We start from the raw sequence: 144,179 nt of genomic DNA, 5'->3' as shown, positions 1-144,179 counted from the left end.
AAATATAGCATAACAGCATAACACAACCTTTGGAATACAGTGACCATGCGCACATTGAAGAAATCACAGGTGACATTACATATGACATCACCTATTACATCATCGATGACATAGATGATATCGCTGAAAAGTAGAACACACATATGAAATCACAGATGACATCACTGACATCACTGATCACATTACAGAGGATATCATGGGAAACTACCCAAGAGAGTTAATCATTCTATTTGTTTATTTCAAAACATATGAAAAACATATTCTGTGTGGTGTTTGCTAACTTAGATGTTATACACCCACGGACCCACTATGGGGGTAAAATGGCCTCTTCCTGGCAAGACTTAAGGTTTTCATTCAGCACTGGCCTTAAGTGACCTCTGTTGTAATCTGGCGCGTGTGTGGAAAGTACTACTGTTCACTGGCACTAACTTTAAAACCAAGTGCCCCATGTTTCTTTAAGCAAAACACTGAAGCAGAGCACTCTCATTCCTGCACAATAATACATACATGTATACACAATTCATCAATAGTGGAGAGGATCCCCGTATCTCAAACTACATGAATTATAGCCACTTGAATGTGTCAGTCATGATCAATTTCCTAACATTCAGAGCCCAACTTGCACAAGTTTCTGTCCTAACAAGGCAACTAAAAGCTGGACATTCGTCAGGAGTGTGGATGTTTTCCTCTTGTGTGTTTTGGATGAGATTCGAATTCCTGAAGCCCTGCTCTTCCTATAGTTTCTTAATATGATAAAGGTACAATTTTAATATACTGGATTGGTCTTGTAATTAGACCTATGACAACCCGGCCCCCTTTGGTAAATTCTGTGACCTCCATTTTTCTTACACCTTAACACTGGCAGAATTACTGTGTGGTAATTCGGTAAATTTTTGTAGGTAAAGTGCCAGAGCTACTTCCAGTAGATCCTCAACTTTTTTGCTAAAAATCGGCAGAATTACCGCCCAGTAATTCCATCAATGGTAATACCACCAAAAATCCAGTGGATTTACTGGCAGAATGCAGACAAACTCAATGAGGCCCATTATGCCTTATGCACAATGTGCATCATTGCGAGTTTGGCGGTATTCTGGCAGTAAAGCTGCCAGAATATCACCAAATGGTATTACCGTTACCGTCACTCAGTCCTGTGGGTTTACCATGGGATTAAAAGTGGTGGTAGGTGGTGTAAATCCCCATGTTATTAGATTTGTGGTGGTATTACCACCAGTGAAATTACAGCGTGGTAATTACACTGATTGTTTGCGGGTAAAGTGGAGATAGCTCCTCCACTTTAGGGGTCATTACGAGTTGGATGATATTTCAGCAGTAAATCTGCCAGAATACCACCCAACAGAATTACTGTTACCACCACTTTGGTCCAGCGGTATTACTTCCGGATTACAAGTGGTGGTGGCGGTGTAAATCCCGATTTATTTGAGTCCATAGGCCGCAATGGAACATTTCCAGCAGAATTTCTGCAGAGGTCATTCCGCTGCGGTAATTCTGCCAATAAATGGGTGGAAAGTTGACAGATTTACCTCTAGTTTTACCTCTAGCTCATCACTGGAGGTAAATCCCCCAACTTTCCACCCAACTCATAGTTGGACAGTGTGGTAATGGGGTAATGCTGCTGCATTTAACCCGCACCGCCCAACTCATAATGACCCAATTTTCTCAATAAATTGGCGGAATTGCATGGGGTAACACGGGAAAAAGAGAAGTAACAGGGCCTCATTACACGGAAGGCGGTGAGCCATGGCGCAATTAGCGCCATGGCTCATGCCGGTAAAATACCGGCACCGCCTTGGCAGAAAGGGGATTTACCGCCCCATTCCAAGGTTGGTGGGGCGGTAAATCCCCCTTCCGCCATTGCCCTTCCCCATTCCCATTTCTGCCCCATAGGGCTCTATGGGAATGAGGAAGGCGCTAATTACGGCACCGCAATTTTGCAGTGCCGTAATTAGCTCCGAGGTCCCTTAGCGGGTTGGTTTTTAACGCCTGCAAAAAGCAGGCGTTAAAGCACCAACCCGCTAAGGGACCTCGTAGTAAGGCGGTACTGGTTAACGGTCACCGTTACCATTAACGGTGGCCGTTAACCATTACCGCCTTCCGTGAGTCACCTACACTTTTTTCCGACACCGCCAACCTTGTAATGAGCACCAATGGAAGGTAAATGCGTGCATTTACGTAGCTATTATTACGTTACCTGTTGTCACGTTGACGACATTGAGGTGACATGGAGCGGACCAGCAGAGACAGGCGCGTTCTCGCGACACGCAGAGCGTGCGTTCCCATTACTCATAAGAGAGGGGCCCTTGCAGGAGGGCCGCGTGATGTACTGGCTCTCCACGGGAGTGCCTCTGGGACCAGGCCGTCCTTTCCCGGCAGCTTATCGGGATCAGCACAAATGATGCAGAAAGTTACCCTGGCTGTCTCGGAGCACTCGAGGGTGCAACTATAAAACTGTCACGCGTGCCTTAAATCAAGAGGAGTTCCCCTCTGTTTGAGCTGGAAATATGCCCGGTGTCTTTACAGATGAGGAATCGGTGTTTAGCGACGTGAAGGCTTTACTGCAGCTACGTATCCAAAACAGAAACCCAGTCAGTTCATTAAAAGGAAACCATAGCCGAAAACCCATGCAATTCTAAACCGCAACCAAGCCCATTACTTTTACAGGACCAGGAGCATCGACAAAAAAACCTAGCCAGACCTGCAGGACAGCGGAGCATTTTAGAACCAGAATCCCTGCCCTCTTCCACACTTTCCAACAGCGTTGTCCCTTCACCTCAATACAGAACGGCAGGGCCATCTAGAATTCCAGAAGTTTCCTATCCACATCACCTCCCCAACAGCTCGGCCAGGTCACCTCAAGGCAGACCTGCAGGAGCAAGTTCTTCTTCATGACCAAGAAACCTCGTCACCTCTCCCCGCTGCGCTGATTATAATGCACCTCAGCGTATGTTGGTTTCCGCACACCCCACCCAGGACCACCATGTGTTCCACAACTGGAACTTCTCCACCTGCCCTCTGGCCACAGCTCTCCCAGAGCACGTCCATGCAAACCTTCAGGACTGCGAGACTGTGGACTGACCTGCAAGGCCCCAGACAGAATGTCCAAAGTGGTCCTCCTTCAACTCCCTGCAGCCAGAACAGATACAGCTCTCAATGTAAAGTCATATACGGGGCATTCCAGCAGTGGCAGATTTGAGGCAAAGGGCCCCATGGGCAAGTTTGACAGAGGACACTGGGTACGCAGAGTGTAGGATGGGAGGAGTTAATGGCTGTCATGAGTGTGACGTTGATGGGCTTTAGGGCCCCATGTTCCATTGTAGGTTATCTTTTCTACTGTTCATTGTGTGTGTTTAGGGTTATGACTGAAAGGAAACATCCAGCTCAGCCCACCAGATCTTGCTGACAAAGTGGTTTGTCCAGGACCACTCAGTCTGCTCAAGTGGGGAAGCTGCTTTACTGTTCATCCCTTCCGAAATATCACATGCTCTCCTGTACCCCTTCCAAAATCCTCCGCTCTGATCTTGCATCCGCTCCCATAAGACCCTCACTCCGTTCAACTTCCATTCTCTACATCATCCATATGTCGCCCATCCTTCTCGCCTTCGATCCACTACTCTTATGAGCTTCCATTCGCTCTTTCCACAAGCAAAACAGACTTTGCCACGGCATGAAAAATGAATGGTTCACTGCAGATGTCTAACAAGAACCTGAGACGTGAATCCCAGTTAATCACTCCCTAAGAATAAAAGGTGTGTACCTTTTATTCAAAATATATGCATAAACTGAGCTAGAAAAAAACAGTACAAGCCCAGGGCAAAAGAGAAGACAAACAAGTAGTGTAGAAACATCAATCTACTTAGCTTTCCATCAGTTCTCCTCTTTTTCATTTCATCCCCTCCCCATTCAAATGTCACACCCATTCACATTCCATCCATTTCCCCTTACCACCATTCCCGTTAACCACCATGTCTTTGTGGCCTGGTTACAGAGAATCGAGGATGATGCCTCTTCTCCTTAGTGAGGACTGAGCAACGAGGGCCCCAGCCCATATTCCATCACAGCTTCAGCGTGCTCCTGAACACTGTGGCTACTCCCGGCAGGTTGCAGAGCAGGGTCTTTGGGTCCGGCATTTTGTTCTGAAAGACAGACCCACCCAGAATATCACAGCAAGGAATGGGCCATTATGTGACTTAATATATGGCCTTTTGAAGCACAAAATTGTAGTTTGCGGAACATTTTGAGGGTGTGGAGGAGTGCTACTATTCTAAAAAGAGAGCCATGGTGCAATAGCATTTGGAAATGTAACCAGTATCCTCGGGGCGACATACACGCTTGGAAACAACATTTGTTACTTTGCATGGTTAATACGAAGGGTCACTTTTATTACATATGGAGTTAAACTAATCTATTAAATCTTGAGTGAGGATTTTCTGGAAAAGTGTACACTGGGAATAGAAAGAAACACTTCTCAAGGGCAGCTAATTCTGGCAGGCAAAGCAAGATGCACAGATCACGCACTTTGGTGAAGTGGGGCAGTTGGTGAAATGTTGGCACTTGACCAGGATCTTCCTAGCTCAACTTGGTACAAATATGTATTCATGTTTGGGTGTGCATACGAAAAATAATAGTCTGTTTTAGTTTTATTAAAAAAGAAAATGGCTCAAAGAGTGCCCAAGCCACATGATAAGCCAATCTGACAATGTTGTAGAAACATGTTCATCAAAAAGTGTCTAGGGGTCATTTTGTTTTGAATCCTAAATTGCACCGAGGGGACCACCCCTGTAGGATTATTGGGGACATGGAATGTATGTTAATGTTAAAGGACATTTGTACGGCGCACTATCACCACCGTAGTGGTCCCTTGGCGCTCTGGCGGCTCTGAAAGAGTAGGGGAGGTTGAGTTAGTGGAAGGAAGCAGGAAAAGTGCAAGAGAGCAGTGATGTGCTGTTGGCGGCCTCAGCCTGGTAGGTCCGTTGGCTGGGCCTGGGGTGTTTGCGGCCAGTAGTCGTCGTGTACTGTTGTGCAAGGCTATGTGTGTTTTTGTTTTGTTGTTGCAATGTAGTGAAGTTTGTGCGGTTTGTTGTGCTGTAGGTTTTGGTTGTGTTTGGTTTGGAGTTTGAGAGGTGTATGCAGAAAGGGAAAATTGTTAGTAGGGTTGGTTAATTTGCATCTCTATCCTGAATTGAAGCGCTCGGCTTGCGCATTCTCCCCTGTTCCGGCTCTGTCCTGATCTGGGTCTGACTGGCAGACTGGTTCCATACTCCTCTAGTCCTCGCCTCTAACATCCTCTCTCATGGCTCCCCTTATCCTCCATTTAGACTCTAGTGACCAGTGCATCTGCTAATGACAACCTCTCAGGTAGTGGGGAGATTGCCAATGTCTCGATAATTCCACACCAACGTGGTATCTGGCGGTAATTAAATTACGGGGCGGACGAAGGTGTTGGTGGGAATGTCTGGGTTAGTTGACTCAGTCTCCGTGTGTGCCGCCTGTGTTCCTGTCTGACCGTTGTCACCCGTCCAGCTGACGTGGGCTTTACTCTCCCCGGTCACGGATGTCCGTGTCTTTTCAGTTTAGTTATCCTTTTTACCAGTTTCGTTTCCAGGTTTAGTCTGTGGTGTTGTAGAGCCAGGTTTTTAGTGATTTCCTGAATTTTAGGTGATCTTCAGTGTTTCTTATTTCCTTTGGGATGTTGTTCCAGGTTTTTCCGGCTAAGTGGTCGAAGGAGGTGCCTCCAAGTTTTTTCTTGTGGTATGGTTTGAGTTCCAGGCGGATTTCGTTGCTTGATCGGAGGGGTCTCGTTGGTTTGTAGACTGTTATTTTCTTATGTAGGAATTCTGCTCCTTGTCCATTGATTGCCCTGTGCATTATGCACATTGTTTTGAAGGTGATGCGATGTTTAACTGGGAGCCAGTGTAGGGTTTTTAGGGCTGGAGTGATGCGATCTCCTCTGGATAGTTTGAGGAGTAGTCTTGCTGCTGCATTTTGGATCCGTTGCATTTTCTTCAGGAGGTATTCAGGTATTCCGAGGTAGGGGCTGTTTGCATAGTCTATTTTAGACATGATTAGGGCGACGATAGTGAGTGTTTTGTGCGTGAAGGAGAGGAAAGGTAGAATTCTTCTTGCCGTCCGGAGGAGGAAAAAGCATTTCTTCACTGTTGCATTTATTTGTGGCTCCAGGGTTAGGTTGTTGTCCATTAGGACTCCCAGGTTTTTTACTACCTTCGACAGTGTTGGTGCGTTTCCCATTTCCGTAGGCCATGGGATGGTGGTTTCGTTCTCTTGGTCTTTGGATACGATCATGATTTCTGTCTTTCCTGGGTTGATTTTCAGGTTGTTGGCATCCATCCAGTCGAAGACTTCTTTTAGGCAGTCGGTAAGGGTTGAATGGTCGGCATCAGTGTCCTTGATTTTGTATATGATCTTGGTGTCATCTGCGTATTTGTAACATGTAATGTTGTATTTTTTGAAGATTCTGATGACCGGAGTCTGGTAGATGTTGAAATATAGTGGAGATAGTGAGGATCCTTGTGGTACTCCACAGTCGTTCACTCGTGGGGTGGATTTGAAAGGTTTTATCCATACGGTTTCTGTTCTGTCTGTTAGGAATGATTTGGTCCAGCGTAGTGCTGCGTCTGTTATGCCTATGTTTTCTAGTCTTTTGGTCAGGGTGTCGTGGCTAACTGTGTCAAAGGCTGCGGAGAGGTAGAGCAGAGTAAGGGCTGAAGTAGTGTTGGAGTCTGCGTTAGTTTTGAGGTCGTCCCAGATGGATAGTAGTGCTGTTTCCGTTCCTCTCGCTGGTCTGAAACTGATTTGAGCTTGGTCCAGCAGGTGGTGTTTTTCTACGTGTTCTTGGGTTAGTTTATATACGGAGGTTTCTAGAAGTTTTGCTGGGTAGGGGATGTTAGAGATCGGCCTGTAATTGGAAAGGTCATCTACGTCACCACTTGTGTTTTTTAAGAGTGGCTTGATGTATGCTGATTTGAAGATCTTCGGTACAGTCCCTGTTGATAGTGATAGATTTAGAAGGTTTCTGTAGTGTTCTGCTGGCGATCCTTGCGCGAGGATTGATTTGTAGATGTCTGGGGGACATGGGTCCATGGGTGATCGCGCTTTCTTGCTTCGTTTAACCAGGCTTGCTAATGCCTCTGCTGATATTTCCGGAAAGCTTCGGAGTTTGTGTTGTGGTTCCGAGTTGGGTTCGCTGTGTTGTATGTTGTGGTTGGTTGGTTGCTTTTGTATGGTTTGGCGGATGTCGTTGATTTTTTTTTTTAAGTGATCTGCAAGGTCGTTGCATAGTTTTTCTGATGGGGTTGGGTTGTTATCACAGCCTGGTGGGTTTCTCATTTCTTTAATGATGGTAAACATTTATTTTTGTGTGTTGGTGGCATTGTTGATTCTGTCATCGTAATGTCTTTTCTTTGCCTTTTTAATTTCAATCTTGTATGCACGGATTTGTTTCTGGGACAGTGTTTTTTTCTCTGGATTGTATTCTTTCCTCCATTCTGATTCCATCTTTCTGTTTTCCTTTTTCATGTTGTTTAATAGACGGGTAAACCATTTTGCCATTGCTCTTTTTTTGGATGTGGTGAACGGTTTTTCCGGGGCGATCTTGTCTATCGTATCTGCGATCCATTTGTGCAGTATTTCTGCTTTGCCGTCTAGGTCAGCTAGCTCCAGTTCTGTTGTTGAGGGTTTTGTTAATTAGAGTTGTTTGAATAAGTTGCTTTCTTTGACGCGTTTCCAGTTTCTTTTGGTGGTGGTTGTGAGTTTCGGATGTTGGATGTAGGCTTGGGTAGGCAGAGTGATCACGAATGGGATGATGAGATGGTCACTCCACAATATTTGTATCGGAGGTGCCGTGGTGATGAGTTTTTCTTTGGCGAAAATTGTGTCTAGGGTGTGACCTGCCGAGTATTGTTGGGGGTAGGAAATGTATGGCACTTGGATTGTTGGGGGTAGGACGTGTTTTACAACTAGATGGACTGTTAGGGGTAGGAAATATATTGCCCTTGGATGGATGGTTGCGGATAGGAGATGTATTGCACTTATGTGTATTGCTGGGGGTATGAAATGTATTGCACTTAGATGGGTTGTTGGGGGTAGGAAATGTATCGCCCTTTGATGGATTAGTGTGGGTAGAAAATGCATTGCACTTAGATGGATTGTTGGAGGTAGGAAATAGGTTGCTACTAAAAAACCATACTAATAACTGACCATTCTGCATACTCACCCTCAAACTCTGAACTAAACACAACCACACCTCTACCGCACCACAAACCACACACACTTCACAACACCCAACATGAAACCAAACCATACACAATCATACCTCAACACCACATGATGGCTACCAACCAAAAACACACCTATGCTCAGTGACCGGTTTCTCCGAACTGAAGCTGCCAACAGCACATCAGAGCTATCTTGCTCTTCTCCCTCTCAATCCCACTAGGAAACCCCCCAACCCTCCTTCCACTGCAGCTCCACCAGAGCGCCAAGAGACCACGCAGGTGGCAACAGTGCGTGGTACAAGACCCATTTACATTTAGTGAAAAAGTAAATATTAAAGCAGAGGTGAAATCACCCTTACTCTTCATGTCTCCACTGTGGGTCTAGAAAAACTGCAAATGCTACACGCAATTAAAGATTGGGTAAGCCACCTAGAAGGGACCCCTTTGAAATCTGCCTGCTTTTACCAAGTGGCAAAAGTTCTACGTGCTGGTGGAAAACCAAGCAGATTTCAGTGGCAGACGTGAAAGAGGAAGCAACCATTTTAAGTCTGCTCTGCTGACCAACTTTGCCTGAATTAAACAAAATCCTCTGAGGCGTAAACAGTGGTGGTAAATGTTTTTACCACCACTTCTTTCACTCTGCGGGACATGGACCATTACCCCACATGATTGTACCTTTATTTTTACCCATCCTGAACAGATTCCAGCAGGCAAATCAATAAGAACCTACAAAGAAATCCAACGACACAAAGTGTATTAAAATGCATGATGGTGGTCATTCCTTTCACACTGCTTGGAAACCCCTTGCCCCCGCTCTATGCCTAATTCACCAGCAATCATAGCATATTACAACCTTATAGAAGTGTAAGAACAAAAAAGTGCCACAGTCACGGTCACTGCCATTTACCCGGTAACATCACTAACCCCCCTTGTTGTAAATGGTCTACTGCTGAGACCGTGAGAGATAAATCCTCAATGGGAAGCCCTGTGCAGCCCAGGCTGTTTGCATTTGAATTGAGAGAGGCTAAGCAGGGGAGCAGGGGGGGGGCGCGGGGGTTCGTCCATGGATCGACACCTAAATCTCCCTCTGTATTCAAGAACACCTCAGGGCTCATTATCAAAAGTGAACCGTTGCGCGAAAGCATACCCCGTAACCTTTTATGTTCCCAGGATGGATGAAACCCTACCTTTTTGTTTTCGGCGGGTGAGATTCTACTGAAATGTATGATATGATAGGTTATTTATGACGCGCTTAATACCCAGAGGTTTCTAAGCGCGGACTGGATATCGAACCTGTGTTGTTTTGTGTGGTCTTGCTTTCAAGGCGAGCACGTTGCGGCTGAGCTGTCCTCGCGAGTATGGATGGGTAGGGTATTGGCGGCTGAATGGACTGGTTCCATGGGGTTGTGATACCTGCCAAAAACGTGTGAGTTGAGAGGTCTAGAAAAATGCACATTATCGAGTAATGTAAATACATCTGCTGATGACAATTTCTCTAGATGCTTATACAAAGATCCCCCACTCTCCTTGCGTCCCACAAGATTGGGGTGGCCTAGGAGGCCAAGCAGCCAGGGAGCAAGGGACCCTACAGACATACCATTGTGAAAGGTGTTGCGCTCATAAGCACTGACACACAATAAGGCCACTTCTACATGCAAACTACCAAAATAGCTGTGTCAACGGGGCATGGACTGACGTTCTCTCTCGAACACCTTTCTCTAAATCCGATAGCAGTTTGCACGTGCCATTTGAACACAATACAGAACTGACCCTAGTTCGTTTTATATGCCACTGCTTGCCCTGCTTCAAACAGTACATGTGTTACTGTTAGCTATTTTAATGGGACATATTTTCCCAACTCCAGCACACACAAAAAATGATTTGGTCTTTCTTGGACTCGAACTTGTTATCTGCAATGAAAGGAAAGGTCTTAGTTGCACGCTCCTAGCACTGTGAGCTATCATTCCAGAAAGGAAACATAACCCATGTAGATTCAAATGACTAGTGTTTACCCTAACGATTGTAATAGGGGGGTGGGTGCTCCATAAACTCACGCAAGTCCTTCAGTTATAATATGAGATTTGCATTTGTACTTTTTGTGTCTGTTGAAGGGCCCTTGCATGAGAGGGGAAAGGGGGTTGGGGGGGGGGGCTGATCTCACGTGGGTACGCAGCCCTAAACCAAATCAAGCACAGCCCTGGAGCCTTTGATGCTGCTGGTCAATCAGGCAAACCACAGATCCAGTTACTGGCCAGCCCGCCCCTGCTACAAGGACTGCCTTCTTTGATCACAGCTCTCAAAATAGCCAAATCCTTCTATCACTCTAATCTCGTGCCCACTCTCTGCAATCTATAAAAGGCCCTCCAAGCCCTGCTTTTATCCTACGCCACTCTGTTCCCACCTCCCTCACTGCCGAGGACTTTGCCTACAACCTCTCCAATAAAATCACCAAAATAAAGACCACTGTCACCCCTTCTATCCCTCCCCTCATTCTTCTCTACTCCCACCTTCCCCACGCTTTCCTCTCTACCCCACTTCTCCGCACCTTCCCTATATAACTTCTGGCCAGCCATTGCTCTGCCAACCCATCCTGCACTCCAATAGACCCTTTCTCATTTTACATTGGCATCACAGCCTTGAGGAGGCTGCTGCCACTCAGTTGCCAAACCTACCACCAGATTTAGCATTTTCTGAGCAGCTGCTTAAGGACTCCAAGCCAGCCCCAGGCAGACAGCATTAAGGAGGCTGCTAGTCACCTGACCAGGCCCTGCAACCCAATTGCATCGCATCGCCCATCACCAATGTTTGCATCTTCAGGCAGCCTCTTTTCCTTTGCACTTGGTGAGCTAGTGACAGTGGATTCTGGTCACGTGAAGTAAACCGCACCTACCTGCTTAGCCCTGCCCTTTCCTTACTTAAGACTTTGATCAAGTGCTTCTCTCGACCTGGCATCTGAAGTGAAGGGCAGATAAGGAAAAGCGCAATTGCTGTTGATACCTGTTTGGACCGGGAGGACCCAGGACCCAAACCCCTGCTCCTCTAGCATCGGGTAAGCACCCTTGAATATGTGTTTCACCCCTCTCTCAAAGCAGGACTTCCTTACCATTACCACTCTTCTCCAGCATCATCATGAACACTGCATTGCAGCAATCTCACCCGCATCACCACAGACCCCATCAGCACTCCATCATCTACTACTATACGAAAACTGATGCTCGCCAATGTTCGTTCAGCAACCACCCATACAGCAGCCATTGAGGACATCACCACACATGACTTGGATGCCATCTTCATTACTGAGGCCTGGATGACATCTACCTCCTAGGTGTCCTCATTCCCAGCGGCTCCAGGATTTTACAAAGAGATCGTCCAAACAAGATCTGTGAAGGCCTTGCCATCATTCACAAGGCATTATTGCCATGCACCCAGCTGGACGTTGCCTCTATTGGCTCATTCGAAAGCCTTCCCTGCCACTTCTCGCTCCCCCCAATCGACACAGTCACTTTTCACCTCATCTACTGTGACCAGTGCCTCAAGTGGCACTACAAAATTAGCCGGGGCTCATCAAGGGGGCATGGCCTAACGGCGGGGGTCCCGCTGGCCCGTTAGGCCACGCCCCCCCTGACGAACCTCGGCTCAATGGGCTACTGGCACCCCTACCAGGCAGCCTTTTGTAGAGATCCGCACCCTCTCCCCTTGCGGGAGAGGGTGCGGATCTCTGCATTTATTTTCTATAGGCTTGCCTGGCAGGGGATAGCGCCTCGCCTATTCAGCCTTAATGGAGGCACTGCCCCTCGCCAGCTTGGGAGGGGCAGCGTGACCATTGAGGCTGAAAGGGTGAGCAGAGGCCTTTTTCTTAAAGACTGAAACTCCCGCTAATCCGCGGGAGTTTCAGTATTTAGAAAGCAAGGCATCTGCTTCCAGCGGTCTCATGTTTTCTCCATAATAGTGGCGCCGGCCCACGGGCATCTCTTGCTTAAAGGGATGCGTCGTAGGTGCGGCGCCAGCATTATGGCTGAAAGGCATTTTTTTCTGAAGCCTGAAGCACTCGCACACGAGCGAGAGCTTCAGGCTGTAGAAAAAAAAAGCCGTTTCGTGTAGTGGCCGGGGCTTCCAGGGGAGATTAGTGGGCCCCGGCAGAGCCCCGCCTCAAAACGAAAGCACTGACTGTGACAAATCAACTTCCGGGGCACCAGTGGTCCAGAGATGAATATTAATGTCTAAACCATCAATCAGCCCCACACCTCTAGCACACCAGAAGGGATCTAAACAAATTGCAAACACAAACAAATTGTAAACCTCCTTGTCCAATTTGGTAACGTGGACAGAACGGCAGGCTTATCTTCAAAAGGTTGTGGATCATTGTTTAGTTACAACACAGAGAAAATACAATTATTACCCAATGATAAAAAGGACTGTTATTATTATCACAACAGACAGTTCTAGTACACTATGAAAAACAACACACCCTGTAAAGGAATGCAGAGGAAAGACAGTTTCAAAGAAAGAAAAGGGACGCACTGTGGATACTGACAGGATGGTAGTCAGTATAGTAAATAATCGCAACAGTTCAAAGATACTTGGCTTCAGCACAAAGGGAGCAATGGGTCCTAAAATGTCTCTAGGGGCCTTCGGAGAAGGACAAGGGGGACAGAACTAAAATGCACCTTGTGCTGGTAGGTGTTCTTGGTGCTCAACAGGTTCAAGTCGATTTCAAGGCACTTTACAGCTTCCGTGACAGAGTTCAAGATGGGAGACAGCTGTGGGCAGCAGGCAGTTTGGTGAGCGAAGCTGGATGGACAGCTGCAGGCTTGCCTACATGGTGACTCGGGGTCAGGAATCGTCACGGTGTTGGTCGACGGTTCTGAAGCACTGGTCGAGATGCCTCAGATGGCTTTAAATGACTGTGGGGTAACAACAGTGAGCTATGCACTCGGTTGCAGTTTGAGGGACTGTACTGGCTCAGAAATATCATATATCCTATACGGTAGTTGTCGGTAGATGCTCATCGAGGTAATTCCCCTAGCTTCTTCACTGGGCGTGTGTCGTACTTTAAGGTGGACGGCCCAAAGCAGAGGAGTATGTTGCAGAGAGTTGCCTTGACCTTGGTTTAGGGCTCAGAGACTCTCTGGCACTTTCCACCTAGGGATCTTACTGCAAAGCCTAGCAGGGCACGCTGTCTGGGTACCGGTTCTGGAGCTACTGAAGGGTCCTCTGGATTCAGTATCTCCCTCTGTTCCCTGAGAAATGTTTCGGGGAGGGATCTTGCTTCCCTCTTGGAGATCCTGGCCTTCCTTCACTGGTGGAAGATGTAAGGCAGACTGTACCTTCAGCCACGGTCAACACATTCTTAATTTCAAGGAAAATAATAAATCGGGGTTGCTCATCCTATTAGACTTATCAGCTGCTTTTGATTTGCTTGATCACAGGCATCTGCTGGATGCCTTATCCACATTCTGTCAGGCCACGAATTGGATCAGCTCTTTCCAGAGTGAAAGCAACTCCAGAGTATGCTGGGGAGATATTGCCTCTAATCCTGAGCAAATAATTTTTGGGGTACCACAGGGTCCCCAACCTTGTTCAGCCCATACATCAGGCCTCTTTGCAATCTTCTTCACACGTCAGACATTAATTTTTCTAATTATGCATTCTTGGAATTATGCGTTAACTCACTACATACTCGACTCTACCCGGCTTAAAAAAATTTACGGCCATGTAAAAGGATGGATGTCTCACAACTGGATGTGTTTAAACCCAGCAAAACAGAGCTAATTATCTTTGGCTCCATGCAAGCTAGAGCCACGTTCCATGTAGATTGTATGTACATGTACATTGGAAACAACCATACAAAGATCATGGCGAAAGTCAATATGTTAGGGATGTATATTGACTCCTCCCTCAGCTCTGATGCTCAAATAGATGGCATTATAGGGAGCACACAATACCCTTTAAAAGTACTAAGGCATGTTAAACCCTTCTTGTCCCATAAAAACCGTGCAACTTTAGTTAAGGAAATGATTATGCCTCGGGTAGATTACTGTAATGCCCTTCTGATTGCTGCAAGCAACAATAGCCTAAAGAAACTCCAAACACTTCAAAAAGATGCTGTTCGTACTGTCAATGGCATTTCTAGGCGAGAGCACATCACACACGCCAGAATGGAATTACACTGGTTAACTGTGGCAGCAAGAATTTGTTTCAAAGCACTCTTTGTAGCACACAGATATGTATACGGAAATGCCCCGGCATACCAAAAGGAAAAAATAAAAATCTATGCCCCCCACGGCAACTCCATTCTAGATCTTGTGGTCTGCTGTCTGTAACCAGAGCAAACGGAGCACAAGGTCTGGGTTGCTCCTTCCCGGTCCTAACTGCTCAACACAGGAACGCACTACCCCAGGCACTTTGCTTGGAATCTGGATACCTAATATTCGGCCTGCCCGGCCTATGTTGAGCATGCTTGACTCCATTCCTTAACCTTTTGTTTGCCCTGTCCTCCCTAAGTCCATGTCTACACGAAGAGCTCTGATGCCTACGGGCTTTCGGCACTTAAGAAATAAACAAATAAAATAAATAAAAATATTGATGAGTTCATCTTGTCTGCTTCTGGTGAAGCCTTCAGATGATCTGCCAAAAGAGGAGCTCAACCCTCTTTTAAAGCCAAATGGCCCACAGTGATTGGTGTAGGCTAAGCCTACCTTAATGAACCAATCCTTCAGGTTGACAGAGTTGCATATGAAAGGTTGTTGGGGTTTCCTGTCTCCTTTGTTAGCCTCTGCAGCCAGACCCCATGCATGCCTGTTTGAATGACTCTGATTAGTGTGCAAATCGCTGCCACCAGCTACAGAGCTCAACAAAAAGACAGGGTGGATCCATGGAGCCTTTGATAGTTAATTAGGCTGGCAATGGCAGGGAAGAGGTTTGTCCCCCCTTCTGTAGATGCATCATGTACTCCCTGTGTCATGTCCCAACTAAATATGACAGGGGGGATGGTGCCTCTAGGCAGTGTCCACCCAGAGTACACAGGTCTATGCGTATGTCATGCAGTGAGCATAGGAAAATGTGCACGGGTTAGCCCCGCACATTTTCCAGAGGTTGATCTACCATCATTCAATTTCATTTAAAATGTAAAAAAAAGCCCAGGCGAGTGCACACCCACCGTGCGGATGGTTGAATTCCTCACATCTACAGACCACCCAAGCTCTAGATTCTGATACAAACACTACTGTGAGACTGTTCCTATCCATATCACCAATTATCTTACCACTGCCCACCATTCTCGCCTCTCTTCCATTCTCATCCATATAGACCTTTAACACTGCATTGGACGCTGTGGATCCTCCCTTGCTCCTTCTAACTCTTTCCTTCCTTGGCTTCAAGGACACTGAACATGACTAGGTGTTGTCCTATCTCTCTGACCCATCCTTCTCTGTCTAATGGGACTCTTGCACCCCTCCAAATGGGCATTCCTCAAGGACCAGTGCTAGGCCGACCTCTCTTCAACCTATACACCTCCTACCCTTGCACATTAATTTCCACCTTTAGCTTTAACTATCACTTTTTTGGTGATGATACTAAGATCTTTTCCTTCCCCTCCTTTTTTCTCCTTACGCATTCTCTCCATCACCTACGGCTCACAACCTTCTGATTCTATTTTACAGTGACCTGGAACAAACTATTTCAGTACTTCATGGCCACTACCACCACAGCCAGCTTCAACCTCCTAAAAATGTGGAAAATCCAGCCACACCTCAGGCGTCATGAATTGGCTACTGTGTGATCCCACTTCTTGTACTACCCTGCTAACCTTTAGTGGTTCTTAAGAACGTCCCAACTTTGTGACACGTCCCCTTTTCAACCTACCCAGGACCCCCTTCACCTCTACCTGTCCTCTCCACCACGCTTGATCGCTCTCCATGCAAAATCACAGTCACTTTCAGTTCCTTCTACTCACCTACAAATCCATCCCTGGTCTTGCCCCCCACCCCCACTATCTCACTGACTGCATCTCCCTGGACTCTACCTCTCAAACTCCTGCTCCTTGTCTCTTCACGGCCTATCAGTCCCCCACCCTCCGTGCGCCATCGTTCCCTTTTCCCACTTCTCTGGATTGTCCTCCCCCTGGCCATCAACGCCCACTCTTCAGTGAAACTCTGCAAAATGCATTTCAAACCCCACCTGCTAGCGATGGAAGGAGACCCCAAACCTCACCACCCTCCTTGCCAACTAATCACCCAATTCATCTCTACTGCATTCTACCCTGAAGATCACAACGTGGAATGTGTAAATGCGCGAATACTGGCCTCAGGATGTCAATGTTAAAAGGATATCAATATGTCCTCCAGTTTCTGTCCCTGTTATATGTTCCCACACTTCCCCCCTTCACCACCCGTATACGCCTCTCAGTCAAACAATGATCTTAAGTAAAGGCACGGTACCATAGCACTGCCTCCGCTCTCTTGTGTTGTCTACTTTGTAGGTTATTTTTGTTCGAAATGACACCCTGTTCTTCAATAAATACAAATACAGCATAGGTCTTCAGTAATGCACCTCTGTGATTATGGTTGTCTCGTGTCTGCGGCTCTACAAGAATTTTTAGTGGGATAGAGGGGGAGACAGGCACATAATTGATAATTGCAGTATTCACCCCTATGAAAATAAAGTTTTGAAGATAATTGCAGGGTAGAAACGCTGGAGTCCTGAGTGCTGCTATGGTTCTATGTGTAATTGCAGGATAGAAGCGCTGGAGTCCTGGGTGCAGGTATGGTTCTATGTGTAATTGCAGGTAAAAACGCTGGAGTACTTGGTGCAGGTATGATTTTATGTGTAATTGAAGGATAGATGCGCTGGAGTCCTGAGTGCTGCTATGGTTCTATGTGTAATTGCAGGATAGGGTGCAGGTATGGTTATATGCGTAATTGCAGGATAGAAGCGCTGGAGTCCTGGATGCAGGTATGGTTCTATGTGTAATTGCAGGATAGGGTGCAGGTATGGTTATATGCGTAATTGCAGGATAGAAGCGCTGGAGTCCTGGATGCAGGTATGGTTCTATGTGTAATTGCAGGATAGGGTGCAGGTATGGTTATATGCGTAATTGCAGGATAGAAGCGCTGGAGTCCTGGATGCAGGTATGGTTCTATGTGTAATTGCAGGATAGGGTGCAGGTATGGTTATATGCGTAATTGCAGGATAGAAGCGCTGGAGTCCTGAGTGCTGCTATGGTTCTATGTGTAATTGCAGGATAGGGTGCAGGTATGGTTATATGCGTAATTGCAGGATAGAAGCGCTGGAGTCCTGAGTGCTGCTATGGTTCTATGTGTAATTGCAGGATAGGGTGCAGGTATGGTTATATGCGCAATTGCAGGATAGAAGCGCTGGAGTCCTGGGTGCAGGTATGATTCTATGTGTAATTGCAGGATAGGGTGCAGGTATGGTTATATGCGTAATTGCAGGATAGAAGTGCTGGAGTCCTGAGTGCTGCTATGGTTCTATGTGTAATTGCAGGATAGGGTGCAGGTATGGTTATATGCGTAATTGCAGGATAGAAGCGCTGGAGTCCTGGGTGCAGGTATGGTTCTATGTGTAATTGCAGGATAGAAGTGCTGGAGTCCTGAGTGCTGCTATGGTTCTATGTGTAATTGCAGGATAGGGTGCAGGTATGGTTATATGCGTAATTGCAGGATAGAAGCGCTGGAGTCCTGAGTGCTGCTATGGTTCTATGTGTAATTGCAGGATAGGGTGCAGGTATGGTTATATGCGCAATTGCAGGATAGAAGCGCTGGAGTCCTGGGTGCAGGTATGGTTATATGCGTAATTGCAGGATAGAAGTGCTGGAGTCCTGAGTGCTGCTATGGTTCTATGTGTAATTGCAGGATAGGGTGCAGGTATGGTTATATGCGTAATTGCAGGATAGAAGCGCTGGAGTCCTGAGTGCTGCTATGGTTCTATGTGTAATTGCAGGATAGGGTGCAGGTATGGTTATATGCGCAATTGCAGGATAGAAGCGCTGGAGTCCTGGGTGCAGGTATGATTCTATGTGTAATTGCAGGATGGGGTGCAGGTATGGTTATATGCGTAATTGCAGGATAGAAGTGCTGGAGTCCTGAGTGCTGCTATGGTTCTATGTGTAATTGCAGGATAGGGTGCAGGTATGGTTATATGCGTAATTGCAGGATAGAAGCGCTGGAGTCCTGGGTGCAGGTATGGTTCTATGTGTAATTGCAGGATAGAAGCTCTGGAGTCCTGAGTGCTGCTATGGTTCTATGTGTAATTGCAGGATAGGGTGCAGGTATGGTTCTATGTGTAATTGCAGGATAGAAGCGCTGGAGTCCTGAGTGCTACTATGGTTCTATGTGTAATTGCAGGATAGAAGCGCTGGAGTCCTGGGTGCAGTTATGGTTCTATGTGTAATTGCAAGATAGACGCGCTGGAGTCCTGAGTGCTACTATGGTTCTATGTGTAATTGCAGGATAGAAGCGCTGGAGTCCTGGGTACAGGTATGGTTCTATGTGTAATTGCAGGTAGAAGCGCTGGAATACTTGGTGCAGGTATGATTATATGTGTAATTAAAGGATAGATGCGCTGGAGTCCTGGGTGCAGGTATGGTTCTATGTGTAATTGCAGGATAGAAGCGCTGGAGTCCTGAGTGCTGCTATGGTTCTATGTGTAATTGCAGGATAGGGTGCAGGTATGGTTCTATGTGTAATTGCAGGATAGAAGCGCTGGAGTCCTGGGTGCAGGTATGGTTCTATGTGTAATTGCAGGATAGAAGCGCTGGAGTCCTGAGTGCTGCTATGGTTCTATGTGTAATTGCAGGATAGGGTGCAGGTATGGTTATATGCATAATTGCAGGATAGAAGCGCTGGAGTCCTGGGTGCAGGTATGGTTCTATGTGTAATTGCAAGATAGACGCGCTGGAGTCCTGAGTGCTACTATGGTTCTATGTGTAATTGCAGGATAGAAGCGCTGGAGTCCTGGGTACAGGTATGGTTCTATGTGTAATTGCAGGTAGAAGCACTGGAATACTTGGTGCAGGTATGATTATATGTGTAATTGAAGGATAGATGCGCTGGAGTCCTGGGTGCAGGTATGGTTCTATGTGTAATTGCAGGATAGAAGCGCTGGAGTCCTGAGTGCTGCTATGGTTCTAAGTGTAATTGCAGGATAGGGTGCAGGTATGGTTCTATGTGTAATTTCAGGATAGAAGCGCTGGAGTCCTGAGTGCAGGTATGGTTCTATGTGTAATTGCAGGATAGAAGCGCTGGAGTCCTGAGTGCAAGTATGGTTATATGCGTAATTGCAGGATAGAAGCGCTGGAGTCCTGGGTGCAAGTATGGTTATATGCGTAATTGCAGGATAGAACCGCTGGTGTCCTGGGTGCAGGTATGGTTCTATGTGTAATTGCAGGATAGAAGCGCTGGAGTCCTGGGTACAGGTATGGTTCTATGTGTAATTGCAGGATAGAAGCGCTGGAGTCCTGAGTGCTGCTATGGTTCTATGTGTAATTGCACGATAGAAGCGCTGGAGTCCTGAGTTCTGCTATGGTTATATGTGTAATTGCAGGATAGAAGCGCTGGAGTCCTGAGTGCAGGTATGGTTCTATGTGTAATTGCACGATAGAAGCGGTGGAGTCCTCAGTGCTGCTATGGTTCTATGTGTAATTGCAGGATAGAAGCGCTGGAGTCCTGAGTGATGTATGGTTCTATGTGTAATTGCAGGATAGAAGCGCTGGAGTCCTGAGTGCTGCTATGGTTCTAAGTGTAATTGCAGGATAGGGTGCAGGTATGGTTCTATGTGTAATTGCAGGATAGAAGCGCTGGAGTCCTGAGTGCAGGTATGGTTCTATGTGTAATTGCAGGATAGAAGCGCTGGAGTCCTGAGTGCAAGTATGGTTATATGCGTAATTGCAGGATAGAAGCGCTGGAGTCCTGGGTGCAAGTATGGTTATATGCGTAATTGCAGGATAGAACCGCTGGTGTCCTGGGTGCAGGTATGGTTCTATGTGTAATTGCAGGATAGAAGCGCTGGAGTCCTGGGTACAGGTATGGTTCTATGTGTAATTGCAGGATAGAAGCGCTGGAGTCCTGAGTGCTTTTATGGTTCTATGTGTAATTGCACGATAGAAGCGCTGGAGTCCTGAGTTCTGCTATGGTTATATGTGTAATTGCAGGATAGAAGCGCTGGAGTCCTGAGTGCAGGTATGGTTCTATGTGTAATTGCACGATAGAAGCGGTGGAGTCCTCAGTGCTGCTATGGTTCTATGTGTAATTGCAGGATAGAAGCGCTGGAGTCCTGAGTGATGTATGGTTATATGTGTAATTGCAGGATAGAAGCGCTGGAGTCCTGAGTGCTGCTATGGTTCTATGTGTAATTGCAGGATAGAAGCGCTGCAGTCCTGGGTACAGGTATGGTTCGATGTGTAATTGCAGGATAGAAGCGCTGGAGTCCTGAGTGCTGCTATGGTTCTATGTGTAATTGCACGATAGAAGCGCTGGAGTCCTGAGTGCTGCTATGGTTATATGTGTAATTGCAGGATAGAAGCGCTGGAGTCCTGGGTGCAGGTATGGTTCTATGTGTAATTGCACGATAGAAGCGGTGGAGTCCTGGGTGCAGGTATGATTCTATGTGTAATTGCAGGATAGACGCGCTGGAGTCCTGAGTGCTGCTATGGTTCTATGTGTAATTGCAGGATAGAAGCACTGGAGTCCTGAGTGAAGCACTGGAGTCCTGAGTGCTGCTATGGTTCTATGTGTAATTGCAGGATAGAAGCGCTGGAGTCCTGAGTGCTGATATGGTTCTATGTGTAATTGCAGGATAGAAGCGCTGGAGTCCTGGGTACAGGTATGGTTCTATGTGTAATTGCAGGATAGAAGCGCTGGAGTCCTGAGTGCTGCTATGGTTCTATGTGTAATTGCAGGATAGAAGCGCTGGAGTCCTGAGTGCTGCTATGGTTATATGTGTAATTGCAGGATAGAAGCGCTGGAGTCCTGGGTGCAGGTATGGTTCTATGTGTAATTGCACGATAGAAGCGGTGGAGTCCTGAATGCAGGTATGATTCTATGTGTAATTGCAGGATAGACGTGCTGGAGTCCTGAGTGCTGCTATGGTTCTATGTGTAATTGCAGGATAGAAGCGCTGGAGTCCTGAGTGCTGCTATGGTTCTATGTGTAATTGCAGGATAGAAGTGCTGGAGTCCTGAGTGCAGGTATGGTTCTATGTGTAATTGCAGGTAAAAACGCTGGAGTACTTGGTGCAGGTATGATTTTATGTGTAATTGAAGGATAGATGCGCTGAAGTCCTGCGTGCTGCTTTGGTTCTATGTGTAATTGCAGGATAGAAGCGCTGGAGTCCTGGGTGCTGCTGTGGTTATGTTCGAAGCGCTGGAGTCCTGGGTGCAGGTATGGTTATATGCGTAATTGCAGGATAGAAGCGCTGGAGTCCTGAGTGCTGCTATGGTTCTATGTGTAATTGCAGGATAGGGTGCAGGCATGGTTATATGCGCAATTGCAGGATAGAAGCGCTGGAGTCCTTGGTGCAGGTATGGTTCTATGTGTAATTGCAGGATAGGGTGCAGGTATGGTTATATGCGTAATTGCAGGATAGAAGTGCTGGAGTCCTGAGTGCTGCTATGGTTCTATGTGTAATTGCAGGATAGGGTGCAGGTATGGTTATATGCGTAATTGCAGGATAGAAGCGCTGGAGTCCTGAGTGCTACTATGGTTCTATGTGTAATTGCAGGATAGGCTGCAGGTATGGTTATATGCGTAATTGCAGGATAGAAGCGCTGGAGTCCTGGGTGCAGGTATGGTTCTATGTGTAATTGCAGGATAGGGTGCAGGTATGGTTATATGCGTAATTGCAGGATAGAAGTGCTGGAGTCCTGAGTGCTGCTATGGTTCTATGTGTAATAGCAGGATAGGGTGCAGGTATGGTTATATGCGTAATTGCAGGATAGAAGCGCTGGAGTCCTGGGTTCAGGTATGGTTCTATGTGTAATTGCAGGATAGACGAGCTGGAGTCCTGAGTACTGCTATGGTTCTATGTGTAATTGCAGGATAGAAGCGCTGGAGTCCTGAGTGCTGCTATGGTTCTATGTGTAATTGCAGGATAGGGTGCAGGTATGGTTCTATGTGTAATTGCAGGATAGAAGCGCTGGAGTCCTGAGTGCAGGTATGGTTATATGCATAATTGCAGGATAGAAGCGCTGGAGTCCTGGGTGCAGGTATGGTTCTATGTGTAATTGCACGATAGATGCGCTGGAGTCCTGAGTGCTGCTATGGTTATTTGTGTAATTGCAGGATAGAAGCGCTGGAGTCCTGAGTGCTGCTATGGTTCTATGTGTAATTGCAGGATAGAAGCGCTGGGGTCCTGGGTGCAGGTATGGTTCTATGTGTAATTGCAAGATAGACGCGCTAGAGTCCTGAGTGCTGCTATGGTTCTATGTGTAATTGCAGGATAGGGTGCAGGTATGGTTATATGCGCAATTGCAGGATAGAAGCGCTGGAGTCCTGGGTGCAGGTATGATTCTATGTGTAATTGCAGGATAGGGTGCAGGTATGGTTATATGCGTAATTGCAGGATAGAAGTGCTGGAGTCCTGAGTGCTGCTATGGTTCTATGTGTAATTGCAGGATAGGGTGCAGGTATGGTTATATGCGTAATTACAGGATAGAAGCGCTGGAGTCCTGGGTGCAGGTATGGTTCTATGTGTAATTGCAGGATAGAAGTGCTGGAGTCCTGAGTGCTGCTATGGTTCTATGTGTAATTGCAGGATAGGGTGCAGGTATGGTTATATGCGTAATTGCAGGATAGAAGCGCTGGAGTCCTGAGTGCTGCTATGGTTCTATGTGTAATTGCAGGATAGGGTGCAGGTATGGTTATATGCGCAATTGCAGGATAGAAGCGCTGGAGTCCTGGGTGCAGGTATGGTTATATGCGTAATTGCAGGATAGAAGTGCTGGAGTCCTGAGTGCTGCTATGGTTCTATGTGTAATTGCAGGATAGGGTGCAGGTATGGTTATATGCGTAATTGCAGGATAGAAGCGCTGGAGTCCTGAGTGCTGCTATGGTTCTATGTGTAATTGCAGGATAGGGTGCAGGTATGGTTATATGCGCAATTGCAGGATAGAAGCGCTGGAGTCCTGGGTGCAGGTATGATTCAATGTGTAATTGCAGGATAGGGTGCAGGTATGGTTATATGCGTAATTGCAGGATAGAAGTGCTGGAGTCCTGAGTGCTGCTATGGTTCTATGTGTAATTGCAGGATAGGGTGCAGGTATGGTTATATGCGTAATTGCAGGATAGAAGCGCTGGAGTCCTGGGTGCAGGTATGGTTCTATGTGTAATTGCAGGATAGAAGCTCTGGAGTCCTGAGTGCTGCTATGGTTCTATGTGTAATTGCAGGATAGGGTGCAGGTATGGTTCTATGTGTAATTGCAGGATAGAAGCGCTGGAGTCCTGAGTGCAGGTATGGTTATATGCATAATTGCAGGATAGAAGCGCTGGAGTCCTGGGTGCAGGTATGGTTCTATATGTAATTGCACGATAGACGCGCTGGAGTCCTGAGTGCTGCTTTGGTTATTTGTGTAATTGCAGGATAGAAGCGCTGGAGTCCTGAGTGCTGCTATGGTTCTATGTGTAATTGCAGGATAGAAGCGCTGGAGTCCTGGGTGCAGGTATGGTTCTATGTGTAATTGCAAGATAGACGCGCTGGAGTCCTGAGTGCTACTATGGTTCTATGTGTAATTGCAGGATAGAAGCGCTGGAGTCCTGGGTACAGGTATGGTTCTATGTGTAATTGCAGGTAGAAGCGCTGGAATACTTGGTGCAGGTATGATTATATGTGTAATTAAAGGATAGATGCGCTGGAGTCCTGGGTGGAGGTATGGTTCTATGTGTAATTGCAGGATAGAAGCGCTGGAGTCCTGAGTGCTGCTATGGTTCTATGTGTAATTGCAGGATAGGGTGCAGGTATGGTTCTATGTGTAATTGCAGGATAGAAGCGCTGGAGTCCTGGGTGCAGGTATGGTTCTATGTGTAATTGCAGGATAGAAGCGCTGGAGTCCTGGGTGCAGGTATGGTTCTATGTGTAATTGCAAGATAGACGCGCTGGAGTCCTGAGTGCTACTATGGTTCTATGTGTAATTGCAGGATAGAAGCGCTGGAGTCCTGGGTACAGGTATGGTTCTATGTGTAATTGCAGGTAGAAGCGCTGGAATACTTGGTGCAGGTATGATTATATGTGTAATTGAAGGATAGATGCGCTGGAGTCCTGGGTGCAGGTATGGTTCTATGTGTAATTGCAGGATAGAAGCGCTGGAGTCCTGAGTGCTGCTATGGTTCTAAGTGTAATTGCAGGATAGGGTGCTGCTATGGTTCTATGTGTAATTGCACGATAGAAGCGCTGGAGTCCTGAGTTCTGCTATGGTTATATGTGTAATTGCAGGATAGAAGCGCTGGAGTCCTGAGTGCAGGTATGGTTCTATGTGTAATTGCACGATAGAAGCGGTGGAGTCCTCAGTGCTGCTATGGTTCTATGTGTAATTGCAGGATAGAAGCGCTGGAGTCCTGAGTGATGTATGGTTATATGTGTAATTGCAGGATAGAAGCGCTGGAGTCCTGAGTGCTGCTATGGTTCTATGTGTAATTGCAGGATAGAAGCGCTGCAGTCCTGGGTACAGGTATGGTTCGATGTGTAATTGCAGGATAGAAGCGCTGGAGTCCTGAGTGCTGCTATGGTTCTATGTGTAATTGCACGATAGAAGCGCTGGAGTCCTGAGTGCTGCTATGGTTATATGTGTAATTGCAGGATAGAAGCGCTGGAGTCCTGGGTGCAGGTATGGTTCTATGTGTAATTGCACGATAGAAGCGGTGGAGTCCTGGGTGCAGGTATGATTCTATGTGTAATTGCAGGATAGACGCGCTGGAGTCCTGAGTGCTGCTATGGTTCTATGTGTAATTGCAGGATAGAAGCACTGGAGTCCTGAGTGAAGCACTGGAGTCCTGAGTACTGCTATGGTTCTATGTGTAATTGCAGGATAGAAGCGCTGGAGTCCTGAGTGCTGATATGGTTCTATGTGTAATTGCAGGATAGAAGCGCTGGAGTCCTGGGAACAGGTATGGTTCTATGTGTAATTGCAGGATAGAAGCGCTGGAGTCCTGAGTGCTGCTATGGTTCTATGTGTAATTGCAGGATAGAAGCGCTGGAGTCCTGAGTGCTGCTATGGTTATATGTGTAATTGCAGGATAGAAGCGCTGGAGTCCTTGGTGCAGGTATGGTTCTATGTGTAATTGCACGATAGAAGCGGTGGAGTCCTGGGTGCAGGTATGATTCTATGTGTAATTGCAGGATAGACGTGCTGGAGTCCTGAGTGCTGCTATGGTTCTATGTGTAATTGCAGGATAGAAGCGCTGGAGTCCTGAGTGCTGCTATGGTTCTATGTGTAATTGCAGGATAGAAGTGCTGGAGTCCTGAGTGCAGGTATGGTTCTATGTGTAATTGCAGGTAAAAACGCTGGAGTACTTGGTGCAGGTATGATTTTATGTGTAATTGAAGGATAGATGCGCTGGAGTCCTGCGTGCTGCTATGGTTCTATGTGTAATTGCAGGATAGAAGCGCTGGAGTCCTGGGTGCTGCTGTGGTTATGTTCGAAGCGCTGGAATCCTGGGTGCAGGTATGGTTATATGCGTAATTGCAGGATAGAAGCGCTGGAGTCCTGAGTGCTGCTATGGTTCTATGTGTAATTGCAGGATAGGGTGCACGCATGGTTATATGCGCAATTGCAGGATAGAAGCGCTGGAGTCCTTGGTGCAGGTATGGTTCTATGTGTAATTGCAGGATAGGGTGCAGGTATGGTTATATGCGTAATTGCAGGATAGAAGTGCTGGAGTCCTGAGTGCTGCTATGGTTCTATGTGTAATTGCAGGATAGGGTGCAGGTATGGTTATATGCGTAATTGCAGGATAGAAGCGCTGGAGTCCTGAGTGCTACTATGGTTCTATGTGTAATTGCAGGATAGGCTGCAGGTGGTTATATGCGTAATTGCAGGATAGAAGCGCTGGAGTCCTGGGTGCAGGTATGGTTCTATGTGTAATTGCAGGATAGGGTGCAGGTATGGTTATATGCGTAATTGCAGGATAGAAGTGCTGGAGTCCTGAGTGCTGCTATGGTTCTATGTGTAATAGCAGGATAGGGTGCAGGTATGGTTATATGCGTAATTGCAGGATAGAAGCGCTGGAGTCCTGGGTGCAGGTATGGTTCTATGTTTAACTGCAGGATAGACGAGCTGGAGTCCTGAGTACTGCTATGGTTCTATGTGTAATTGCAGGATAGAAGCGCTGGAGTCCTGAGTGCTGCTATGGTTCTATGTGTAATTGCAGGATAGGGTGCAGGTATGGTTCTATGTGTAATTGCAGGATAGAAGCGCTGGAGTCCTGAGTGCAGGTATGGTTATATGCATAATTGCAGGATAGAAGCGCTGGAGTCCTGGGTGCAGGTATGGTTCTATGTGTAATTGCACGATAGACGCGCTGGAGTCCTGAGTGCTGCTATGGTTATTTGTGTAATTGCAGGATAGAAGCGCTGGAGTCCTGAGTGCTGCTATGGTTCTATGTGTAATTGCAGGATAGAAGCGCTGGGGTCCTGGGTGCAGGTATGGTTATATGCATAATTGCAGGATAGAAGCGCTGGAGTCCTGAGTCCTGCTATGGTTCTATGTGTAATTGCAAGATAGACGCGCTGGAGTCCTGAGTGCTGCTATGGTTCTATGTGTAATTGCAGGATAGGGTGCAGGTATGGTTCCATGTGTAATTGCAGGATAGAAGCGCTGGAGTCCTGAGTGCAGGTATGGTTATATGCATAATTGCAGGATAGAAGCGCTGGAGTCCTGGGTGCAGGTATGGTTCTATGTGTAATTGCAAGATAGACGCGCTGGAGTCCTGAGTGCTACTATGGTTCTATGTGTAATTGCAGGATAGAAGCGCTGGAGTCCTGGGTACAGGTATGGTTCTATGTGTAATTGCAGGTAGAAGCGCTGGAATACTTGGTGCAGGTATGATTATATGTGTAATTGAAGGATAGATGCGCTGGAGTCCTGGGTGCAGGTATGGTTCTATGTGTAATTGCAGCATAGAAGCGCTGGAGTCCTGAGTGCTGCTATGGTTCTATGTGTAATTGCAGGATAGGGTGCAGGTATGGTTCTATGTGTAATTGCAGGATAGAAGCGCTGGAGTCCTGAGTGCAGGTATGGTTCTATGTGTAATTGCAGGATAGAAGCGCTAGAGTCCCGAGTGCAAGTATGGTTATATGTGTAATTGCAGGAAAGAAGCGCTGGAGTCCTGGGTGCAAGTATGGTTATATGCGTAATTGCAGGATAGAAGCGCTGGAGTCCTGGGTGCAGGTATGGTTCTATGTGTAATTGCAGGATAGAAGCGCTGGAGTCCTGGGTACAGGTATGGTTCTATGTGTAATTGCAGGATAGAAGCGCTGGAGTCCTGAGTGCTGCTATGGTTCTATGTGTAATTGCACGATAGAAGTGCTGAAGTCCTGAGTTCTGCTATGGTTATATGTGTAATTGCAGGATAGAAGCGCTGGAGTCCTGAGTGCTGCTATGGTTCTATGTGTAATTGCAGGATAGGGTGCAGGTATGGTTCTATGTGTAATTGCAGGATAGAAGCGCTGGAGTCCTCAGTGCAGGTATGGTTATATGCATAATTGCAGGATAGAAGCGCTGGAGTCCTGAGTCCTGCTATGGTTATATGTGTAATTGCAGGATAGAAGCGCTGGAGTCCTGAGTGCTGCTATGGTTCTATGTGTAATTGCAGGATAGGGTGCAGGTATGGTTCTATGTGTAATTGCAGGATAGAAGCGCTGGAGTCCTCAGTGCAGGTATGGTTATATGCATAATTGCAGGATAGAAGCGCTGGAGTCCTGAGTGCTGCTATGGTTCTATGTGTAATTGCAGGATAGGGTGCAGGTATGGTTCCATGTGTAATTGCAGGATAGAAGCGCTGGAGTCCTGAGTGCAGGTATGGTTATATGCATAATTGCAGGATAGAAGCGCTGGAGTCCTGAGTCCTGCTATGGTTCTATGTGTAATTGCAGGATAGAAGCGCTGGAGTCCTGAGTCCTGCTATGGTTCTATGTGTAATTGCAAGATAGACGCGCTGGAGTCCTGAGTGCTGCTATGGTTCTATGTGTAATTGCAGGATAGGGTGCAGGTATGGTTCCATGTGTAATTGCAGGATAGAAGCGCTGGAGTCCTGAGTGCAGGTATGGTTATATGCATAATTGCAGGATAGAAGCGCTGGAGTCCTGGGTGCAGGTATGGTTCTATGTGTAATTGCAAGATAGACGCGCTGGAGTCCTGAGTGCTACTATGGTTCTATGTGTAATTGCAGGATAGAAGCGCTGGAGTCCTGGGTACAGGTATGGTTCTATGTGTAATTGCAGGTAGAAGCGCTGGAATACTTGGTGCAGGTATGATTATATGTGTAATTGAAGGATAGATGCGCTGGAGTCCTGGGTGCAGGTATGGTTCTATGTGTAATTGCAGCATAGAAGCGCTGGAGTCCTGAGTGCTGCTATGGTTCTATGTGTAATTGCAGGATAGGGTGCAGGTATGGTTCTATGTGTAATTGCAGGATAGAAGCGCTGGAGTCCTGAGTGCAGGTATGGTTCTATGTGTAATTGCAGGATAGAAGCGCTAGAGTCCCGAGTGCAAGTATGGTTATATGCGTAATTGCAGGATAGAAGCGCTGGAGTCCTGGGTGCAAGTATGGTTATATGCGTAATTGCAGGATAGAAGCGCTGGAGTCCTGGGTGCAGGTATGGTTCTATGTGTAATTGCAGGATAGAAGCGCTGGAGTCCTGGGTACAGGTATGGTTCTATGTGTAATTGCAGGATAGAAGCGCTGGAGTCCTGAGTGCTGCTATGGTTCTATGTGTAATTGCACGATAGAAGTGCTGAAGTCCTGAGTTCTGCTATGGTTATATGTGTAATTGCAGGATAGAAGCGCTGGAGTCCTCAGTGCTGCTATGGTTCTATGTGTAATTGCAGGATAGGGTGCAGGTATGGTTCTATGTGTAATTGCAGGATAGAAGCGCTGGAGTCCTCAGTGCAGGTATGGTTATATGCGTAATTGCAGGATAGAAGCGCTGGAGTCCTGGGTGCAAGTATGGTTATATGCGTAATTGCAGGATAGAAGCGCTGGAGTCCTGGGTGCAGGTATGGTTCTATGTGTAATTGCAGGATAGAAGCGCTGGAGTACTTGGTACAGGTATGGTTCTATCTGTAATTGCAGGATAGAAGCGCTGGAGTCCTGAGTGCTGCTATGGTTCTATGTGTAATTGCACGATAGAAATGCTGAAGTCCTGAGTTCTGCTATGGTTATATGTGTAATTGCAGGATAGAAGCGCTGGAGTCCTGAGTGCTGCTATGGTTCTATGTGTAATTGCAGGATAGGGTGCAGGTATGGTTCTATGTGTAATTGCAGGATAGAAGCGCTGGAGTCCTGAGTGCTACTATGGTTCTATGTGTAATTGCAGGACAGAAGCGCTGGAGTCCTGGGTACAGGTATGGTTCTATGTGTAATTGCAGGTAGAAGCGCTGGAATACTTGGTGCAGGTATGATTATATGTGTAATTGAAGGATAGATGCGCTGGAGTCCTGGGTGCAGGTATGGTTCTATGTGTAATTGCAGGATAGAAGCGCTGGAGTCCTGAGTGCAGCTATGGTTCTATGTGTAATTGCAGGATAGGGTGCAGGTATGGTTCTATGTGCAATTGCAGGATAGAAGCGCTGGAGTCCTGAGTGCAAGTATGGTTATATGCGTAATTGCTGGATAGAAGTGCTGGAGTCCTGGGTGCAGGTATGGTTCTATGTGTAATTGCAGGATAGAAGCGCTCGAGTCCTGGGTACAGGTATGGTTCTATGTGTAATTGCAGGATAGAAGCGCTGGAGTCCTGAGTGCTGCTATGGTTCTATGTGTAATTGCACGATAGAAGCGCTGGAGTCCTGAGTTCTGCTATGGTTATATGTGTAATTGCAGGATAGAAGCGCTGGAGTCCTGAGTGCAGGTATGGTTCTATGTGTAATTGCACGATAGAAGCGGTGGAGTCCTGGGTGCAGGTATGATTCTATGTGTAATTGCAGGATAGACGCGCTGGAGTCCTGAGTGCTGCTATGGTTCTATGTGTAATTGCAGGATAGAAGCGCTGGAGTCCTGGGTACAGGTATGGTTCTATGTGTAATTGCAGGATAGAAGCGCTGGAGTCCTGAGTGCTGCTATGGTTATATGTGTAATTGCAGGATAGAAGCGCTGGAGTCCTGAGTGCTGCTATGGTTCTATGTGTAATTGCAGGATAGAAGCGCTGGAGTCCTGGGTACAGGTATGGTTCGATGTGTAATTGCAGGATAGAAGCGCTGGAGTCCTGAGTGCTGCTATGGTTCTATGTGTAATTGCAGGATAGAAGCGCTGGAGTCCTGAGTGCTGCTATGGTTATATATGTAATTGCAGGATAGAAGCGCTGGAGTCCTGGGTGCAGGTATGGTTTTATGTGTAATTGCACGATAGAAGCGGTGGAGTCCTGGGTGCAGGTATGATTCTATGTGTAATTGCAGGATAGACGCGCTGGAGTCCTGAGTGCTGCTATGGTTCTATGTGTAATTGGAGGATAGAAGCGCTGGAGTCCTGAGTGCTGCTATGGTTCTATGTGTAATTGCAGGATAGAAGCGCTGGAGTCCTGGGTACAGGTATGGTTCTATGTGTAATTGCAGGATAGAAGCGCTGGAGTCCTGAGTGCAGGTATGGTTCTATGTGTAATTGCAGGATAGAAGCGCTGGAGTCCTGGGTGCAAGTATGGTTATATGCGTAATTGCAGGATAGAAGCGCTGGAGTCCTGGGTGCAGGTATGGTTCTATGTGTAATTGCAGGATAGAAGCGCTGGAGTCCTGGGTACAGGTATGGTTCTATGTGTAATTGCAGGATAGAAGCGCTGGAGTCCTGAGTGCTGCTATGGTTCTATGTGTAATTGCACGATAGAAGCGCTGGAGTCCTGAGTTCTGCTATGGTTATATGTGTAATTGCAGGATAGAAGCGCTGGAGTCCTGAGTGCAGGTATGGTTCTATGTGTAATTGCAGGATAGAAGCGGTGGAGTCCTGGGTGCAGGTATGATTCTATGTGTAATTGCAGGATAGACGCGCTGGAGTCCTGAGTGCTACTATGGTTCTATGTGTAATTGCAGGATAGAAGCGCTGGAGTCCTGAGTGCTGCTATGGTTATATGTGTAATTGCAGGATAGAAGCGCTGGAGTCCTGAGTGCTGCTATGGTTCTATGTGTAATTGCAGGATAGAAGCGCTGGAGTCCTGGGTACAGGTATGGTTCGATGTGTAATTGCAGGATAGAAGCGCTGGAGTCCTGAGTGCTGCTATGGTTCTATGTGTAATTGCAGGATAGAAGCGCTGGAGTCCTGAGTGCTGCTATGGTTATATGTGTAATTGCAGGATAGAAGCGCTGGAGTCCTGGGTGCAGGTATGGTTCTATGTGTAATTGCACGATAGAAGCGGTGGAGTCCTGGGTGCAGGTATGATTCTATGTGTAATTGCAGGATAGAAGCGCTGGAGTCCTGAGTGCTGCTATGGTTCTATGTGTAATTGCAGGATAGAAGCGCTGGAGTCCTGAGTGCTGCTATGGTTCTATGTGTAATTGCAGGATAGAAGCGCTGGAGTCCTGGGTACAGATATGGTTCTATGTGTAATTGCAGGATAGAAGCGCTGGAGTCCTGAGTGCAGGTATGGTTCTATGTGTAATTGCAGGATAGAAGCGCTGGAGTCCTGAGTGCTGCTATGGTTATATGTGTAATTGCAGGATAGAAGCGCTGGAGTCCTGGGTGCAGGTATGGTTCTATGTGTAATTGCACGATAGAAGCGGTGGAGTCCTGGGTGCAGGTATGATTCTATGTGTAATTGCAGGATAGACGCGCTGGAGTCCTGAGTCCTGCTATGGTTCTATGTGTAATTGCAGGATAGAAGCGCTGGAGTCCTGAGTGCTGCTATGGTTCTATGTGTAATTGCAGGATAGAAGCGCTGGTGTCCTGAGTGCTGCTATGAGCGCTGGAGTCCTGAGTGCTGCTATGGTTCTATGCGCTTTGGCTAACATTAGGGGACATGTTTTATCCGGAAGAGAGAGCAGACAAGCTGATAAGTCCTCATAGTGTTCTGATGCTGGGTGAGCGGCTGGTGTGGCGATTGGAGGAGTGTGATAGAGCTAAGGTGAGTTTTTAGTTGGGGAGAAGATGGGGTTTGGAATTAGTGTGAACTCCTGTTGGGAAATCTATGTACTAGATTAAACCATTCTAGTCCATAGTGCTTTGTATGCCTCTGGAGCTGTGTATTTGCAGGGGTATTAGCATACTTGATCGTGGCTCAAGTGACCTTTTCCGAATTGACTGCATTCTTTTGATATAATTCTTTATGATTTTCGGTCCATTTTAATTAAATATTGATGTGGGGTGGGGTACGGGAACAGGTTAAGGTGATGGGGGGTGGCGGGAGAGTCGCAGCAGTTCTCCCCGCACATTTTCGAGCAAAAAACCAAACATAAAATGTGTTGAAATCGGAAAAAGGTCCATTTTCTTTGAACAAATAGACCTAGACCTTATTAGGAGATGTTCGTTCAGTGTGCTCCTTCCCGTAATCCTCGCTCAGCAGATCCTGGGCCCATCCATGTTCCTCGGGGGTCTAGGAGTACTATTGCTGGCCGGGCATTGTCAGCGATGGCTGCGGTTCTTTGGAACTCTCTCCCTCTTTCTCTGAGGGCCACTGTTGAGCAACTGCCCTTCAGAAAAAAATCTTAAGACTTTTCTATTAGTTTTGAGTGAGTGAGTGGTCTTTCTGCCTCTCTACTTGTGGGGGCCTACCGGTGGACTGTGGAGTACTAGCGCCAAGATACCCACGGGTCTATGTCGCACTTTAATACGTAACATAACATGACATAGTTCCAGTCTGTGTTTGATCCTTGAGAAGCTCTTGGTGGTCTCCCTTGGGGCAGAGTTATTGCTGTTTCAGGTCCGTTTTAAGGCAAAAGCAAGGGCGACTGACCCCCCATAGTCCAGTGCCCTGGATCTATTACACCTAGTCGTGTGTGCAGGTGTAAGCATTTGTGCTGGTGAGACCTTATGTTCCACTCACAGCTGCATCCCTCTGCCAGAATTGTTGCTGCATTTTGGAAGGTCTCTTTGGATCTAGATCTTTGATGTTCACCTGCCCTGTGAGAGGTGCTAAGGGTCTGTGTTTGGGGCAGGGAGTTCAGGGGGGTCGTTTATCAGACTTTATTCCGGGTGCCATAACGCTCTGGGATGGCTCTCGGATAGGAGTGTTCTGGCATGCTTTAACTCAGTGTGCTCTCTGAGGGTGCAGGAGTAGTGTGCTAGAGATGGTCTTGTGCAGAGTGAACCTCAGCAGACCTTTCTGACCGTTCGGTGGTCTACCTCTGTGTGAAGGGACATATGCCCTGCGTCCCAGGGCTTAGCAGACCAGAATGAGAGGAAGATCTACCGTGGTTCATCTGGTTGACAATTGGCACTGCTCCTGGAGCGGCATTGCTGGAGTAGAGCGGCCTAGTTGGCTTGTTGTGGACGATTCCAACTTGTAAAACCAAATGTCTGATATTCTGCATTTTACAAAGACCAGCTTCAAATATTTGCCTTCAAGCATGTAAAGGTGTGCAGCAGGATATAGGGATCTTGACTGCTGTTCAACTGAATCATTGATCATTGCCAATGTGGTACCCCACTAATAATGGACTGCATCGCCCTCTGACGGGGTCAGGCTGGGTTATAAGATTGTCTCGGGCACCAATGGAAAAGTGGCCCACAATTGCAAATGGCAATTCATTTCTTTTATGACACTGTTTGAATAGATCCCAAGGGGGAGTTTTGTGATAGTGTGGTGCACCTTGTGCATTGTAAAGAATGTGTTTTCAGCAACAATGGTCAAAACTACTAGCCTCAGAGTGAATTATCTCATCAAACCAGCTCAAATTGGCCAAAAAAGTGTCCCACTTTAACCCAAAAAAATGGGCCCACACCAGCTGTTTGTGTTTTTGTTGGGCCCTGGGCCTATTGCCCTATAGGCCGGTCCGAGCCTGCCTCCTAAGGTTATACTGGACTCGTAAAGGAGCTCTGTCAGTGTACCTCAAGCACTATCTGAAGCATCTCCTTCTATTGCAGTAATGGACGCCCACACTCAGCTCTGCTGATGCATCTCTCTATACCTAACACACATCTTGGGTGACCCAGCAACCCTTCTGCCGGTTTCCCACAGCCTGGACCTGCAGCTATTGCAGAGCACGGGTGCTAGGTAAGATGGTATGCAATACCCTTTGGGTACACTACAACAACCCTGACCTCCTGGCAATAGCAAACCGACCTTTGGTATAAGTCTGTACTACACAGGTTGGTAGTGTGGACGAGTAGCCAGTCTTATCTCAAGAGGGGTCAAATTGAGCTGTAGGGGGGTTACACAGAGATTCACAGTGACAAGTATTCAAGCAAACACTTACACACAGTGTTTCTTGGTAAAACAGTTCTTCATTTATTTACCAGTCAGTTAATATAAGCCTTCTTCAGAAGGGTGCATTGTAAAACACCACACAAATACACTCCAAAAATGCACTCTCTTCGTTTTTTAAATCAGCAAATACCCATTTGGGATGGCATACAAGTACTTCCTACACCCACAGGTGAATTCAATAGCCAGGGTGCTGTTGACATTAATATATTACTGTTTGCATTTAGACTGTTCTTAGGAGAAGTGTCAAAGAAAAGAGGGATTAGAATAAAACAAGTATTCACACATTCTCAATTAGGTAAATACTTTCAATAACCCCCATTGCAAAGGCAGTTAACCCTTTCCTGGAAAGAATGCAGAAAACACTTAAACAGAGGAGAGAAGAGTCATTCAGGGAGCCAGGTCAGCCAATGTTAAGTTACCAAAGGTCAGGTGAATTGAAACACTTCTTGCAGGTAAGCAGAAAGTATTTCACACTGTTTTAAAAGTCTTGAAGGATAGAAGAAATCAAAGTAGGGCCACAAGCTGATTAGGCTTGTGAAGTAAAGAAGCTGGCAGCAACTCTACAAATGCAACCAAGCAAGTCTCTAATGAGGACAAGCGATTACACAACAAGAGGTGAGTTCTCTTAGACTGTACAGTACCTTTAGGTTGAAGAAAAAAGTGCAGCAGATGACTTCTGTTCCTGTGCGGCTCTGCAGATCTCACTGTACCTGTGCCTCAGTCGTGGGGACAAGAGGGACGACTTCTGGGGACACCTGCACTGCAAAGGGACGTTGCAACCGGCAATCTTGTTTGGTGTTTCAGCTCCTCGCGTCTACCGCAAATAGCACCACCGCAGTTCCTGGCTGTTGAGATGGGCTTTCCTTGCTTCTGGAGTCCCGCACTCTGTTGAGGGGGCTCAGGCTCAGTCAGTCCTGCTTCCTGGGAGTCCGGGGGATCTTCCTGGAGCTCTTGGCCAACTTAAAATCAGAGCACACAAACTGGTGTTCCTCTCCCTGGCTATCCGTTTCCAGCAGCGACTGCAGTGGAGACTCGACCAGCATTGAGAGGATGTCCATGTGGCTTACTTGAGAGTTGATTGGTCCCACCAACTCGAAGAGAGAAGTCGTCCTGGCAGGAGCTTCTCTGTCGATACAAATTTGGAGTTTCAGCACAGCATCACAGCAGCAGGGCTTCACCGGGCAAACCAATGATCCAGGAGTTGCAGCAGGTGTCTTCTTCAAGTTCTTCTGTGGATTCCTTCGTCCAGTGGTTGGCTCTGCCTTCCAAGCCAAAAAGCCTCGCTTTTTATGCAGCTTGCTCCCATTCATTCCAGCCTAGCTGTCAGTCACCCAGCAGGGTGGCTGCCCTTGCCGGACAGCCAGCCGGCCAATCATCTAAAAGTGCATCCCTGTCTCCTAGGTGACTAAGCACAGGGAGTTTCAGGCACTTCCCTTGCTTCTTACCCCTGCCAGACACCCTGGAGCCAGAGGCGGGCTTCACTTGTGAATCCCGCCAAAGACAAAATGAACAAAGGGACCAAACCTAGTTTGGTGCGCAGAGTAAATTTCAAGAAGGACTTTTCCACAAAGAAATGGTGAAAAAAGAAGACCGGGCCATTTTGACAGAAATGGTACCCATGGATGCTTTACCGTGGCTGCGAACGCAGCCCGTGGTAAAATCCCATAATGGTGGAAAAAAATAAACCGCTGCCACCAGCCATTCAGTGAGGAAAGGGTAACATAAAAATTGTTACATGAGAAGCTAGACAAAGGGGATACTAAGTAACCCCTCCAGCACCCTCTGGTAAGATAGTGTGTGCTGGGTCTAGAAAGTCACAAAGGTAAGTAAAGTCAAGTTTCACTTTACTACTCTTGGAAACAGTCGTTTATCCAAGAAAAGGTATTTAAACCTTGGGGAAATCTGAAAGACTTCCCTGTGCCACTGCACTGAAGGTGCTGTGTGACACAATGTAAAAGATGATGTCTATGGAGTTTGTCAGACTCCGCAACCCAAAAGAAACACAGATTTCAAAAATCACATTAAAATACATGAGAGAGTGGGAATGAAGTCCTCAAAATCTAGCAAAGTTGCTGGGGGTCTCTAAAGTTATTGCTGTTTCAGGTCCGTTTTAAGGCAAAAGTAAGAGTGACGGACCCCACAGAGTTCAGTCCCCTGGATCTATTGTATGCAGGTGTAAGCATTTGTGCTGGTGAGACCTAGCGGTCCTCTCTCAGTTGTATCCCTATGCCAGAATTGTTGTTGCTTTGGATCTAGGTCTGTAACGCTCACCTGCCCTGTGAGGTGTGCTAAGGGTTCTAAGGGTCTGCGTTTGGGGTGGGGGAGGTGGTTCATCAGATTTTATTCTGGATGCCATATCGCTCTGGGATTGCTCTCGGATAGGAGTGTTCTGGCATGCTTTAACTCAGTGGGCTCTCTGAGGGTGCAGTAGTAGTGTGCTAGATACGGTCCAGGGATGTCATTTTACCAAAATGCCAGGGGTAGCGGACGTGACATCACCCGACCCTTGACCCCTGATGACATCACAGGAAGTGATGTAATTTGACCACACCCGAAGGGATATCGCGTGAAGTGATGGAACAAGACCTTTCACCCGTTGACAAAAAAGGAAGTGACATCACATAGCATTGTACACTACGAAAAATATGGTCACAATATCACTATAATGTGATGTACATTTCATGCAAGAATGGATCGCCATATGTAGCGTTAAGAGCAGTGTGTACAGGCCCATATTATGAAATTACTGTGAATGCAAGCAGACGACCATGACCAAATGATAATGCACTTACACGTAAGCGCTCTATATAGAAAAAATATACACCCGATATCATCCAACCTGTGTCGGTACTCATTTTCGACCTCAGAAGGATGAAAGGCTGAGTTGAGGCGTTTAAGAACAGTCTAAATCACTGACTCACCCCCTAAAGTGTGCCTGAAATAAACCTATATTGAGTCTAGCAATTATTGTATAGAATTCCAGAAAGACACATTATTTGGTATTCCTATTCTTTCTTATTGAGGGTCAGTGCTGAAAGTGTTAGACTTGTGGCACTCCTGTTCTTATTTTTCTTATTTTTTTTAAAAGGTAAAGGGCATGAACAAGTAAGCCAGCCACTCCAGGAGGTTGCATTACATAAAACGAAGAAAAAAAAAAGTTTTTTTTTCTTTTTTACACAGGTCGCAAGGGAGACCACAGAGGTTGCAAGGGAGACCTCGGAGGTTGCAAGGGAGACCTCAGATGGCGACCCCTAGATGACGTCCCTGATACGGTCTAGTGCAGAGTGAACCTCAGCAGGCCTTTCTGACCGTTCGGTGGTCTACCTCTGGGTGAAGGGGCATATGCCCTGCGTCCCAGGGCTTAGAAGACCAGAATGAGAGGAAGATCCACCGTGGCGTATCTGGTTGACAGTTGGCACTGCTCCTGGAGCGGCATTGCTGGAGCAGAGCAACCTAGTTGGCTTGCTGTGGACGATTCCAACTTGTAAGTCTGATATTCTGCATTTTACAAAGACCAGCTTCAAATGTTTGCCTTCAAGCATGTAAAGGTGTGCAGCAGGATATAGGGATCTTGACTGATGTTCAACTGAATCATTGATCATTGCCAATGTGGTACCCCACTAATAATGGACTGCATCGGCTTCTGACGGGGTCACGCTGGGTCATAAAATTGTCTCGGGCACCAATGGAAAAGTGGCCCACAGTTGCAAATGGCAATTCATTTCTTTTATGACACTGTTTGAATAGATCCCAAGGGGGAGTTTGCACCTTGTGCATTGTAAAGAATGTGTTTTCAGCAACAATGGTCAAAACTACTAGCCGCAGAGTGAATTATCTCATCAAACCAGCTCAAATTGGCCAAAAAAGTGTCCCACTTTAACCAAAATAAACGGGGCCACACGAGCTGTTTGTGTTTTTGTTGGGCCCTGGGCCTATTGCCCTATAGGCCGGTCCGAGCCTGCCTCCTAAGCTTAAACTGGACTCGTAAAGGAGCTCTGTCAGTGTATCTCAAGCACTATCTGAAGCATCTCCTTCTATTGCAGTAATGGACGCCCACACTCAGCTCTGCTGATGCATCTGCGTCTCTCTAGACCAGCTGTATTCAAACTGTGGGGCGCACCCCGCAGGGGGCCGCGGCCGCATCCCTGTGGGGCCGTGAGAGGCCAGTATGAAATTAATTTTTATTTTTGGATTAGGAGAAATGGGCAGGGGCAGCTCACATGGTCGGGCTGAAGCATGAAACTGTCTCAGGCACCATTTAAAAAAGTGGCCCAAGTTGAAAATGCATATTCATTCCTTTAGTCACAGACTATTTGAATAGTACCCAATGGGGTGGTTTGTGTTAAAATGTAAGTAAATTCTGATATTTAAAGAATATTTATTCAGCAACAATGGTCAAAATTACTAACTGCATAGTGAAGTAACTCATCTACTAACAATGTCCCCTCTGCATACACCTCTTAAACTCCAAACCAAACACAACCAAAACCTACAGCACAACAAACCACACAAACTTCACGACATTACAACAAAACAAAAACACACTTAGACTCGCACAACAGTACACGACGACTACCGGCCTCAAACACCCCAGGCCCAGCCGATGGACCCACTGGGCTGAGGCTGTCAACAGCACATCAGTGCTCTCTTGCACTTTTCCTGCTTCCTCCCACTAACTCAACCTCCCCTCCTCTTTCAGAGCCGCCAGAGCGCCAGGGGACCACTCCGGTGGTGATAGTGCGCGGTACAAATGTCCTTTACAGTAACATTAACATCAAACTGGCCCACATTGGCCAAAAAGGTGGCCCATTTTGACTGGTCCACACTAGCATTTTGCATTTTTGGTACAGGTATTGCCCTATTGCCCAATAGGCCAGTGCAAGCCTGGCTGCCCATCCATAATGGTGAGGGGGCACCAACCCAGTGGCTCCCTCCCCCATTATGGAGGAGCTAAGGAGCCAGCCCAGTGAAACAATGAGCACTCCCTCGGCTGCTTTATCCAGCTGAGGGAGTGATCCTGGGCTGGCTGAACAGTCGAAGGGAAACACTATTTCCCTTTAACAGTTCAGTTCCCCAGCTGCACATGCTCACTAAGAAATGCATGGCTGGGGTGTTTTGCTTCGCCGGCATTGCATAGCTCATTGGAAATTCTGTCTGTACGTGCGAGGGTGAGCTCCTGCGCCTCCTCGCACATACAGACAGAGCAGCCTGGAGCAGGGTGTTTCAGCACCCACACACAGGCCAATGTAGAAGGTACGTTTATGTTCACTTTTTTTTAAAACATGTTTATTTAAACATGTGTATGGATGCGTGTATGCTTGTGTTATGAGTGAGTGTATGTTGATACATGCTTGTGTGAATGATAGAGTGATTACTGTATGAATGTGTGTGTGTGTGTGTGTGTGTGTGTGTGTCTGTTTTGTTTTGGTCCGTTGAGCTGATTTTGGCAAGTGGTGGATATAGGGGGGAAGGAGGGTTGTGCAACAAAGGCATTTTAAAAATGCTTAAATGTCTTTTTTGCACAATCCCCCTCCCCACCTGCCAAAATCAGCCCTCCTTCTGAGGCGCTGTGGAGCCCAGGGGACAGGGATGGTATTTTTTTACTGGATTTCTATCATAGATTTCCAGTCAAAAATACCATCCTTTCCCCCTTGGCACCCCAGCGCCTTGCATACACACATAATCATGTTGATTGTGTTAGGCCCAGTGGGGCCCAGGGGACAGGGATATTATTTGTTTACTGGACATCTATCAAAGATGTCCAGTAAAAAAGTTATGCCTGCCCCTCGGCCCCCCAGCACTAATTGCAAACTGTTTGGCTATTAGCCATTTTTCTTTAAAGAATGCTCTACAATGCAACATTTTAACCCATTATTTTAAAGACAATTCTGGGGGGAAACCCCACTAATCGCGTTTGATTGGTTCAGGCTCTCTCACTGAGCTTGGTCGCTATGGCATTTTTGGGGGAAATAGTTATGCCCCTCCACTTAAAAAATGTACCAACCGCCACTGGCCCTCGTGCTGTGTTGGGAGCAGCATGGGGGGAGCACAGGGACTGTGATGGGAGCAGGATGGGCGTGAACCATGGGATAGTGGTGTGAGCAGGGTGGGGAGAGCCAAGGGACTATACTGGGAGTAGGGTGCGGTGACGGCGCGCAATACATACTGTCCATTTGGCATTTTTGGAGGGGCCCAGACTGTCCACATTTTGCTATGGGGGGGCCAAGCCAAAAAAGTTTGAAGACCACTGCTCCAAACCTAACGCACATCCTGCTATTATACACTTTGTGAGAGCCAGCAACTGTGGATTTTCACATGGCAATTGTGACCTGTGCTGTGACAACATGTAATATACCAGAGCTGAGAACCCACGCAGAGGTCTTCCAGTGCACCTCAGTTCTGACCTGCATGCAGCAATGGCTGGTATTCCAGGGCCGGCGACCTCTGAGGGGCTCACTGAGGGCACCTCCCTCCTGACCTACAGCGCCTGAAATTCCAGGCCTCAGCCTACGCGCACACATCTCTACCAGTCCATCTTAATAAGGGGGAACCGAGGAACTCGGTGCTGTTGCTGAAATGAAAACGGCGACTTAATTAGCCCCAATCCGACCTGCACTGGGACCCTGGCACCCAGCTCTGCCAACTCACGTCAATTCTACTTTAAAGCCGCCTCTGATTTTCCAGGGCTTGGGCTCGGAACCCTACGGGTGTCTCTACGTGTGTTTAGAAAAGTGGTTTGTATATCGGGACACGCAGAAATGCCTTCCAATTTGGCCGGGCCCGGCTGTAACGCCGGATTATCTCGGCTGGCCTTTAAGTGGAAGCGCAGTGCCAGCAAGAGAAATTGCCCCTGTCGGCCCGGGTGCCGCCTCGCTTTATCATTCTTAAGGTAGGGAGGCTTGTTCTGAAATCAAAGGCCGAGATAGGTTTTTACTCAAAACTTAACCCATTGCGCGCCGTCCCGCCTCCGACTGCACTGCACCTTCCCTCCTCCGCAGCCTGCCCTCTATCGCTATCGGGAAGTGGTGGGCTAGGAGCCGCAGGTATCTGGCGCGTCCCTGCGCAAGAGGGAAAGGGTAGGTGTCGACGCATTTACTCATCGATGGCTCTCGCACAAGAGCCCGCCAAAACGGCTGCGCGCTGGTGGACTTCGTGGTCCAGCCAAAATGTCCCTCTGTGGGTGTGCACAGTGCCTCCCAGCAAGAGTAAACGCATGGAAGGACCACAGCACAGCTGCTCCCACTATGAATATCTAGAGGCGCGTCCTGGCTGTAGAACGGGGCGTGTTATTGAGAAGAGGCGCCGTTTCACTTTCTTCTGGCGTCGGCTTGCATAAACTGTGCGCAAGCGGAATATTTCACATGATGCTGATAAATTGCACAATATGACTCGTACCGTGTGTGTGTTTTCTTTTCTTCTTTAAAGGCCTTTTCGTTATATGAGCCCACATTCCCAACACATTTAAAAGAAAGGATGCATTCCATGCCCGTGTCAAAAGGAAAGTATCATTTGGTGCAATTTATCAGCACCCTCTGCACTATGCCCTAGTTGCACAGCTTTAAGTGGGCCGGGGCTAGCCGGGGCAGAGTGGACATGGAGGACATGTCACCAGGTAGTACATGGAGTGGGGGTCGGGGAAATTTAAGGACTCTGATGAATTGGGAGGCGTAATCCAGCCATTCCCGCCAGCCCCGTCCTAGTCACAGTCCTCACAGAGTGAAGGTGTAGCAAGCAGTACCTCCTAAGCTTATCTGCCCTAGTAAAACACATAACCAGTCGGACACTCAGAATAGTGCCAGGGGATTTTAATGCCACACTTCTTTGGACTAAGAATGTAAAAGCTGACGACTCTTGGAACCAAAGCCAGAAGACAGGTCACCACCCATCAACATGTGATCATGCTTGATAAAGGTATATATGATATGGCGTTTATAACGCGCCAATACACAGGGTCCTGGGTGATGTCCAAGTGGCTGTGTTGCATATGTCCTGAAGTGAGACTCCCTGGGCCCTGGCGGAGAGCAGGAAGCAAAAACAAAGAGGTGATGGCTGGAAGGTTTAGACTCAATCTTAACCACTGGCATTGCTCGGGGCAACCCTCCAGACCATCGTTCTTCGCCTGCCAAGCCATTACAGAAGGGGAAAGACCATATGCAAATCAGGCTTGGCCCCACCCCAAAAGGGGAAGTCCAGCCCGAACTGCTAGGTCACATCCCTTCTGCACGAGACCACAAGCATCCCCAAACATGTTTCACCCTTGTTGGGGCTCATCAGTGAGGAGTAGCTTGGGTCTCTAGGCCCAGCAGGCACGGGACCCACGTCTGGGCATACCCGTCCCACTCGGGGTGACAAAGCAAAAACAAAGAGGTGATGGCTGGAAGGTTTAGACTGAATCTTAACCACTGGCATTGCTCGGGGCAACCCTCCAGACCATCGTTCTTCGCCTGCCAAGCCATTACAGAAGGGGAAAGACCATATGCAAATCAGGCTTGGCCCCACCCCAAAAGGGGAAGTCCAGCCCGAACTGCTAGGTCACATCCCTTCTGCACGAGACCACAAGCATCCCCAAACATGTTTCACCCTTGTTGGGGCTCATCAGTGAGGAGTAGCTTGGGTCTCTAGGCCCAGCAGGCACGGGACCCACGTCTGGGCATACCCGTCCCACTCGGGGTGACAAAGCAAAAACAAAGAGGTGATGGCTGGAAGGTTTAGACTGAATCTTAACCACTGGCATTGCTCGGGGCAACCCTCCAGACCATCGTTCTTCGCCTGCCAAGCCATTACAGAAGGGGAAAGACCATATGCAAATCAGGCTTGGCCCCACCCCAAAAGGGGAAGTCCAGCCCGAACTGCTAGGTCACATCCCTTCTGCACGAGACCACAAGCATCCCCAAACATGGAGAGCAGGAAGGGGCAAAGCTGTGGGACAGTATGCAGCACTGAGAGCTGATGACACCCATTTGCTACAGGTTCAATGTGCAGGCTTCTTACCCTTAGTGCCACCCCCAAAAGTTGACAAAAGGTAATCGGAAAGGCCGAAATGAAGCTGTCCAGTCCACCTACATTCTGAGGGCTCTGTCCAGATCTAGTGTATGGAGACCGTCCTCCTCCGGAGACTGAGGTGGAGGAAAAGGCTGGCAAAGCAGCGTCCTGGGCCCTGTGGAAAGAGGGGGCAGGCCTGGGTACAAATGATGGATCTGTTTGCAGAATAACCTTCTTTAGAGTGAATTGGATGTAGGGCCCTCTCACCAATGGGGCCTCAGTTCGCTTATTCATCTGGCCAATGTTTTTGCCACCGGGAGGAACAGTTTCCAGAAGACGAATCTGATAGCCACTTCTTGTAGAGATTCAAAGGAAGGCTTCCTGTAGTTGCTGTAGCACCAGAATGAGGTCCCACATTGGCCCCCGAGACCTGGTTGGATGATACTGAAACCCCAGACCTTTTAATGGGAGCTTCGCGAAGGGCCCTCGCTCACCCAAACAAGCCGCTGTGTTCTCAGAATAATTCCCAGTAGCTGCCCATTACAATTCTATCATGGACAAAGCCATGCCCAGCGCAAAGTCAACCTTGAAACACGGCAACATCCTCCATTGGTCTACGTAAGTGGGCTGTCAGCTTCCAGTGGAGCACCAGACCTGAAAGGAGGCCCAATGTCTCTAAGATGCTTGAGTGGGTTGCAATCTTTATCCGTGAAGCGTGGAGGCAATGTCCCTAGGAATGCCCATAGCCAGGAGGCCTCTCAGTTCAATCTCCAGGCCGCCAAGATGAGGCACTGTATCGATTCCTGTGACAGGCCTGGACTAGGGATTGGATAATCAGAGGGAAGCCTGTCATGTCAAGGCCCATCCGTGGCCAATGAGGAGAAGGCATAATAATGCTGCACGCTTCCACCCAGATCTTCTGGAGCACTCTGCTGCCCAACACAGGGAAAGGCCGAAAGGTGTAAGCGAGTTGAGAGGCCGTCTACTATCTATAACCATGGGCCTGGCTGGAGAGACCTGCAAAAAGGTTCAATAGAGTTGGCCTCTGAGGCCAAAAGATCTGTCCAGGGAACACAAAAGAAGCTGGAATACCTGGAGCTCCATACAGAAGTTTAATAGTAAGGTAAGTGCTGTGGACAATTACATGAGCGCCAGGTCCACTGTGCATTAGTGATTCAAGCATAGAATTATTATATTACTAACATATTTGTCAACATTAAAAGATCTGTGTTCTCTGGTATGTTCCCAAAATGCTCTTTGATTTGAGAGAAGCAGCCCAGAACCTTCACCTGGTGCTATGTGGCTCCTTACTCAGTCTCTATTTCAAAAGAGTAAGGTTTGTATAAACTAAAGCACACAATAAAAAAATAAAATAAAGAAAATCGAAAGAGTAAATAGGAGTGTTCCAGACTTGGAATGATATCCTTCTATCAGAAAATAGGTTTCGGCCAAAACGAGCGAGTAAAAAATACAGAATGCGTGATTTGGCCAAATTTCGGCCATTCAAAAAATCTGATGGCCGAAAAGTTCGACCAAATCACGCATTTGGTGCTGGGGGCTGCAGGGGTGTCCCCTGCACCCTTGCTCACTATATTGTGAGCAGAGGTTGCGGGGGTGTCCCACGCAGCTGTCCTGCAGACCCCCCAAAAATAAATAAAGAAATAAAGGCTGCGGGGGCTCTGGGGGCTGCACGGGTGTCCCCTGCAACCCCAGTGGCGCTGAAGCAAAAGGGAGCAGGCGTCGCAGGGACAAGCGCGAGACGGAATGCAAGGTAAGTAGGGGGGCGGTGGGGGTGGGTAGGGGTGTGTTGGGGTGTGGCTAGGGGTGTGGGTGTGAGTAGGGGTTTGGGTAACTCGGTATTTCGACGAAATAATCTTCGGTCTTTTCTCCCTCAAACATTTCCGCTTCAGTAAATGAACCCCAAATAAGAAAATAATATATATATAATTAGTTCAGGTTTTGATAATATGCGTTGCTCAGTAAGACACGTCTTATTATGGCTAATATATATACTGAAAGTGATCATTGGAAATTAAGATTGTAAAACGTTAAAAATACCCATTTTACCATGCTAGTACAATTAAATAATGTTTCTTTTTTGTGTGAAATGCCAGGTACAGCCAGTGTGTAGGAAACGTGTTGGCACGCAGCTAAGGGGTCTAGCGCTTCGCTATTTCTAGCACAATACGCAGCCCTGCCGCTGTGGCGCTTAGACTCAATTCTGATAAGTTGCTTTTGTATTTTCTCATGTCCGAAGCAGGAGTCCCATGGTCTTGGTTAATGTCCATGCAATTAGGCAAGGCTCTTCATGAATCAAGGCAGTAACTCATTCATAAATAGATGTCCATGCGCTAATGTTCAGTCCCTTTCTCTCAGTCTTGGTTAGTTTTCAGGCTTTTAGTATGGTCATGTGAGCTCTAAAGCATTCTGGGTTAATTGGCAATGCTCCTGCAGATTGTGAAATATCTGACCACATTTACCAACCCCAAAGTTAAATAATCGCGCGCATGCTTGCAAGACCTTTGTCAATGTGCTTGTTGTTCTTTGTTCTCTGCGGTGTCCATGCCCTGGTGGAGATTTTCGGCTTCCTGAAGGTGAGTAGAACAGGATGGGAGGAAAGATGTTCTGGTAGATCCTGAAAGGCAAAGACTTGTGGAAAGTGGGTAGAGACTTTTGTGGGATCTGGTCCAAAGATGGCTGCCAAGAGGAGCAAAGTGTTGTGGGATTCTGTAACTAGCTGGGAGTTGTCATCCAGGTTCTGCCTGACTGGCCTCCAATGGATTAACGCTGACCAGTTGCCCCGAAAGCACCTACTACTGGACTCCTATGACCTGCTCTGACCTCAGAGAGGTCTTCTCGGTTCTCTTTTAGCCCCTTGTTTCTTCTCTTCTGCCTCCAATGTTGGCATGATATCCTATTCCCTGATGTTATCTGCGATGTGTGGTGGACTGGAAGATACAAGTGGTGTTGTGGGCAGAACAAGGGTATGCAGACCATACAACATTGCAGCATACATCAATCCACAATGGACATCCACGCTGCCCATAACTATTTGAAGAAAACTATTGGATGAAATTCAAGAAGGAAGACAACGTTCAGAGAGTTAGATTTAGTGTATGAACAGTAGGGCGCAACCAAACACTGTACCAAGCCCTCGTTGGCCATGTTTGCTCCACTGTCCTTAACTGTGATCACAACATTTGTTAAATGATGGACAAAAATCGAAAATAGGAGGGCAGCGTCGGGGCCTTTCAACCATTTCTGTTAGAATGGACCCCGAGCCGCTGCCCCCATGTCGAAGGGCTTATCATGAGACAAAGACCTCTCCAGGCTCACTTCAGGTGAGCTGCGAGGCATGCACATTACCGGAGGCTTCGGTGGTGCCCCTCCATCTGACATTGCTGTGCCCCACTCATTATTAGAACCTTGTTCTCTTTCCGCAACATTGGTGCAGGGGGGAACTCTGCTTCAGTGGCATGCGGGTGAATTGTAGCCTAGTCAGCAACCTGCAGTAGCGGGGTGCTGGCTGGGTTACAAAAGCCTGACATTTGCAGCTTGCATTGTGCCCCTTTTCTCGGGTGCGCTTCCAGAGAGGTCACTTATGAGCTGCATGGATGCCCTGTACACTGCACCGTCACTGGGCGCACTGCCAGGCATAGGTGGTGTGGCCACCTTGTTGCCTCATCCCAGATTTGAACCGGAAGCGGGACTGTTTTTGTGCACCTTGGCTTACGCGTAATTGATAATGCAGTTCTTTAGACGTTCAGTGTTGAGTCATAAAGCTGGAAAGGTAGCTACGCGAGTTCAGTGTTTGTTGTTGAGATGTAACGTGTACCTTTTGAAATCCGTGTGGTGCTGACTCCCTGTTTTTTTTTCCTTCAGAAGGAAACCAAATTTGACTTTCCTACGTTTTTTCTTTTATGACTTCCTTTATAATGACTGGTTGTTTTTCTAGGAAGATGGTGCCTTGGACATCAGATGGGAGAGAGTATTAGTGTAGCTCTTGAATGACGCCTTCTTATGTTTCCTCTACAACTCAAAATGGGAACAAGAGATCATGTGGTCTAATGGGAGGTTTACACGGTGAACTGTTTAACCTGAAAGCAGCGCTCAAATCCCGGCTTCCCACATTGCACATCATGTGATACTGAGTAAATCACCTTGGCTCCACGTGCATTATTTTCCTTAACTCCCAAAAGTAGGCCCTCCCAGCAGTGCTGCAATTCTGCAATTCAGTACTCGCTGGAGAAAGTCTTACTCGTGCATGGGTTAGTGTTACTCAGTGGCCTGTCTAGGGTGGCCTGGACTGGCGCGTGCTACCCCTGCAATCTGACTGGCCACCCCATTACCCTACACGATGATCATTGTGTGTGTGTACACTCGTACTTTCATGCCACCCATGCATCAGCCAGTGCCCCGCTTGGGCCACCCACGTCAAAAGAGCCTGGACACGCCACTGGTGTTACTTCATACACAATTATGATATCAATATGCTTACTTCTCTCATGGCTGACCCATGCCAAGATAATGTGTGAGTCATGGTTAATGGCACACCGTGTTCTAGATCGCAATCTGTTTACAAATAAACAGGGATTGCAATCATTGGCATCGAGGCTTCACTGCAGACTTCCCAGAGGGTGGCACATCCCAGAAAGGATTCTTTTTTTCTTCACCAGCAGCGCAGGGAAGGGGCTGGAACAGGAGCATGGCTGAACTCCGGAAAGTTTGTCTGGCCGGAGCTTCGCTCCATCCCGAGGCCCGGGGTTCCCTCGCTGAGCTGTTCCCAAGTGACGCTCTCACCACAGGCTCCCAGCACCTGAGAAGAGTCGCCAGGGAAGAATGCGAGTACCCTCAAACAGCCAAAGCCCCACACCCCGTCAGAAGCTGCCCTAACTGGAGAAATATATTTCTTTCAATTTGCAGACATGTTTTTGTTAGGGTGAGCATTGTGACCAATGAAAATAGAGAAGCACAACTTCTATCACTCAGTCAAAGGGTTTCTTGCTGAATCAATAGTACAGACCTATTATAAGGAATTGTGCGCCGTCTTTTGGTCCTAAAATGTTCTTCGCTTTCCTGTAAATCGCTAGTCTTGGGTTCCATGAAGCGATACTGTAGTGGGCCTCAATACGAGTGTGGCGGTCCAGAAACAAGGGGGCCGGTAACCTTACTGACACCCTTGTTTGTGTACTGCCACACTACGAGTCTGCTTGTCGGGGGCCGTTGAGCCCAGTAGGTCTGACCCTGCCGGGCACAACGGCCCCTGCAGGCAGACTTGTCGGTGCCGGTGCTTCTGAGTGCCCATTCCCGTGGACTCCTATGGAACTCCACAGGAATGGGGACTTACAAAATGTGCTGCCTGACGTCCCGCTCTGCCGTGACTTGTAATGTCCCGGTGGCACCCGGAAGTCAGGTGGCGGATTCAGTGTTACGGGGTTGGCGGCAACCCGCCAGTAGCACCGGCGGGTTTCTGCCAACCTCGTAATGAGGCCCACAGTGTTTCGTGACGTGGCCTGCATCACGTCCTTGGCCATGCCCCTGGCCTCACCCTCCCTTCTCAAGGGCGCTCCCAGAGTAAAGGTTTTCCGTTTCCAGCACTGTTTACCAGCAACTTCCTGACACAGTTGGAGCCTCATTTGTGCATGGTCAGAGAATGGCCTGGCGGTGGTGAAACATGTGAGAGACCAGCTCTATGCACATGTCTCTGCCTCCGGGCTGCTTTCATACAGAGACCTTACACGGAGTGGGACATGGAGTGGGAAATCTACCCTGGGCGTTTTCCAGCTTCATGCATGGATAGACTAGAGTGCCCACCCCCATCAGATTATGAGGCTGCGGACCCTATGTATTATCAGTGCTGTTTTACACCACAGAAAAAACAGGTGGAACCAATAAGCATCCCATGGAATGACTGTTTCAATGCTGTTAAATTCCTGTATCCATTGCTTCGGTGCAGTGATCTTCCAGTGACTCACCCGACAGCAAGAGGTCGATCAACCCTTGTGTGAACCCACCCTCTTACCACAACATAGAAGAGGGTCTAGTCGCATGTTTTATATTGCAGCTCCAAACAAGGTAAGGCTTAATATGGCAGTATGGTCTGTGTGAGTGCTGGCCCCAGGTCTGCCAGCGCCCTGTGCAAGATTTTTCGGTGCGCCCCCGTACCACCCTCTCCAACATTCTGACAGCATTATAGCCAGCCCACCACAAAAGCAGAACAGCAGGGGGCTCAGTTCTGTTGTTCGGCTAATACGTGTTCTTCACTGTCAAGAACAAGTATCAGCCGAACAACAGAACTGAGCCCCCTACTGTTCTTGTAAGCGCGTGTAAGGTCCAGTTCAGTGTCATGTAAACTTAAATATCGGTCTGGACCAGCGACTATTAAAGAATCACGCCGGGCCCGTGTGCGGCCACACCCTCTGAGCGCACCTTGAGTGGGCGCTGGTCTGTGTTTGTAATATCCACAAGGCCTGATGCTGGGAGGGAACCAATGTTCTTATTTGACGACAAGCAAGGACAAGCAATTCTTTAAGTGGTCAGGGCTAGCCAGGGCAGACCCACGGCCGTCTCCAAAAGTACCACTGTGCCTGGACTCTGTGTGAGAGGGGTGTGTGTGTGTGTGTGTGTGTGTGTGTGTGTGTTGTGTGTGTGTGTGTGGTGTGAAAGGGCTTCCTCTCGGTGTCAGAGCTACAAATTAAAAAAAACAAAGGGAGAGGCGGGAGCAGCAAAATGAATGCAAGCAATTTATCTGCTTCTCCCACTGACCTCTTACAAAAGCGAGACATCGCTAGCATTTATTTTGTTGCACTCACCTCTCCTTGTGTTTGTTAATCTGCAGCACAGACCACTGCAGCCAGCCCTTTCACCAAGTAGTTTAATGGGCTGAATGCAAGGGTCTGCATTGTGCATTAAAAAACAAACGGTGAGGCGGGTGCAGCTAACAATGCACCCACATCTGTTAACCTCTACAAAAACATGCCACCTCTTGTATCCATCCTCCCACTTAACACTCCCTGCTTCAAGTACTGGGCCTGGCCTTGAGTCTCCCTTTGATTACTTGTCCCACTTAGTACTATGGATAAACAGGAATTCCCCATTCATTGTAGGATGTCTTAGCTCAAGTTCCATCTTTGGAACTCATTCTAGATCACCTATGAAAACTCTGGAGTACATTGTAGAGGAGCGGCAGGGGCTCTATAGCAGTCACCCCAATTGCCAGCAGAGGCCCATCAAAAACGTGGCGATGAGAATGAACATGGAGGGGCTGTGTGATCCCTAATGCTGTCATCTCTGATCACCTAAGGCTGAGAGAGTGCATTCAGTTGGTAGTTCGTTAACAACACTTGTATCTTTCCACCTCTTATTCAATGGGAACAGCTTCTCTCCGTCTACCTTGATTGAAAGGGCATTGTCTCGCTCTGCTAGGTCACGTGTGTCGAGACCACGAAATGGAGCTCCCCTGCCTCTAATGAGGAATTTAGCATGAGTTTCTGGCAGGCGGCTTATCGTCTTGGTAACCAGGAACCTTCCATCTCCACTCGTCCTTGGCTGGGGTGCAAGGTTTCTGCCAGCCTCTGGCTGCCACGATCGTGTCAGCCCTTCCATGTACTCAAAGTCTTTCTCCCCTTCCTCATTCACTTCAGTGGGCCTATAGCTTCCATATTTGTCCTTATGGCTTTCCATGTTAGTGGCAATCAAGCATGTCCAAGCTAGGTATACGTGTACTTGGCATTTTGCGGTTCAGCTTTGGCGAAGAATGTGAATATATATAGAGATATGTATGTGTGTACTTCATCTACCTGCATGAGTCATAAGCATGTTTTTGTATCTATATGCAACAAAAAAATGCATGTCCGTGTAACTTTGTGGAAGGATGACTATGTACTTTATGTCTAAGTGCGGCTACGTCGTGATGCCAGTGATGATGTCATTGATTTCCCGATTCGCATTCAGTCGACTTGTTCGATTGATAGCATCTACGTCTCCTCCATATCATCGATTGGGTATGGTTTGAATGGCTGTATGAGAGAGTACCATTTCTGAAATCTGCGATACATCGATGATGGCGGTAAAAAGGGCCTAAGAGTGAGGTGCATCTGTCATGTCTCTGTCTTCAGGCTGAGAGTCGTGTGGGGGTCATGAGGTACGTACTTTGTTTGACCTCCGTCTTCAACATTTCAATTAGTGGTGTGTCGGCCAGCTTTAGTGCTTCAGGTGGGATGAGAGGTCGATAGGTGTGGGTGCATAATGAGTCCCAAAACAGTGCTTGGGGATGGGACACGAGGGACGTTTGGTTTCGTCTAGTGAGTGTATATAAAAATGGTGAAAAATATATCATAATGGATCAGTAGCCAATCTACTGCAGCAAAAATATTCGCACACAAGAAACGAAATCATATCAAAATGGGATAATGAGGGATAAAATCCCAGTAAAATAGCGCAGGGTGTGAAAGTACCTGCTGCAGAGATATGTTTGGGCCCCAGCAGGTCAGAATTTCCCATCCAGCAAGACACCTGAAAAGGTTAAACTGTCAGCTGAAGAGATATATGTGTAACGTGCAGGTACCAGAGCCCCACACCAAAATAACAAAAGGGTTTCGGGGCCCACTGACACTATTCAATCCCACCGCTGGAAAAAAAGGGAAAATGTACTCTCCAACCTGCTGCTAATAAAAAAGGCGCCGATAATGCATTGAATGGCCTTCTTGTGTGTGTTTTGTGTTTCAGTGCTGCCAGGCATTGATGGTTAAGGCCCGCTGTGGTAGAGGCAGCAGCATGTCTGGGGAGGATGGAAAATATGCCATGGTTAGACTTCAGCAGGCCAAGTTTAACACCCTGGATGGGCCGACCAGGATGGCCCTGGCCCACTTAAAAAACGCGGCTGTTGCCCACACTCCGACAGACTGCATGGCTCCAAAGCCACTGAGGGCTCGAGGTGCTGGCATTGCGCCTTCTAGAGTGCCCACTTATCCAAGAACACTTCAACCTTCTTCCTTGCTTTAATCAAGGGTTATCAGGCCAAGTCGGTGACATGTTGGCACGTTAGTAAATTTGCATTAAATAATATTTTATGTTCACGAATAGAAACACCCTATTGTTACAGTGATCATGTCTCTCTAAGAGACCGACACTTGTCACGTGAGCGCCGCCACGTGACGTAGCACGTAAGGGGGAGAGAGCAAGAGGGATTTCAGTATTCGTATGTATGAGCAATAAAGAAGACGTACATTCCAGCTCGGTGTGTCTGTCCTTATTAGCGTGTCCCCTCCGGGCACAACAACTGGCGACGAGGTGCTTACCGGACAGCCAAGCACTCCTCCTCCTCCTCCTCCGCTTGCAGCGATCCCTCTCAGCATTACGCTGCAGGCATTTCCAGCCTGCCGGCAGCCGCGCCTGATCCCAGGCCCGCCTCCTCCTAACGCTGCAGACACTTCCAGTCTACCGGCAACCGCTCCTGATCCCAGGCCTGCCTCCACCTTATGCTGCAGACATCTCCAGCCTGCCAGCGACCGAGCCTCGTTCCAGGCTCACCTCCTCTCACGGACTGACCAAGGACCACTCTGCATCAGCGGCGCGTGTGGTCCCACACCCGACCCCTCCTCCCACACGCTCAGAAACAGCACCACATGGCCATGGACAAGTGCACAGTTGGCAAGCAGCCAACTGGAGGCCGCACATACAGCAACACACGCCGTCAAGGTCTAACCCAGTCCAGCAAAGGTGAATACAACCACAGGCCTCGGGCCCTCTCCGCTCCCAGGCGTCCTTCATCTCCACGTGGCACATCCTCCAGCATCGGCCTTCAACAGGAGAAGACTACTCGTCCAGGGTGCACATCCAGTGCCCCCACGTATCGACTGCACGGCAATCCGCCAGCGGTCACAACCAAGGCCCAGAGGACTCCGGAAAGAGGTGGGTGACGCCATACACTGAAAGCGACAGCATAGGACAGAAGGCCCAAACCCATACCACCTGCTGCATACCCTGCGCACCACCACCACCTCGCCATGAGCTCGCCCCAGGATCAGCAAGCTCCAAACGCACCAGCTCTGACAGGAAACACTGAAACCACGGCGTATGCCCCCCCTTTCTTCATGATGCCACAAGCGGACAAGGGCCCACGATGGGTTGAGTGGTTAGAAGACTTTAATACCTTTATAGATGCTGCAGGGGAAGAAAAGTCACCAAGGCTACGCAGTATGTTCCTAAACCTAGCAGGCAATGACATTAAAGTCCTATTAAAGACTATCCCAACAGCTGAACAGGCTGATTTCCCGTCACTAATTGCAGCCTTAAACAGAAGACTAATAATTGAGCCCAACAGGTACTATGAAAGGAACATCTTCAATCAGTGCACGCTAAGGATTGATGAGACCGTAGACAAGTTCATCACCCGCTTACGAATAAAAGGAGCAAATTGTCAATTCGATGCTTTCTCACTCGACGAGGCCATAAGATTGAGAGTAATTGAAGGATATACATCCCAGACCCTAAAAAAGCAACGCCTCAAAAAGCCGATCACGATTGATGAAGTAAGTCAGTTGGCTAGGATTCTAGAAAGGGTCGAGAAACAAGTTACCCAGATATCAGGCACCACCTCGTCGAAACAAGATAAGAATGAGACTATAGCGGCACTGCAGTCCAACAACAGCAGACCTGCAGAAAGAGGCACTAACCCCAACTATTCCATGACACCGAGAACTCAACTTCAATGCTACCGCTGTGGGATGGCTTTCCCTCACGCCGGAACGCGCCCCGTGCTATCCCAGAGATGTGGCAACTGCGGCAGAGAAGGACACTTTCAATCAGTCTGCAGGGAAGGCAGACCATTTCCGACACAAAGACCTCCGGTTGCTCCCCAATTCAAAATACCAAACAGAAACCCACAAGCCCAAACCTACCAAACGCGACCATATCACCGAAACCCAAGAAGATATGTCAGAGTAGTCGAAGATGTCTACCCGACAGAGGAGAACCAGGGCAATGAAGGATACGAATAAGCATCTCATATCAGAGACGAATATGATGGACCCCCAACACATCACTCCCACTATGAGGCGGACCAACAAAGTGTGCAATATGAAGTCGATCAATATGATCAGTACCTGCATGACGAATACGTCAATCTTATCATAGACGAAGGTGAAGCCTGCGAGGCACCCAAGATACCGGTTGACATAGGAGGGAGGCAAATCTGCTTCCTCGTTGACTCAGGAGCCACTGTCAACATAATGGGTGAGAAAGACTTTCACCTAATTTCCGACAAGCCAACCTTGGCGCCATCTGATTCCAAAATATATCATAGGGGCGCTGCGACTCCTCTACAAACAATTGGATTCTTCAGCCGTCGTCACAACCACAACAAACACTCCACCACGACAAGCATCCACGTCGCCCACAGCCCGACCAAATGCAAATGCCTCCTCAGCTACAGGACTGCCTCGTGTCTAGGGCTCATAGACATAGACGTGCAAGATGGCGACATAATACACTCGACGGAACCAACAGTGGAGACAAGAGAGTGTGTGTTCAATGTTCAACCAGAATCCACGCATACAGAGATGATGTCAAAAGACAACATCATTGAAGAGTTTCCCCTCATCTGCAACGGCCTAGGAAAATTAAAAGGGCCCCCAGTAAAACTCCACATAGATCCCACCATCCGACCTGTGCCACAACACCCGAGGAGGGTTGGTTTCCACCTTCATGCCGCAGTGTCAGCCAAACTCAGCCAACTCCTAGAAGATGGAATAATAGAGCCAGCCACGGGCCCGACCCCATGGGTGTCCCCACTGGTCATAGTGCCAAAGGACGGAGGACGACTCAGACACTGCGTAGACATGCGAGTGGCCAACACCGCTATTCATCGCGAACGACACCCTGGCCCCAGAATTGAGGACATGATAGTCCAACTGAATAAATCCACCATCTTTTCCAAATTGGACCTCAACCAAGGTTACCACCAGATGGTTCTTCATCCTGAGTCAAGGGGGATCACTACTTTTGCTACGCATGACGGAATATTTCGTTACAAACGTCTGAACTTCGGCATATCTTCAGCCGCAGAAATTTTCCATGAAGCCATCAGACAAATCATTCGCCCAATCAAAGGAGCACTGAACTACAGTGACGACATCTTAGTGTATGGACGCTCACGAGAAGAACATGATGTCACCCTCCGCACCACGTGCACGTGCCTCCAGGACGCTGGCCTCACTTTGAACGTGGAAAAATGCTGATTCAGCAAAAGCAAGCAAAACATTTTCGGCCACATATTCTCCGCAGACAGATGACCCCAGACGCCGACAAATTGGCCACCATTTTCAACTTACAAGCACCAAGACAGATAGCAGACATACGTTCCTTCCTGGGCAAGGCAGGATACTGCACAAGGTACATACCGCACTACGCCACCATCACTGAACCACTCCGTAAACTTCTCCAGAAGGACATGCTCTTCGCCTGGACGGCAGAATGCCAAGAAGCATTTGATACCATCAAGCACTCCCTCGCAGAAGCCAGAGAACTAGCTTACTTCGACCCGGACTGGCACACCGAAATAGTCATCGATGCAAGCCCTGTGGGGCTAGGAGCCATACTTGCCCAGACCAACGGAGTGACACCCACCCGAGGCACGTAGTGGCCTATGCCAGCAGGGCGCTGGCACCCCCCCGAGTCTGCATATTCCCAAGCGGAAAAAGAGAGTCTGGCGGCATTCTGGGCATGTGAACATTTTCACAACTTCATAATAGGAAAAAGATTCACCCTCATAACGGATCATCAGGCCCTACTTTCACTGTTTGGAAACCCATGAACAAAGATGCCCCCCAGAATTGAACGGTGGGGCATTCACTTACAAGAGTATGACTACCACATCATACATCGTCCGGGGATGAGCACAACCCAGCCAACTATTTTTCAAGACACCCCACAGGAAAGCCAACACCAAGACAGGGTGACATGGAATACATAAACCATGTCACAACAAGCGCGCTACCGCCAGCAATCTCACTAGAAGCCGTCGCACTTGCATCAGCAGCGGATCCATCCATGGCCCTGGCGATTGAACTCACGGTACACAACAAGTGGAAAGACTACAGGAGGTCATTGTCAACACACCCGGGGGTAAACCGAGACGAACTAGGAGGGTTTGCAAAGGTCCACACCAAGCTGGCTGTGAAAGACAGAACCATACTCCTCTGAGGATGCAGAATAGTCATCCCAGCGGTACCTGCGGTCAGAAATAATCAAGACAGCCCACGAGGGGCACCGGGGAGCAGACAACACCAAACGTCAACTACGCTGCCATGTGTGGTTCCCTTTCCTTGATGCCCTAGTCGACCGTTGGGTAAGGAACTGCATGGCGTGTCAATGCACGGCCAGAGCCGAAACACCAGTACCCCTACAGCTGACACAGATACCAGAACATCCATGGGAAAAAGTGGCGGTGGACTTTTATAGCCCACTAGAGTCAGGAGAATACCTACTCTTATTCATTGAGGAACATTCAAGGTTCCCAATCGTAAAGAGGTCTTCATCTACAGCCTTCGCACAAGTCGCAGCTATATTCGACAAAGTCGTGAGCGAATGGGGCATACCTGACGTCATCAAGTCAGATAACAGCCTGCCCTTCTGCGGCCACGATTTCACAACATTCGCCAAGCACTTAGGGTTCAAGCACCAGAAAATAACACCCCTATGGCCACAGGCCAACAGAATGGCCGAGAGATTCATGTCGTCGATCAAAAAAACGCTGCAAAGAGACCGACTAGAAAATGTCAACCCACACCAAGCTTTATGCAGGATGCTTCAAGATTATCGAAATATGTCCCATGAGGCCACAAACAAGACCCCAGCCGAATTTATGGTAAAGTACCAAATTCGCACACGGATCATACAACATCTGATAAACAAACCAGAAACAGATCCGGAGATACTAAGGTGAGACGCAGAGAGGAAGGAACGAGCCCGCATCCAAACAGACGAAAGGGTATATGTGGCATTCTGTAATGATCTATTTCATAATTTTTGTTATTAATTGCAAACAGAACAGGATGAGGCATGAAAGTGCTGTATTGAGATTGCCAAAATCCTGCATATATAAAGATACTACACATTTACTAAACGTGCAAAAGTTTGTGATATCATCACAACCAAAGATTAGCTGGTCAGAGCACAGCGACCGAGCCTCGTTTCTGACATTTGTGCGTACCCTGCTGACGCAGGTTCGAATCCTGACAGGGCCAACTCAGCCTTTCATCCTGTAAAGGTCGAAAATATTATCAACTGTTATTACAGTGCTTTGATGCCCTTCAGTTAGCTAGTGCTATATAAAAACTGGTATTATTAAGGTGCATACCCAGTGCATTCTCAGCAGGTTTACTTCATCATGTTACACTGGCCTTTAAATGTGTCCCCAGAGCAGAAAGCAAATGTACAGAAGCACAGGACAAATGCCTGGCCAAGGATATGAGAGCACCCCCGCGCCCCAAATGGTGAAGCTAAACGCTTACACGCAGTGATCAGCTTTTAGATGGCCCACGCCTCCAATGATTGGCATCCCTGTGAAACTAAATAGCCTCTGAATTGGGGAGAAAGGTGCACGTAATGGGCCAAAGGAAGGCGTAATAGCTATTCAGCCATCAGGGCTCAGAGGAAGGGCAGAGGGAGCCAACAGCCAACTGGGTTAATGCCCCACTCACACCCAGCTTTGAAAACTGCCATTCAGCTCCCAAAATGTTGAGGCTGGCTTTCCCCTTTTTCACACTGGAATTGGCCTGGCAGCCAAGCCCTAGTGACATAATAAGGAGCCAACTCGGAAGCAGAGCAGATGCATAGTTATCATGAGAGCAGTGACAGAGACGCGGTGACTTGGCAAGTCAAATGTAAAGGTCAAAATCACAGGATCGGAGGAGGGACAAAAGGCGCAATGGGTACACATCTGAGAAGGGTAGAGTACTAGAAAGTAAACACATGTAGAAGCAAAATGAGAATAAGAGAGGAGACTTAATAACAGGCTTAGGATTCATTGCAGAGGTTGGAATGAATGATTATACAGAATAGTTCAAAGCAACCTGGGAAACGTAGGGTGACGCATTGCTCAGATTCTGAGAGAAATACGAAGAAGGCATCGATCCTGTGATACGGAATATGTTATGTTATGTTATTTTGCATTTATATAGCGCCTTATGTACCATTGGTATGGTCTGAAGGCACTGGTAGGTTGAACGCCCTTGGGAACCGAAGTTCAGGTCAGTAGAGAGAGTAGAGGGAGTCAAAAGGTGCGTGTGAGCACCGGGTATGTGTGCAGCTCGTGCGGCATTCGTGTGATAGCTGCTTCTTAGCTGTAGGTGAGGTCGTTGAGAGATCAAGAGTATGTGTTCGCTCCAGCAGGGTTTATCCAGACCGGATGTGGCTGCGTTAGGCCTGAGAAGAACGCCTGGCTGGGGGTGTGTAACGAGGGGTGTTTACTTAGAATGGTGTGGAGTGAGTGGCAGATGTTGGTATGAGAACAGTTATACCGAATGGTGTCATAGTATCTCTGTGTTCTAGTTGAGTGGTGATGTAAAGGAGAGAGTAAGCGTGGTGGTGAGATATGATGAGTAATATGCTTTTTTGAACGTTCTTGAGCATTCCAAACCATACTATATACATCTATATACACAATTCTATGCGCTCGTTTGCTCCAGGCACTAATCCGCTTTATGCCCTCATACGTGTTATGCACTCACCCCTTCTACGTACTCGCCCCCTCAGCGCACTCACCCCCTCTATGCACTCACCCCCTCTTCGCACTCACCCCCTCTACGCACTCACCCCCTCTAGGCACTCTCCCCATCTACGCACTCACCCCCTCTCCGCACTCACCCCCTCTCTGCACTCACCCCGCTCTACGCACTCGTCCACTGTACGCACTCGTCCACTCTATGAACTCGTCCACCCTATGCACTCGTCCGCTCTATACACTCATCCGCTCTATACATTCATCTGTTCTATACATTCATTCATTCTATACATTCATCTTCTCCAGCGATCTACATACTCTCCGCACATCCAAATTCATCCGCTATCCACACTCATGCGCATTACTTGCTTCTCTTGCGGATACCTGCAGATACGAACTGGAGCTGTCACATGCTCTACATACTCATCCGCTCCACATATTCATCTGTTCTACACACTCATTCGGATTACGCTCATCCATTCTGCACATTCATCTGTTTTACGCACTCCTGAGTTCTACTCGCTTCACTGTATTTACGCACTCATCCGCGCTACACGCTCGTCCGCTCTACACACCCATCTGCTCTACACACTCATCCGTTCGAGATGCTCATCCATTCTATACACTTATCCAATTTACTTATTCATTCGATTTCCACACTCATTTGAACTATGTAGTTATCTGTTCTTCCATTCATGCATTCTTCCACTCAGCGCGTTCGTCCGTTGCTTTATCAATTCTACTTATCTCATCTGTGCCATTCATTTCGTTTGCTCCTTATGCATTCCGTCCATTTCAGCAGTTTAACTCTCTTTACTGTTTCCGTATTATTTATACAAATTGGCCCTTTTACTGCTTTGATCTACTTGATTCGTTTAATTCTTATTGGCCCTTTTACTGCTTTGATCTACTTTATTCATTTAGTTCTGTTTGTCCTTCTAGTTTATATTAGGGGTTATTAGCTGTCAATTTCTCGGATCAGGTAGTTTGTTGGATTGGTGTCATTGAGTTGTTGTTAGATTGTTTGGTTAGTATGGTACGGTTGGTTTTATGGGAAGAGCCAGGTTTTCAGCAGTTTGCGGAAAGACGTTAGGTCCTCAGTTAGGCGGATATGGGGTGGGAGTGAATTCCATAGCGTGGGGTCCAAGGCTGAGAATGATGATCCGTCTAGTGTGACAGAGTTTGTCTTCGGTATGACTAGGAGGCCGGCTGCGCTCGATCTTAGGGTTCGTGGGGGGTTGTAGGGTTTTAGTTTGTCTTGAAGATATTGAGGTCCGGTTTTATGCAATGCTCTATGGGAGATGCATAAGGTTTTGAAGGTCACCCTTCGGGCTACTGGAGGCCAGTGCAGCGTCTTAAGGGCCGGGGAGACGTGGTCTCTCGGGCCAAGCGCAAGCAGCAATTTGACTGCCGCATTTTGTGCTCTTTGGAGTTTATTCAGTTGGTACGCATGGACTCCGAGGTATAGGGGGTTTGCGTAGTCCAGTCTTGATATAACGATTGATTGGACCGCGGAGAGTCTGTTGGGAAAGGAAAGATACGGAAAGATGCGCCTCAGGGTTTTAAGGTGGTAGTGGCAGGACTTTGAGACATTGTTTTTTTTTTTTTTTTTTTTTTTTTTTTCTGATTATTAACAAATTTGTTTATTGGCATTTTTAATAAAATCTTTTACATATTTCCATATTGTGCCTTATTCTCATGCAAACCAAGATATATTCGATTTAATTTCAACTTTAACTAACGATAACAACCGTCTCCTTATGGTGTCCTCTTGTGTGGCTCATCACTTCACTGAGGGGTAGGGGTGTTGTGGGGAAGCATTCATATTGTTAACAGGGTGTGAGGGGGAAGCTTCCCAGAGGTCTGTGGTGTCTCTTGGTGGCTCTTCTCTAGCCATCCTTTATATCTCTCAGGCATATCCGTGCTAGCCGCTGTTTCAGGGGGGCTTGTCATCCGACGGGAGAAGCATATGTCCAATGAGTTCCTTCCATGCTTCCAAGGCTCCGCTGGACTCTTCAGTTGATCTGGCCACGCTTTCTTCCCAGGCCTTGGTCTCAGCCGGGAGCCATCTTATCATTTCACCATGCCATGCTTTGTATTGTGGTCCGGCTGTTTTTTTCCAGGACATGGCTATGGACCGTTTGGTTAAAATGCATGTTATGTCCATGAGTCTGGTTAAGTGTTTTATCTTGGCCAATCTAGGGTAGGTTCCCAGTAAGCACTCCTCTGGCGTCCATTTATACTTGGTCATGCCTGCTTTCTCGCATGCTTGTTTCACCTTTCCCCAGAGTGTCTTTGTTTTGGTGCATTCCCACATCATGTGTATTAGGTCTGCTTCCTCCTTGTTGCACCAAGTGCAGTTCGATTGTGTCTGTTTGTTAAATTTGGCTATCCGCTGCGGTGTTAGGTAGGTTCGGTATAGCGTGTTCATCTGTATTTGCCTAAACCTGTGATTTCTCGACACCTCCTTGGGGAACGTGAGCGCCCGGTTCCACTCCTCCTCTGTCATCTCCCTGCCTATATCCACTTCCCATTTCCTTTTCATGTCCGCGCTTCGGGGATTAGGTGTGTCGTTCAGTTGCCTGTATATTTGGGATATTGGTCTACTACCCTCCCCCAGGTTATATAGCAGTGTTAGTAGTGGGTCTGTGTCCGGTTCTTCGGGCCATGTCTCCCATTTGCTTCGCGCAGTGGCACGGGTCCTCTGGTACCAGAGAAACTGACCCGATTGTATGCCCTCTCTATCTCGCAGCGTGTCGAAGTCCTTGAATGTGCCTTCTTCGTATAGGTCTCCCCAGGTGTAGACCCCTTCTCTTTCCCATAATCTGATTTGTTTCAGGTCTGTGGCTACTGTATATAAGTCTGCGAGCAGTGGGATCTCCGGTGAGTAGGCCCTCTGTGTATTGGTGAGTGTCCTCGCCCTGCGCCAGATCTCCCTCCCCAAGTTGACTATGTGCGGTGTTTCTCCCATCAGTTTCGGTGGTATCCAAACCAATTCTTTCAGGCGGTGTGGCAGGCTCATGGCCTGTAGTAGGGAGTTTTCCTCAGTCGGTTCGTCTGATAACCATTTGGTCGTGAAGCTTAGCTGTGCTGCTAGGTAGTATTTTTCTAAGTTAGGGAGCTGAATGCCACCCCTTGTGTATGGCAGGGTTTATGTTGACAGTGCTATTTTATGTCTGTGCTTTCCCCATAGGAATTCCTTTATCAGTGTCTCCAGCAGTCTGAAGAAGGGTTTTTTAATATAGCATTGTATATTTTGAAACCCATACAGGAAGCGCAGTAGGACAACCATCTTAACTATGGAGGCCCTTCCCATCATTGACAGGGGGAGCCGCGACCAGAAGATCGTGGATTTGCGTAGGGCCCGTAGCGTCATCATCGTGTTATGTTCGTGCATCAGCGTGGGGGTGTGCAGTATCTGGATCCCTAGATATCTGAATTTGGTGGTTTGCCATTTTATCCCTACCTTTGGGAGTGTCTCTATCTCAACATGTTGCAAGGCCGCCAGGGGGAACAGACAGGATTTAGACTTGCTGAATTGGATCCCGGACACCTTGGAGTAGTTGTCCAAGACCTCCAGCATAACTGGTACGTTGAGGTGTGGGTCTCTAACATATATGAGGACATCGTCCGCATAGAGTGAAATGATGTGATCTACCCCCCCCCAGTCTTATGCCGGCATCGAAAAACTGTTTCCGAAAATAGATCGCTATAGGTTCTAGCCCAAGTATGTATAGCATTGGGGATAGGGGGCAGCCCTGCCTGGTCCCTCTCTGTATGTCCCATGCTTCTGATATGTGTTTCCCAGATTTCACTCTAGCCCTTGGTCCGGTGTACAATATCTGTACCCATCTGATGAACCCGGGCCCGAATCCAAATTCTCTAAGTACCGCCACCAGCCACTCCCAGTAGATGGAGTCGAACGCCTTTATGGCGTCTAAGGACATCAGCGCATATGGGCTTCTGTCCTCATTGGTTTGGGTCATAATGTGTTGTAGTCTACGCAGGTTCATTGATGTGTTCCTGCCCGGTATGAAGCCACATTGATCGCTGTGTATTATGTCCTCTATGATTCTGGATAGCCTCTTTGCCAGTATTGATGTTAGTATTTTCGCGTCGTAATTTAGCATTGCTAGTGGGCGGTAAGAATCACACAGGTCCGCAGGTTTGTCCGGTTTAAGGACCGGAACCACCAGTGTTTCCCTCATGTTTTCGGGCAGCTCTCCCCTTTCATAGGCTTCCTGGAATACCTCATGTAGTAGGGGTGTGAGGGAGGGTTCATATGCTTTATAGAATTCTGGGGGCAGGCCGTCAGTGCCGGGTGTTTTGCACGTTGCCAGTGACCGGATAGATTCTGTTATGTCGTCGAGTGTGATTTCAGCATCTAGCATTTGGGCCTGCTCGGGTGATATCCTATGGAGTCCTATCTCTTCAAGTGTGTCTGAGATCTGTTCTGGAGGGACCTGTTCTGCATGCGAGTAGAGTTTTGTGTAGTATTGTTTGAAGGTGTCGTTTATGCCCTGTTGTGTGTGATGTGTGTTCCCTTCCTCGTCTTGTAATGCCGTGGTGGAGTGTCTAGGGTGCTCTCTTCTGCATAACCAGGCCAGCAGCCTTCCCGGTCTGTCCGCCTCTATGTGTGCCCTATTTGTTTTTGTCACGTGGTCGAGCTTCTCCAGCCTATTCCACGCCGAATCATTTTCTCCCCTGAGTTTTCCAAGTTCCGTTTCCCTGTTCTGGTTGCCTGCCTGGGCTGCCTCTAGTCTTTCTATCTCTTTTTCCAGCTGGTCTAGTTCTTTCCTGAGCTGTCTCCTCATTCCCCCGGCCTTAGCAATAATTTCTCCCCTTATTACTGTTTTCAGGGCATCCCATATCGTGCTGCTGTGTTCCACACTTCCCACATTTTTGTCTATGTAGTTGTCTATGGATTCTTGTAGCTCCTCCCTGAAGCCTGGGTCTTTGAGTGCTTCTGTTGGCATTTTCCACATGGGGATTGGGGGCCTGGGGCCACTGTGGTTCCATGTCACCATTAGTGGGGAGTGATCAGATATGGTTCTTCCCAAATACTGCGCTCCTTCCATCTGTGGCAGGTGTTCTCTACCTATGAGGATGTGGTCTATTCTCGTGTATATTTTGTGGGGGGATGAATAGTATGAGTAGCCTCTCTGCATTGGGTGCATTTCACGCCACACATCTGCTAGGTCCAGTCTCTCTATCATTGTAGTCAGTGCCGTTGTCGCTGCCGATGGGCCCTTCGGGTGGGGGATGGATCTGTCAATTGTCGGGTCGCATACACAGTTGAGGTCGCCTCCCAACAGGAGTAAGCTATCTCTGTGTTGCACAATTTTGGGGTATAGTGAGCCGGTGAGCCGGTATGTTGCTGTTGGGGAAGTAAGAGTTGATTATGCATATTTCTGTCTGCTCTATATGTCCCCATAATATAACAAATCTACCCTCTGGGTCAACTACTGATTTTCTCAGGCGGAAAGGGAGCTGTGGGTGTATCCAGGTATATACTCCCCTGGCGTATTTGGAGTATGTAGTACCAAAACCCTGCCCCCCCCAGTGCGTTTGAAGTTTGGTTAGTGAGTCTGCCGTGCAGTGAGTTTCCTGTAGTAGTGCTATCTTCACCCCTTTTCTATTCAGGTAAGTCTTAATTCTGTTTCTGCGAATGTATGTCCCCAAACCTCGCACATTCCAAGTCATTATTTTAACTGCTGTTGTAGTCATGGTGGTTTGGAGTGAGCATAGTGTCCGTTCAATTCCCTTTTCCCCGGTATTCGCGTGCTAAATGCAGGCGTAGGTGGCCCCTCCCCTGTGTGTGACAAGAGGCGATTTTCCTTTTCCCTCCATCTTGCTCCTCTACCCCTTCTGATCGATCTCGGAGACTTACCAAAAATAGTAACTTCCATTCTTCTGAATGGGAACAGCAAACCATGTAACTTTAAACTGTCCCCAGCAGTTGCTTCCAACTTGCAACGCTCGGGGGGTCCCGAGCCTTCCAGGCCGTTCCTGGCCTTCCGGATCAGGGTGTGTGTAGGTGGGTTACCCACACAGTTTCCGTAGGGGTGGGTCGTTTTTCAGTGTTCGTGTGGTCCTTCGAGTTTCCGTCCGGTGCAGCGATCTGCTTAATGATATGTCTCTGGGGTCTCAGTGACTGCTTTGTTGGCTCTGTGCGGGGGGGTCTCCCCTTGCTTATTGTGTTGGTGGGTGTGATGTTATCCCTTGTCCGATTTCGCTGGATCTTCCTTGCCGTCGGCCAGGTTGTTATGTTCCAGCCATAGGCTTGCTGCAGCAGGTGTCTCCAGGAATGTTGCTCTTCCTTTGTAGAGGATCTTGAGGCGTGACGGATAGAGCAGCATATACTTTAAATTGTGTTTTCGTAATTGCGCCTTTATTGGGATAAAAGAGTTCCTTGCTCGTTGCACAGTGGGCGTGTAGTCTGGATAAATGACTATCGTTGAGCCGTTTCGTTTGATTTCTCCTCCTTCTCTTGAGTATCGTAGTATGGTTTCACGGTCTCGAAAATTCAGGATTTTAGCTATGATTGGTCGTGGGTGCGAGCCTGGCGGTGGGCGCTTTTGGAGTGATCTGTGGGCTCTTTCCACTGAGAACCCTTGGGTGAGCTTCCCTGGGCCTATCTCCTGCAGTAGTAGCGTCTCGACGAAGTCGGTCGGGTCCGGGCCTTCCATGTCTTCGGGAACCCCTAATATGCGAACATTATTTCGGCGGGCTCGGCCCTCTGCTTCCTCTGACCGTGCCTCCTGCCTCACCACCCTCTGCTCAAGCTCCAGTACTTTCGACTGCAGTTCTTGGGTGTCCTCCACCGTGTCTTTTAGTGTGCTTTCCGCCGTCTTGACCCTTTCCGTGAGATTCCGTGCATCTTGACGCATGAGCTGTATGTCCGATTTCACCTCTTCTATCTTCCCCTCCACCGATGTGCGAAGGGCTGATATTGCCTGGAGTACCTGTGCGTGTTTGAGGTCTTCTTCCTTCTGTGGGGGTTCCCCCGCAGGTTCCTGGTCCTGTTGGGGTTGTCTCTGGGGTCTAGCCGTCGTAAATGAGTCCATTGTGACCAGTTTCGGTTTGCTCTTGGGGGGTGACATCCCCTTCCCTGGGTCCCTTCCGTTCCTGCTCTCGACTCGCAGGTTATGTGGTGCTGGGATATCTCCTGCGGTTAATGCCACGGTCCCGGTGTTACTTGTTGGGGTCTTCGAGCGATGCTCCGCGGCCCGTCTGTGGCTAGCACCCCCAATGTTCGCGGTGCGGGCCCCTTGTGTTGTCCTGCCTCGGCTGGGTGGCCTTCCGTGTGTTAGGGGGTCTCTCCCCTCTCGCTGTGTGTCCCTCAGATGTGGTCACGTTGAATCGTGCCAGCTCCGCAGGTACCGTTCCGTTGATGGTCTTCGGATTCCGCGGATTGCGGCGCGGCCCAGTGTCTCACCGTGGGCCTAAATCAGAAGGTCTGCACACCGTCGCTTTCGCCGGGGGGTGTATCCGGGTGGCTCAGTGCTCACTCTCGGCCTCCGCTACGTGCTCCTGGGTTGGAGCTCGGGCGATACTTCGGGTTGCAGGCCCGGCGCCCCCAACGGTGTGCAATAATACGCAGGTGTACGCTGCTTGCGGGGCCGAAGGTCTCCCCGCGTGGCGAGCCCCGGATAGTCGTGTCCGCTCTCGCCTTTTAGGGTCCGCGGCTCGCAGCGTTCTGCTCTTTCGGCCTTTGGCGCCGAGATGGGCCGCGGCTCAGCTGGTCCAGTCTGTCGGTTGTTGCTGTGGGCTCCTCGGGGCCTCGAGTCGGCTGCCGCGTCCGTCTCATCTCGCGGCGGGCGGCGCCATCTTGCTTTCCCCTGGGGCTCGACTTTAGGCTCCGCGTTTTTCGAGTTCTCCTTTGCGACTTGGATCAGGAGTCTGGTCGAGTGATGGGGGTTGGTTCCCCTGCTGGATCATGCAGTTAGATCGAGTGTAGCAGGGCTATTTAAGCATTAATAAGTCTTTTCAGCAGGATCTCGGACGGAGCTCCACGGGAACCTGTCTTTACAGCATGCGTGCTGGCCACGCCCCCCGACTTTGAGACATTGTTGACTTGGCGAGAGAGTGTTAGGTCAGAGTCCAGGGTGCATCCAAGATTTTTCACTGATTTGGTGGCGGTCGGTGAGTTGCCCATGGAGGATGGCCATGGTAGTGGGTGCGGAAGAAGTTCTGTGTTGCCACATATCATGATTTCCATTTTAGAGGGGTTTAACAGGAGGTGGCTTTGGGTCATCCAGAGTTCGATGTCAAGGAGGCATGAGGCCAGGTCAGGTTGGGAGTTGGGTTTTGAGTTAAGGAGTTTTAGAATTAGTTGAGTGTCGTCGGCGTAGTTGTAGAACAGGATGTTGTGTGAGCGAATTATTGGTGGGAGGGTGATCAAGTAGAGATTGAACAGGAGGGCAGATAGGCATGCTCCTTGTGGGACTCCCGTGTCGACTGGTCGGGCTTGGGAGGTATAGCTGGAGAGTATTGTTATTTGGTACCTATCTTTGAGGAAAGAGGCTATCCATTTAAGAGCGGTTCCAAGAATTCCTAGGGAGTGGAGGCGGTCTAGGAGGATTGAGTGATTGATCGTGTCAAAGGCGGCGGATAGGTCGAGAAGGATTAGAGCGGCGCATCCCGCGGAGTCGGCCGTCATTTTAAGGTCGTCCCAGATCGAGGTTAGGGTGGTTTCAGTTCTGTGACGTGCTCTGAAACCTTATTGGGTGGGGTCTAGGAGATTGTTGGCTTCGACAAAGGCATTTAGTTGGGAGTAGGCGGTTCGGTCAATGAGTTTGGCAAGGAACCTGGTGTTTGAGATGGGGCGGCAGTTTTTGGGCTCGAAAGGGTCGAGCGAAGGTTTTTTAATTAGAGGTTTGACGTGAACCGTTTTGAATGCGTCGGGAAAGATACCAGAGGAAAGGAAGGCATTTATGATAGATCTTGCATGTTCTCCTGCGCAGGTGGAAGCGAAAATTTCTTTAACAGTTGTGGCTGGGCAAGGGTCCAGCGGCGATCCAGATGGTTTGCGGGCAGAAAGAAGTTTGACAAATTGCTCCGGTGATATTGGACTAAAGGATTCGAACGTTGGTTGCGTGGAGGTCGCAGCTGATGGGCTGGCTGGTATGGGGGGAGCATTGCCTGGTGAATGTAAGAGAGCTAGTTTGGTGGTTAGAGTTTTTGTCCTTTCGATAGCCGTGGTGTAAAAGTGGAGGGAGAGTGAGTCACACAGTGATTGTGACGGGGTCGGGACGGTCGTGTACAGGCTGAATTGGTGAATTCGGAGATGATTTTGTGGAGTTCTTTGCTTGGGATTTTGCAGTTTAGGATTCGGGTATTGTAGTGGGCTTTTTTTGCTTTCTGGATTTTGGCCTTGTACTGGTACAGGTGTCGGGCCAAGGTGGCCCTGCTCTCCTGAGTTTTGTCTTTCTGCCATTTGCGTTCTAGATATTTGTATTGTTGTTTAGTGGTCTTTAACTCAGGAGTGAATCATCTGGGGAAGAGGCCACGGCGGGTTGATGGTTTGCAAGGGGGTGTGAGCCGCATCAGAGATGCGTTGAGCCATGAATCAAAGGCCTCAGGGGTTAGTTGGTTGTTGAGACGGCAGGTAGGTGGTGGAGACTGTAGGAGTGCCTCGGCTAGGTCCGGGGTGATTATTAGTTTTTTCCAGCATTTGCGTAGATTCGGAGGTTCAGATACGAGTACGGGAAGGGGGTCGGGTGAGCGAATGGTGAATGAGAGAATGAAGTGATCGGACCAGATGATAGGGGTGGGGGGCTTTAAATGAATGAGGCTGTTGGAGCTAAAAATGGCATCAAGAGTGTGTCCTTTATAGTGAGTCGGGCCGTTTATGTGGGGTTGGAGATTAATTGCGTCTAAGCCATCAACCAGGGAGTGTGTCATAGGGTTGGTGGGAATGTCGAGCCATATGTTGAAGTCTCCAAGAAGGGTGAGGTTGGGATGGTTTAGTTGGAGGGTGGCAATAGAGTTGCAGAGGTTGTTTGCGAATTGTCTATCGTAGCCAGGGGGCATGTAGATTATTAGGAAGCTGTGTGAGAGCGATGGGGAGAGGGATAGTTTGACGAGGAGAGATTCGCAAGACGGAATGGAGGGTTGGTTGTCGATGATTGAGGTGCGGAAGAGAGACTTGAAGATGAATGCTACCCCCCTCCTCTGGACGGACGGTTCAGTGGGATGAGGGAGTAGTCAGGGGGAAAGGCTTCATTAGTGATTTGGGCGAAGTCGTCAGAGAACCAGGTTTCAGTGATGAAAACTAAGTCTGGTTTGACAGAGGCGAGGAGGTCATAGATGCAGTGTCTGTTTTTTGCTACGGATCAGGCGTTAAATAGGATGCAGTTCACATCGGCAGGCGAGGTTGGTCTCAGTGCTGGAGCGGGAGGGGTGGTGGCGGAGAGAGTGGAGGGGGAGGGGTAGGGTGGGTGATGCTAGATTGGAATAGTGGGCGAGCAGAAAATTTGGCAGGCTTCGGGCGGGGGTGGGTGACTGCGTGTGATAAGATGATCGGGTTTGGTTCGGGGGATTTGAAGGTGGGGTGTGGGCGGTTTCAGTTGCAGTTGATGAGAAATCGAGGCAGAGGGGTTTCAGGAAGGGTGAAGCCGCGGGGGAAGGAGGTGATTGCGGGAATGAGGTGGTGGGTCGAGACAGGGGAGGCAAAGAGTGCTGAGAGATTGAGGGGGACCAGGTACATTTCCTCTTTAGTTTCTTTGTTGCGATTGGTGTGTGAGAGAGGGTAGAGGGTTCAGAGGGGGAGAGGGAAGCAGCTTCGGTTCTTGCTAGGGCTAGGCGTGCAGCTTTTAGGGAGGGGAAAGGATGCGGTCGGGGGGAAGGTGGCAGGGGTTTGAGGGCAAGGCGGGGGTGGGTGATTGCAGGGCGTTTGTGTGCCAGGTATGCTAGTGAGGGGAGCAGGTATGGTTAACGTTGGCTGGTCGGTGGTGGGGTTCAGGGGTGGAGTGGTCTTAGGGTGACTGGCTCGGTATCGTGCCCCCCTGGCTTGGTGTTTGGAGGGAGGAATGGCAGGGAGTGCGTAGGAGGGTGGGGTGGTTTGGGAAAGGGAGGATGGGAGGGAAGGCAGATCGGAGATTGGGGGCGGTCCACGGGGGTCGTTTCCGGCAGACTCTGGTGGAGTGGGGGCACTCATGTTTGGTGCGAGCTTTTAGGTGAATTTAGGAGGGCTTTCTGATTGTAGTTCTAAGTTCAGAGGTGGCACGCTTTTAGGCACACTTCCAGGTTCAAATTGCTCAGAGACGATACTGGACTATTTGGTGCGTTTCTAGATTCTATTGTAGACAGAGATGATATTAGTCTATTAGGTACTCTTAGGTACACTTCTAAGTTCACCTGTATACATAGAAGATATTAGGTCTATCTCTAGATTCAATTTGAATGGAGGGGGTATTCGTTTATTAGTCACCGTTTTAGATTCTACATTACACAGCTATACTGTTAGTTATACTAATAAAATTAATTAGGGCACGCTAGTAGGTGCACATCTTTCAATTCAACTTTATACAGGGAGGGTATTAGGCATGAATCTAAATCAGCTTTGTACAGAGAGGTTATTAGGGAGATTAGTCGGTTCGGCCCGGCATGGTATTATACTATTAGGATATTGGGCAGACTTCTAAATGCAATTTTCACAGAGAGGCTATTGGGCTCACTTCAAAATGCAACTTTCCACATAATGGGTATTGGGAACACTTTCTAAAATCACACAGAGGCTAATGGGCTTTCACATAGGCTAAAGGGCACACTTCTAATGCAACTTTCCACAGACAGGTTATTGTGCACATTTCTAAATTCAACTTTCCAGAGTGGCTATTGGGAACATTTCTAAATTCACAGAGAGGCTATTGGGCACTTCTAATTCAACTATCACAGAGAGGCTATTGGGCGCACTTCTAAATGCAACTTTCACAGATAGGCTATTGGGCACACTTCTAAATTCACAGAGAGGCTATTGGGCACACTTCTAAATGCAATTTTCAGAGAGAGGCTATTGGGCACACTTCTAAATGGAACTTTCACAGAGAGGCTAATGGGCACACTTCTAAATTCACAGAGAGGCTATTGAGCACACTTCTAAATTCACAGAGAGGCTATTGGGCACACTTCTAAATGCAACTTTCCACAGACAAGCTATTGGGCACACTTCTAAGTGCAATTTTCCACAGATAGGCTATTGGGCACACTTCTAAATGCAACTTTCCACAGATAGGCTATTGAGCACACTTCTAAATTCACAGAGAGGCTATTGGGCACACTTCTAAATTCACAGAGAGGCTATTGGGCACACTTCTAAATGCAACTTTCACATGTTATAGTACACAGTTTCTAGGTGCAAATATATTTCAGATATAACGAGTTTATAGTGGTGCTGCTTTGTTAGATGAGTGGTTGGGTAGTATGGCGTGAAGTAATTGCTTCTGACCCTGCCCTTGCCACACTTACTTATTGTCGGCTTCTTGCTTCTCCTGCGGATACCTGCAGATACGACCAGGAGCTGCCTTTGTAGGAGCCGTCCTTTGCCTCACGGTCCTTAGCCGATGGGCTTTCGGGCAGAGGGCTGCCCTGGGGGGGGGGGCAGAGATGAGCTGAGTAGAGGATAGCTGGGCCAATCGGGGGTGGTGGGTGGGCTGAGGGGAGGGCTGGGAGAGGGAACCAGGAAGCGGGAAGGATTGCGAGGGATGCAGGCTAGAAGGACACAATCGGGCCAAAAATGGGGGTTTGCAAGTTTAAAACACATGGAATGGGCACACGGATGGGCTCACCTGCACACCTTCAGCAGTTACGGATGGGAAAGAGGGGCAGGGCTGCTTACGGGATGCTAGGTTCAATGGTGGTGAGAAGCGGACCAATCAGGGACGGTGGGCAGGCTCAGGGGAGGGCTGGGAGAGGGAACCAGGAAGCGGGAAGAATTGCGAGGAATGCGGGCTAGAAGGACACAATCGGGCCAAAAATGGGGGGTTTGCAAGTTTAAAACACACGGAATGGGCACACGGATGGGCTCACCTGCACACCTTCAGCAGTTACGGATGGGAAAGAGGGGCCGGGCTGCTTACGGGATGCTAGGTTCAATGGTGGTGAGAAGCGGACCAATCAGGGACGGTGGGCGGGCTCAGGGGAGGGCTGGGAGAGGGAACCAGGAAGCGGGAAGGATTGCGAAGGATGCGGGCTAGAGGGACACAATCGGGCCAAAAATGGGGGGTTTGCAAGTTTAAAACACACGGAATGGGAACACGGATGGGCTCACCTGCACACCTTCAGCAGTTACGGATGGGAAAGAGGGGCCGGGCTGCTTACGGGATGCTAGGTTCAATGGTGGTGAGAAGCGGACCAATCAGGGATGGTGGGTGGGCTCAGGGGTGGGCTGGGAGAGGGAACCAGGAAGCGGGAAGGATTGCGAGGGATGCGGGCTAGAGGGACACAATCGGGCCAAAAATGGGGGATTTGCAAGTTTAAAACACATGGAATGGGCACACGGATGGGCTCACCTGCACACCTTCAGCAGTTACGGATGGGAAAGAGGGGCCGGGCTGCTTACGGGATGCTAGGTTCAATGGTGGTGAGAAACGGACCAATCAGGGACGGTGGGCGGGCTCATGGGAGGGCTGGGAGAGGGAACCAGGAAGAGGGAACACTTGCGAAAGATGCGGGCTAGAGGGACACAATCGGGCCAAAAATGGGGGGTTTGCAAGTTTAAAACACACGGAATGGGCACACGGATGGACTCACCTGCACACCTTCAGCAGTTACGGATGGGAAAGAGGGGCCGGGCTGCTTACGGGATGCTAGGTTTAATGGTGCTGAGAAGCGGACCAATCAGGGACGGTGGTCGGGCTCAGGGGAGGGCTGGGAGAGGGAACGAGGAAGCGGGAAGGATTGCGAGGGATGCGGGCTAGAGGGACACAATCGGGCCAAAAATGGGGGGGTTGCAAGTTCAAAACACACGGAATGGGCACACGGATGGGCTCACCTGCACACCTTCAGCAGTTACGGATGGGAAAGAGGGGCCGGGCTGCTTGCGGGATGCTAGGTTCAATGGTGGTGAGAAGCGGACAAATCAGGGACGGTGGGCGGGCTCAGGGGAGGGCTGGGAGAGGGAACCAGGAAGCGGGAAGGATTGTGAGGGATGCGGGCTAGAGTGACACAATCGGGCCATACTGGGGGGGTTGCAAGTTTAAAACACACGGAATGGGCACACGGGTGGTCTCACCTGCACACCTTCAGCAGTTACGGATGGGAAAATATAAAATATTAGTGGGGCTGGGGTCGTTTTGGGGACAGCCAATGATCTTTTGTTTGCCATTTAAGACTCATCACATTTTGCCCCACACCACCCCACCCCGCTCTGCATGTATGCACTGTGATTTTCTAGGAAAAGAGTGCATCCAAGAATGTAGTGTCTTGCACTCTGATTCAACAGGAATTTCTTCTTTGTGTCCGCATCGAAGCGGTCCAGCCACAATGTGTCACTCTAGCACTGTATAAAATGTCAGTAGATAAATGGCAAAGCAATTCGGCCCTATGGTGTGGATAGGAGAAATGCCATTGTAGCATCCGACATTGACTGACAGGTGAAGCGACCGGAAATTGGAGTCTACCTGCACAGCATACAAAGGACTGGAGACAGGGCTTTAAGTGAGGTAAGAAATCGAGGGAGGGGGGGTGTTCATTTTGTTGCGTGGCTTGTTGGATGGGCGTGGCCTACAAAAGTACACAAACCATAGTAAGGTGTGCAAACAAATATATAAATGCGTGTTAGCATGTATATATTTGTATTCGTACCATACTATGGTTTGTGTACTGTGCAAGCCATCTTTTATAAACATAGAAATATGTAACATATTTCTATGTTTATAAAAGATAGCTTGAAAAGTACACAAAACATAGTGATGTACGCACATATATATATAAATGCTTACATTTATATATTTGTTAGCGTGCCTTACTATGGTTTGTGTACTTCAAAATGGCTTGAAAAGTACACAAACTACAGTAAGGTGGGCACACAAATACATAACAGTTATATTTTTGGGTGCATACCTTATGGTTTGCGTACTTTTGAAGCCATCTTGTAAAAATATTTTGATGTTTATAAAAGATGGCTTGAAAAGTACACAATTCATTCCATCTTTAATAAAGCTTTCCCAACGGACAAAGCCGTCGGCAAAGCTTTATAAAAGATGGCTTGAATTGTGTACTTTTCAAGCCATCTTTTATAAACCTCGAAATATGTCAAGGAGTCCCCAGGTTCGCCAATGTTTAAAGACACCTCGGCGACCTGGGGAGGGGGTGAGGAAAGAAAGGGACAGTAACTTCCTCGTGTGACTCCTTGGGCAAGGGGTCACAAGAGGAGGTTACAATGAGGGACAGAAGTGCCAGCAAGCCACAGGATTGCTGTGGTTGGCTGGCACTTCTATCAGCTTGCCTGACTTAATGGCGTGCATCTCCCATTGCGGCTGCGGCGGGATAATGTATGCTACCAACGTTGTAGTGGGACTGGGGGGTCCCGGCAGGGCCCCAGCTCAGCCCTACTTTTAGGAGACTGCCGGGGCCCATCCCCGGCTGGCTCCAGCCCACATAAAGCACTGACTGGAGAGCACTTGTGCCGCTTGGACTCTGTGATTTCAACACGATGTAATAATGACAGGTGGTGGTGGCCTTTCCCGGAGGGTGCCAGGCTGGTTACTAAGGTAACCAAACTCAATGGTGCGGTGGACAAGCGTCAGCATTCGGGGACACGCCCCTCTCCCCACCCTGCTGCCCCTCTGCATTGTCTGCCATGAACGCCTTTGTGTCCTTCCATTTCCCAGCATGCACCTGTTGAGTAAGGAAAGATGCCCGTTCCTGCCCTAATCCCTAAGGGGTAGAAAGCATGTCCTTGGCTTTGTCGGGACCATCTTAGCCTCTGTCAGGCTGAGGGGCTAGACTTTCATGCAATGGAGCCAGGCCTAGGGTGACCAGATTTTCAAAATGAAAAACCGGGGTAAGCCATAAACACAAATGTAGGACTATGCCTGCCGCCCCCTCTTCACTACCTGCTTGCCCTGCTCAACCAATGTTCCCATGTTAAATAATATACAATTACAACACTGCTCTTGGATTTAAACAGTGCAGCTTTAGTTGTGTCTAAGAAAGTTAAAAACAAATAGCATTTGCTCTGATTGCCATTACAGGTCCTACCGTGTATACAGTTCGGTGAAGTCTCTGGCACAATCAACCAATTCTGGTGGTTTGGGAGTGAAAGGTTGGAGGTTCCAGTCCACCGTTAGATGGAAAAAATGATATAGAGTTAACAAATGTAACGTTTATTTGGTTTATAACTCTCATAATGAATAGAAACGTCAAACTTTGCAATGATCACCCACGCATGCTCTCGGGACTGGGGGGACAGAGGACCCAATTCCGGGACAGTCCCGGCAAAACCGGGATGTTCGGTCACCCTAGCCCTGGCCTCATGGCAGTGAGATCTTGTTTTTTAATCGTAGTATGAGGAATTCTGAATTTTATTCTCAGTTTACCCTTTTTAACAAAGATCTTGTGCAAATCACATTATTTCTCTGTCTTCTGTTTCATTATTTACCAGTCTGAGAAAATATCAGATTCCCCTCAGTATTATGGGCTGCAGAAAAGCTGGAACCTGCAGGTGTGCGTGAGGACATAAAACATTAGCCACTTTCACAGCTCAAACCTAGAAAACTGTAAATGAAAGCACTCCATGTAGCCAGATCTCAAAACCAGCTGCAGAGGAAGTTTTCCAACCTCTCTTGCCAACTTGGACAAACCTCTACTCATGCTGCTGGCCAATCATAATCTCTCCACAAGGGTCTCCCCATGCAGTAATCCTGCTGGGATATAGACCACGCACCTTTGCCTTTGGCCTGGTCTTCAGTTGCTCTGCCGGATCTGAAAGAGAGCAGGGCGGGTTAGGTTAGTCGGCAGAGAGGGAGAATGTAAGACAACTTTGCTGTTGGGAGCCCAGAGTGCAGACGGGCAAGAATTAGGGTGGGATAATAGGGAGCAAAACTATAGTGGGATACGAGGGAGAAAAATCACAGGGGTGCACAAATTATAGTGGGACACCAGCAGAGGGCGAAGTGGGTGGGAGCGGTCGGGAGCGCTGCTCACATACTTTTTATTTTTTAAGTTTCACTATTCCTATACTTTTATTTTAAAAAGGAACCGTTCTGGAATGATTTAGTTTTAAAATAAATGTGTAGGAAGAAGTTGAAGCTTGCCATAAATAGCAGGAGTGTTTCTTTGGGAGTTTGGATTGTGTGGGGGAGGGGGCGCAGGGATGGGGTTTGTGGGCAGCGGGGCAGACCAGCAGGGAACATAGTTCCACTACTTCTTTTCGTACACTTTGACCACTGGACACCAGGGAGCACAATTATAGTGAAACAACAGGGCACACATTATGTGGAACAAGAGGAAGGAAAATCACAGTGGTGCACAAATTATGGTGGGACATTAGGGAGCAAAATCACTCTAGGGCAAGTATAACGGTGGGACGAAAATCTCACATCAAATAGTCTCAAAAGGTGCCAAATAGCCTGAAACAATCATTTAAGCTAGAAGAAAAACACCAAATCCAGCATAAATAAATAATGTTGTTCAAAATATGTTTCACAACTCGAGTTAGAGTAATAGATAAACCCAGTTCTAGACCTGGTTCTTGATGGTAGATTGGCCATTCGTTCACTGATATGTTATGGAGATGTTGTGTCAACATGAAAGCACAGACAGAAATCTGGGGGGCATGGGAGGCAGGAGGCGGGGTTGGACCTAGAGCTCTTCTCTGCAAGTGTGAAAGCAGTGAAGCCCAAGCACTCACCTCACTAAGACCCTCCGACGGTACAACCAGAGACTAGTCTTCCAAGAAAGACCACGCTTGTTTTTTTCTAGAGTGGCCGAAACAACCAAAGCCTGTTACTTACATAAGTGAATGCATGATTTGATCATTTCAATGGCATATGGTGCCAGCGTGCCATCAAGCCTTAAAGTGCTCCGTTTTGTTACACCCAAGCGCACCGTAAGCTAGCTTAGTTGAACAAGCTAGCCAAAAAGGCTCACAAGCAGCTGAGTAGAGCGAGGCTTATGGAAAGTTAAGAACTCCCTCTGCAGCCAAGCTTGAAAGATAGCGCAACTGTACACCGGGCCCAGAGATCTGCATGCAGGGTGCAGGATCAAATCTAGGATGATTGACGCGGCTTTTCTTCTGTCGAAGATCCATGCAAAGTGTAACGCTGAGTTTTGGCTACTATTGTTAAAATTCTGTTATGGAAATAGCCACACATTTGCTGAAAACCCACATGGCAAGGGCAATTTTGATTGAAAACGCTTAGGCTTCCATTCGATGGGCTAGTAGTATAACAAATTGGGAGCCAATCCCCGATTTTTGTTAGGATTATGCACTTCTGTTTCCAGGTCACAGTAGCATTTCCAGCACTCCTAGCCAAGAAACCTTGCAGTGAGCGAATATGTTGACGATTTTGAGAGCCATTCCACAGAACTGCGCAGCTATGACGGCATTGCAATTGCTAGTATAGCCAGCAGTAGTGCCAGTGAGCAAGTACTGCTGATAGGGTCCGGCCCTCGGAAGATCAACCAAATCCCTCAAGGCCTCATAATGATCCTCCCACAGATCTATATTTCCAGATGTCAGGGGAGCAAGCCCTGAGCCCACATCCACTCCCTTAGGAAATGATTGCCACTGCTAGTTTGTTACACAACTGGGCATTTCAAGGCCATACTTAGAATTGTTCTTTTGCAATACGCTTAATGCCAGCGAGGGGTTTCTAAGCATGGAATGAGGATTCGAACCTGTGTTGCACTGTGGTGTCTTCCAAAACAAACGCGTTTCCCCTGAGCTATCCTTCCTCACCGAACAATTGGGGCAAATGACTCACATCCTGGAATGAAGGGTGGTTATTGTCACGGAGGAGTACCCTCTGACATCACATTTTAGTAACCTACCTCCTGATGTCCTAAGTGCGTGTTAAGTTCACCTAATCACAGCAAAGGAACCCCATCAGTTATCCTGTACCCCTAACTTAACACGGTTCCCCAGGAATCACACAGAAGAAGGTATCATTTCTCCACATACACATTTCTTCATTCAGGCGCTACTCAGGGGGGTTATTGTCAAAGCTTCTTGAGATTATTGTATACACTCAAATATCTTGTTTCTTATACCTCCATTCTCTTCTTCTTCCTCTTCAATTAGGCTTTCGCCCCTTCACACTCTACTAAATCTGCATTATTAAATGTTTCTAATTCTCTTCTTTCCACCTGTCACAATAAACAATCCTCTGTCCTTATTCTTCTCGTCCTATCGGCCACTTTTGACACTGTCGATCACTCCATTCTCCTTTCTTCCCTTGGTTTTTCTGGTTGTATTCTTCAGTGGTTTCAATCCTATCTCTCTGATTGATCGCTTTCTGTTTCATTGTCCGGCAACCTTTCGTTCTCTTGTCCAATGCTTTATGGTGTCCCCCAAGGTTCTGTTCTCAGGCCTTTACTGTTCTCTCTGTATACTGTTCCTCTCACGGATCTCATCAGCTCCTTCAGTCTTTTCTAACACTTTTACGCTGATGAAACCCAACTCTTTCTCTCCTTTTCCTCTTTCTCTGACTCTCTCCACTCCTCTATCTTGTTCTGTCTATGGGCAATCCAGTTTGGGATGGTCTCTGGCTTTCTCCATCTGAACCCATCTAAACTGGAAGTTCTTTACTTCCCTTCTTTCTCGCCTTCTCCCACCAGCTCTCCTACAGGTCTGTGCTTTCCCCCCACATTTCTTTATTTTTCCTCTTCTGCCCGCAATCTTGGTGTCACCTTTGATTCCTCTCTTTTTCACCTCACATTACTAACACTGCCCGCATCACCCATTTGCCCCTCTATAATCTTCGACGGCTTACTCCATTTCTCTCATTCCATGCTACTAAGCTTCTCATCTTCGCTCTCATCTTTTCTCGTTTTACCTTCTGCTCGGTCTTATTGCCTGGTCTCCCTTAATCCCTCTGCCCCTACACTCTATCTTTAATGCCTCTGAGTGTGTCCTCTTGAATTCCCCCATGGTCCCCTATCACTCCTTCCCTTCCCTCTGCCTCTTTACTTACTTTTGATCTCTATCTTCTTTTTCACTTTCTTTGTATCATTTTTAAGAGTCTTCATGGCATTACTCTCTTTCATACTCTGGAACCCCCTCCCTTCGTGTCCCCAAGCCCCTTTGGGCTGCTTCCCGTTTTCGCTCTTTCTCTTCATTGGCCCCCAAACATTGGAATGCTTTGCCCTTCATGTTCGCTTCTCTACTTCCCTTGACGTTTTTCAGACCCACTTAAAAGACCACCTTTCCTCTCTTCTCTCTAATTGCAATGTGTAACTCTCGTGCTTCTGTTTTGTCTTGTCATTTCATTTCATTCTTTTGTACCGCTCTTTCATTGTTTGTTAAGCACTTTGGCAAAAGTGCTCTATACATTTAATAAATACAATGTTCTGCAAACAAAAATGTTACTCCCATCACCATATCTTTTAATATTATTCCTTTTTTGAGCCATAGCATATATCACTGTATCTGGAGCATACAGAGGTATGTCGCAAACATTAGTAGTACACACAGAAATGCAACAATCTCCATGGTACTTCTTGGCATTTCAATACACTAAAACCAGATTGCAGGAAAATAGGAGATCCCATAGTCGCTGACTGCAATCTCTAAAGCACACAAAAATGCCCTAATCTCCAAGGCGCTTCTTGGAATGTCCATATACCAAAAACAGATTCCAGGAAACGAAGAGATCCTATAGTCACTGACTCCAGTCTATAAAACACACAGAAATGCACTACTATCCAAGGCGCTTCTTGGAATGTCCAAATCCTAAACTGACATTCCAGGAAAAGAAAGACATCCCATATTCACTTATGCACAAATATCCAAGGCGCTTCTTGGAATATCCATATACTAAACGCAGATTCGAGGAAATGAAGAGATCACAGTCAGTGTCTACAAAAATGGCACTCAGCACCCAGCGACTGCATGTGTTACTCAGGTATTCACTTAGAGCTGAACACTATGAAAGAATCCGGCACATTTAACAGATTCAATTGTTTTCATGTAATGTAATGGAAAGCAGGGGTGGACTGGCATACAGGTAACTCAGGAGATTTCCCAGTAGGCCTCTGCACCCTGGGCCTCTTTTGTATGGTAACCTATTAAATTCCCAAATGTTCTCATAGGAAAAGGGTTGGTCCTGCTGAAAATGTGTAATAAGAGGCCACTTTGAAAATTATTTCCAGGGCCTCTTTTGGTTCTCAGTCCACCCCTGATGGAAAGGCCGGCCCTTATTTTATTAGACTGGCGCATGCGCAATACTAGTTTGTTGATTATTTAGCGCAATCAGATCATGCAGCAAGGCCTGGTGGCTTGATGTCCATGGGAGCCCTAATGGAATGGCTGTCATGAGCAAAGCAGTTTTGGTTTCAAAGGATTCAGCTGCTTTGGTGCTGGCGCTCCCGACGGCAACGGCGCTCCCGACGAATCTATGTGATTACTGCACAGTAATCACAGCGACCCTGAAAATGTAGGATCAGTTGCAACACATTTATGTGAAATTAAATGTGGGGGAGACCCCCTGTCGTCCTCCCTCCACTTTATTTTATACCCCAACCCCATCGTCCAGCTATAATTTCGCCTAAGTTGGTTGTAACCGCTTTGACATTTTTCGGAGTCGCAGTAGCAGTCTGCACAGTAATGGGGCAATACCCCTCCTGATCTGCTAATGCTAGCCATCAAGGTGAGAAATCACATGACCTTTCCTGGTCCCTGTGAGGTCAATTTGTACTCTGACACTGAAGTCTTCAAAAGGTCACAGTGGGAATCACTTTTATCAAAAAGGCTCTCCTAAATCTCCAGAAGGTCGCCATTTTCAAGGTTTCCCTCACCTGCTGGTGTGGGGTAATTTTCAGTGAATGTCCAGCCATAAGCTTTACAGATAGTGAAACACTAGTCTTGTGCATCGCGTGGAATACGTCCTTGGTTCAGTGGTAGAAGTGTACCGAAAAAAGTAGTGGATCTGTGGTCTGGGCAGGAGAGAGGGTAGTGGGAAGCATAGTGCAACATGTGACACAGTGTTGTGGCTGTCGCAAGCGACCAGTAACTAAGGCTCCTTTTACAACTTTACACCTAGACAAGGGCATGAACGGACAGATCCTCTGTATAGAATGGTGAATGTGGTCGTAAAATGTACAGGAATGGTAAACAGAAAACAATAAAAGTAGTGGAACACCGCTCCCGACCGTTCCCACTCACTTCGATCACTGCCTTGGTTTTGTGCCCAGGTCCTGTGCTTCCTGTGGTCTAACCAAGAGAATATGTGTAGGCAAATGATCAACTATGGCAATTTAAAGTATATCTTTTGAAAATGCTATGAATTTTGCAATCTGGTTGCATTGTTAAGATTTTAAGATGACATTGCTTTTCTGTCTTTTGTGTGTCATTCAAAACAACAAATAAAGTGGATAAAAAAGAAAAAAAAAGAAAAGGAAAACAATGTGTAACCTTGCAAAGCTCTTAAAGCTCTTCCATCCTTAGAAAGAAATCGGCAACAGATGTAAAATTCAAATTCCCTGACATCCACCCTCTGGCTCTCAGAGACACCCAGACCTCCAGCAGCAGCAAGACATCCAGGATCCATGAGCAACAGGAGCCACTTCTGGATTCGGGAATTAATTCATGGATGCAATGCCTCAAATCACAGTATTTAAAGAAAATCTCCCGCCTCTCTGTTGGCTAATGCCTCTGTGGTACTTCCTGAAGAATTCATGTGTCTTTACTGCAAGAAAGAAATATAGGAACCAAAAAGTCACCACAAGAACCCTTTAAAAAATGGCAATATTTTGCAATTTAACAGATCGGTTCATAGTCATTCTATATGGGGGCAGAAGCGAAGGAACATTGCCTATTGTGGACCAAAGTTATTCCTCATTCCTACCTCAGCGTGTATGTGAGTCAATCATATCTGCTATACCCCTCCACCACCTCACGGTAGAGTCAGTTTCAGAATTGGTGCCTCAGTGCGCAAGTCTGGCTGGAAGCAAAAGGCTGTTTTCTAATTGCAGTGCTGGCTGGCAAGACACGCTCCCCCTAGATCTGGATGGAGAATGCACACATGAGATATGTCAGACTAAAAAATGGGTGCCTCTACTGCTGACATTGGGGAAAGTGGCAGTCCAGGAGGGCTTCGGCCTGGTGCGTAGGAAGAAAACTCCACAATAACTTGCATGAGCCATGGTCCCAAAATGCACTGTCAAACGACATGTCAACCACAACTGCCGCATCGGTCGATCGGAAACCGAAGGGCAAACCAATTGCATGGCCCAGGTTAATGGCTGAGAGGCTCCAACCACTAAGCCATTTTTCCGAATGCATCATTTTCCATAAGTGTCAGCAGGTGGGGGATAATGAAAGAAGAAGACTTCAGAACACAATAACAATCGCACTTCCAACAGCTCGAGGAGAAAGAAGTTTCGTGAATATTGTGGGACAAGGATGCACCTCATTTGGCAATGTATGCTTGAGGACCACTTTAAGTTCCAAAAACTGCATTGTGAAACCTAGGCCTTTTTCCCACTATTTAGGATTCTCAAACTTTGGTGGTTTTCCCACCGTGTGCTAAAATGTCACTGTCTAAGTTCCTAAAACTGCATTGTGAAACCAGGGCCTTTTTCACACTATTTAGGATTCTCAAACTTAGATGTCTTCCCTCCTGTCTTGAATTGTGCATTTGGTGATCTCTTAATCCCGAGTGTCGTCTTGTCCCATTGCTCAAGTTGCCTGCCTCTCGCTGTCCTGTCTGCTTGCTCTAGTTGTCCCTTCTAGTGTCTCCCCCTCTCCTTCCACCTCTCCCCTCTCCCACATACTCTATGGTGCTCTCCTATCTTTTCTAACTGCTTCTCTATTGACTATCCTGCTCTCCTCACCAAATCGGGTAGGAAGAAGTTTAAAAAGGAAATCCTGGTCTCCAACCCAGGTCTCCCTATCGCTGACACCTACACCAGTGCCTCCTCCAAGGAAACTCTCACCGACATCCTCTTTGTCATTCCTTCGCCAGACCTATAGACCCCTCATATGGTCTCTGTGCTCTCTCCTTTCTCTTCCTCTCCCATTAATGGTGAAACTTGGTGGGGCGCCCTCCTGGCCTCCTTCCATTCCTCTAAGGTCATCATTAATGTCTACACTAATGGTACCGTCTTGGTCAAAGGCCCTCAGGCCAACCATCACCTCTTTGATAAATGCTTCCCGTGCCTCATCAACTTCCTTTCTTCTCCTGCTGTCCCCCCTCCCCTTTCTGTCACTACCTTGCCTCCCCCTTCTGCCTCCTCCTCGGCTACCTTGCCTTCTCCTTCCCTCTCTGACCCCTCTCGGGCTCCTTCTACACCTCTGAAGGGTGTACCTCTGATTTTTACCCCACCCCGGAAGTCTTTCAAGGATGGCAACCTTCTCCATATCGCCACTCTAAACTCTCCCTCTGCTGTCAAACACTCCTCTGACATCTGCCGCCTTCTTGAAGAATCTGACCTCAATGTCCTCTGTCTCACTGAGACATGGTTCACGGCCAGCTCCATCACTAGCTTTGACACACTCCTACCCGATGGCTACAAGATCCTCTCCACATCCAGGTCCAACCGCTGTGGTGGGGGTGTAGCCCTTATCTTCCCTGAGTGGATACCTGCCTCTGTCACACCTACGCAGGCCTACTCCTCTTTTGAATACCTCATCTGCAGGCTCTCTCTCTCACCTAGCCATTCCCTTACTGTGGCTACTATCTATCGGCCACCTGGTCAGATCTCCTCCTTCCTCTCTGAGTGGTCGGACCGCTCCTCCTCACTCCTGGCCTCAGCCACTCAACTCCTCCTTCTTTGGGACTTCAACATCCACCTGGATGCCCCCTGTCCTTCCTCTCTACTCTTTCGCGACCTCTGCGACTCTCTCTCACTCACTATTCTCCCCTCTGGCCCAACTCACTCTGCAGGGCACACTCTGGATGTTCTGATCTCCTCAGATCTTTCCCCCTCTCTTCTTCTCTCCACCCCTCTCTCCTGGAGTGACCACTGTCCCCTCTCCTCCCACCTCAACCTCCCTACCCCTCAGGCCAAGCCACCTCTATCACTGCCACCCACCTTCTCAGTCATCCGACCCATGAAGCGCGTGTCAGCTGAGGCTTTTGCTGCCGCCGCCTTCTCACCCCCCCTCCACCTTCGGCTGACTCACACCCTGACACAGCCCTTTCCATGCTCCACTCTGCTATATCTGACACTCTTGATATCCTTGCCCCTGTCATGAGAATCTGCCTGAAGCCCAAAGCCAAGTGCAACTCCTGGTATGACTCTGACCTCGTCAACCTAAAACGCAAGTGCAGGGTGGCCGAGAGGAAATGGCGTGCTTCCTGTAGATCCTCTGACGAACTGGCCTGCCCCCTGCTCCAAAGGCAATACCGGCTCTCTGGCCTCACCAAGAAGAGAGCGCATATCCAAGCCCGCGTCCCTGCAGCATCTAACAACTCGGCTGAGCTCTTTAAAATCTGCAAGGAACTGGCCAACCCTGCCGCAGTCTCTACCTCTCCTGTTCCTTCCCAGGCCCTCTGCACTGCACTGGCTTCTCACTTCATCTCTAAAACTCAGGACATCTTGTCCTCACTCTCCTCCTATTCCCTGCCCCCTCTACTCCCTGCTCTTCCTCTGGCCCTTCTGCAGTCACCCCGCCTACCTCCTTCTCTGTCTTTCCCCTGTTCTCTGCTAACAAGGTTTCTAGACAAGTCCAATCTATGAAAGTCTCGTCGAAACAGGTTCACCCCTGTTCCTCCAAAACTAACAAGGACCACATCGACTCACTTGCTCCTGCCCTGGCTGATTTATGCAACCACTCCTTCGCCCCCAGAGTCTTCCCATCCCCCCTGAAGCACTCCCTTGTGCACCCTCTTCTTAAGAAACCCTCTGCCGATCCCGCCTGCCTGGCTAACTATCGCCCCATCTCCATCACTCCCTTCCTGGGCAAACGCCTGGAGAAACTTGCCATCTCACAGCTTAATCTCTACACTAAATCTGTTGGTTGTCTTCATGACCATCAGCCTGGCTTCAGAGCTGCCAGAAGTACTGAAACGGCTCTCCTGAACATCCGTGAAGACCTACTCTCCAACCTTGACTCTAACAACCCTTGCGTCCTCATCTTGCTTGATCTCTCTTCTGCTTTGACACTGTCAACCATGCCATCCTGCTCAACCGTCTCTGTGATAACCTGGGTATCACTGGTCAGGCCCTGGCGTGGCTGAATTCCTTCCTCTCTGACCGACCCTCCCAGGTCCAACTTGGGTCCTTCCTCTCCACTATCTTTTTCTCTACCTGTGGTGTCCTCCAGGGCTCTAACCTCTCTCCCTGGCTGTTCACCCAATACCTGGCACTCCTTGACCACCGCATTGCCGCTCTCTGCCCCAACTTTCAGTGCTATACGGATGACACTCAGCTCTTTTTCAGGCTACCCTTGGTATCCTCCCCCCCTTCCCTCATCTCTGACTGTCTGTCTGCTATCTAGGAGACATGTGCCGCCAAAGACCTCTGCCTTAAGGCCAGTAAGACTGAGATTCTCCTCATCGGCACACTCGCTCCCTCCTTCTCTGTAGCTCTCTGGCCAGCCTCTCTTGGCCCTCTTCCTCACCTTCCTCCAGTAGCTCACTGTCTCCAGAGCTCTGGTCCTCTCTAGGCTTGACTATTGTAACAGCCTCTTTCTAAATCTGCCTGCTTCTACTTTCCACCCTTTGCAACTCACCCAGAAAAGGACTGCGAGACTTGTCCTTGGCCTCAAGCCCAGGGATCGTATCTCTCCAGGATTGAAATATCTCCACTGGCTCACAGTGGCTGCGAGATTAAGTTAAAAACCCTCTGCATCGTTCACAAGGCCTTCTGGGGCCTGAGGCCTCAATACCTTCATCTCTCTCTTCCTAAATATCTTCCTTATCAAGCTCTACGCTCATCTGCCTCCAACTCTCTGATGGTCAGTCGCTTCGCCAAGCAACGTGTTGGTGGTAGATCTCTTTCTTCGGCTGGTGCCTCCCTCTGGAACAGCCTCCCTCAAACTGAAGGAGAACCATCTCTGGTTCCGGAAGCACCTCAAAACCTTTCTCTTTGCTTCTGCTTTTTCTTCTCCTCTCCTCGGCTGACCTCCTGCCTGCTAACCTGAACTGCACTGGCTACCTGGACACCCTCTGATCTCGGGCCCAGGTCCTTCTCCCACCAGCACCACACACCTGTACTGCCCACCTGGCAACCACCGCACTTGGGGACTGGTTCTGTATCCCTACAGTCCCCCTACCAGCCCTTGACACCTGACGCCCGCACTTACCCTTGCACTTGCCACTTGTGGCCATTTACTTACTTATTGTTAGCATATTTCCCATGTACTGCACTGTCTACCTGACCTATTCCCACGCACTTGCGCGATCTGAATGACACCTGGCCTTGTAGGATCGCTGTCCGTCCTCCCTGTGTTCCCCTCCCCTGCCTCACTGCGCCTCGAAACACTTGTGTATAGGCGCGTTATAAATGTCATATCATATCATATCACTTGCAGAAAAACTATCCAATTCACCTAAAACTAGGATCCATTTTCTTTAGTAAGGAGACAGGATTGAGTCTTTTTCGAAAACTGTGGGAGTTTATTTCTCAGAGAAAGATTGTAATGGCAGTCCACAGAGAAGTGGCCTGCACCAAGACGGAGCTAGGGAAAATCTCAGTGAACGAGATAGATATGATAGGTTATTTATAACACGCTTAATACCCAGAGGTTTCTAAGCGTGGACCCGGGGATCGAACCTGTGCTGCTCTGCGTTGTCTTGCTTCCAAAGCGAGCGCGTTGCCCCTGAGCTATCCTCCCGAAATAGGACGAAGGAAATTACTTTTGTGATAACCAGCCTGGTGCAGCTCTTATGCCTGGCTGCAGAAATGACTTCAATTGGTTTGTCACCAGAAATCCATGCTATGAAGCCCAGGGCAGTGAGGTACGGTCCCTTCTACTCAGACCCAGAAAGAGTCGCACTGCTGCATTTTGGATCTCTCATAGCCCATCAAACAAGGAAAGGTATGGAAGGTGGACCTCTAGTTATAGTACCCTAAAGCATGATATTTCTAAGAAATTCTTTTAACAGAATGCTGTAATTCTGAGTGTGCACTCACGTGATTAATAAAGGATTCAAACTATGTTGGTGAGGAAAGATAGCTCAGTGGTGACTCGTTTGTCTTGGAAGCAAGACAGTGCAGTGCAACACAGGTTCGAATCCTGGGCCTGCGCTTAGAAACCACTCACTGATATTAAGTCATAAAGGAGCAGTTATAATTCATGTTCTAGAAAAGATCAGGATGGTTTTGTTCCTTTTTATGTGGAAAAGCTGCAGGAGCACCCCAATTGTATTTTGAGCATGGGCTGCCAAAGGTCTGTTTTATTCCATTAGGACGTAACACCTTACCCCTACCATGGATTTATTGTCTTTGGTATATAGAAGGTATTAGGAGAAGTAAGAAAAAATGAACACATAGAGGCAATAAAAGTACAACATACTACATATAACATTCCTATGTGGCATTCAATCAAACCTGAGCACAAGTTAGCAGTAACAGTATGCCAGCTAATGAATGGGTGTATGTTTCTGTGGCCAAGTCTATCCGTCAGATTTACAGAGGCAAGGAATTCACACATGCACAGCTTTTTATCATCAGCAATACTGATGTGATATTGAACTTATCTGACGTAATGAAGTACCGCCATTTGTCGCACAGAGAATAAGAACTGAGTGTTGCTTTCGTGGCAGGTGACACCTGGCACTACAAGTGGATATTTGAACTACAAAATAGATCACAAAAGCAAGGGGAGTGGTAAAGTGAAAAGGCAGAGAGAGAGAGAGAGAGAGAGAGAGAGAGAGAAAGAGAGAGAGAGAGAGAGTTTGAGGATGTGACGCCAGTCCCAGACTGTGCGAAGCGGATAGCAGTGGAGAAAGCTGGTGGGGAGACAGCGATGGGGCAAAGTCGCCAGTGCATCGATCGACTCTAGCCTATGGGAAACACCATGTCTACCCAGAAGTCCAGAGAAAGCCATACAGGTCCAGAGCAATAGAGTGACAAGCTCACGGACAGGCTCGCAGTGGGAGCAAGAGCATGGCATGGGAAGGCTTATAGCTTTGATAGTGAGGAATCGGGCAGGGGGAAGACTCTGAACATCCCCTCTGAGTGAGATGGTGAGATGGTGAGAAAGGGCAGGGGAGTGCACAGAGCAGTTGAGGAGATGGGATGCAAAGCCAGATGAGGGTCAAAATCCAGAAGGTGGAGGCATAAGCAAGATGGCGGACTGAGCGGACACGTCTCCATAACTTGCTCTCGACCCCTCACTGAGAGGTATCGCACCAAAAGCTTGTATATAAAAAGCCAAATGCGTATTTAGTGCGCATTAGGGTCAGTAAAAAAAAACGTAGCCCATAATAACCCGTGCATCTGTCCATTTGGACCCATAACACTGTACATGCTCATTCTTCCGTTCCCCCAGAATGAGCCTTTTTTTTGGCATAAAAAGGCTGCAGATTTATTTTCACAACATCATAAAACCACACTGCACACATTAATGAAAATAGCTCTGAAGATGCGGCGACTGCTCCGTGTCCAACAACCTGCTTCCCCCTTTCTTTCCATAAAGTCCACCATAGGCACAACTCTCCCAACCCTTTGTGTCTGTGCCTCGCCTGCCCTTGCAAGTGTTCGTGGGCGGGGAGAGCGCCGTTTCTTCGGGGGAAGCTGAGCCCTTATTGTAACCACCAGACGCCTCTGCCGCTTAGGCTCCCAAGAGGCGCTGGTCTGAGAAGAGCGAAGACCCTTCCGGCTTTCTCCTGGCTCATTCGGAGTCTGTCTCTTGTGCTTGGTTGCCCAAACACTGCCACGCCACAGGTGGGTTACCGTCCACCGTGACTCCCCCTTTCCTTATGTTATATTTCCAGGAGTTTTGTGCAGATATTCCAATGAAAGAGATCCATCCCCATTGCCGACAAATGTACGCCATCCTTAAGATAATATTCCGGGGATTTCAAGTTGATCAGGCGTGCCTGATCTGTGAAAAACCTCTGCCCCTGCAGAATTTTGACATTGCACAATTTAATTTTATTCTAGATTTTTCCACCGCTGAGTGGCTCTCTGCGCCCCTCTGTGCCGTTCCACTCCTGTCTCGGAATTATTTCTGACCAGATGATTTCCGTCTCTCCCAATTGTGCCACCAGCTCCTGTAACGAGAACATCATCTCCCTCATCAAAGCCCCCCTCCCCAGGCTCGTCAAATCATTACCCCCCAGATGTATGACCAAGACGTCCGGTTTTTGCTGCTTGCCCAGCAATTTGCGAACGTGCACCTGCAACTGGGCCCATTTCTTCCCAGGCACCCTGTGCCACCATATCCTGAATTCACTGGCCGACAACTCTTCCTGTTCCGCTGTCCAGCTCACCCCAGCCCTTGATCCAAAGAAGTGTCCTATTACCCAGACGGACCTCCTTCTCCTCCATGCCGCCGCTAGTGGGATGAGAAGGCAGCATGTTAACTCTACAGTTTCTCTGGTCTGACGTATATTTTAAAACACCCTGATCTCCACCGATTTATTTGTTTGATGTCCTCCGCACCCATGCCCATGGCTGCAGCTGAAGTGGCTTCCCCTATCCTAAAGGAATGTGTCCCAAACACCCTTCTGTTCCCCCTATTTTTCCCAGTGCCATGTCCATGACCCTTCTAAACTGGAAGCGGCTCAACAAGGACCCATCCCTGTGAATGAGAAGAGGACACCCCTCGCAGTCAGCGGCCTCTGTTGGAGATAGGCTGTCAGTGCCCTGACTGGGCATACTATACTCCCAGCGATGGGTCGGAGAGACACTGTAAACCCCTTCCCTTCCTGGTCAGTTTTAGACCTCTTTAGTAACATGCCTAATCGGCCCTCTGTCATGTGCACATCACCCAATTTTAGAAACCCCGTTCCCTTGGCATCCCTATTCTCCGGGACCAGCTCGCTCACTGTAAATGCCCCAAAGAAAGCTAGTGTGAAGGCTGCCATGAACAAAACCCTCTCATATTCGTCATGTCACACCTCCCCTAAGCATTTGACCAAGCTATGAAGTTTTACGATCTCGATGGGCCGTCTTTCATCGGGGTTCTTCACCACCTGCTTCGCCCAGCCTTTCATGGCCATTATAATGTAATGTTCCTTCTCGGGGTCACCTTTACCACCCAACTTAAAATAATGGGCTATTGCAGCCAAGTGATAGGCCATCCAGGCTCTGGTCTTCACCGAACTCCAGCACCAGCCCACAAAGGCCCTTACTGGCAGATCCCTCTGCCCCTCTGATAGAACCTCCTCTTGGAAGGCCAAGAACCGTTCCCAGCATACCTTGTATCTTCTTGCCATGCCCGGTGCTAGAGCCGTGTGAATCAGAGAACTCAGATTGCCCCAATCATGCCCCACCACTGAGCTCTGAATGGGGTCATCACCTCGCTTGCTCCTGGATAGTTCCCTCGGAACTTCTCCCACTGTAAACGAGAGAGAGAATCAGCGGCTATGTTTTTGACCCCAGGAATATGTCGTGCTATGACCTCGATGTTTAATGCAGGCATGCTCTTGTTGAGTTCTCTAAGCAGTCTCAAAACCCTTGTATTGCTAGATGATCCCTGATTTATTATCTGGACCACTGCTAGGTTGTCTGACCAGAGCAAGACTGTTCTGTCCTTTAACTGCTCAACCCACATTTTAAAGGCTACCACAATGGGGAACAGCTCCAACAACGTGATGTCCCTAGTGATCCCTTTTTGATGCCACTCAGCTGGCCAATCCTTACCGCACCAATTGTTGTCCAGGATTGCCCCAAAACTCAGGGAACCTGATGAATCCGTGAATAGCCTGAGCCTGTCGCTGCTGGGCCACTCTTCCCTCCACAGTAGTACCCCATTGAAATCCTCCCAAAATGTTCCCACATCCCGAGGTACTCACTTCGGATCCCAGCCTGACATGTTGACCGGCATGTTGCAACCCCACTGTTTTGAGCTCAATACTTCTTGCAAACACTTTACCTGCCGGGATGACTTTCCCAGCGAAATTGAGATTACCTGCCAGCGACTGGAGCTCTTTCAGGGTCACCTTGTTCTTCCCCTTCAAACCCTTGATCGTCTCTTTCAATCTTTTCACCTTGTCCCCAGGGAGCCTGCACTCACCCTTGACTGAGTCAATTTCTATCCCTAGGAATGTTAAACACTGTTTTACCTTCTGCTAGTGGGACCCCCATCCCCATCATCAACCCATGGAATGTACACATGAGTGTCCCGCACTCCCTGGTCCCTTGTTTGCCGATGAACAAAAAATCGTTGAGGTAATGCAAGACCCCTCCCTCCTGTACTTCTTGCTTCACTGCAAACTCCAGGAAGGTGCTAAAAGCCTCAAAATAGGCACATGAAATGGCGCAACCCATTGGCAAACATTTATCATAGAAATACTGGTCTTGTACCTTGAAACCCAACAAATGATGACTCTCTTTGTGAATAAGCAGTAACCGGAATGCAGACTCAATGTCAGCCTTCCCCATTAGAGCTCCCCTCCTGGATGCTTTTACCATCTCCACTGCATCGTCAAAATAGGAATAATGCACCCGGCGCAACTCTTCGGCTATGCCATCATTCACTGAGTCACCTTCTGGGAAGGAGAGGTGGTGGAACAAGCGATATTGCCCCTCCTCTTTCTTAGGGACCAACCCCAACGGTGACACCACAAAATTCTCCATTGGTGGGCAAGAGAAAGGCAAAGCCACTCCACCCAGTTTTAATTTCTTTTCCACTTTTAGTGCCACCACCTCCAGCATCCCAATGCCGACCGCAAATTGAGTGCCTCCCTACCCATCTTAATCCCTGAGCAGGGGATTTTGAAACCCCACCTGAAACCTTCCCATAGCAGCTTTGCATCCATACTGTTGTGGGATATATTTAAAAAGGGTGTCAATGCCTGGAGGTTAACCGGTGTGGGTAAACAAGTTTTAATTACAATCTGAGACACTTTTTCCTTTCTCTTTTATTTTGGAGCTACTCCTCTGTTTCCCTTCACCAGCAGAGGAGCTACGGTCCCAGTGTGTGTGTGTGCTTTGGCACAGTGGCAGTTCCCATCAGCATTAAAACTCCAGCATTCTGCTTGCTCCCCCTTGTGGCTGGCAGGGCTGTTCCAGGAGGAGTGCCCGTGAAAGGACCCCCTACCCCGCTGAGAATAACCCCCTCTGCCGCCTCCAGACTTGAGGTTTCTCCCCTTGGGCTTTGTCCCCCCCTTCACTTGCGGGCACCATTTTATCTATGAACCCCCCAATGTCTATCTCATCCCAAGACACGGCGGGCCAAACTTGCATTTTTAACTGAAAGCCCCAGACAAACTGCAACCAACCCTCCCCACCATGTTTCAAGTACAGGTAGTGGATATATTGTTCATTGACAATGACAATTGACAATGCATCCTGTGGGTATTTTTCTAGCATAATTGACATATACATATTGAATGCTTTAAGCCAGTTGTGGATGGTTGGCTCCACCTTGGGTTTTTCCCTTTGCCTCTTTTCCTTCTCCTTTTCTGACAAATCCTTTAAACCCTCCCCTGAGGGTTCAATTCCTACCAAGTCTAGGATTTCAATAAATTCTTTCCTCCACAGCTTCTCCTTAGTAGCCCACGGGATGTGCCACACCAAGGAACTCACTGACACCCGGACAGGATCGAAACCTGGCATCGGTCTCCCATACTGGGTGACATTGCCCCACATTCCCCCTTGCATGTGATTGACTCCCACCGCAGTCTGGGCCCCTTGATCCTCCCCACTAATGGTGTCCCCACCAGGTCGGCCCATGTTGTGACCCTGCCAGTGCTGTCCCAACCTGTGGCAACGTATTAACCCCCCCCCCCAAGGAGCTTGAGTTAGCTAGGGCCATAGCATGATAACCCCCTGCTGGAGTTGACACCACCTGAGGCAGCTGGACCACCCCTCCTGGTAGGCCTGCGTTGAGTAAAGTAACTGCCTGATAGCCCCTTGGCCCAAGCCCCGCTGGCACCTGATTCACCCCTCGCTGTTGTACCACTGCTGCATTACTCGCCAATTGATTAAACGCATTAACATTTCTACTCAAAACTTGACCATTGTCCCCATTTCCCCATGCTTGCATACATTGCATGACCATACCTTTCACTGCCTCCAAGGATGTGTGTCCCTCCTCAGCAACTAGCACCTGTCTGGTTACAGGAGTGCTGAGTGAACCACGGTTCCCTGGAGCCTCAGCAGGTGCAGGTGCCGGTACGGCTACAACCTCCTGCGCCCTACCTTTCCCTCTCGCCCCGGTCGCTCTGGGTTTTTTGCTGGTCCTGGCTTGTTGCTTGCTTGCTTTAGCCCGCTCCATCATGGTTTTCTTTCTTTTTGTTGCAGGCTCCTCTTCCTCTTCGCCGTGGTCCTCCACCTCCTCTACTCCCTCCAGCCCTTGTAATTCTCTCAAGGCGTGCTCGCTGTTGCTGTTGGGGAACAAATCGAGGGGAATTCGCCCTCTGGCTGGGGCCAGCCTGTTCCTCCCCCCGGTGAGGGACCATTGCTTGCACCCAATTAGGCCAGTGTTTTTCAGCAGCCATTCTGGCCATTGCCACGAATGCCTCCAGATACATTATTTTGCTATCCCAAAAGCTCTTAATCACAGGCCTCTGTGACCCACGTTTGCAAGTTTTGGCTGTGCAGGTTTCAGTCACCAAACAGAACTTGTGTGCCTCACTTTGCCAGGCAGCTCCGCAGACAGTGAGCAGCTTATTGTTAATATTCCTGTTTGCTGGTTGTGCAGTTATGGTCCAACAGCGTTACCTGTGTGCCTTATTTTGCCTGGTGGTTCCGCAAGCACTTGGCAGTTTATATTTGTAGCAGGCCGTAAATAAAACTGCCCTCGCACCCCTGTCCTCAGTTTTAAAAGTCTGATGCTCTCCCCAAAGTTTCCCCCAGGCGAGCCCGGACCTCCTGTTTCACCTTTTGGCGGCTCGGTTCTGTGATCAGGCAGGCACTGCGTCTCCTTCTCCCTGCGGTTAGCTTACCTGATGCCGCGCCTTCTCCTCGCTGGTCCTGCTCTTCGCCATGAAGCCATCTCCCCGGCATTGCTCCACCTCTCTAGCTCCACCTCACATCCCCCGACGCCTCTCACTGATACTGCTCTCCGCTGCGGACGGCGACGCATGCTCCCTGGAGATCCCTGGTGCGCGCCTTCGACTTCTCCCCTGCTCCGGTGACACCTGCTGCTCTGCGTTGGTCCCGGGCCTGTCACCTCTGCGCTCGACTTCTCGGCTGCTCCAGGGCTGACTTCCGGCTCTGGCAGTGACAACTGCTCCGGGTGCTCCTCTGCTTCTTGGCTGCTCCTTCTGCCCGACGGCAGCCTCAGGCAGCACCAGCACTGCAGCGTCTCAGCTGCGGCCACGTCCCGCCGCCTCTTCGCTTGTGGCTGTTCCGGCTGCCTTGATCCTTGCAGCAATGGCTGCTCCACACGCTCCTTGGTCCTCCGGCCGGTCCTTCCTTCTTCTGGCAGCACTTCGAGACAAAGAGTAATGAAAACGAAATCTTTCCTTGGAATTCGGGCGGGCGTCCTTCTGTAGGGGCTGGATTTAGTGCGCATTAGGGTCAGTAAAAAAAACATAGCCCATAATGTCCCGTGTTCCTGTAATTCGGCATTATGGGCTGCAGGCGTTGCAGGGGTGTCCCCTTCATACATTAACAGTAAAGCAGGGGACAAAAAGGGACATTTTGAAAAACTTGAGCTACAAAATGCGAGCAAGTCGGCTCTGCTATTTTGTAACTCAAACTTTTCAGAATACGGTCTTTCAACGTAGATCCTACTGAGAAGCAGTGACCAGCCCTATGGCTGAAAAAACATCCAGCTGTGGCCTGGGACCTCACCTGCATACGGTGAGGACGGGGGGGTGGAGCCACCACCAAGATGGTGACGGGCACTGTGACGGAGCTGCAGTTCGGGGGAGGTTTGGAGGCATTCGGAGCCTTGGCCCCTTGCAGTGAGTGTGCCCCCGCTCTGCCCCAGCCCAGCCTGCCCATGCACCCGCTGAGAATGCCATGGGGGCTGGGAGGCCGGGCCGGTGCAGAGGGAGTGGGGAAACCAAGGACGTCAGTGGAGGAATGGTGTGGATGTCCTGTCCAGGCTAAGCCACGGGGGCGGACACCTCCGAAGGCCGAGGGCGGCCAGAGCAGTCTGCGGACAGCGGAGTGGATGGTAGCCCCCCATTGCACTGGTCGTGGATCCCAGACACAACGACCAACAGGACTGGGTCCCTCACACAGGTTGTGCTGGTGAGGGATTTAAATGGCAAACAACTCCACATCCCTCAGGGTGCTTTGAGAATTCACTAGTCTGCAGCCTGGTGAGCTGGGGTCCTGCTGAGACCTGAGGCCCCGGTCACGGTCAGTGCACAGTGATGGCAAAACCTGTGTGCAAGGGCAGGAACAGCAATATCCAGGCCTTCCTGACTCCCGCAAGGCAGACAAGACACGATGACATCGCCAAAGGACAGGACAGTGCAATGGCAGATACAACAACTGGCGTGACACCACTAACCGCCGATCTCCTTCTTCGCTCGTTGCAGTCTCTAGAAGAAGATGTAAAGAATAACTTCCAAACCGAAATGGCAGCCCTGAGAAAGGAAATGTCAGAAGCAATAAAAGAAAACATGTGAAATATAGCGACTCTGGGAGACAGAATAGATCATACCAAAGGGTCCCTTGAGCACATTGAAACTGAGGTTCCCTGAATGTCCGAAAAACCTAGCAAGACTGAGGTAGACTACCGAAGCCCTCCAGCTGAAATGCGAGGACCTGGAAAATAGAGCCAGGAGAGAAAACCTATGCATCCGATTCCTAAAGGAAGGGTCGGAGGGGGACAGCATCAAGTCCAGTATGAAACAACTATTCCAAGAGACTCTCCCAAATGGGCCACACAATGACAGTGTGCACCAAATAGGCCCTTTGAGAGCTTATAAGAATCAGACCCCATGCGACATCATGGCCAAGCAGCATGATTCTGGGGGCAGTGCAGAACAAGAAGCAGATCGTGTTTCTGCACAGTAAAGCACAGATCTACCAGGATGTCACACAAGCCACACTGATAAAGCGAATACAAATGAAACCTGGTACTGAAGAACCTCTGAGAAGAGGCATCAGGTACAAATAGACATACCCTTTCAGCCTACAATTTTGACTGGAAGGCAAAATCCACACAATATTTAATCCCTCAGTGAGTGAGACCTTGCTGGGTCTGTCAACGTTACAGTCAGAATGAAGCAATTCTGAACCACTGCAGAGGGGTCCCAGAATGGACTGAAGGGGCATATCCTGGCACATTGTAGGTGCCAAAAAAACAAGTAAACCCAATGGATACAACAGGCCATAAAGCAACAGCAGAACATTACAGGCGCAGACTCCATGGAACTTGGGAGGCTCAGTCTGAGAATGGGTGTTCCAGGTTACATCACTATAAAGCTGACCGGTGAAGAACATCTGCTATTGGAGGACGATGGACTTAGTTGTCAATCGAGGGGTGAGACACCCACACAAGGACAATATTGGAGATGGTCCCTTGGTGGCCCCTCTTAGATACCTTAACACTTGGACACTGAACATCTATGCTGTTCTGAGTTTATATGCAATTATTTAGGGGCAGGCAGGAGTATGTGGTGGGAGGTTTCCCTGTGGGATCATCAAGGTGGCGACCTGGGGAATGGAGTTGTTTGTTTTTGTTATTTGTACATCACACTCTCAAACCATAGAGGTACATCATAAATGGGAAATCTAGGCAGCACACAGACAGGAACAGGCTGCTCCTCGTTTATTACTCTCCTCACACCTTCTTATGGCGAATATTGCTGATATGGGATTAGCCACCTAATGACGAACCACGGTTGGGAGCTTTGGATCACTGAATGTAAGGGGCCTCAACAGGCCAAAAAAGGGGTACAGCTTTTCCAGGAACTAATGAGGTTACACCTTCATGTGGTAGCCCTCCAAGAAACACACCTTCTAAAATCTGACCAACAGAGGCTGCGTCCCAGAGACCTTCACCCACAGTATCATGCCTCAGCACCTAACAAAACAGCTGGGGTCGCCCTGCTATATCATAGAGACATATCCTTTCAAATACTGTGCTGCAAGAGAGATCCAAGAGGGAGATACATAGTTGCCTGGGAGGATGTGTTGACCAGAAGGGTGGCAATAGCCTCCTTTTATGCCCCTAACACTGCCCAGGAACAGCTTATGCTTGGTTTCCTCAAAACACTAAAAGAAAGTATGTGAAGGTGACTTACTTAGGCTGGGGGATATGAATCTGGTTATGAAGGTTGGAAAGACCGGTCAGCCCACACCAAATACACAACCACCGGTGCTGTCACAATGAGGCTGCAGCAGGCACTCTCCAATCTTGACTTGACAACCCACTGAGAGACCCTACTCACATTACTCGCCTGTGTAAAAATCGGCATCCAGAAGTTACTATATTTTTGCATACTCAGGCTTGGTACGACTGTCCTACAAGGCAAGCATTGAAATCATAACAATGAGTGACCAAAATGTGTCCCTAATTACGTTCCCAAGCCTTTAAAAGATACATGGGGTGCACACATGGCATATGTCATCAGGAATTTTAAGCGATGCTGCATGTCTAGATGAGCTTAGGCAGAAACGTAGGGACTACTTGTACATAGTAAGTCCAAAGACACCATCGCTGGTGACCATTGGGATGCCATCAAACAGTATGTAGGGGCTGTATAATATCTAACCCAGCAGCTCTCAAGCGTATTAGGAGGCTGTGAGAAACCTAAGAGTATTCTCATTCCTAGGTCCCCTGTATTCTCTTCTCAGGTGGTCAGAGAAAGGCCATCACTCTTGGATCCTGACCCTGGGGGTGGAGTGGCAAAGGAGGATCACCTGGGTGGAGGGTCCTTAAGAACTGGGAGTGGGGTACCCTTAGGAGAGACATGACATTCCCCCTTATCCTCTAGAGACTGAACCAAACTCTTCCCCAACCTTTATAGGTTATTGTAAAACTGTTCCCCTCATTTCCCCACATGTAATACATAACAGTACTGAGACGACGAAGAAGAGGCAACTAAGAGTAGTGAACACCACACACTTTCACCACTTTGGTACTGGGATGAGGAAAAAGCCTGCAGGGAACTGTAAGGGTCAGGAATGTCTGGGTAATTATGGTCAGGTAGGGCTAATCAAGTGTCCATACCTGCAGCCTGTAAAGGGGATGCAGGTGTATAAAGGGAGACCTGCCCAGCAGAGAAGGAGGTTATATGGAGGCCAGCAGGAGATCTTTGTGAGAAAGAGCCGGGACGCCGGCAGTGACCCCAGAGAACATGTGGGACCCGATGCAAGTGGGCTGTGTATTTCCCACAGGTCTGGGAACCTCTTTAAGCCAGAATGAGTAGCAGGAGCTGCTGAGGAGCCCGAAGCAGAGAGGACACCGGCCGCATTCCAGGAGAAGCATCAGAGCTGCCAGTGTATAGAAGGAGACACACAGCACACAAGCGAGGCTTGTGCCAGTAGATTCCCCGGCGTCACAAGCTAAGAGGAAGTTGCAGGAACCCCGGAAGTGGTACAGAGGACTGGTGAGCATCGGAACGGCGTCCAAACACTGGGGCACTTGTATTGTCTATCTTTTATGTGCGTCCTGAGGCCCTTGGGGCATGTGACGCGGTACAAAAGTTAAAAAAAAGAAATAAATATAGGACCGCAGGTGAAAAACGGTCTGTGAAAGTAAGCAGACACATGCATATTGAATACAGAACTAAATGTAAACGTAACATTGGAGCAAATAAATGCATATTGAATACCGAACTAATTGGAAATGTAATATTGAAGCAATTAAGTGCATTTTGAATATCGAACTGAATGAAAATTTAAAAATGAAGCAACATAAGTGCACATATAATGCTGAATAGAAAATACACAATAGTGAATGCATGTTGCACAATGATTTAACTCAACACTTGAAGTCAAGTATATTAAAGGCTGAAGGGTGCCAAACAGTGAACATTTAGGAGTGAATGCAGTGTGACAAGTCCACAGATTGTCAAGAGGCGTGTGACCCATGGTGGCAGAGCCATGGGTCCAGCAAGGTGAAGCCAAAGGAGTGTCTGAATATACATAAAGCCAATAAAGCCAAGAGTCCAATAAAAGTAACTAAGTGAAGGTGATTTGGCACGCAGGAGCAAGTAACAAGGAACTTGTGTGGGCCGAGGAGCCCAGGGATCTTTGTTGCGTGACCTGTGATGGGTGGACCGTGCAGTCTAACAACTGCACTTAGACCAGAGAGCCCTGAATGGTGAAAGATAAGGACACTGTGATACAGCCCACTGAAACCACAGGCGAGGTAAGCCAGAAAGAGGGTCAGATTGATCTTGTGTTTTGTTGAGACTTCTGGTGAAAAGACTGAAGCAAGCGTAAGTGGCGAAGTTGAAGTCTTGGGGAAGGGAACCATGAGACTTAAGGAACCACACTTGTTGTCTTGAGAACGGAGTCTCAAGACTTTTTGTTTTGGATTGGGTTACTTGAAACCTGGGGAAAGGAACCCAGAGGATTGGTTCTGAACTGTATGACCTTGGACTGAAGAAAGGTCATTTTGAGACTTTTCATGGAAATTTCTTCTGCTTGGGGAAGGGAAGCTGAAAGAAATCCGTGAGCTGTACGAAGCTCAGGGCTTTACGTTGAACACTATTTCTTTTGTCTTTGACATCCTTACACATTGGTTAACTTTAGTTGTGAGGTCAAAGATAGGTTTTGGACACAGACGGACCTTTATGTTGAACTCTTTGACTCAGACTTTCCTTATTTCGTTTAGTTAGGGAAATCCCACCTTAGCATAGGACACGTTAGGCCTTAAATCATCCTGACATTTAAGTTAATAAATATATTTTGCTTGAACTTTAAGTCTGTGGTCTGTGTCTTGCTTCATGATGCCTTCACAGGTCACACAGAAGACCAACTCCTGGCAGAGATAAAAGAAAAAGGAAGTGGAATTCTAACAGTGCCCCTCTAATGCCACACACAGGCAGGGAATAGGCGCAAGAAATAGCTCTGTCTCCCTACCCCCTCCTCTTGCTCTCAAGCCTAACTTGTCCCCCCTCCACCATACTTTCTGCCTTCTACCCCATAGCACCGTATGAGATCGCTAACGCTGTCTGCTCTATGAAAGTTTCCTCCAAACAGGTGCTCCCCTGCTCCTCCAAAACTATCAAGAACAACATTTCCTATCTTGTGCCTGCCTTGGCAGATTTCTGTAACCATTCCTTTGCCACTGACTCCTTCCCACTTTCCCTCAAGCTCCCCCTTGTGACCCCTCTCCTAACAAAACCGTCAGCTGCCCCCTCCTGCTCGGCTAACTACTTCCCTATCTTCATTACCCCCTTCCTGGGCAAACGCTTGGAGAAGCTGGCCATCCCCCAACTGACTCACCACACTTAATCGGTTGGCTATCTCCATGACCACCATGGAGAGAGCCATTCTGGCTTCAGAGAATCTAGAGGCATGGACACTGCTCTCCTGAACACCCATGAAGACTTGCTCTCGAACCTTGACTCCAAAACTCCCTCTGTTCTCATCCTCTTAGACTTGCCCTCTGCCTTTGACATGATCAATCATGCCACCCTCATAAATCAACACCATGATACCATTGGTATCACAGGCCTGGCTCTGTACTGGTTGACCTCCTTTCTTTCCAATTGCTCCTCCCAGGTTTACCTGGGCCATTTCTTCTCTTCCACCTCAATCTCCACCCGCAGTGTCCCTCAGGGTTTTATCCTACCGCCCTGGATTTTCAAAATCTACCTTGCCCCTCGGGATTTCCTCCTTCTCTCCTCATTTCCAGTGTTATGCTGATGACACTCAGCACTCTTTCAAGCTTCCCTCCACTATCTCATCTGCCTCCTCTTTCATTCCTGACTGTCTAACTGCTATTCAGGCATGGTGCATGGCTAATGATATCTGTCTTAATGTCAGTAAGATTGAGATAGCCTCCCCATTGGGACCCCTGCGCCTTCTTTCCCTCCCTCTCGTTGGCTGCCCTCCTTGGATCCACCCCTCTCCATTCTGTGAGGCTAAAAACCTTGGTGCCATCTTTGACTCCTCTCTCTCCTTCTCTCTTCACATCACAGACCTTGCCAAGAAGGCCTACTTTCAACGTGACCTCCTCAGAGGCATTCTCCCCTTCCTTCCCTTCCCCCAGAAACTCATTGGGCCTCATAACGAGGTTGAAGGTAGCCTTGCCGGTAAAACCAGCAAGGCTACCTCCAAATTCGATCCGGGTCCGCCCCCCCCGGAATGGGCAATTACTGAGTTATTCCAGCCCAGCTGGACAGGCAATCGCAGGTCGGACCCGGTGGCTGCAAGGTCATCCGCAAGCAGAACTTGTAGTATGGCGGTACATTAGCAACGGTTCCAGTAGCGATACTGGCACTGTTGTTGCCTTACCGCCATACTTGTAATGAGGCCCAATGTCTCCAGAGCTCTGGTTCTCTCAAGGCTGTACTACTAAAACAGACTCTTCCTCAATCTACCTCTCTCCTCTCTTCGGCCCCTTCAACTAATATAGAATAGGACTGCTGGACTTATCCTTGGCCTCAAGCCCAGGGACCACATCTCTCCAGCTCTAATATCTCAACACTGGCTCCTGGTGGCTGCAGGGATATAATTCACTATATCCTTCTCTCTCTCTCCATAAATACCCTCCCGCTAGAGCCCGTCGGTCCTCTAGCTCCAACTCTCTGCAGATCAGACGTTTTTTTACGCACAGAGTGGGGGGTAGATCTCTCTCTCCGGCAGGTGCCTCCTTCTGGAATGGCCCCCCTGCCCCTCTTAGACTTGAGCCAGACCTCCTTAAGTTCCAGAAGCTTCTCAAGACCCTTCTCCTCTCTACTTCCTTCCCTCTTCCACTCCCGTGCTAACGCCCCCTTCTGCCGCTGCGACTGGCAGCCTAGTTCCTTGTGAGTCTCACATGGCAACAGGCCTTCCTTGACCAGTCCTTACCAGCACCGTCCCCACTCCAGCACTAGTCTCAGGGCCTTTTCCCTTATTAGCCTGGAGGGTTGGGTGGTCCTCCCTCCTTGGTACAACCCTCATCCTCATACTTAGTGGGGGGTGCTCCTGCAGCACCCCCCTTGCACTTGCCCTCCAGCATCCCCATAGCACTTGCCTAGCCCCTAGACCCCCCTGACTCTCACCCCCCCCTCCACCCCTCTTCTTGCACTTCCTATTACTGCACTTGCATGATCTGAATGTCATAAGGCCTAGAAGGACCGTTATTTCTGTTTTTCTCCCATGTTCCCCTCCCTCTTTTGCCTTATGGCGCCTGGAAACACCTTTTGGTGTATAGTGCGCCTTATAAAATAAGCAACAGTAAACAATGAACTGAGAACTCAAAAGGCTGAGCACACAATCCTGTGCCTAAAACAGGGATATTATGAATCAACGAATATGTCAGGCAGAATGGTAGCCAACCTTTTGAGAGCCAAGACAGGGAAATTCTTCATACACACAATCATAGATGAGAGTGGCAAGAGAAGGGGGATGAAGACAGCAAGAGGAAATGCTTTCACACCTTTTACTCTGATCTATATAAAGCAGCGAGACTTGTGGTATCAAATTACCTTGAAATCATAGACCTCCCCTTCCTCGCTCAAAAGAATAGATTATTACCGGACGCCCCTATAGAACCACAGAATGTATCCACAGCAATCAAAAATAAGTCCCCAGGCCCAGATGGGTTCACAGCCTCATTTTACAAGTCCCCCAGATATTCGCTGTACCCATGGCCACCATTTTCAACTCAATCAGAGAAGGGGACGACCTCACGGACTCAATGAGTGAGCACACGTCAACCTGATCCCGAAAGCAGGCAAGAGCCCAAAACCGTGCACCTCACGTAGGCCTATAGCATAACTGAATTTAGATGCCGAGTACTTCACTGAAGTTATTACAAATAGGCTAGATAAATTCATGCCCCACCTAGTAGACCCAGACCAATCAGGGTTTTCACTGGTGAGGGGAACGGACGACAACATACAGTGAGTCCTACACTTAGGCGTCAAAGCTGAATGAAGTTCAGCACACTCCTTGTTTTTGGCCTCGGATGCTGAAAAAGCCTTTAACAGAGTAGACTGGGGATTTCTTAGAGCAACACTTCGGAAGTTCAGTTTCAACCCTGAATGCACCATATGATTCTGGCCAACGATAAATGCCCAACTGCGCATATATGAGTCAATGGTGGGCTCACAACACCTATTAAGATAGCTAAAGGCACCAGACAAAGCTGTCCCCTATCCCCTATACTGTTTACACCATTGATGGAGACGCTGGCAGCATGAATCAGAGCTAACCATGATCTCTCAGGCATTAGATTTGGTGGCACTGTCCATAAGATCAATCTATTTGCGGACAACATTATATTGTCAGTTACAAATCCCCTGACATCCCTAAGTGCCTTGGAAAGGGAACTCCACCAATTTGGCATGTTCTTGGGGTTTAAAATAAATCCCTCCAAGTCAGAGATTCTAGGCCTAAATATAACCTCAGGCACAAAAGCCACACTAGAATGTCAATTTTCATACACATGGTCGAAGGGGTCCATATGATGCCTCGGGATCAGGGTGACGACCAACCTTAACGATCTGTATTAGGCCAACTACCCAGATCCGATGAAGACCATGAGAAATTATCTCAGTGCAGGGAGGTCCTTGCAACACTTCTGCTTTGGTAGGATGTCAATAGTAAAAACGAATATCTTGTCCAGATTGCTCTATGTAAGTAGTTCATATTCCTATCCTCAACCCGTATCATACATTTAGACAGTGAGAAGCTGTTCTGGTTAAATTCATATGGGTGAGGGAGCACCTATGTTCAACAGACACACCTTGTACACCCCTTAAAATAAGGGTGTCCTGGCCCTCCCAAGGCTCATGCACTACTACCGGGCAGCTCAGATACACGCTCTGGTAGACTGGGTGCAAGAATGCTCGGAGAAGATATGGTTATTCATGAAACAGGCAGTGGCAGGGTGTCATCTATAGAACCAACCTTGGCTGGCTAAAACTAAAAGGGCCCAGGGCGTATACTGTGGAGGCATGGGACAAGGTGGCCAAACTCTGGGGGTCGACCTCCTTCCCTTCACCCTAGGCAGAAACAATGCGGGCTATGCCAGCTTGGTGTCGAGGGGTATCAGAAAAGGGGGTGGGGTGACATGTTTAAAAACAGTGCGATACTGACGCTTGAACAGTTCATACTGTAGAAGGGACTAATCTGATATTGGATTCTCAACCCGATGAATACATCAGCCATGATGAGACAACTTACACCTTTAGAGAGACTCGTCCAGCTCTCCTTGGGCTCCAAAGGCCTCATATCTAGGCTCTACGGCTGTTGCAATGCACTTACCTCAACGGAACACTGCACCTACCGCCGGTGGTGGGAGAAAGACTTGAGGCACGCAGTTGAGGCTGGTGGCTGGGACAATATGCATAAAAGAACACATTCTTAATTCTTTTCCCACTTGGCAGAAACCCACATGAAGATGTTAATAGCCGTCCACCAGGCTACATACAGTAAGCACTGCCATCACAGACAGATGCTGGAGAGGCTGTGAGCAAAGAGGGACGCTACTTCACATTTAAGGGGTCCGCCCGCTTATCCAGACCTTTTTGGCTGGAATTTAGGTCGAAAATTAAGGACATCTTGAACCTGGACATTCCCCCCCAACTCTAACCTCTTCATTCTGGGTTTACACATAAACCACAGGGACGTGAAGACGCCAGGTAGGACCAGACTCCTGGATAAGCTCTTCTTGGCAGCAAAATTTGATATATTGGGACACTGGAGACAAAAATCGCCCCTCTCCATCAATATGTGGTTCGACAAGGCGTGACACATGCTAACCATGAAAAAAGTCACTGCAAACATTAGAGACAATATGGAGACATTCACAGAGATGCAGCACCCCTTTTTGGAACGCATGAAGAAATAATTTAGGGGACTCGCGTGCCCTGTCAGACTGAGAGCACCGAACCTGATCGAGCTGCTATAAACAACACCCATTGCTACTATAACTGACATTTCCCACAACCTCTGAATTACCAGATGTATATGACGACTTTAGGGAAGTTGGGGGAAAGTGGCTTGAGCAGGGAGAGGGGGGAGAGCGGGCTTGGAAAAGGTGATACAGCCATGTTTAGGGCCCTGAGAAGAAGACATGTTTGCATCCTATGTGATTGAAATAAATCAATAAAAACTTTCGTTTAAAAAAAAATCCATAAGGGGAATTCAGGGAGTACATTGAGGGAGAGCCCATGAAGAAGACATCATTTATGGGGTTGTGGTTCCAACACTCTGAGGGGCTCAGCGGCACTGACAAACCAAGGGAACGAGTGAAGGAATTGCATCAACAGACTTGTGGTTCCAACTCCACTGAGCAAGCGTGTGGCGCAGCCAGTCAAGTGAACCAAGGGAAGGATTTGCATCAAGGGAGTTGTGGCTGAAACTTTAACGACCAAGATAATGACGCTTACAGACCAAGGGAACCAATGGAGAATTGATGTATGCACATCGGTGCTGCTAAAGAGCAACCACATAGATGCTGATTCACATGTGTTTCTCTACATCGCATGATGCTCAGTGCCTTCGAAGAGCGACCCTTTGAAACGTTGCTGCTCATTTCTGGATTTAAATGAGAGTTCCCATGTGGCATTGTTTATGCAAGGGAACACAATGCAGCAGCACGTGGCCTGATTTGAAAACGCAATGAGAACATTAAGTAGGCTTTAAAAGATCTTCCATGTGACGCTAGTGCGAAATAGCTCTAATAACATACATTTAGTTGACATTTTTTATAACGCGCTTAATACCTGAGTTCGGTTTCTAAGCGCGGATCCGGGATTCGAACCTCTGTTGCCCCTGTGCTAACCACTGTTCACAGGATGATGTGACATAATATTTTTTGTCTTGTAGTAAGTAACATGATGACAGATTGAAAGCCCATTGCAAGAAAAGCTGGAAGTGAGATGTTTTCCTCTATACATCCACCTCATGTAACTATTCCTGATAGTAAAATAAGCCTTTTCTAAACTCCCATTGCGCACAGACCTGCATGCAATGGGAGTTCCGAAAATTATCTTTCTCCCGGTCCCCTCCCCAATCCCCTTTCCCCATGCACCCTCTGTGGGACCCCCCAGAACCCTGCCCTTCCTCCCTTCCATTACCTACTCTCACCCCTATCCCGGCTTCACTCTATTATTGACCGGGGGACACTCCTGGGACCCCTGTTATTCCCACCATGCCTCCTCCTACACTCACCCAGTCATTTTAACCCCCTCCCCGACACCCCTTTGCCATTCCACATTACCCACTTAGCGCTCCACGAGGAATGTTTCGCACTAGTGGCACTGAGGGTACAGATACTCTGCATTAGATTTTTGCTGATGTAGGGATATTGAGGGAGGTGCTTTGCGAGGATTATTAAATTAGTTGGGCAAAAAAGAGGCACTCCCTTCTTTCACTGGCATATATGGTTTACTATGACTGTTTATTACACTTAATAATGTGTTTTCAGGAGCTTGGATTTGGGTGCAATACTTTTTTGCTATTGTGCCATTGAGAATTCTCAATTTGAGGACAGTAGCAAATGTTTGTTTATTTTAGTCCTATAGCAGCTTAACCCAGGGCACTTTACAAAAATGTATGAGATGGTACAAATAACGCAGCACGAACAAAAACACGCCACGTTACACCTAAAGAACACTAACAAAGTGCACAGGGGGTCAATCCTAACAAAGGCCTGCATTACACATTTTCCAGAAAATTCCCGGTAATTCCAGCAACTGAGTTCTGTTGAACCCATACCTTGCTGGACTGGTAAAAGTGTTGGTAAATGGTATTACCGGCACCTTTGCAGGCTACCGCCAAACTCGTAATGAGCCCCAAAGTCTTAAGGATTTTCAAAAGTCCAATAATTGCTAATGATGAGGAAGAAGAGGACTCCCATCATCCACCATCTCCATCTGTGAAGCAGGTGATAATTCCCATTATTGTTATCATTCTCCTTTTAACTTTTTAGTTATATTTACTGTTTCTGTTATTGGGGGTTGAGTTAGCATTCCCGGGTGTTTAAGAAAGGGAGTGCATGAGTTCTATGGTCTGGTTGTACACCCCATATTTTACGCATTCCATGCACTTGTTCTGTGGGGTCTACCTAAAGTGTTTTTTCCAGTTAAGAAATATCTAGTGGCATATAATATATTGTGTGACCTACATTGGTTCATTATGGTCCCAAAAATGACCAATTTATTCATACTGTCACAATCACAATCACATACCCTTGTTTGCCGAAATAAACTACTTTACTTTGAAAAAATAACTTTGAGGGAAAGTAATTACATATATGGGCGCCCTGAGACATAATTTCTCGATGTATAAGCGCCTTACAAATGTCCAATAAAATAAATAAATAAATAAATAAATGTATTAAGGGGTAGTGGGTGTAGGGAGGATGGTAAAGGTGGGGGAAGGGTGGTAGAGTGAAGGCTGAATGGAGGGGAACCCCCTCTTTATAAAAATACAAAAAACCAAAGAAAGCTCAACATTATTGTGTTGGCGTAAAAGTACAACAAAGTATTTTACTTTGAAAAAACAACATAGAACCATCACAACTGGATGGGACCATAACAAGACAATGAATATGCGGTCTTCATAAAGGCAGGGGTACAAGAATGATGACTCAGTGTGCCAAAAATAGTCGACTTTTGCATTAGTGTAATTTCTGTATTAGTGCAATTGTTTGTGCTAGTGTTATGAGATTGGATTTGATGTTGCTGATTTATTTTTTAGATGAGGTCCATGTGGTAGGAATGATGTTATGTGGTTATCTCATAGGGTTGTTATGAACACATTACGTGTGAATTAATTGATAGTGGTGTTAGGCTGTACATGTGATTTTAAATGTTGTAGTGAACAATTTGATATCTACTAATGACAAAAATTGGCTTCTTTTTTTGGTTCACTGTTGGGTTGATCAGATTTGTCTGTATACGCGTGAAATACGTCTCTGTAACCCGTAGGAACATTATTTTAATATGAATAAATATAGTGGGATGATAGCTCAGGGGCAACCCGTTTGTCTTGAAAGCAAGACAACGCAGAGCAACACAGGTTGGAATCCTGGTACCGCGCTTAGAGACTGGTCTCCAGTGTTAAGTGCAAAATAAAAACAAATGTGTTTATTAATAACACAGAGGCGAATAAGGGTGAAATGATAGGGTATCACGCCGTTTTATCGAGTGTGCATTGGTGATCATTTGGGGTGGCGTGGTCTTCAAGTCACATTCTCTCAGCCAAGTGTAAAGGACCCATTTGATCCACTCTGGAAAAATAAACCAGGCATGAGGACAGGACAGAAACACATAGGAATGGGATGATGGTGAAAGTGCTGAATTAAGGATGGAGGAGTGATGGAAAAGTGCTGTAGGGTTTTCTTTGAAGGGTAAGGGGAGAGGAAAAAAGGGTGATGTAGTAGCCTAGAGTGCTAGGTTTTCACTGGCGAGGGGAACGGACGACAACATACAGTGAGTCCTACACTTAGGCGTCAAAGCTGAATGAAGTTCAGCACACTCCTTGTTTTTGGCCTCGGATGATGAAAAAGCCTTTAACAGAGTAGACTGGGGATTTCTTAGAGCAACACTTCGGAAGTTCAGTTTCAACCCTGAATGCACCATATGATTCTGGCCAACGATAAATGCCCAACTGCGCATATATGAGTCAATGGTGGGCTCACAACACCTATTAAGATAGCTAAAGGCACCAGACAAAGCTGTCCCCTATCCCCTATACTGTTTACACCAGTGATGGAGACGCTGGCAGCATGAATCAGAGCTAACCATGATCTCTCAGGCATTAGATTTGGTGGCACTGTCCATAAGATCAATCTATTTGCGGACAACATTATATTGTTAGTTACAAATCCCCTGACATCCCTAAGTGCCTTGGAAAGGGAACTCCACCAATTTGGCATGTTCTTGGGGTTTAAAATAAATCCCTCCAAGTCAGAGATTCTAGGCCTAAATATAACCTCAGGCACAAAAGCCACACTAGAATGTCAATTTTCATACACATGGTCGAAGGAGTCCATATGATGCCTCGGGATCAGGGTGACGACCAACCATAACAATCTGTATTAGGCCAACTACCCAGATCCGATGAAGACCATGAGAAATTATCTCAGTGCAGGGAGGTCCTTGCAACACTTCTGCTTTTGTAGGATGTCAATAGTAAAAACGAATATCTTGTCCAGATTGCTCTATCTCTTTCAAGTAGTTCATATTCCTATCCTCAACCCGTATCATACATTTAGACAGTGAGAAGCTGTTCTGGTTAAATTCATATGGGTGAGGGAGCACCTATGTTCAACAGACACACCTTGTACACCCCTTAAAATAAGGGTGTCCTGGCCCTCCCAAGGCTCATGCACTACTACCGGGCAGCTCAGATACGCCCTCTGGTAGACTGGTTGCAAGAATGCTCAGAGAAGATATGGTTATTCATGAAACAGGCAGTGGCAGGGTGTCATCTATAGAACCAACCTTGGCTGGCTAAAACTAAAAGGGCCCAGGGCGTATACTGTGGAGGCATGGGACAAGGTGGCCAGACTCTGGGGGTCGACCTCCTTCCCTTCACCCTAGGCAGAAACAATGCGGGCTATGCCAGCTTGGTGTCGAGGGGTATCAGAAAAGGGGGTGGGGTGACATGTTTAAAAACAGTGCGATACTGACGCTTGAACAGTTCATACTGTAGAAGGGACTAATCTGATATTGGATTCTCAACCCGATGAATACATCAGCCATGATGAGACAACTCACACCTTTAGAGAGACTCGTCCAGCTCTCCTTGGGCTCCAAAGGCCTCATATCTAGGCTCTACGGCTGTTGCAATGCACTTACCTCAACGGAACACTGCACCTACCGCCGGTGGTGGGAGAAAGACTTGAGGCACGCAGTTGAGGCTGGTGGCTGGGACAATATGCATAAAAGAACACATTCTTAATTCTTTTCCCACTTGGCAGAAACCCACATGAAGATGTTAATAGCCGTCCACCAGGCTACATACAGTACGCACTGCCATCACAGACAGATGCTGGAGAGGCTGTGAGCAAAGAGGGACACTACTTCACATTTAAGGGGTCCGCCCGCTTATCCAGACCTTTTTGGCTGGAATTTAGGTCGAAAATTAAGGACATCTTGAACCTGGACATTCCCCCCCAAGTCTAACCTCTTCATTCTGGGTTTACACATAAACCACAGGGACGTGAAGACGCCAGGTAGGACCAGACTCCTGGATAAGCTCTTCTTGGCAGCAACATTTGATATATTGGGACACTGGAGACAAAAATCGCCCCCCTCCATCAATATGTGGTTCGACAAGGCGTGACACATGCTAACCATGAAAAAAGTCACTGCAAACATTAGAGACAATATGGAGACATTCACAGAGATGCAGCACCCCTTTTTGGAACGCATGAAGAAATAATTTAGGGGACTCGCGTGCCCTGTCAGACTGAGAGCACTGAACCTGATCGAGCTGCTATAAACAACACCCATTGTTACTATAACTGACATTTCCCACAACCTCTGAATTACCAGATGTATATGACGACTTTAGGGAAGTTGGGGGGAAAGTGGCTTGAGCAGGGAGAGGGGGGAGAGCGGGCTTGGAAAAGGTGATACAGCCATGTTTAGGGCCCTGAGAAGAAGACATGTTTGCATCCTATGTGATTGAAATAAATCAATAAAAACTTTCGTTTAAAAAAAAATCCATAAGGGGAATTCAGGGAGTACATTGAGGGAGAGCCCATGAAGAAGACATCATTTATGGGGTTGTGGTTCCAACACTCTGAGGGGCTCAGCTGCACTGACAAACCAAGGGAACGAGTGAAGGAATTGCATCAACAGACTTGTGGTTCCAACTCCACTGAGCAAGCGTGTGGCGCAGCCAGTCAAGTGAACCAAGGGAAGGATTTGCATCAAGGGAGTTGTGGCTGAAACTTTAACGACCAAGATAATGACGCTTACAGACCAAGGGAACCAATGGAGAATTGATGTATGCACATCGGTGCTGCTAAAGAGCAACCACATAGATGCTGATTCACATGTGTTTCTCTACATCGCATGATGCTCAGTGCCTTCGAAGAGCGACCCTTTGAAACGTTGCTGCTCATTTCTGGATTTAAATGAGAGTTCCCATGTGGCATTGTTTATGCAAGGGAACACAATGCAGCAGCACGTGGCCTGATTTGAAAACGCAATGAGAACATTAAGTAGGCTTTAAAAGATCTTCCATGTGACGCTAGTGCGAAATAGCTTTATTAACATACATTTAGTTGACATTTTTTATAACGCACTTAATACCTGAGTTCGGTTTCTAAGTGTGGATCCGGGATTCGAACCTCTGTTGCCCCTGTGCTAACCACTGTTCACAGGATGATGTGACATAATATTTTTTGTCTTGTAGTAAGTAACATGATGACAGATTGAAAGCCCATTGCAAGAAAAGCTGGAAGTGAGATGTTTTCCTCTATACATCCACCTCATGTAACTACTCCTGATAGTAAAATAAGCCTTTTCTAAACTCCCATTGCGCACAGACCTGCATGCAATGGGAGTTCCGAAAATTATCTTTCTCCCGGTCCCCTCCCCAATCCCCTTTCCCCATGCACCCTCTGTGGGACCCCCCAGAACCCTGCCCTTCCTCCCTTCCATTACCTACTCTCACCCCCATCCCGACTTCACTCTATTATTGACCGGGGGACACTCCTGGAACCCCTGTTACTCCCACCATGCCTCCTCCTACACTCACCCAGTCATTTTAACCCCCTCCCCGACACCCCTTTGCCATTCCACATTACCCACTTAGCGCTCCACGAGGAATGTTTCGCACTAGTGGCACTGAGGGTACAGATACTCTGCATTAGATTTTTGCTGATGTAGGGATATTGAGGGAGGTGCTTTGCGAGGATTATTAAATTAGTTGGGCTAAAAAGAGGCACTCCCTTCTTTCACTGGCATATATGGTTTACTATGACTGTTTATTACACTTAATAATGTGTTTTCAGGAGCTTGGATTTGGGTGCAATGCTTTTTTGCTATTGTGCCATTGAGAATTCTCAATTTGAGGACAGTAGCAAATGTTTGTTTATTTTAGTCCTATAGCAGCTTAACCCAGGGCACTTTACAAAAATGTATGAGATGGTACAAATAACGCAGCACGAACAAAAACACGCCACGTTACACCTAAAGATCACTAACAAAGTGCACAGGGGGTCAATCCTAACAAAGGCCTGCATTACACATTTTCCGGAAAATTCCCGGTAATTCCAGCAACTGCACGTGGACAACAACTGAGTTCTGTTGAACCCATACTTTGCTGGACTGGTAAAAGTGTTCGTAAATGGTATTACCGGCGCCTTTGCAGGCTACCGCCAAACTCGTAATGAGCCCCAAAGTCTTAAGGATTTTCAAAAGTCCAATAATTGCTAATGATGAGGAAGAAGAGGACTCCCATCATCCACCATCTCCATCTGTGAAGCAGGTGATAATTCCCATTATTGTTATCATTCTCCTTTTAACTTTTTAGTTATATTTACTGTTTCTGTTATTGGGGGTTGAGTTAGCATTCCCGGGTGTTTAAGAAAGGGAGTGCATGAGTTCTACGGTCTGGTTGTACACCCCATATTTTACGCATTCCATGCACTTGTTCTGTGGGGTCTACCTAAAGTGTTTTTTCCAGTTAAGAAATATCTAGTGGCATATAATATATTGTGTGACCTACACTGGTTCATTATGGTCCCAAAAATGACCAATTTATTCATACTGTCACAATCACAATCACATACCCTTGTTTGCCGAAATAAACTACTTTACTTTGAAAAAATAACTTTGAGGGAAAGTAATTACATATATGGGCGCCCTGAGACATAATTTCTCGATGTATAAGCGCCTTACAAATGTCCAATAAAATAAATAAATAAATAAATAAATAAATAAATAAATAAATAAATAAATAAATGTATTAAGGGGTAGTGGGTGTAGGGAGGATGGTAAAGGTGGGGGAAGGGTGGTAGAGTGAAGGCTGGATGGAGGGGAACCCCCTCTTTATAAAAATACAAAAAACCAAAGAAAGCTCAACATTATTGTGTTGGCGTAAAAGTACAACAAAGTATTTTACTTTGAAAAAACAACATAGAACCATCACAACTGGATGGGACCATAACAAGACAATGAATATGCGGTCTTCATAAAGGCAGGGGTACAAGAATGATGACTCAGTGTGCCAAAAATAGTCGACTTTTGCATTAGTGTAATTTCTGTATTAGTGCAATTGTTTGTGCTAGTGTTATGAGATTGGATTTGATGTTGCTGATGTATTTTTTAGATGAGGTCCATGTGGTAGGAATGATGTTATGTGGTTATCTCATAGGGTTGTTATGAACACATTACGTGTGAATTAATTGATAGTGGTGTTAGGCTGTACATGTGATTTTAAATGTTGTAGTGAACAATTTGATATCTACTAATGACATAAATTGGCTTCTTTTTTTGGTTCACTGTTGGGTGGATCAGATTTGTCTGTATACGCGTGAAATACGTCTCTGTAACCCGTAGGAACATTATTTTAATATGAATAAATATAGTGGGATGATAGCTCAGGGGCAACCCGTTTGTCTTGAAAGCAAGACAACGCAGAGCAACACAGGTTGGAATCCTGGTACCGCGCTTAGAGACTGGTCTCCAGTGTTAAGTGCAAAATAAAAACAAATGTGTTTATTAATAACACAGAGGCGAATAAGGGTGAAATGATAGGGTATCACGCCGTTTTATCGAGTGTGCATTGGTGATCATTTGGGGTGGCGTGGTCTTCAAGTCACATTCTCTCAGCCAAGTGTAAAGGACCCATTTGATCCACTCTGGAAAAATAAACCAGGCATGAGGACAGGACAGAAACACATAGGAATGGGATGATGGTGAAAGTGCTGAATTAAGGATGGAGGAGTGATGGAAAAGTGCTGTAGGGTTTTCTTTGAAGGGTAAGGGGAGAGGAAAAAAGGGTGATGTAGTAGCCTAGAGTGCTAGGAAACAGGTTCTTCAGAGAGAAGGAGAGCTTTGAGTTAAATAGTGGTAGAGTAGTACGCAGAGAGGGAGAAAGAACATTCAGACTAGGGGAACGAAGAGAGAGAGACCAGGAACGAGAGAGAGCATGTGTGGCTAGAGTGTTGGCATGTAGTTGAGCTAAGGATCATCTTACTGAATGAGGAGGTGAGTAGGAGTGAGTGGAGGAGATAGTTAGGGTGGGGTGAGTCCATGGAGAATTTTGTAGATGATGAGAAGAAGTTTATACTTAGCCCTTTGTTTCATAAATGGCCAGCCAATCTGGTGATGAGCAGAGGAGCTAGAGCTAAAGCCAGAAAGGTTGAAAATATGCAGACTGCAAAATTGAGGACTTTGTCCACAGGTGAAAACAATGACACCAAGGTTATGAGTAGAAGCAGAGTAAGGAAGGTAATCAGGAGATAAGAAGAGGAGGAGAGGAAGAGATAGCCTGTGTGGCTGGGAAGTACAGAACTTCAGTCATAGTGCAATTGAGTATGATCGAGTGAGACGCCATCTAATATTTGATGGCAGAGAGCCAGTTTAAAATACTTGACAACAGTTTGTCGGATAAGGAATAAAAGGAGAAGAAGATCTGAATGTCATCAGGGAAAAGTTGATAGGAGAAGCTGTAAGAGGAGATCAGGGCAACTAGAGCTGAAGTATAGAGAGTGAAGAGAAGTAACTAAGGACAGACCCCTGGGGAACTCCTACAGTAAGGTGGTGTCATGATCTCTGCTTCCAAAAGGTCAGGGTTTTCCCAACTCCCTTGGAAGCAGATCCATAACCCAGGTTCCGAGTGCCAACCAGTCCCAATTGGGACCTTTTGGACCCAGTCCTGGCGCCAGTGGCACCAGGCTCATAAATATGCCCAGTCCCAGCGCTGGAAGCGCCGGGCTCATAATGCTTGGGTGGACTTACCTTCAGCAGACCATGCTGCTTACTTGCCTGCCAGTTGAGCCTCTGATCCTCTTCTGTTTGGAACTACTTTTCCTGTTGGGTGGGGCTGGAGCCACTCCCTAGATTCAGAACACTGGAACTCTTCTGGAATCCAGGAACTCTTTTCTTACCAGGAACTCTTTTCTTACTTAGGCGTGGCTGTGGAAGGAGACACCTAAGCACTACAGGAGGCTATTTAAACCACACCCGGTGGATGAATCTTGCTTTGCGTTATTCTGCAACCTCTGCAGCAGAACGCTCATCGTGTCTTCTGCATCCGGTCCTGGGCCTAAGGAAAAAGGCTTACCATCCTGAATCCAGTCTTCAGCAACACCTATAAAGACAAGAAAGAACAGGTTAGCATTCCGGCATCTGAAAGGAAAAGGCTTACCATCCTGAATCCAGTCTTCAGCAACACCTATAAAGACAAGAAAGAACAGGTTAGCATTCCGGCATCTGAAAGGCAAAGGCTTACCTACTCTTCGTGCGCTCCGGAGGTCTTCACACTGCATTCCGGCATCTGAAAGACAAAAGTTTACCAACTCTTTGCACGCTCCAGAGGCCTTCGGCGCTGCATCCCGCATCTGAAAGACAAAACAAGGTGCGTTTAAAGACATTGGGGAACTTTATACTCACGTGCCATTACTCCTTTCCACATCTAATCCAGTGGGTATTCCGGCACCCTGCAGCCGCTCCGAACTCGTACCTGCAAAATAAAAAGACAGTTAGAGCGCATAGTGAAGCAGGCAACAAGCGCTTACTTACGTGCTTCCAGGCGCTTCTATTCATCACACGGGCTCCATCTTCAACTCACTTCAGCCCGTCATCCGCCATCACCGGAACCCTGCAAAACAAGAGACATCATTACTAAAGACTTTAAAGACATTTGAATGACTCGAAACTTACCGTTCGTGCAGTAAACGACGGACAGCAGTCCTCTGAAGTCAAGAGGCCTGCGCTACCTATCCAGTGAAGAAACTGGTTACAGCACCCTGCCCCGAGGCAGATGGAGAGCTCGGCATTCACTTACCTAAGGTGAGAGCGTTAACCTTTGGGGGTCTACAGGAGAGGAGAAGAGGAAAGAGATAGGGACACCCCAATAACCCCAGTTCATTAACCCCATATTTTCTATCTGCAGACATCTTACTCTACACGTCAGGCATACAGTGCACAGAGGTCCAGCCCAAAGAGCCAACCGGGTGCTACACATCACCTTTGAAGATATAGTAGTCGCCCAGTCAAGACCGGCGGCTCTGCGAGAATCAGGTGAGCATTACAGGTGGTGAGTGGAGAGGTAAGGCTGTTCCAGGACACCTGAAAGTGTCTAGGGGGAATGTATAAAGCAAACCAAGCGATGGCCTTGTCTCTGATGCCAATGAGAGATAATGTAGAGAGAAGGTCACAATGGCCGTCAGTGCTGAATGCAACAGAGAGGTCGACAAGAATAAGAATAGATGACAGGTTTGCATGACGTGCGGAAGAGATGAAGTTGCTGACATTGAGGAGAGCTGTCTCAGTATAATGCAGAGGTCGGAAGCCAGATTGAAGAAGGTCCTGGAGGTTGTATCAAGGAGCTCAGTGATTCGATTGAATACTACTCGCTCTAGGATTTTGGAATAGTGTGGTAGAAGAGAGACAGGCCAAACGTTGACAGGACCATTAGGATCTAGACCATGTTTAGTGGCATTGTCAGGAGATGAGTTGAAGAGAGAAGATGTGGGGTAACACTGGGAGCTGTGTGCTTCACAATATGCTGCGACAGTGGATTAGTGGGTGCACAGAAAGGGTTAGCCTTGATTAGGGCAATAATCTCCTCAGGGTTGGTGGGGCAAAGGAAGACATAGTAATGGAAGAGGAAGGTAGGAGTAGTGAGCAGGAAGAGTGGATAGAAGGTAATTAGCAAGGGTATTGTGAAGGGCAGTAAATTTAGAAAGTAGAGAACATGATCATTTTGCAGAAAAAGTTGAGGAGGTGGAGGTGGGTTTAAGAGGTGAGAGAAATAAGTTGAGATATTTGTGGAGGCACCTAGGTTGGGAGGATTGAGATGAAATGCTTAGAGCAAAGTCATGTCTGGCAGAGTAAAGAATCGAGGAATCGTTTTGAAGAGCAGTGAGATAGAATTGGAGATCAGAGGAGCGTCTTGACCTTTGCCAAGTGTGAAGCTTTTTCCGCATTGCTGTTTTGAGGGTGCGTATGAGAGGTGTAATCCATGGGATTTAGGAGTGAGTGTAGTAAGAGCATAGTGTGAGGGGTCAGAAATGTGAGGTGGACAGCTCTGTAAAGGTTTTTCATACAATGCCATTTTATTAAATTAAAGGGTTTAATAAACATCTCACTGTCCCTACCCTAAAGAGAATTTTCCCTGCCTATCAAAATAAACTAAAACAACTCTATCAAAAGGAATTGTCCCTCACACTTATACATACAATAAACATATGAAGAAAATATATGGCAATTCAAAATAGAACAAAATCACAGTTATTTCAAACATATAGTTAATACCTATTTCTCCTTGTGACCTGGTTAATGTTCCATTCCCCATATTCAAAGCGGGAGTTTGTAGCAACAGTTCAAAAGAGGAAAGTTCTGTTTTAGAACAAAGTTCTGGTAATAAGATTCTTCTTGCTCCAACAAGTATCTCAGTTCGACTTTCCAACAACACATCTTGATTCCTCCACTTGTCTTGTAACAAAGAGTTCAACAAATCTTCTTCTTGGCAACTCAAAAACACTTTCACAGCTCCTTAATAGCAATAGAACTAGTTTGTCGGGATGATTTCACAATGTTTCACAAAATCATGTAGTGGCTTTGCCACATCTTTTTCTACACAGTCTTTAACCATAACACAGTACTACAATATCTTTTACCTGGTCCACTCACCTGCCAGGTCTATCACTACAGGATCCCTTGTCCCGGTATACTCACCTGCCAAAACTAAAACATTCTAACTCCACTGCAAGTTCCTATGTGGTAAAGTTTGTTTCAAACAACTTGGTAAAGTCTTTTGACTTTCAACAACCTCAGTAATTAAGACTTCTTCTAAAAAGACACACATCACATTGGTGCTACTTATGCATGCAGATTGTGCCCTCCTCCACCTGAATGTTAGCTATCAGGAGGGCATTTCCTCTGCCGCAACAAAGTCTTTTGGTTTTCAACAATATCAGCATCAACAACTTCAGTATTGGCTACTTCTGGGAAAACATAAAACACATTGATGTTGTTTGTTCCATCCTTGGATGCCTGCAATTTCGATTATGCTCCTCTCCTCCTGAATATTGGCTATCAGGAGGGCATCCCTTTGCCACACTTGTTTTCTCACTTCTACATCAACCAAATGCTGATAATGGCTTGTTATCACACTTGCTCTTCTTTGGCTTGGACAATGCTTGTTTGGGTCTTTCCCAACGACCGACTTAACGGCAGGCGTTGAGGAGCACTCTTCTTCCTGCAGTACTTGCAAAATTAAGATGGCACCAGCATATCTTCTTCAACCTCTTTATTGGTTAAAAACTTTGTCTCATAACGTACAGCCGTCTTTCATCTCGGCCTTTCCCAAAAAAGTTGACGCATTTCGTGGCATAACTTGCCGCTTGCTCACAACACCGACATACTGCCACCACCGTGTTTAAAATACAAAAAGGCATGACTGTAGACATCAAAATGGGACATGGGGATAGACATGGAGAAAGGACTCAAAGTTATTCATCACGCAGGCGGCCATCTTATAACAGGCTTCGTTCCTGCAATGTGTTATTGTACAGTCTATGTATGGTCCGTGATTCAATCATCATATTAGACTCACATCATATCTAATGCTTTTATACATATACTGCTCACTATTCATTTAGTTTCTATATGGCTGCCCCGCGTGCATCCTTATTTCATCTTACTGCTCTCCATTCCATCTCGCATGCACTATGTGCATGATCCGATTTCGGCAATGCCGTAAACTTTAAGGTTAGTTCTCCTGGTACCATTTATTTAAAGTGCTACGTGCCTTTGCTTCATGCATAAAGTGCATTGTGCATTAACATTCAATCTGAACATTATCCATAAAGTGCATATTGCCTGCAACTGTTTAAAGTGCCAAGTGCTAAAGTACTAACCAACCTCCAATCTACTTAAAGTGCCTAGTGCTAGCAGCTTCAGATACATAAAATGGTACATATCTCTCCCGAGAATACCCTGTAATTTCACAATCGGATCTTATAAAAACAAGGGATCTTATTTGTCAATTGCCTACAGTAATGTCAGTTTACAATAATTAAAACAAACCCACACCTGTAACACCTAATGTGCACAATAATACCCATAAAAAAGACAAATATTAACAACATTAAGTTAAAAACAAGCAACAATTATATATTCACAATTGTTAAAAAACAATCGTAAAAACACTTATGTTCAGTCATTTTGTTTGTTGAAGTTGTAAACCTTATTCGATGTTACTGCTAGTATCCTAGAAAGGTATATAGTTCTTCATCTATATTATGTCCTTTCGACTGTTTTGTTTCAAAATCTGGGAGGCAACGGGTTTCTTGTTGTCGAAGCTTTCTCTCTCGGTCTCCCCCTCTTAGGCCGCTCTCGATCGATCACGTGGATTCCAAAGAATGCAAAACTTTCCATGTTGTTCTCATGGTATTCAGAAAAATGTTTTGCCATTGTTTTTAGTTTGCATTTCATACTTCCCAGGTACAACTTTTTGCATTTACACAACAGAATATATACCACATACTCTGTCTCACACGTGATTTTTTAATTAATGCACACAGTTGTTCCTGTTATTGGATGCTCAAAAGTGGCACGATTCTTTGCAAACTTGCAAATATTGCACCTTGTGCACTTATAAAAGCCTTTCTTTCGATTCGTCAGCCATGTAATAGCCATGTATCTCCACCTTCTTCTTTATGCATGAAACTATGGACCAACTTAAATTTAATAGAGTTGTTTCTTCTGAAACTGATATCTGGATGTTTTTTCAGCATCTTTCCAATGTCCTTGTCAATGGTTAACACTTTCCAATGCCTTTGTAACACGTGTTTCACCTCTGCTGTTGGGCTATCATAGGTTAGTATGAGACGTATTTCTTCATTCTCTTTATTGGTCGTTTTTTCTTTTTCTGCCAAGAGAATTTGTCTGTCTTGACTTCTGGCTCTAAGATACGCTCTTTCTATAACTTTCTTTGGATAACATTATTGTAGGAATCCTCTAGCTGTAATTTTGCTCTCTGCATCATATGTGTCCAGAGTGGAGCTATTTCGTCTTATCCTTATGAACTCTCCATAAGTTACGCTCCAAATTAGACTCTTCGGATGCCCACTTTTGGCATTTAGTGGCGTGTTTGAACCTGTCGGTTTTCTGTGTAGTTCACACATTAATGATTGCTCCACTATCCATAGATTTACATCCAAGAAAGTTATAAACGAATAGCTGTGGGTTTCAGTGAACCTTAGATTGTTTTCATTTTGGTTTAGCAATTTCACAAATTCCACCCATCCATTTTCGGTCCCTTTCCAAATTATAAATAAATCATCTATATATCTGACCCAGATGACAACATTTTACGTTTATTCATGATTTTGTTCCGTCCATACTGATGTGGCTTCCCAGGCACCCATGGTCAAGTTTGCGTAAGCCGGGGCGAATGTCGTTCCCACGGCAGTGCCCTGTACTTGCCTGAAGTATTCTTCATTAAAGACAAAGGGCCTCATTACACGGATGGGGGTAAGGGTTTACCGGTACCGGTAAATCCTTACCGCCTTACTATGAGGTCCCTTCGAGGGTTGGGGAATTTAACGCCTGCTTTTTACAGACGGTAAAAACCAACCCGCAAAGGGACCAGGGAGCTAATTGCAGTACTGCAATTTGCGGTACCGTAATTAGCGCCTTCCCCATTCCCATAGAGCCCTATGGGGAAAAAATGGGAATGGGGAAGGGCAATGGTGGAAGGGGGAATTACCGCCCAGCCAACATTGGAATAGGGCAGTAATTCCCCTTTCACCAAGGCGGTGCCAGTATTTTACCGGCATGAACCATGGTGCTAATAGCGCCATGGTTCACCGCCATCCGTGTAATGAGGCCCAAAGACATTGTGATTCAGGCAGAGATCAATCATCTCTAAGATCATTTGTGTATGTTCATAGTAATTGAGAGACCTTGTGTTCAGATATCTCTCACATGCTTTCTTTCCATAATCATGTCCAATTGACGTATACAATGACGCAACATCCATTGTGGCCATCATGTAATTGTATTCCCAGGGAATGTTGTTAACATGTGATAGGAAGTCCTTGGTATCTTTGAGGTAGGAAGGTAATGAGGAGACAAAGGGAAAAAGTGTTTCATCGATGAATTTTGACATATTCTCCAAAACTGACCTTACTAGTGATACAATAGGTCTCCCCGTGGTCTTTTGCAATTCTTATGTATCTTGGGGAGAAAGTATATAGTGGGTGTGATGGAGTTAGTTGTTTGTAGAAATTTGCAATTTTCTTCAGTTTGACTGCCCTTTTGCTCCCAACCTGCTACAAACTTCTTCACCTTTCCTTCTAGTTCTTTTGTGTTTTTTTTTTTATTCTTTCGTAGCATTTTTTGTCGTTTAGCTGTTTGTATGCCTCTTTGATGTAATTTTCACAAGTCATAAGGACAATATTTTGTCCCTTGTCCGATGGCTTAATTACACAGTTGGTCAGGTTACACAATTCTTTAAGGGCCATTCTGTCCTTCATAGTGAGATTGTTAGTCTCTTTATGTCCTCTTTGTCTTCTGAGTTTTTTGAGGTCTTCGATGACCAGTGTTTGGAACACCTCTACATTATTGGCCATGTTTACCATGGGATTGAATTTTGATTTCTGTTTTAATTTACTTCTCACCGTCCAATCTGTCCTTATGTCCAGATCTTGGAAATCTATTAATTCAGTCTCCTGGTCAACATTAACCTCCAGGCCTTTTTGTAACGCAACCAGATCAGTGAGCACCCCTATTTCAGCAATGGTTATGTCGGTTCTTCCTTCAAATGCTGTTGTTTTCCATGCCTTGAACTCTGTGGTAGTGAAGAACTTTTTCAGGCGTAGTTTTCTCACAAAGTGGTCGAAGTATATCCGGGTTTGCACATAGTTGAAACTTGATGTTGGGCAGAAGTTCAAGCCCATACTTAATAACTTTGTTTGATTATCAGTTAAAGTATGGTTCGACAAGTTGATGATCTTAAAACTTGTCTCTGTGTCTTTGCTTGCTTCTTCTAATTGCCAGAGCGCAGCGATCTGCCCGGGGTACTGTTTGGGGCACTTGTTCCCCCTCTGCCCCTCCTCATTTTTTCGGCCACCTCTGCCCCTGCCCCTTGTTTGTTTTCCACCTCTTGCTTGTTTTTGTTTTTTGCCATCTTGGCAAAGCAGTCTCATTTTGTCTAAAAAATTGAGCCGTGTGGTAGACTCTTCACTTTCCCTACCAGTGATATCTGATTCAGATCCGGATGAAGTGGATCCACTGTCTCCATCTTTTGCTGCTGACGTTGTAGCTTCACCTGCGGTTGATGCTTGTCTTAATTGCTCAAATCTTCAGGCAAACGTATAAACTCTGCCTTTCTCATAATCCTCCTTGTCTCTCCGGAACTTCCTTTGTTTCCTCTGTTTAATTTCTTCTTCATAATTGGTCATGTTTTTTGCCATACTATTTTTAAGTTTTTTCGCCTCCTCACTTTCAGGCTTCAGTTTCAATTTATCCTCTATTTCTTGAATTTTGTCCAATAATTTAGCCCTGTCAGCACCAGCATACTTTACTAATATTTTGAGGAAAGTTTTAGAACATCCATTTTTCGCTTCACTCCATTCATGTAGCATTCCGGGGTTCTGTTCCTCGAATGACGGGATTGTTAGGATCCTCAATCCTCGTGGGATTCTTCCCACATCAATGTAATTTTTCAAAGAATTCTCCTCCCACCATTTACTGACTTCCTCCCTCTGCCATCTTTCTAATTCTCTTAGTAAGGCAATTTTGTTGTTATCCTCAGAGGCTGGTGTGATGTTTGGCTGTTTGTGACTGATTTTTAGTGTTTCGTTAAAAAGATTTAAGTCTTGTGCCTTTCTTGTTGCTTCCTTGTGGGCTTGGGAAGTAGCCATGATATGCGCGTTGTTTCCAACTATTGAAAACAAAATGGTGTCAAAAGTTTGTTTTATTCCAACTTTGTATCGGAATAACATCTTAAATGTTCTTGGAAGGAACAAAGAATGCACAAATCCAAATGGGTCGTGCTTGTTGTGGATTTCATAGGGTTGAAACAGTATTTTTTCGTTTAAGAAGTGCAATTCGGCAAAAGCAGTAAGGGGGCGGGGATTGCAAGACTAACTCACCCGGCTTCACTTTTCAGCCCGTTCTCCAACGTGCAGATCCGTTCCACCGTGTTGAGCTTTGTCTCAACCACCGCCAATCACGTTTCTGCGTCGTTTGCCTCACTTCGTCATTGTTTGGGTCTTTATTAAATATTGCTTCTTCTTCTCTGTGACAATAGAGTTTGCAATTGGTATGCTTAATTGCCCAGGTTTGGCAATATTGGTTGTTGTCAAGGTTTTTAATATTGTCTTCTCTTGGTTTTGGGCATGGCGGTTTCTGTTACCTTTGAAATTATAATTGCCCTCAATGTTCTTTGCCACGTTAACTGGTAAGCATCAGTTTGATATGCAAAGTTATTCTTAGTCTGCCAACTGTGCTTCTTTACATTAGTTTGGAATTCAATATTGTTAACACAGGCTAGCGGGTGATTACGGGGCATTCCGGGGTCACATACAATGGGTGAATTCACTGCGTGCTGCATATGTGTCCGCTTGCTTCGCTGCCTTTGTGTCTTCTGCTTCCTCCGCTTTCCGTTACAAGGTAAGACATCACTTTCTTGTTCCTGCAGCCCACGCCGGTCAGGAAAGGAGTGTTGTTCACTCCACAAGCACTCCAGTGCTCTCCTGCCACCAGAGCACATGTTTCTTCGGGGAAAGCTTTTCAAATAAACGCTTCCCGTCGGGCAACCTCTGCATTCAAGGTCTTGAAGGGCAGAGACCCTCACGAAGCAGCATCTGCTTCACACACAGCGGTGGCCCTGGCGTCTCAACCTTCTTGCAACATCTGCTGCCACTGCAACATGCAGTGTCGATCATTTCTCCACCCTCTTCCTCTCCTGCTGCTACTTCCTGTGGCCTGCACTTAAGGGGGTCTTTTATACCCACTTTATTCGTCTCAGCTGTGAGTCAGTACAATCACTAGACTGCACCTTGCAGTCTAATGCCTCCAAATCTTGAAGTCCTCAATGTTACAATTAGCCTTTTCTCTCTGCACAGTATGTTTAAATGGATTTAATTCACTTCCATAATTAATCATGTTTTCAGGATGAGATTTAAAAGGAGTCAGTGATTGTTTTGAAATGTACTCCCTGAGGTACGTTATGATCATGCTTTATTGTCCTTGGTCTGCCACACGCTCAGGATCTGTAAGACAGTAGGAATGGTAGATAAATGGGGACAACATGTACACAAATAGGAACACAGGGATTTCCCCAAACCTATCCAGTCAGCCTCTCTAACTACAACTAACTAATGGTCCCTTTTAGTGCCCAGATGACTCCACCTTCCACACAGAACAGAAAGCTCTGACATCAAGACATGCAGAACACATTTCTACAGAGTACTAGCTCTATCAGAACTTAGGCTGGTATTGTTCTGATGTCCACATTTAATTTCCACTTGTTGGCTACAAGAGTTTCAATCATTATAGATGTGGGGAACTTTATGAAGGGGGAGTTATATATCTGATAAATGATTGATTATGACCAGTGCCGCAATCTCCAGAATGAATTGTTTTAGAACAGAGAATCTCACTTTGACAACAATCCATTATATATTCTGGCATCACTGACTAGTCTTCCTCTGAGGAAGATGAATACTGTGTAACCCAACAGAATCCTCTCATTCCCTCGGGGCCATTCTCCCAGGTGATCCTCCTGGCTAATGCCACCCCAGGGTTAGAATCAGGTAGCGGCTGCCTTTTGCTGGCCACGTGGAAGGAGACTTTAGGTAGGGTTTTTGTGAGGATTCCAGAGGGTTCATCACAGTAGTGAGAGGAAAAGGGAGCATAAAGAGCAGTGTTAAAGTTAGTGAAGGATTCTTCAGTGGACGGAAAGGCAAATTCCACGTAGGAGGAGAGAGAGTGGCATAGGTCAAAGAGGTAGTTAGGAAGTTTGGAGGAGGCAAACTTGTGCTTTGCAACAGTTGTAGTAAATGAAGAGATTGAGGAAGAAGCATGAGCGCAGATTGAGGCAAAAATGATAAGTGATCAGAGGGAGAATGTGCAGCGAGATATTGGAGGTGGAAAGATGAGAGGAGATGAGAATAAGGTCATGGAGTTTCCATTTGAATGGGTGGGCAGAGAGTGGACAGAAGAGAGTGAGGGGAGGTTGAAGTCACCAATGACAATGAGGTGGTGATCCGGAGGGAGAGAGTCAATTAGTTGGGAGATCTGGTCAAATAATTGACCTACCAGACCCAGTGGCTGGTGGAGAAATGTAATATGTATGCCTTAGGGGGCAGTGATTGTGGTTTATTCGAAGGAAGGAGAATTAGCAGGAGATAAGGGAGTATGAGAGATAGGAATTTTGGAGGATGAAAACAGTCCTACTCCAGCACCCGTGCTATGTAGAAGCATAGCCACTTTGAGTCTGAGAAATAGAGAGGCACTGGCGGTAGATGTGAAAAGAGGATGTGTAATGGAAGTTAGGATTGGAGTAGGTTTTGTGAGTAGAAAGAGTAGTGGAGTGAGAATAGAGGTGGGATCGAGAAGAGGTGGTAGGGATGGGGAGAGTTAAGATGGTTATGAGTAGAGGGGAGTGAAGAGAGAAGTAAGAGGGAATGTAAGAGATAGCATGAGAAGTACACCATGAGGGTGCAGCTGAGAAGAAGCAATTAAGTGTACTAACACACAAGTAGCAAGACACAGCAAAGGATATTTGGTGAAGACGCAAAGAGGCTGATCAGTGGCTAGTCTTCACTCTTTACTGTTCCACCCTTAACTGGGACACCCGCGGCTGAACGCCCCTAGGGAGATATTTCATAAAGGTAGTCTTGATTAAACAAGAAATTCCCTAGATGCTTTGTCATTCAGTGTGTCAAGGACATGTATGTCACATGATCATCACTGAAAACATAGTGCTGAGGACGAGACATACAGGTGCTTAACACTGAAGCAGTTAATGACTCAACAAAAACCATATCTGTCATTACAATGCCACCACCACCAGCCCATGGCAAAAGTCTGACAAAAATCGATTTAGACTCTCAGGGCTATGGATATTTTGATGCAGGTGCAAAGCTAAAAATGAAAGCCAGCAGTGCAAGCATTTCATCAAAACCACGGGAAAGAGAAGCAAATTGAAGGGCACACAGCTGAGACATAACCTGGCCTCGAACCAATGACGAAAGCTCCAGGGAACCCTCTGCCACCTTCTTTCTGACATCCGGAAACCAAATACTATCAGCACATAAAGCTTCCCCAGGACTGATGTCACAGATCTTGAAAGTGGTACCACAGTCAGGGAAATCCTTGAAGTTGATCTATTGAGGATTGTTCAAAGATAAGTAGAATCTGTGACCCTCATTATATGTTTACCGGTATCCCGCCGGTAGTTCTGGCGGGATACCAGCAAATAAACCTATCGTTACCGGCGGCTGATATGCAGGAATTTCTGGGATATTACAGGTGCTGGCAACTTTAGGTAAATCCTCATTCCACTCCATGGTGGGAAATCCGGCATTACCAGCACCAGTGATACTGCTGTTTCTTGCTGGTGGGGGCCTGATTTACCTCTAGCTCTTGGCTGGAGGTTAATCAGTGAACCTCCACCGGCAAACCTGTAGTTTGGTGGTGCAGGAAAAGTGGCAGTATCGGAATTACCGCCACTTCTTTCATGCAACGCCAAACTTGTGTCTCCTAATTCTGATGACATGAGGATGTCAATCAGAGCAACAAACTCCATGGGCCTCATTACGACCCTGGCGTTAACCATGGCGCTATAGGCGCCATGGTTGATGCCGGTATTTTACCAACTCCGCCATGGTGAATGGTGGAATTACCGCCCCATTCCAAGGTTGGCAGGGCGGTAATTCCCCATTCACCATTGGCCCTTTCCGATTCCCATTTTTGCCCCCATAGGGCTCAATTGGAATGGGGAAGGCGGTAATTACGGTACCACAAATTGCGGTACCATAATTACCTCGAAAGTCCCTTTGCGGGTTCCTTCCTTAACGGCTGGTAAAACCAGCCGTTAAGGTCGGGACCCGCAAAGGGACCTCGTAATTAGGTGGTAAGGGTTTAACGGCGCCGACACCTTTTACGGCGCCGTTAACCCCTTACTGCCTGGGTCGTAATGAGGCCCCATATCTGAGTGAGATGAAGCTGGAAGGCAGATTAGGTTGCACATTATTCCAAAAGACAGCGCATTTTATTTTAATACCAGCACCATTGCAATACCATATTGTAAAATGGGCACAGTCAGTGTAACCATATGGGAAAGAAGAACACAAGAGAGATGTGATTTGGTCATCTGGAAGAGGGGGCGAGGGGGGTAACAGAACCTCCTCATCTACCTAGAAAAGAAGCCCTGCATTTACATTCCACGGTCACCAGTGAGCTGTGTGGGGGGCGTTACCAGGCAGGACCTTATTGCTCTCTCTCTCTTTCTCTCTCTCTCTCTCTCTCTCTCTCTTTCACTCACACACTCCCACACACAAACACACTTTCATGTCAGTTTAGGGATACATTCGAGGAACGCAGGTCCAACAGAGGAGTACACGACATGCAGTGTTCCCGAACAGCTTCCGTTGAAGTTAAGAGGAATTTCTGGGAGGGGCGTGTATAGTGAATTTGTTGTATGCAAAATGTTTGTCGACAATTATTTCAGTAGCTTGGGCTATCCCTTCAATACTTATTTGAATGGCTATTGCCTAGTCTTCTCCAGTATCACTGAATCTGTTATTGCCTCTAGCATACGCAGATCCAACATAAACACTGTGCATGCTATTACTGGACACAAACATCAGTATGACAAGTTTAAAAGAGATACCAGGCACACACTTGGGAGTGAGTTACGATGGATAAGCCACCACAGCTGTGATGGTATGGAGCGTAGCACAGCCTCTAGGATAATTACATTTTCTTATCATAAATGTTTAGGAGAGCATCGTAGGCCTCTACTATACAGTCAATGGAGATCGCTTGTATTGGTGGCTATGCAAAATGTTGCCAAGGCTTTTGGAAGATGGTTAACTACAAGCCATCAAATCAAGTCCTCTTGGAAGGTGCTACCAAATCTGACTGGGCTGCTTATATCCCAGAGACCATTGGGCAACATACCATATCTGAGGACCTATTTCTCATTACTGACAGATAGAAATATTCAGGCGATGCTGAGTTGATTATTGACAATATTGAGTCACTTAAGAACTCACGTGCCCTTGGTCCAGATGGACTACGAAACACCTTGATCTATCATAATCCTGTTTGGTGGAGCAGAATATTACATCTCCTGTTTATATCTATGAGCCATAGCAGCAGCATTCCATAAACCTGGCTCAATAGTATCATTGTCCCAGCACATAAGAGGGGCACCCGCTGCAATCCTAAGAATTACTGCTTTTTGGCCATGTTGGATCCATCCTCCAAGATATTAGCTTTAGTAGCCAGTGTGGCATATTCTTGGTGTGTCCTAAGTCAATTAGTATATGTGTCTTTTATTGACTTCAGCGCTATGTTTGGTATCACCCAATATGAGGTTCTACGGCGCAAACTACTTACTTGGGGTATATCTGCAGGGTTGTCGAGAATGCTGATGCTTGTGCATATGGAAACACAGGTCAAAGTTAGAACATCAGCCGCTGGTGAGGTCACTGACTTTATTTCTACATATGTGGGCCACATTGTTTAACTTATATTTGGCTGACCTTCTGCTTGCTTTTCAGGATGATTCCATCTTTCCTCCCAGATTGGGCCTGAAGCGGTTGCAGTGGCTTGGTTCTGCCGATGATTTGGTTTTGCTTGATTGCACCCCTAAGAGACTCCAGAAACAACTGGATGAACTTGCTGGCTTTGCTAAAGCAAACGTATTAAGAATTAACACCAAAAAAATAAAAATGATGATCTTTCAGCATAAGGCATGTGGAAGCCCTAATGGGCATCAATGGCACATGGAAGGCAATATACTAGACGCTGTTAAAACCTATGAGTATCTTGGCATCACCATTGACGACAAACTAATGGTATCGTAACGTGTCCTCTGTTGGATAAGGTAGAGATTAAGACCAGCCAAACTCTTGGCACAATACTATGGCCCTCATTACGATACCGGCGCTAAACCATGGCGCTATTAGCACCTTGGTTGGTGCTGGTATCGTAACGTGTCCGCCATGGTGAAATGGGGAAATACCGCCCCATTCCAAGGTTAGCGGGGCGGTATTTCCCCATTTCCCCATGGCCCTTCCCCATTCCCATTTTTTCCCCATAGGGCATAATGGAAATGGCGAAGGCGCTAAGTACGGTACCGCAAATTGCGGTACCATACTTACTGCGAAGGTCCCTTTGCGGGTCTAGACCAGCCGTTAAGGTCAGGTACCGCAAAGGGACCTCGTAATTAGGCGCTAATGGGTTAACGGCGCCGCAGCCTTTTACGGCACCGTTAACCCATTAGCGCCAGGGTCGTAATGAGGCCCTATGCCTTGCATGGGAGCATAGTGATTACTCATTAGAGTGCAGTTTAAAGGTGCATAACGGTAATATTCAGCCACTTCTACTCTACAGCACTGAAATCTGGGGCCATAATCATCTGAGTAAACTGAAAGAAAGTGATGGGATGTTCCTCAAAGGACTTGTGAAGTGTCCTGGGAACACTTTGTGGAATATAGTCTGACCGGATCCGACCTGCCTAGCATCAGTGGTGTACTCAAATTGCGCTGCTTGCTTACCAATTGGAAATTGCTAAAGAGTCCCAAAAATCCCCTACTACACATCACTTCAGTGGCGGGTGAGTTGGGAACCAGATGTTTGTCTGGAACTTGCCTTTACACTCTAATGAAGGAGGGATGAAGATGGCACTCTGTATTTGGCTTGGATCCTAGGTGTTATCCTATCAGCATTTTAGGGGCAGGGTCAAGAGTGCCTGTTACACCACAGATTATGAGTAGATGACAGTTGACCTTGCCATCAAATCACACAAGGACTAATACCCGCCCCTTCTGGGAAAGTTGAATTTGTGTGTTTTGCATTATGCAGTGTTAAAAAACGGAGCCTTTCCCCAATTCTAGGAAAGCGAATCCTGGCGTTTTACATTCTGGTAACTGTGTCACTGTTAATGGGTCTCTTTAGGCTTCCTCCCACCCTAAATCCCCCCGCAAGGTGTGCCGTTCACTGTTGTGTATGACTTGTTCTCCTTCTGAGTCTTCCTTTGTTGTGACCCCGATCTCCCCCCCGCGCATCCCGAGCTGCGTGCCAAAGGGCTGTGCGTCTCTCTCTCTTCCCTCAGGCCCTACTCCTTCCTCCTTCGCACCCTCTATGGTGCTTGCTCTTTCTCCCATCTTCTCTAACTGCTATCTCCTATCCTATCCCTCTTACTAAGTCTGGAAGGAAGAAGTTCAAGAGGGACATCCTGATTGCCAACCCTGGCCTCCCTATCGCTGATATCTATATCAGTGCTTCCTCCAGACAGACCCTTACCGACATCCTCTCATATGGTCTCTGTTCTCTCCCATTTTTCCTCCTCTCCAATTAATGGTGGCATGCGGTGGGAAGCCCTACTGGCTTCCATCCACTCCTCTAAGACCATCGATAATGTCCATCTGAATGGCACGGTCTTGGTCCAGGGCCCTCAGCCCAATCTCCTCCTTTTTGATAGGTGTTTTCTGCATCTTATCAACTTCCTTCCTTCTCCTGCTACTGCTACCTACACCCTTCTGGCACCTCTGCCACCTCCCTCTTCTGCCTCCTCTCTGGCACCCTCCTCATCTTCTGTGGCTACTCTTCCACCTGCTTCCTCTATCACCTCTCTGGCACCCTCTCTGTCTACTCTGCCATCTCCTTTTTCCTCCGCTGCCCACTGTCAGGGCCCCGATACCACCTCTGCAGGGTGTACCTCATGCCTGTAACCCTCCACAGAAGTCTTTCAAATGTGGCAATCTGCTCCACGTCAATACTCTCATCTCTCGCTCTGCTGTCAAACACTCCTCTGACATCTGCTGACTCCTAGAAGAACTTGATCTGGATGTCATCGGTCTCACCAAGACATGGTTCATGGCCAGCTCTGTCAAGAATGCTCACACTCTCCTCACTGATGACTACAAGGTCCTCTCCGAACCCAGAACTAACCGTCCAGGTGGTGGAGTAGCTCTGATTTCCCCAGTGTGGATCCCTGCCTCTGTCATTCCTACACAGGCCTACTCCTCTTTTGAATGCCTGGTCTGCATGCTCTCTTTATCTCCTAGCCTCTCGCCTACTGTGGCCCCCACTTGCGGGTCACCTGGTCAGGTCGCCCTCTTCCTCTCTAATTGGTCCGATCTCTTCTCCTATCTCTGTGCCTCTACCTCTCAACTTCTCTTCCCTCAGAGAGCTCAACATCCACCTGGATGCTTCTAACCCCTCCTCGTGTCTCTTATTCAAATATCTGCAGCTCTCTCTCTCTTTTTATTTTACCCTCCGGCCGATACACTCTGCCGGGCACACCCGGGAAGGTCTCATCTCTTCAGACATCCCCCTCTCTAACCCTCTCACCACTCCTCTATCTTGGACTGACCACGTTCTTCTCTCTTCCCACCTGACACTCTCTGTCCCCCAGGTGAGGCCGACCCCTGCACTGCCACCCACCTTCTCGGTCATCCGGCCCATGAAGCATGTGTCAGTGGAGACCTTCGCCACCACTTTCTCTCCTCCTCCTGACTCACACTCTGACACAGCCCTCTCTAACCTGCGTCTCTCTATCTCTAACACTCTTGATCTCCTTGCTCTGTCATGAGGATCTGTTTGAAGCACACCTCCAAGTGCAACTCTTGGTATGACTCTGACCTTGCCACCCTTAATCGCAATTGTAGGGTGGTGAGAGGAAGTGGAGGGCATCAGTCGCATCCTCTGACAAACTGGCCTGCTTCCTGCTTCAAAGGCAATACAGACTCTCCGTCCTGTTCAAAATGAGAACCTACATCCAAGCCGGTGTCTCTGTGGCCTCTAACAACACGGCTGAACTCTGCAGTGAGCAGGCCAATCCTGCTGCAGTCTCCACCTCTACTGTTCCCTCCCAGGCCCTTTGCACGGCACTGGCTTCTCACTTCACCACTAAAACTCAGGACATCCTGTCCTCTCCCTCCTCTCCCTCTCTGTCTACCTCTCTCAGCCCCTCTCTGGCCGCCTCTCCCTCTCCTCCTCCTTTCTCCTTTTCCCCCATGTTCACTCAGTCTTAAGTGAAAATATCTTTTAATAAAGATCTTTTCACTTAAAGGCCGATTTCAAAGGACGGCTCCGTGACCACACAGAGCGGTCTTCTAAATCCAACTGTCACGCAGGGGCTGACAGGCAGGTCAGGACCCAGAAGCGCAGGACCAGGAGAACGGGTAAGTGTGTGGGTACGTGTGTTTGTGTTGTGTATTTGTATTTGTATGTTATTTATATTTTATTTATCGCCTTACGCCAAAGCGCTGTACATAGGATACAAATGGTTACAAACGAAAGGTATAAACAATAAAATTCAGAGAACAATCACTCAAATGTTTTGAAGTAGATGGTATTCCAGAGAACCATAAAACAAAGAATAGGTGTAAATGGGGTGTAGAGAAAGCAGAAGAGTGTTCCAAAGGAGAGGAGCAAGAAGCTCAAAGGAACGAAAATGGGACTGAGCACACGGGGGACAAGGAGCCAGAGTAAAAAGTGAGAGGAAGAACAAAGAGAGCTTGCAGGTATATAGAAAGATAGTGATGCAGCAAGATAGCTGAAGAGATTTAAATACAAGACAAAGAAAGTTAAATTTAATTTGAGAATGAAAGGATAACCAACCAAGTGTTTTAAGAGATGCTGTAATAGAGTCCCACGATGAGAGAAGACACAAAAGATGAATGGAAGAGTTGAACACTGATTTAAGTGGTGCAAGATGAGAGTTAGTGAGGCCGTATAAAACAGAAGAGCAATAGAAAAGTCGAGAAAAAATTAAAGAAGAGATTAGAAGTTTGGATGCCTGAAAAGTAAGAATGGACGGGCTTACGAATATTATAGAGGTGAAAGTGACAAGAACAGGCAGTTAGTGAGATGTGGTGTGAAAAGGAAAGATTGGTATCAAAGTAGAGACCAGGATTACGAGCTGTAGATGAAATTGGAAGCTTAGAAGGTGGAAAGGATATAAAGGAAGGTGTAAGATGAGGAGAAAGATTGTTGGCAGGGAAAAATAGTACCTCGGTCTTTGCAGCATTAAAGGTGAGATAATGGGAGGACCGCCAAGATTTTATTGCAGCCAGGCAAGCAGAAAGATGAAGGTGAATTTCAGGAGGGAAAGTGAAGAAGGAAATAAATAGTTGGGTGTCCTCCCCATAGAAATGGTGGGACAGCCCAAAGGAGGAAATAACAGCCGCAAGATGTGATGTGTAGAGTTAGAATAGAAAAAGGCCCAGAACTGATCCTTGAGGCACACTGTGGGTAAGCGAGAATGATTCAGAAGACTTGCCCGCTTGCTTGTGTGTATGTATGTATGTGTATTAGTTTGGGGGAGTGGGGAGTGGGGGATGGGGGGATGGGAGATGGGGATGAGAGCTAGAGGTTTGTTGGTATGTGTGTGTGTGTTGTGTGTATGTATGTATTTTGGATTGGGGGTGGGGAAGAACCAGGCGGGAGTCGGGGGGTGAAACCGTCAGAATATGTAAAATAAAAAAAAATGGAAACTGCATTATAAAGGTATCAAGAGAAAAAGACCTTTACAATGCTGGTTTTCCAATCAAAAGAAAATCAGTCAGAGTAAATTGGTCTTTTTCTCTTGAGACCTTTAAAAAAAGGTCTTTCCACATAGAACCGTTCACTCCTGATGATGTTTCTAGACATGTCCGATCTATGAAAGTGTCATCCAAGCAGGTTCTCCCTTGTTGCTCCAGAACCATCTTGGACCACAATGACACCCTCGCTCCACACTTGGCCGATTTCGGCAATCACTCTATTGCTACTGGAACTTTCCCCTCTGTCCTAAAGCACTCCCTTGTGGACCCCCTCCTTAAGAAGCCTTCTGCCAATCCTTTCTCTCTGGCAAACTACCACCTGATCTCTATTACTCCTTTCCTGGGCAAACTCCTGAAAAAGCTGGCCATCCCCCAGCTTACTCTCCATACTGAATCTGTTGGTTGTCTCCATGACCACCAGTATGGCTTTAGAGCAGCCAGAAGCATGCAAACTGCTCTCTGGACACCCGTGAAGACCTGCTCTCTAATCTTGACTCTAGCCTTCCTTCTGTCCTCATCCTCCTAGACCTTTCCTCTGCTTTAGACATGGTCAACCACACCATCCGATCAATCATCTCTGCGACAACCTGGGCATCACGGATCAGGCCCTAGTCTGGTTGACCTCCTTCCTCTACGATCGATCGTCCCAAGTCCAACTGGGGCTCTTTCTATCCACCACCTCTCTCTCCACATGTGGTGTTCCCCAGGGCTCTAACCTCTCACCCTGGCTCTTCAACCTTTACTTGGCACCTCTGGCCCACCTCATCTCTACATTCTCTCCTAATTTTCAGTGTTATGCGGATGACACTCAGCTCTCCTTCAGGCTCCCCTCTGCCTCCTTTCTCGCTCATTCCTGTCTGTCTTTCTCGCGATTCAGGAATGGTGTGCCTCCATCAATCTCTGCCTAAATGCCAGTAAGACTGAGATCCATCTCATTGGGACCCCTGCTCCCACTTTCCCTCGTTCACTCTGGCCATCCTCCTTGCACCCTCTACCTGCGCCTTCTTGCGAGGCAAAAAACCTTGGTGTCCTCTTCAACTCCACCCTCTCCTTGTCTTCTCACATCACTGACCTCTCTAAGAAGTTCCACTACCAGCTGCACCTCCTCAGAGGTATTCTTCCTTTTTTCACTGTCCCCCAGAAGCTCACTGTCTCCAGAGCCCTGTTTCTCTCTAGGATGGACTAATACAACAGCCTCTTTCTAAATCTTCCTGTCTCTACTCTCCGCCCTCTGCAACTAATCCATAACAGGACTGCAAGACTTGTCCTTGGCCTCAAGCCCAGGGATCATATCTCTCCAGCCCTGAAATCTCTCCACTGGCTCCCGGTGGCTGCAAGGATCAAGTCCAAGACTCCCTGCATTGTCCACAAGGTTTTCTGGGGTCGGGGAGCACACTACATCAAACTCTCTTTTCCTAAGCACTATCCTTCTCGAGCCTTCCGCTCATCCACCTCCAACTCTCTGAGGGTCAGATGCTTCTCCAGGCAGAGAGTGGGGGTAGAGATCTCTCCTCGGCTCCCTCCGAAAGCAACTCAAGTCTCTCTCTCTCTCTCTCTCTCTCTCTCTCTCTCTCTCTCTCTCTCTCTCTCTCTCTCTCTCTCTCTCTCTCTCTCTCTCTCTCTCTCTCTCTCTCTCTCTCTCTCTCTCTCTCTCTCTCTCTCTCTCTCTCTCTCTCTCTCTCTCTCTCTCTCTCTCTCTCTCTCTCTCTCTCTCTCTCTCTCTCTCTCTCTCTCTCTCTCTCGCTCTCTCTCTCTCTCTCTCCCCGCCCCCCCCTCCCTCCCTGCTGATGTGCTTGTCTGCTGCACTTAGTGGTTACCTGGCCTCCCTCTGAACGTTATGGGGACCAGGCTCCTTCCTGACCAGTAGCCCCATGCACTGCCTCCGGGCCTATTGCGCACTAGGGGGACTGTGTCTGTAACCCTACAGTCCCCTGCCTCCTTGAACTTGCTTAGAGCTGGCCAACCCAGCGGCACTTACTGCACTCTCCCTTTCCCTCCCCCTGGCACTTCGCCGTTCCCTTCCCCTTACACTTGCAGAATATGAATAACACAAGGCCTAGTAAGATTATTTGTTTTGTTCCTCGTTGTCTTCACCTTCCTTGTCTTTTCACGCTTAGAAACCCTTGTGTACAGGTGCGTTATAAATGGCTTATCATATACTGCAAAGCCTAGATACCCTGCGGAGAAGGATGTCCCGGGCAGCTGGGATCGGTCTATGAGGGACAGCTAGCACTGGAATAATATGGGACGAGTCCTTTGGTGGCAGTAGTTTGATTTATCTGATGGTAAAAATGTGGAACGAAGTTTAAATGATTTTAGAGATTGTCACTTATTGATTGTATTGCTTTTGAATTGTTTTGAATGTATTACTTGTATGTTTTTTGTGTATAAAGCCCAACTGGCTGAATTATACTAAAACAAAATAACAAAAAAAGATTACACTAAGGGTAGTCATTCATTGAACGGTCATCTCAAGGGAAAGCCTTTAGTCTCTCAGTATTGGGCCGGCTTTGCTGAAGGCTTCTGGTATGGTATGTCCTTTTAACACTCTGCAAGGGGCGTCCCCTCTCTTCCCCTCACAAGGTCTAAATGGACGGTTTGCCTGCACCCTCTCTCTGCGAACTCTCCCTCTGTAACCACTTTAGATTCTCTTTCTTGCACACTTTATTTCATTGGCTGGCTCTTTGGTCCTCTTTGGTCCTCTCTGTTATAGGCACGTATACTGTGCAGCGGGAACAGAGGCAACCTCCAAATAAGATCCATTGATTTCACAGAGCGCACCATTTCCCGACCTATCATGGCTGCCTGGTCAACTTTCACTTTTGGAATCCCCAGGCCCTCGCATTCCCCAGCCCGTCAAGCATTCCAGCCCTGATGACCTCACGTCCAGGTCAACAGAGCTTACACTGTTTGCATTTGTCTTCACTCTCCTTCAATGGTTAGGGCTCTTATTTTCTGTAAACACCTCCAGTGGTAGATGTCTCTTGCATTGGTTGTATTTCTATGGCATTGGGTGCCTCTTGATCTCCTGAAGTTATTGTTTCCTATAAGGGTTCTTTCCCTCTCTCGCTCTCTATCTCTCTCTCTCTCTCTCTCTCTCTCTCTCTCTCTCTCTCTCTGTCTTTCTTTCACAGTCATGTAAGCGATGTCACTAGTTACATTGGCTTGGTGTTATGCATTCCCCACGAAAGCCTCACATTAGTCGCGCCCTTTGCTCGCTGTTATGGACTGTTATGTTGTTGCGGAGGCTCTAGTATAGTAGAGAGGCGTGGATTGTTACCTCCCTTCTCTCATGTTTAGTCTCCTATGGTGGGTCTTCCCGCATTTCTCTCGCTCGTTCTCTTCCTCTGTATATTAACTATTGTCAGGTATTCTTGCTCTATTGCTTATATTTGCTGTTGGTGGTGCTTGATTGCGCTATATTATAGACTCTTTTGATTCGCTCAGTTACAGTCTAATCCTGTAGATTGCCTTGCTCCCCCGCACACTCTTTTACACACTCTTACATCGACTGTGTGGTTGGCCTTTGTTATAGATGCGTATATTGGTTGTCTCTCTAAATTGTAAAATCGTGCATTAGTTGCCTCTATTGGCACTTGTTTGGTTTAGTAACAATAATAGTAATGTGATATATACGCACAGTAAGCTTCTAAGCACAGTAATACATGGTGTCACTATTACCCACTGGTGGCACTTAGGAGGCTGTGGGGCTGAGGAGTCTACCCAACTGGAGAAAGAACCCCGAATATAGGGCACCTAAAGGCATCTAAGGGCATCTAAGGTGAGAACGCTGTGCATGCACTATAGAATTAGCAGTGTCTCTAGTTCTTTTTTTTTACAAACTTGTGTTGGCAGTGTCTCTCTTTCTTGGTTAGAGTCTACTGCATTGGCTGTCCTTCCCTATGGTTGTGTTTCCTGCTCTCTCGTTTGGTTGTGTCTCCCTTGGCCCACAAAGGCCATTCTGACCTTTGTGGGCCCGTTAATTCCCATTTGCGGGACCCGGACCCAGTACGTCCCCATTCCCATTGAGCCCCTACAGGGCTCAATGGGAATGGGGAGGATGGTAACAACAGCCCTGTTAATAACGGGACCGTTGCTTCCATCCTGTTCTGCTAGCGGGTGCCGCTCTGCACGTCTGGTCTGACCAGACGTACAGAGCGGCCCCGCGAGCAGAACTTGGAATGTTGCAGCGAGGTAACAACGGCACCGGTAGCACTACCGGCGCCGTTGTTGCCTTACCGCAACACTCATAATGAGGCCCACTGTCTTTGTCTTGTGTTTCCTACTGCAGTCTCCTACACTGGCAATGCTTCATGCTGACTGCATTTTCTCGCTATTATAGAATCTCACATTGGTTGTATCAATGGCCTCATTTCTAGACTGCTTGCAGATCAAGTTGGTCGTGTCTCTCATTCTCTGTTAAAAGCTGCCATATTATTTGTACTTTACACTGACTGTATGTCTTTATTGGGGCTACACAATCTTATGTTGCCTGCCTCTGATAGTCGCAATTACTGGCTCCTGCATTGACAGTGTTTTAGTTTGGCTGCGTCTCCTGCTCTCTTTTATACACTGTACCTCTCGTACATTGCCCTTGTTGTTTCATTTCTAATTATAAAGCTTAACATTTACAGTGTTCTCCTCTTTTCAGCTATTGACACATTGGGGCTCATTACAAGTTTGCCAGTATGGAATAAAGTGCAGGTAAAAATGTTTACCGGCACTTTTCCGGACCCTTAAAATACAAGTTTGCCGCTGGGGATTCTCTGACTTACCAAAGCCAAGAGCCCGGTATTGCCGGTGCCGGAAATACCAGCAATTCCCCCCATGGAGTCCTATGGGTCTCCATGGAACGGGAAATTACCCCTGTTGTCGGCACCGGAATATTAAGGAATTTACCAGGATAACTGGTAATGATAGGTCTGTTTCCCGGTATCCCGCCTGCATTACCAGCAGGATACCGGGAAACATGTAATTAAGTACATTGACTCTGCCCCAGTGTCTCTATTATAGACTGTATGCATGATGTTACTCTTACAGTTACCTTTTCTATCTCTGTTACATGCTATTGTCTATGTTGTCACTATTGGTTCTAACTCTCTCTATTATGGACTATTAAACTTACATTAACCGAGCGTCTTGTTCGTTATATGTGGGAGACATTGCGTGTTCCCGCTGTCTCTTTCATAAATAGTTCTGCATTGTTCCATTGAACAATTCACTCTCTCTTTGATAGAATGTTACACTTGTCTCTTTAGTTACCTCTGTTATACGTTTAGATTGGTAACCTCTGCCTTTCTCTCTGCACTACATACTCTTACGACAATACTATTCCTTTACACCCTACAGGTAGTATAAGAAATCAATATTCACTCTCACAACACTACTATGCATACAGTATTTGTTACATCTCCGCTTGGTTTTCTTGTGTCAATACACTCACTTTGCTGTAACTGTTTTCTTTCTCAAACTCCTAGACTTGCCAGAGGTTACTTCCTTGTCTATGCTATAGAATTATCTATGATGCTGGAAATTGATCATGTTTGCAGCAATTATTCCCCTGATACCTCGTTCACACTTCATTGGACCTTAATGGAGTGATGGATGAAAGCACCATTTTATCCCCTAATGCCAATATTCTGAATCAATATATGTGGTTCAATTGTTCAGCAATGTTAATGTTAGGGTGAGTGTTTGGAAAAATGAAATGGACATCAAGCTCAACATGAATTAGTAATTCAAGCATACAACGATTGTATCACAGACATATTTGTCAACTATAAAGATCTCTGGTCATTTGCATTTTCTCAAAAGACTCTTTATTTTATGCAAAGCAGGCTGCAACATATATTGGTGCTTTTTGTCCCCTTTCCCTATCTCATAGTGGTACTATTACAAAGGAGTACAATATGAGTGTACCAGACTGTTCATCTTGGAATGGTAGCCATCATCACAACTAAATAGTAGTGAGAAGAGTAAGCAAAAGGTCAAACTAATATTATTCTATAACTAAGTATGCAAATGTTATGGACAACATATGCAGTCTACATCAGCTTATTTATGGTGCACATTTCTATACAAATGACTGGCATATTGTAGCATTACAACTAAACTCACAATAATTAAACTAAAAAAAATAAGCATAACATAGATGAGCATGACTAAACATAGCATAGAAAAGCATAACTAAGAATAAAACAGCTATGTGGTACCAATTTTTAAGTAGAACTAGCACAACATGGTTAAGCAGAACTAAACATAGCTAGGAATTCCTAAAATACCCTGTGGCAAGACATAAGCCAATAATGCTCTAGACCATTGTCTGCTCTGAACGCAAATAGGTTTATCCAGCCAGTAACATGGCAACTAAACCTAGATAACCATGCAAGATCATACTCTGCATATATCCTTTCCTTTCCCTGCCTTGTTTCCAAAAAATTCTCTTGGAATGTCTGTACACTGGGAAATGAGCATATGCACAGCCATCCCTGAGACCCAGCTACAATGGACTTAGTGAGACAAGCCTACAACCCCTTTATCACAGACATATTTTTTAAATATGGAAGATTGTGGTTATTCCTATGTTCCAACAATCTTTTTTGATTTATGCAAAGCAGACAATAACTCTCACTGGTGCTATTTTACCCCTCCCCTTTCTGTGGGTATATTTCAAAAGAGTACAAGAGGCGTGTACCAGACTGGAATCGTAGACTATCTTGGAATGATAACTTTCTATTAGAAAATATTTATATGGTTAAATGTTATGTTATGTAAAAGGTTCTTATACTGCGTTAAATGGTTATTTTCCAAATGGGGTTTTCTCAGTAAGACAAATGTGACATTTGTATTACGACTACAATATACACTGAAAGTGATCATTAGAAATGAACATTGTAACATTTCAAAAATCGCCAGTTTACAATTCTGGTACGGTTAAATCATATGTTCTTGTTTTTAATAGCTGCTTTTGCAAAACAATAAAGCTGCTCTCCTCCCCCACAAGATGGCTGTTGTCCGTGCAGCCGTTATCAACAGCTGAGTGGCTCCATCAACTGCATATCTGACTATGCAACTCTCAGCCACATTGAAAGAGACAGAGAAATAGAGTGAGAGAGAGAGAGAAAGCAATGGACCGGTTTATGATAACGCCATATAGCTAGTTTTATAGAAATATATTCGGCAATGTGTCCCCTCCATGCTACTCTTTCACTTGTTTCATTCCCTAACACTCTGCTTTACAGACAATGGGCCTCATTACACAGTAGGCGGAGAACCATGGCGCAATTAGCGCCATGGTTCATGCCGGTAAAATACCGGCACCGCCTTGGTGGAAAGGGGAATTACTGCCCCATTCCAAGGTTGGCGGGGCGGTAATTGCCCCTTCCACCATTGCCCTTCCCCATTCCCATTTTTGCCCCATAGGGCATAATGGGAAAGGGGAAGGTGCTAAATACGGCACCGCAAATTGCGGTACCGTAATTAGCTCCCTGGGTCCCTTTGCGGCTTGGTTTTTAATGCCTGCAAAAAGCAGGCGTTAAATTCCCCAACCCGCAAAGGGACCTCGTAGTAAGGCGCTAAGGATTTACAGGTACCGGTAAAATACTGGTACCGGTAAACCCTTACCGCCTACCGTGTAATGAGGCCCAATGCCGCTCTCTCCCTTTATGTATGTCTAGAGGGTTTTAACTACAGAGTCCATAATGTGAATGGTCTTTCTCACATTCACAGCTAGACTGCTCCCTCCCCTGCATTCCCTTCCAATCCTCGCTCTCCTCCCACACTGTCTCGCGAACCACTTTCCAAATCGCATTCCCTCCCGAACTTCTCTTTCCACCACCTTCCCCAGGAACCTCTCTCTCCACATTCTCTCTGTACAGTCCCTCCTGAATCCTTCACTCCAGCACATGTCCACAGGGCCTCACTCTCCCCCACATTTTCCTCTTCACTTTCCCTCACATGTATTCCCCCTACTCTTTCAAACCTGTCTGGTCCACCGTCCCACCACTACCCCCTGCAGTCTCCCTAAATAGCGTCTCCCTAAAAAAAGCAGGTGGCTCCAGCTTCCCGGTCGTAGCTGCCAAATTATGGAACACTACACCGCTGAACCTTAGAGCCCAACCCTCCTTTTGGACTTTTAGAGCCAAAACAAAATCATGGCTCGCCAACAAGAATTGCACCGCCTTCTGACACTCTTCTTAATGTACTTGTCTCCTTGTCGACCATCATGTAACCCGGTCAACCGCACTTACTGTTATTTTACTGTATGTCTATACTATGCTGTAACCTCCTCTAAGTCTCGGGCTCCCAGTTACCCCAGGGTTTGGCGCACGGGATAAATAAACTAAACTAAACTAAACCTCTCTCCTCCACTTTCCCTTACAGAGCCAGGCCTCTCACCTGCATTGCCTGCCGAATCTCTCACACACATTCCCTTCTGAACCTCTCTCACAGAGAATCCCTCCTGAACGCCTCTGTTTGTCCTTGTCTCCCCACTCACTTTCGCCCCACTCTTCCTCTGTCCACTTATATCCAAGTTTTAAGAGCAGTCCTTGTTCTTTGCATGCCCTGCCAGAACTGCGTAGTCTCCGGGTTTAGTCTGGAGAATCCTGGTTTCCATGCTCTTCTCTGGGTCTCTGGGGAAAAGCTAGAGTGTATGGGCTTCTAGCAGGGCCAGAAACCGCTCCCACACCTTCACACACACAAACATTTTTCTAGTGGCCAATCACATGGAGGTGTGGGTGGATGGAAAGCACAGCCAGCAAATCCCTCCCCCTTTAATGGCAGCATACTGTTGTGTTCGCTTATTTTAGCCATGTGGGCGGGGCTATGGGCGGTGCAAGAGCGCGTGGTCTTAGGTGGATGTGGGCGGGGGAGGAAGAGGTGACGTAGTTCTCCGGGTTTTTCGCTTCTAAATGTAGGCAGGTCTTTTCCCGGGTGCCCTTGCTTGTCTCGCTTTCTCTGCACGCTAAATGACCACTACCTTCTCTCTTATACAGCCATTTGTATTCGGTGAGTGTCTCTTGGAGTGTGCGCCTTCTATAGTCTGGGGTCCTCACCAGTGAAAAGCTGTGGCTTGTTTTCGCTGTGCATGTTTTTCCACACTGGGCACATCAGGCCCATTCCTCTTTGCAGGCAGTCTCACAACAGCGTCTCTCTTTGTGTGCTCTCTCTGATGCTTGCTCGTTCACTCAATACTTCCTCTCGGGATATGCTGGCTCTGCAGACGCTCTGGTGCTGCTCCACTGGCCAAGCCAAGCCCCTCTCCTTCTCCGAGTGTGCACTGTAACACGAGCACCATCCATTCATCAGCAAAAGCAGGCTATTAACCTACTTTCTGACTTCATTAAAATGGAGCCCTGGACTCAGACACATAAATCTCTCCCGTAAAGTGGTCAGAACATGGATTCTCTCTGCAGAATTG

The sequence above is a fragment of the Ambystoma mexicanum genome, chromosome 3q (genome assembly GCF_040938575.1).
Source record: "Ambystoma mexicanum isolate Mex_15411 chromosome 3q, UKY_AmexF1_1, whole genome shotgun sequence".
Classification (NCBI taxonomy): domain Eukaryota; kingdom Metazoa; phylum Chordata; class Amphibia; order Caudata; family Ambystomatidae; genus Ambystoma; species Ambystoma mexicanum.
This window is presented reverse-complemented; position numbering follows the sequence as displayed.